This window comes from Nyctibius grandis, chromosome 3 (genome assembly GCF_013368605.1).
Source record: "Nyctibius grandis isolate bNycGra1 chromosome 3, bNycGra1.pri, whole genome shotgun sequence".
Classification (NCBI taxonomy): domain Eukaryota; kingdom Metazoa; phylum Chordata; class Aves; order Nyctibiiformes; family Nyctibiidae; genus Nyctibius; species Nyctibius grandis.
In genome coordinates, this window is record NC_090660.1 from 80215984 (window position 1) to 80347146 (window position 131163).

Sequence of the window (131163 nt, forward strand, 5' to 3'; positions counted from 1 at the left end):
ATAGAGGAGGAATCTGTCTTGGTAGATGAGGGCTGGGTCAGGGACCAATTAAGCAATCTGGACGTCCATAAATCCATGGGCCCTGATGGGATGCACCCGTGGGTGCTGAGGGAGCTGGCAGAAGTCATTGCTAAGCCACTCTCCATCATCTTTGCTAAGTCGTGGGCAACGGGAGAGGTGCCTGAGGACTGGAGGAAAGCAAATGTCACTCCAGTCTTCAAAAAGGGCAAGAAGGAGGACCCGGGTAACTATAGACCGATCAGCCTCACCTCCATCCCTGGAAAGGTGATGGAACAACTTGTCCTTGGTGCTGTCTCTAGCCATATCAAGGATAAAAGGATCATTAGGGGCAGTGAACATGGCTCCACCAAGGGGAAGTCATGCTTAACCAACATGACAGCCTTTTATGAGGTCATAACCCGGTGGACAGATGATGGTAAAGATGTGGATGTGGTCTATCTTGATTTCAGTAAAGCGTTTGACACAGTCTCCCACAGCATCCTCGCAGCTAAACTGAGGAAGTGTGGTCTGGATGATCGGGTAGTGAGGTGGATTGTGAACTGGCTGAAGGAAAGAAGCCAGAGAGTGGTGGTCAATGGGACTGAGTCCAGCTGGAGGCCTGTATATAGTGAGGTCCCTCAAGGGTCGGTGCTGGGACCAGTACTATTGAATATATTCATTAATGACTTGGATGAGGGAATAGAGTGCACTGTCAGCAAGTTCACTGATGACACAAAACTGGGAGGAGTGGCTGATACGCCGGAAGGCTGTGCTGCCATTCAGAGAGACCTAGACAGGCTGGAGAGTTGGGTGAGGAGAAATTTAATGAAATATAACAAGGGCAAGTGTAGAGTCCTGCATCTGGGCAAGAACAACCCCATGTACCAGTACAAGTTGGGGACAGACCTGTTGGAGAGCAGCGTAGGGGAAAGGGACCTGGGGGTCCTAGTGGACAGCAGGATGACCATGAGCCAGCAGTGTGCCCTTGTGGCCAAGAAGGCCAATGCATCCTGGGGTGTATTAGAAGGGGTGTGGTTAGCAGGTCAAGAGAGGTTCTCCTCCCCCTCTACTCTGCCCTGGTGAGGCCGCATCTGGAATATTGTGTCCAGTTCTGGGCCCCTCAGTTCAAGAAGGACAGGGAACTGCTAGAGAGAGTCCAGCGCAGAGCCACGAAGATGATTAAGGGAGTGGAACATCTCCCTTATGAGGAGAGGCTGAGGGAGCTGGGTCTCTTTAGCTTAGAGAAGAGGAGACTGAAAGGAGACCTCATTAATGTTTATAAATATGGAAAGGGCAAGTGTCATGAGGATGGAGCCAGGCTCTTCTCAGTGACATCCCTTGACAGGACAAGGGGCAACGGGTGCAAGCTGGAACACAGGAGGTTCCACTTAAATATGAGGAAAAACTTCTTTACAGTGAGGGTGACTGAACACTGGAACAGGCTGCTCAGAGAGGTTGTGGAGTCTCCTTCTCTGGAGACATTCAAAACCTGCCTGGATGCGTTCCTGTGTGATATGGTCTAGGTAATCCTGCTCCATCAGCGGGATTGGACTAGTTGATCTTTCGAGTTCCCTTCCAATTCCTAACATTCTGTGTGATTCTGTGACACTATAACCAGAAAGGTACCACAGCAATGACAGATCATGGAGAATTCAACTGGAATGATAACATCAGCTGCAGCGTGATTTCATTCTGATATGCTGTCAGAAAGTACGGAGCTTTGTTTGAAGTAGCTATTAATGCTGAACAGCACCTTCAGTAACCTCATTGGGAAACTTAGAAACAGCCCCAGGAAGTAACAAACCCTGGGTAACAGCATTTCTGAAGGAATTGTTCAGGGAGATCTCAGGAGTCTGATGTGAACCACCAGTCTCCAGTCACTTGGAACCTGTACTCATCACCATGACAGATGCTACAAGTTCCTGAACCATAATCTTTCCACTTAGCTCTCTATATATTCTTGATAGGAATGAAAATATATTTTGGTTTGACCTAGATAACTCTATATTACATCCGAACAATGCTAACACACTTGAATAAAGAGTAGTGATTTTTAATGAAGTATATAAATGAAAAGGGATGGCTAAAGTGCTCATACATTATTGTGACAGAGGCCAATATAATATGTTAGACAGACAAAAATATCAAATTTCACATCATCAGATTCATCATATTCATGAATTTGGAATTTGTCTTTTTTAATGCACAAACATCAAAAAGAGTGGAACATATGAAGATCCACAAACGCAATTTATCACACAAACAAACTGCAGTCACACCAGATTGAACAAGGTTAGCCTTAGAAGGAAGAAGAAATGTACGACAGCAGGGGAGGATTCATCTGATCAAATGTAGGCTCCTACAGTGCAAATCTGATCTAGCCAGCTGGACTGCCCTTCTTGCTAGTGGAGAAAAACAAGTACACATAGGGTGTTATTCCTCACATCTTATTTAGGATAGGTCAGATTAATTATGTCCTGCAGTGCCTTCATGTTCCTTTAGACTGTAAATGGAGCTTAGGAAAAGCATTTCAAATGTAGACAGCTAGACTCTAGACTGCAGACTTCTAAAGTAATGTGAGATGAATTCCACTCCTCACAATCCACTAGAAGTTATACAGGAAAAGGGAATAAAAAGAAAAAAATAGTGAAGCAAGAAGTCCATATTTTTTTCTTGTAAAGTTTTCAGAGGAAACATTTGACAAAAACATAAACCTCCGAACAGCAAAATATTTCACATGATGAGATTTTTAAAAATTAACTTTGTAAAAAATATTTCAATTTCTTTTTCATCCCACTTTGGTTTTAACCACTTATTAAGTTGTCTTTTCTCTCTTTCTACAAGTGGCTCTGATGGAGATAAAAAACGAAGATTTGATACTAATGAGAGGCTAAAAGTACAGCCATAGACTGAACTCCATCTTGGTGTGTGTCTTTGTTGACTTCAGTAGAATTCCACAAAATGAATTTGACCTTGGATGTTTTCAATCAGTGTGTTCCAAATGAGAAAAAATTGTTGTTAGTAAAGACCAAAGAGGGAAATAAATCAAAGACACAAAGGGCAGTCAGTCGTCCAGTTCTCTCTGATTCTCAGTTGGGAATTGGGTGCTTAACAGCCCTTAGTATCCTTGAAAATCTCCTCTTAGGATTTGAAAATGAGAAGAGAAATGGGTGAGTTTTTTGCCTTCCAAAAATTGCTCAGTGAGGAGTTCGGCCTTTCTGGTTTTTTCTGGGGAAAGTGAGAGAGAGGGGAAAAGACTGAATAATTTTTGATAAATAACATTTTCTTGTAGTGGATTACACTAGTAAGAAAGTTAGGGGATAATTTTTGATAAATAAAATTTTCCAGTAGTGGATTACACTAGTAAGAAAGGAAATGTCGTTTGTTTCTTTCAGTTTTCAACATGTGTGTTTGAGTCAGTTTGCTTTCCTTTGAGTAAAGCAAGACAATAAAAAAATCCATGTCTAGATCACAATAGTTCTTGTACTGAAAGGAGCATGTAAGGTGTCTGCAGGATTCAGTCACAGCTCTTAAAAAAATACAACTATGGGATGCATACACTTTTGCAGGATTATACAGGTATTAACTCAAAAGGGCAGATCAGTCTAGAGAGTTGTCTCTCTCCCTTCCCATTCATACATTAGCCTCTCTGCCTCCTTTCACCAACCAAATTGAAATTAAAACAACAAATGTATATCATTTCCCTTTGCACATGGTGTGGGAGGTAGGAGAGGAGAATCATTAATATATATGGACAAAAGTTTGAGATTAAAACATGAATCTCATTCCAGTTGTGATGATGAGTCAGGGTTGAAATGAATTCAAGTCTCTGGACCATTTTGCCTTAACCCAATCATCCATACGGCAAATTACCTGGAATGATTAGATTGCAGAATTGTACCCATGGGCCCCTTACCCATTAAGCAGGGGGTGCTAGAAACTCTGCCGCTGCTTTAATAGGAAAGAGGGTAGCTAACATTTTACAGGATGTTTCTGTTCTGCAGCAAGTGCCGGGAAGGCTGCAGCGTCTAATCCCTGCTAGGGAGTTCCCCTGTCCTTCTTCTTTTTAAAATGCATTTGATTGAAAGCTTTTAACTCATTCCTTGCACAAAAAGGAAGGTAAACACAGCTGTAGGATTTTAATGGCCTGAAGATAAGTGCACATATTTTTGTTGTTTTGGAATTGCAGGCTGTTGACTGAATTTCAAAGAAAGCAGTAACAACAGAACAGTGAGGAATTGTACTGACTCAGGAGATGCATTAATATTCAGACCATTCTACCAAATATGCTTGGGAATATTTTCAAGCATAATAAATTCACCACAAGCTCCTGAACTGCTATACATTGCATGCTACTATAGACAGCTGGCAAAATCTAAGGTAGCTGACCAAAAGCATGAATGTACACTTTAAAAATTATTCAGGCCTCAAGCTCCCCTTGACTAAGTGAGAAGATGCAACCAGGTATAAAATGAAGAGAGGGAAATGGGTTTTGTTAAAACAATAGAAATGAAAACAATCATGACATGGTTATAGCACGTGACTCTACTCAGAGCATGCTGTACATATCTGATGTCGTTACTTGTATTAAGTGCATTGTGTGGATTCTGCAAAGAAGAAAAGGAATTATTTAAGCTCTGTGAGTATATCCTGTTTTAAAGATGATTTAGCTCCACACAGTCAGATTACAGCTTGCAGATAGCATTTGTATTTCTGGGTGATAGAAGACTAAACTTCACACCATACAGACATTTGGAGATGCTCTGGGAGTGTGCCTATCTCGAAAAAAAAAAAGCAGAAAAAGAAACAGGCTACTGAAATAGACTGCATAGAATGCTGAAGCGGAACTGAGCCATAATTCGCTATGTGTATGTGCATGTACCTAGCGTACATACTTTGTCTCTCAGTACAAGAACTTGCCATACACCTCTACTCTTCTCTTGTAGATGTGAAACAGAGGTTCTTCACCACAGCCACTGTATATCTAGCATGACTCTAAATTATTACTAATTTATCCGGACTCTTTGCAACTCAGTATTCAAGAAATACCCATTTGCTGAAATTTTCTTCAGATAGATGCGCAAAAATCTCTTTCACATTAGGTTCTCCTGTTCCTATTGGAATTCCATTTCAGAAGAGTTACTTGACTCCCAGAGATAATGGATCCTTAAAGATGCAGGAAAACACTTCCCTTTTCCTGGGAAGCATCCAGGTCTATTAGAGAGGTCCTCCAATTGGAGGAAAATCAGGTGGAAGCCTAATAAATGTTGCATTTATTGCTTAGATCTGATTATGCCATTAATCCTCCAGTTCGAATTCCTAAACAGAATGAGGAACGAAAATATTTTTAAAATACTTTAAAAAAAAGAATAAACATGATATATTGCATGAGAACAAATAATTATAAACTAGATAGGTGACTCTCTCTGGGTTTCAGAGCTCTCCAGTGAATTATGAAGTAGAAAATGTTTATACTTTCTAATGTGAAGGAGAGTGTTCTTTCTGGCCAGTACAAGTCTGTATGTTGTAATGTAAAGGGATCACCTATCCTGAAAAAATTGAACTTATGAAGGTTGCTCACTCAGGGACTACCCACGGTTTCACTGACAACATTACTCACTCATAAACAGCCACTTCCATATCTGGGTCTGGTAAAATAATATACATACCAAGCAGAGCATGGACCAAAGCAATGAATAACTGAGTAAACCTCCATTCAGTTGCAGCCCATCTGTATTATTCATTGTCTGTTATATGCAAAGTATATGTTTAATCTGCACATAGAATTACTGCCAATTTGTAAATAAATGGAGTAACCATTCATACAAATGACTGATCAGACATATTTATGCATATAACGCTTAAATTCAGTGACTGCATTTCTGTTTGCTTGAATCAGATGTCTCTGTGTTCAAGCATTTTGCACATATAATTGCACAATTACAAAAGTATGAAAAAAGCAGGTTTAAAATGCGATGAGACATAAAGTAAAACTGCTTTAAACATACAAACAGCATTTTTCAGGACTGCATCATTCTAGTGTATTTAATTACAGGGAACACTGGAAGCAGTATCTGGTCAGCTGAGTACTTGGGGCCTCAAATTTCTCATGATGTTTTCAGCAAAAGGGTTCACAAATATCTATCATCGCCTGCCTGAGCTGTAAACAGAAGAGAAAAAAAAAGCAAGCACAGAAATACGAGTGCTTTCAAAATAATAATCCTTGTATATAGGGCTTCAATATTCTCAAACAATTTGGAACACAAAAATAATTCCTTACTCTGTGAAACTGAAAATCTTCACAAAAACCTTAGCCGCAGTCTTATGACTACTTCAGCACAGCACAGTCAGTACCCAGAAAAAAACAGATGAACCAGTCCCTGATTCTCAGACTACTTTGGAGCCCTGGCTCAGTTCTCTAGAATGAGGCAGCTGCGTTTACAAGGAATCCTCTCTTTGTCTGGCACACTCTCTTTACAATTGCTTTGAAGCACAAAATCTGTGATCACATTAATTACACAAAATCAATCAGGTACATTTGTTTTCCACTGGTGTCATGGTGACATGATAGCTGGAATTCCCAAATTCCATAGACATGAATAATCCAACAGCCTGTATTCCTAGTGTTATGCTTGGTATGGATTTCACTATTAGACAAATGACTGTAACATAAAGAGGAAAGCCTGACTGAAAACACATCAGGCCCTCGGAGAAAATTTGGATTTTGACCCAGATTTTGTGTCTGGTCCCAATCTATACTGGGTTGAGTCAAATCATGACCCAACATTTGGGAAAATTCCCAGCTGGCTTTTACAGTGACAGTTCTGGCTCACCCCTAATCCATTTTCTAGCTTTGGAGATAGAATATAGGGGTTGAGGGTTCTTGTTTTCAATAATATTCTCTGTTTCAGGACCAGCCAAATAGAACTAAATTTGGTCAGAACTATGCAGAAAAAGTCTTTCTCTTCCAAGTACATTTTAACATAAAGAAGCATTGGAGATAATATCTTACCAAATTGGTATTATTTAATTCAGTTTCCTTATAGCACAGTCTCAAGACATAGCTAGCAGTATTATTTCTCCTAATGAAATGGCTTCCTGAGAGTTTGATATACAAAGGATTAGAAACACCAATTGCATTCATATCAGCGCATGACTGACAAGAAATTACAGTTAAAGAGTCTCTCATAATAACCACGATAGCTTCCTTTGGAAAGCACTCCTATAACTTTAATTGATTTGTAGTAGTTAGTTAAGAGAGATGTAAGTTCTTATGAAAAATGTGAATATGTCTTATTACTCTGAGTTTTAAAAGACCTACAGTTTGCTCTGAAGAGATCTTATGAATCTATGAAAGAGTTTATAAGCAGAATTTTTATTACAGTTTATATATTTGCAAAGATTAAGGTGTACAGTAACTACTTTATTTACCAAGTCTTCTACTAGAGGGGCAAACATAATAATAGCAATTAAAATGGAAAACAGCAGGAACCCTGAGCACAGCAGTCTGGTTACAATGGAATTCCTGCTGGTAGGACAACAGGAACACATCAAACAAGAAGCAGTACTGAAGAGAAAAGAAGCCAGCAAAAATAATGAGCTTTTAAATTACAAACAGAAATGGACAACCTTCTCTTTAAACAATGTAAAAAAGGTGAATATAAAATTCAGTTACATGAAATAGGCAGAAAGCAACTATGAATAGAAACACCTTAGACAAGTTATTATAGAATGAGGGCTGTTTGCTGCATGGTTGTCAGTGAAAATGTATTGCTCTTATATTCCTTTCAAAATTAAAATGCTGCATCTGGGGACAGCTGTTGACTGATAAGGAAGGACTGCCTGGATTTCAGTGACATTATTTCTCTGCAACAGCATGTAGAAATTAATTTAGTTAAAGGGAAGACATGAAAATAAAACTGAAATAGAATGGATTTAAGGATGCTTTTTTTCCGAAAGTCAGAGTTTATTATTATTGTTGTTGTTGTTATTTAATCTTTATTTCCCTTCAGTTTCTGGTGCTGAAATATGTTTCTTTCAGATGATTCCCTCCTGTCTGCAAATCCAAATAACTGAGATGTAATGACAGTTGTGAGCATCAGGAAAAGTATTGTATACATGCTTTGATTGAACATTTTAAATTCCGTATCCTATTTTTAAAGGTTTTATATTAGTTGAGTGAATATCAGCCAATACAAGATTTGTCTGGAAATGGACCAATAGCCACACCTTTGCTGTCATTTGTGCACAATGCCTAGGGATTTAATGGAATAGAATACCGGCCATATATAAAAATACTCATTTTACAACAAAATGAGATCGGGTTTTTTTGCTGCCTAGAATCAGAAAGAACACCATAAACAAACCAATTCCCCATATGCTATATTGGATGATGGTCCTCATACATTCATATTTGGGGGTATTTTTCCTGGAAAAAAAAATTGCTTTTGTGTTTATCCCACTGAAACTCAGTATCTCTTGCTTGAGAACAATCTCATTAAAGATTGCCTAACATTCTGTGGGAATAATGGTTCATTCCCATCATTCCCAGTGAAAATCTTAATTATAGGTTGCCATCAGAAGCTGGGTTATTAAGACACTCATCACTTTGCAGTTCTAAAACTTTCTAATTTTAGTTATACTACAAAAGGTGGTTCTTACAGAGGCAACAAATGCCTGAAAAAACATCCACAGACTAACAATTTACTATTTAACAGAGGAGACAGTACGCTTTTCTCCTGCCCAGGAATGGAGCTCAAAAACATAGCTACTGTGATCCGTAGATGTTCTGATTCTGATGAAGTGTTATTGCTGTGACAGTGCCCTACTCACACACCAATGTCTAGACTCATATGACACAGCATTAATAATTTAGTCTTTTCTTTATAAAGCTTGTCCCCTTTCACGAATCAAGATTCTCTAAGCTAACTACCCAAGATGCTCAGTCTATTTTAAATGAGGTCACAACAGCTTTTGATAACATGACAAAGAAGGCCTTTACAAAGCTTTCAAATGGCAAAGAAATTTAAAAAGCATTAAGTTTGCAAAAAGAAGCACCCACAAGAAATGTACCACATAACCTTAACTCTGCCCTTTCTGTATGTGAGCGTTGTCTTTCCCAGTACATAACTACCTACTGTTCTTATTAAAACAAACACCTCTTGCTTTCTCTCTCGGTGCCCAGGATGTATTGTGCTCAGGGAACACAAGCTGTCTGATACTCCATTTTACCCATAGAGTTTGTTTCCAGCACACTGCCAAAGCCCTTCTCCAGGCACTTTGGCACAATTATGTGCTGTCAGCCTTGTTTGTTATTTAGCAGGTACCAGGACAGGCTGATCATGAGCCTACTGAAGTCAGTGAGGATCTTTCTACAAATTTCAGTACCCTTGAACTTGACCTGAAGGAGGTGGAGGTCCCATGGAGGAGCAGAATGTAGTCCCTTAAGCAGGGGTGGTAGCACGACACATAACAATGGGGCACAGCTGAGCATGGAGTCATTCCTTAGCCAAATTTATTCTTTTACTGTAGATTTCCAGCAGAACATAAAGACTCCTCCCTGCCCAACAGAAAAGGAAAAGAATAAATAAAACACGGTTTAGCAGTCATCTGCTTTGAAAAGAAAAATGTTCTGATCTGAGCAAAATATATCTTTGTGAAATAACTCCAAGTCTATATACACTGTCATGAGTAGCATGTAAAGAAAATACTTTTCCTCAAAACCTTGTATTTTTATGTATCTACCTTCGTATGTACATATGGAGTCAAAGTAGATAATTTGGTTCAGCAAAAAAGCATTTTACACGTGCATCACGATGCAGAAAAATAAAAAATTATTTTCGTGAAACTCTGAAAAACAAATCCCTGATGCAGTCTCAATCCAAATCTCAGCTTTCCCGTCTACCACAAAAACATCAGATTGCTTCCTTCTTTTGAAAATTACCGTCTTTTCAGCAAAAAGTCCTTCCTCCTCTCCCTTTCTACTAACTCTTTCTCTCCTTGGGGATAGAAACATACCAGTTTTTCTTGCTACAGTTTCCAGAATAAAACTGTCTCTCTGGCAGCCTCCAAGCAAAAATCTTTCAAGTAACTCAATCATCAAAAAAGGGGGGAAAAGAAGAGTCTATGAAACTCTGTGAGATCAGTTTACTCTGTTTAAGATAATTCAGAGCTGCCCATCAAAAGGAATAATCCTCGGTTCCTCTCCACAAGCTGTTCGTATTTCTTCCTTTCTGCTGCACTGGAATTTGCATAGATGTGTGATACAAGATCATTAGAAAATTAATCCAGGTGAAAATAAAAAAAAAATATTAAAATCTGTTCTCTTTTCAGGTGAAGGCCTGGTCTGACATAACATTGCTCACTTGCTTATTATTTTTTGTAAACACTAAAATCCTAATCATACAAAAGAATCTTTATTAAAGGATAGTTGCTCCCTCCCAGTGTCAGTGAGGAGTAGCTGACTTTCTTCTCATGATTAGGGCCTCAACATTATTCATCCCAGGAAAACTTCCATCAATATAGCCAGGAATTTACAGGAGCCAGGAATGAAGAAATCTTTAATAACTGTGTCAGCATTTATCTGTGCAAACAGTGAAATTCAGAGTTAAAAAAAAACCAAGGGAAATCTTATTAAAATACATATTAACTGTGTACCTTGAAAAACATTTTCAAACAAGTAGTTTAGATGTTATTTAGTAATTTGAGATAAATGTCCCAAAGAATTGTGTTTCACAACATACAGAAAATAATTTAAGATAGTGTATTAGTCATATAAAATCAGTGAAGATTTTGAGTGTAACAAAACATGGCTTTGACCTGTGTTTTTCCAGGGCAGACTCAAAGTCAAGTTTTTGCCAAAGTCAATCTGTCACGAAACACTAGGCAGTTAACAGAGCATCACAGGTGCTTATTAAATATCTTGCATACCTATTATTTGTGAGATCCTACAAACAACAATAGATCAAAATACAGGTCCATGAACCAGTGCAAATACTAGCTGTCTCTAATTAATGCATTCACTGAGCTGTCTTCAAACAGTGTCCTTGAAGAAAGCTGCAAAACCAGATGGGTTTGCTGTTGCTTTCTTAGGCTGGCATTGCACTTCTTTTTTTTCAAAGCTAACGTTTCACACCTTTCCTATAAACAAAAAAGTGTCCAACTCAGAAAGACTTTCCTCTCTCTGCAGAGGAAGGCGCAGGCAGGATTTTGCTTTCCAGCGTTCGCCTTTGCCTCTCCTGAGACCTCCGGGCAGGACCCGGGACCACCGGACCAGGAGCGATTTCTTAACCGACTGTGCCATCGTGAGGCCAGAGCACACCGATGCACTAAAACACACAAGCATCTTGTCTTTGGTATCAAACGTTTTTAAAATTAAGAGCCTTCACAAGCACAGATCTTACAAATGTTTGGTTTCGAAATTCAGAAATTTCTAAATGTAAGTATTCATAAAGCCAACAGGAGAGAAGCACTATTTTTATTCCAAATTCATTACAAAGGTTTGACAAAGAATAAATTAGAATGAACACCAACTTTGCTTCTCTTTAGTTGCCTTTGTATATTTACCACTATGCATAAGAGTTTAAGAAATTACAAAGTGAGGGATAAGAATAAAGGTATCGAGGATTATATGAATTAAGGATGGCTGCCTTTATGTGAATTTCTTTCCAGTTCTTGCAAATTAAACCTAGGTAGCTTCAGCATCTATTACATGCATCAGTGCCAAGCGAGGCCCAGAAACCACACGTTGCACTATATGAGGATCCTGAAGGACCTAAACAGAAGCTCACAGACAACATTTAATACATAGTGATAGCATTAAGACAAGCACAAAGCACAGCAGCAGCCATGGCTTCTTGGATGAGAGAACAGTAGTGAAGATAGAGCTCTCAACTTCCATATCATAACCGAGCAGGTAAGGTACTCTCCCACAAATAGCAATAAGATTCCTTAGCCCTCTTCATCCATGAAGGGATCCAGATCCATTGCCCAGGAGCACACCTCTCCCACCATGTAGGGGCATGTAGCAAGGCTGGGGTATGGACTGTGCAGGGAGGAATGAGAGGGGAATGGCAGATAGGAAAGAGGGAGAAAGACTGTTTTCATATTATATCTGGGGCCTGTTTAACAAAAAAATGTAGAGAGTGCAGAGCAGAGAGCAGAACTCAGGTCTTCCCCTCCCAGCCAGATGCTCTCATCACCATGTTATGGAGCTGTACTGTTCAAGTTCAACAGGAGAAGAGTGATTCTTTCATCTCCAGCTGAGAGGATTCCCTGGTGTGCAAGGTAACCTGTTGGGGAACATAGATTTGACTCCCTTCAATTAAAAAAAAAAAGACATAAAACTTGACAGTGGAGCCTGCCCCGCTGGGATGAAGGTGAAGATGAGTAGTAGGAAGATGAGGAAGGTAGTACACAGACTCAGGGGCTGGCAGTGTGGCTCGTAGGGTTATTTCCCCCCTGCAGCACTAGGTGCACCAACCTGCCACACCCTTAGAGCTGACCCAGACACTGTGGCTGCTGTTAGACCCATCCCCCTAAGCCTTCAGAGCACCTGCAAGGAGTGAAGTGAGAAGAGAGAGAGCAAGATTTACCTACTCCTATTTCAAATCCCATACCCATTTTTAAAAGCATGAGTAGTAAAAAGACCATATAAGGAATACATTTCAGACAGAATACAAGGACGGACATTCAGTTCAAAACAAAGAAAAGGTCATGCACTGTCATTGTCTATGTGCAAGATAAGTATCTACTTTGGGGACAGTCACTTTCCAGGTTCCATCAACAATATGGACAAAAAGGCTCAATTCAGAGGCCTGAACATAGGTTTGTAGTGACTTTTGAAACACCATAGGATTTCTGAAACACCTTCACAATGCTGGCAAATGTAACAGAAATCTACAGGGAACCTGTAGCTGAATCAAAAGGTCTGCATGGGACTTCTGGTAACACCTACATTTTGGCAACAGAATTGTGCCCTAAATCTCACTTGGCTATTCTGAGAGCTTAGATATTGAGGACCCATGTAGACAACTACCTATAGAAAACTACATTTCAGTCCCTTAGTCCAGAACTAATTTCCATGTTAAAGGTTTGAGCTGAAATATGAGAAGACCTCACAACCCGGCAGATCATCTAGAGAGCCAGTTAGAGGTATTTAGTGCCCTTTGAGATGCCTTCAGATACTTCACCTGGATCTCAGCTGCCTCTCTAGAAGAGCTGGAGCCTCACAGAGATTCTGTGTCATCTCTGACAGTCCATGCAGCTGCCTTGAATACCCCACCGTGCCTAAGAGGGCAATGAATACCTTTGTGTAGGCAACTGAATAAAGATTCTAATAAACTTAATTCATCCCAGTTGAGATTAATGTCTACTTATGGAGGCAGCAGCAGTAAACTTGACAGACCAGAGACTGGACTCAAATGCAGTCTTCACAGAAGATGTAGACATAGCTGAAACATCCCCCTTCCTGAGTAAGGGCAGTGGTTTTCAACCTGGAAGACCTGTGAACACTTCTTAAAGAGTCAAAAAAAACTATAGCTAGGAGTAATAGGATCTTATATAGCAAACTACATAAAAACCTACTTATAAGAGATTTATTTTATGTTGTAGGTCTCGCACCTCTAATGAAAATTATTTAGGTGTCTACAAACCAAAAGAAATTGAAGGCCATTTCCCTGAGCTGTCATAAAGAAAGTGAGAGCTTCAGCTGCTATTCCCTCCTGAATGAGAAAGCTGGAGGAGACTAAGCCAATGTGTGAATCCCAGCCTAACCAATACTCACAGGGAGACACTTGTGCACTGCTTCTCTGCAAAATCCCTACTGACAGGGTTAGCTGACTCTTTGCTCAGGGGCACCAGTTGGTATGAATCCTACCACAGGTGTCTGGTGTTTCCTATGCATTGTACAGGTAACTTTGGTATCTAGGATGGAATGGTAAAAAGTTTGAGTGATGATTCTCAGTAGAAACTTTTTTTTGCCTATTTACATTTCCCAAATTGCCACAAGACTGGCAAATGAAAAAGCTACAAAACTAAATAATTAACTTTTAATTTTCTAAATGTTATGAATATATTCTCTATGACTAGAGGATAAAGAAAATAAAGAAAAGAACCTTAAATTATAACAGGGATGTAATGCATTTAGTAAGTTAAAGTACACATTAATTTAAGGGGTTGTTCTAGGAAACTCAGAAGTTTTTTTTACGGAGAAGGGTAGCATTTTAAATTGTGTTCAAAGAAGTTGCTAATTTTATTCATTATTGGTTTTTGTCATGTATTTTTTGTTACTAATGCACAGCATGCATAGACACATATACACACACACGAGGCCTCTGTTTTAAAACCTTCCAACTTCTTCAAACTTCTCAACTTCTGCTCACAGGTGGGTTCCTGCCTGCCCGTCCTCTGCTGCCTCATGTTTTTGCAGCCCATTTCAGGATCTCTGTTCCTTTGCCAGACTTTAAGGACAGCCTTTTGCATGGAATCTCGAAAGATCAAACCCAAGTGCTGAGGAGGCAGAAGAAGCCAAGAGAGTGGCAGGGGACTACACACCATCCTGGCAGCAACTGTACTGTAGCTGTGGAGCAGTAACGTGGCCCCCTGTGCTGCATGCTGTGATGTGGGGAGGATTGAGATTTTGGTATGTTACTGCTGGAGAATGGACAAGAAACTAAAGTGGCCCCAATTTTTTCTTTTCTAACAAAAAGATCCTTGAGCAAACATCTTCTTCTTTATTAGATAACTAAAGACTAGAGTCAAAAATAGGCTTTTCCTTTTTCAAAAAAAATGGCCCAAAAGATCTAATTTGACATTCGACTTTCAATTCTGAACCCCATGGTTTAACAGGGATAGCAACCGCAGTACAGCACTATGAAAAGCAATAGGTAGGTATTCTAATGGAAGGAAAGTAAAGGTAAATCTTATCCTCAGAACTACAGATAAAATCAAAATGATTTTTTAGAAAAAATAGTTGTAGGGAATTCGTGTGTACCTGTCCATTCCTGTAGAATTCTATCAGAGCTTTTGTTACACAATACATTTTTTTTCCCCAGTTTACTTGAATATTCCTTCAATTCTTTAAACTGCCTCAGAAAAGTAGCATTATTTGAGATTACTCCCTCATTTTAATACATCACATTATCTGCATTACTGAATAATGCACAGGACTTCGTGTGGCCATAGTTTATTTTCCGGTAAGATGTTTTTTATAATATATTGATCTTGACAGCTTTCCTGAGTTTTAGAAAATAAGTTTGTCAGAATTTGGAAAAGACAGATCAGGAAAATCTACCGTGTATGTTACAGCTATGGTCTTTGTTTTTCAGTAAAGGGTACTTTTTCTGATGCAGCAGACAGAAATGGATGCAGCAGGCTGATGCTAGTGTTGTGATGTGTATTGAGGTAATTTCCTGCTCTGGTATGTTAGAAGCTTATTAACATTTTATAGTCTTTGTTTCCAAGGACATGTCATGAAATAGGCTGTAATTAATTCAGCATGAACATTCAGAAATGAAGCTATCCATAGTCAGGAAATGCAAGTAAAAAAAAAGGCTAAAAAGCTTTTTTGTTTTCATTTTGATGCCAGTAGAAAGATATATTAGGCCCCAGATTGTTCAGTTTATTTTTGCACTTAGTTTCATTGAATGTAATTGAAATTCTCACGAGAGAAAGGCAAATGGATTTGGCCCAGTGTGTTTCTGAACAGACTGTTGTGAGAAAATGATACAGACACTTAAATGCATCTCCAACTTCTTCATAAAGGTATTATTTTCCACATATATCAAATTTCACGCATACTGATTGTCTCTAGACAATTTAGAGAAAGCCAGTCAGATTTAGTACACTTTATTTTGACTTTCTGTTCCTTTTTAAGATTTGACTCAATAGAAGAAAGGCGCTTTGGGAACCATTATTTCTGTGGCTAGAGCATCCTAACTTTTACAGCCCATGTGGTCAAGTCTACACAGCCTACACTTTACCATTACAGCATCATATTTTATATAATGATACATGGACAAATGCACACTCAAAAAAATGAAGCAATAATTACCATTAGGAAAAACTGCTTGCATCATTGTGTTGAATTGCCCCAGCAGGAGCATACAAACGAGTACATCTCAGCCAAGGCTACTTCAACCATTGTAAGATTCTGAAGAGTTTCAAAAAATTTTGTTTTTTTCCTTTCAACTCAAAATGGAAGATAAATGTGGTTTTTTCTGTCTCATTCCCACACACGGAGTTTCTGTCCCGAAACTATGCTCTCCATCATCCAGAATGGAGAGCATTTAGCTCTGACTTCACACCAAGTCATAAATCAGATACTTTATGCATTGCAAGGGGTAGAAATGAGAATTACTAGATTTTTTTTTTTGCTTCCAGGGAGAATACAAAAGTTTACAGTCCAAATCAATATACAACAAGTATATTAATTATTCATTAATTATTGATGTAATTAATATTAACATTACTCATTATGAAGGGCTGTTTGAGTAATTTTTAGATGTTTCTAACAATTACGAATGCCACTTTTTGTCCTTCATGCCTATTTATAACTAGACGCTTAGCATACAAGTAGACTTCTCTAAGAGGCAGAAGATACTATCTTCAAAAGTTAAAATTAGCTGTAGATCAATTTGCCTGAACACAACGGTATAAGGTGATCCTAAATCAATTTTCCACCCATTTGGGATGACTGCACTTTGCATTTTCCAGCTCCTGTCTAATTTTACATGAATCTGGCATGGTCTTTCAGGGACTGAAGATCCCAGTACTGCCTTTGATTCACTAACTAGGAAGATACTGGAGGTAACTCACCATATATCAGCTACTTTATGTTCTCTGCCTATGTGCAGTCTCTTCCCTTTATCAGTTTAATTTACTTTGAAGCAGGCTCTTAATCAGTTTGACTGTGGATAGACAGTATGCAGATAAAGCACTGTGCAAGACTTGCTAACTCAGACACGCGTCCAAGATATTACCGGCAAACAGGGTCACCCTTCACCTCCCTGTGGTAAGCGCCCTTCCACCATCTCATGCAAAATAACTTCAGGCAGCTTAGGCCTCTAGAAGTGCTAAGTGCTCTAGACTGAGAAGATGAGGCTGAAGGTCCAGTGGAGAAAATAATTGTTGCAAAAGGAGAAAGAAAAAGGAACTACAATACAAAACCATTTGTGCCCCAAAACCATTTGTGCCCAAGAAAAAATAAGACGGTGATAGCAATTTCTGTAACTGAACAGTATTTTCTTGCTTGGGTTATAGAGTTATAGAGTTGTAAGGGAAAACCACAGTTACTAGAAAATATTATTTGCACTTGTAGCTTGACATTTGAATAGGTGGAAAAGAAAAACGTATCTATTTCATGCATTATATATCTGGCCAAAATACTGCTCAGATGTTCTCATTAGAGAAAATTCTCAAATGGTATGGTTAAAGCAGAACTCACTTTCCCTACAGATTCCTAATATTACCTCAGACACATGATTTCTTTAAATAAGGAATATTTACTCACATACAGTCCTCATCCTAAACATGTACTGACAACAAGAAACTTGCGACTTGCCTCACTCCCACACACATATAGACAAAACACCTTATTCCAAATGACAAGAAGAAAGGCAATTAAAAGTTAAGTTGCCCATCAGTATGCATTATTTATATCTCGCCTCACGAGGACACACTGTGTCATTACCGTAACTGCTGTACTCCCCAGACTACTCAGCACCAGTCTAAATCCCAGCCTCTCAACGTGCCCTGCCTGAATTTTCTGTTCTCTTTGCTATTAACTGTGGATCATAGCTTAACAGCGGATCACAGCAGCTCTGAAATGAGGGGATGAAGAAGCCATAGAGGGATACATTTAATAAGTTTCTCATTGGGTTTTTGTTTGCTTGCTTTTCAATGTTTCAAATCTGCCTGGATGAAGTACTCCGGCTCTGAGAATAGGGCTGAAGTGCAGCTACAGTTGGAAAATTATTTTTCTTCAACAGCATAAAACATTTGCTATTGTAGAAGAAAATCTGATTGAAAAGGAAAAAGATTTTAAAGTTGGCCCATTGCTCTGAATTTCCAGTGATAACAAACAGTAAGTAGGAGAACGCGAAGTCACACATTTACATTTTTAAAAGACCTGTTTCATAGTGGTACTCATTTCTTAATCAATCTTAGAGGGTTTTTTACAGTTCTTAATCAATTCGTTCATCAGCAATTTTAAAACACCTCAATAAACTGTATAAAAGGAAACAAAATAGCACAGAAAAGCTGTAAAAAACCCTGCTTGAATGAGAAAGAGCAGCTTTTACAGAGAACTCGCCCATTCAGAAATGCATGCCCGTTCAGCTCTCTTCAAAAGGGAAGCTTAGCTGTCAGTCCCTGACTAATGCTGTAATTGAAATCCTCAGATCTTTGCTGCTAATAAAAATTTGTTTGGAGCAGATGAATGTATAAATAGCACAACTGGTATTACTCTCATTTTGCCACTTGAGGGCAGTCATTTCGTGTCCTCAAATAAAATACTAATACTAGCAATTTCTCATGTTTGTAGTTAGGCTGTTCTGAGCCAAACTGTGTTATTGGTATATAGAAACAGAAAACAAACACAAGCTGTCTCTTCTGAATAGCCAATCTGATCTGAAATTCGTCTCGCTAGCCTTTGGGAGAGAAAGTTAATGAGCTATGACAAAATCAGCGATCAAGGGACAGGTGCTCAAATGAGTACCCAAAAAGAACAGCTTAAAGGATACTGAGAAAAATTAGATGTTTTCAATCAGCTAGGCCTGAAGGACTGGAAACAGTCCAGCGGAGGGCTACAAAGATGATCAAAGGATTGGAGCATCTCCCTTACGAGGAGAGGCTGATGGAGCTGGGTCTGTTTAGCCTGGAGAAGAGAAGACTGAGAGGGGATCTCATCAAGACTTACAAATACATTAGAGGCGGGTGTCAAGAGGATGGGGCCAGACTCTTCTCAGTGGCATCCATTGACAGGATGAGGGACAATGGGCACAAACCGAAACATGGGAATTTCCATCTGAATATGAGGAGGAACTTCTTTACTTTGAGGGTAATAGAGCCCTGGAACAGGCTGCCCAGGGAGGTTGTGGAGTCTCCTTCTCTGGAGATATTCACAACTCACCTGGACATGACCCTGTGCAACATGCTCTAGGGGAACTTGCTTTGTCAGGAGGTTGGACTAGATGATCTCCAGAGGTCCCTTCCAACCCCAACCATTCTGTGATTCTGTGATTCTGTGATTCTGTGACTTGCCCTGAAGTATGTAAGGCACTTGCTGAAGCAACCTCAGCATTGTTAGTAGTTGTAGTTGAACAAAATGAATAGAGGATGGGTGATGTTCCTAAAAAACAGGAGAAAAGTGAAAAACGTGTGTGAGATCTTGAAAGCAGAGCAGAATTAGGAGAAGCCGAAACATTATGTGTTAGCCAACTCACTTCAGAACTGTAAAATATTGAAATAATAAAGAAATTATTATTACCTCTTGAAAGGTAGAAAGGAAATGTGCAAATGTCAGCCTGAGCTGCCAAGGTAAAAAACTCATCACACCATCTTAATTGTCATCTATGATAGAATACAGGGTCTTGTGCAAAATGAAGGAGAAGTGGATGTCATATATCTTGGCTTTTGTCACATCTCAACAATAGCTCAGATATAGCTTTAGTGAAAGAATGTTAGGAAATCATGGTTTACTTAAAGCCATAGTCTAGACAAAATATGCTTGAAAATGTGTTCATAAAGAATAGTTATAAAAGAATTTATAATTTGAACAGTAGGACAGAGGGAGGTCTTATTAAATCTGCAGAGGATTCGAGGCTTAAGGTGAGGTGAAGCGTTTGTATATCACAGTCAGAAGTTCATTCAAAACACATTATAGATCTTTTCTTTCTTAATAAACTTCGTATTTTGGATTTCCCATTGATTCTGCCACTTCATTCAACCAACACTCCTACTCTGCTCTCATTCAAAAGTCCCCTCCAGCCATTGCCTCACGGGTATCCCTTGAATATCTTGATGGTGAGTTCACGCCATGGTGGTTCTTCACGCCATGAGTGGGAAACACTTGTATGTGCTCCGTGATAAATGTAACCTATGCATATACAATGACGACAGTACTTGGATTTAATCAGTTATTTTCTGTATATAGAAGCTACTCTAAAGGCCCTATTGATACTAGGCAAGAAGGCAGCAATAGGAGGTGAATGGACGATAGATACCCCTTCATTTCAGTGACAATAACTGCCGTGAACTTTGATCCTATACTGTAGCTTATAAAGTGTGAATTCAGTTCCACTAATGGAAATAACCTTGGGAAGATTATTATTTTGAATGAAAAATTGTCATAAATTTTACTAAAATACTGATATTGTATTGAAAAGAGAAGAATCTTCTTCTTCCTTCAGAGATACCAGATTCTCCAACATGAAGCATCAGAGGATAGAGAAGATGTTCAGGTTTTTTACTTTTATTGTTCCTTAAATGACCTTCAGACAATCTATCTAAGAGATCTCCTTTCTCTTTAAAGGACAAAGGAAAGCTTGTGACAGTGTGAGCACTGTAAGTCTCTGGAAGCCTGGGCAGCTCTTGATTGAAGGCAGCATCACATTTATTTACACTGCAGATACCTACTGTTCAAAAGGATTCAGGGATCTGAAGTGCTAGTCAGATTGATAAGTTTTTATATTGCATTTAGAGCTGCTACTGTAAATCTGTATTGTATTTGCAATGGTAGAGTATCAAGGTTACCCAGAACATTGGGAAGGAGAGGGGAGACAGGAACTGTTTGCTTTTCATGTTGTTATCCCACACCAAAATGAACTGCAAAATAATTTCAGGTAATCTAGACACCAGGCTGAGGGCTACATAGTTTTAAGAGGACACCAGACAGGTCAACCAACCCAGCAAAGACTGGACATTATTGCCTTACCCAGGAAAGAATTTAGCACTGTGATTTTAAAGAATTATACTTTCTGTGCTGACCCAGTTGCACTGATTCATTGCTAAAAGAAGAGCTCAGTGGCTCAAAGTTTTTAAATATAGTTTGCAATCTTCCTTGAGATGAAGGAGAGTGACTGCTAAACTTAGGAACAGGCCTTCTGAAAGCCCTGAAAAGAGGTGGAAAACTTTTTGAACAGAAATAATCTGGTCATAGTGTAGTCTATCCCCTTTAGATCCTCTGGAGTTCATCCACAGCAATGGTGCAGCTAAATACTGTTGCAAGAAAAGTGTCTTTAAAGGTGTTTATATAGTACTGAGAATAATATAGTCTATATTGCATTATAAATAAGTACTCACTAACAGATAATTATTCTTAAAGTCTCTAAATTACAAAAACATGTCACCCCAAAATACATTTTCCCTTATAACTTATGAATCCGATTCTCCAACACTTGCTCAAATAAATCTGTTAGTGAAAACTTTCCTGTGCGTTCTGATCCTGCATGATCCTTTGTAACATGCTGAAACATGTTTCAGGATTGGTTTCATCTATTGAGTGACATTTAGTTTGTGAAATATTAAACGATATGACTTTAATATATATCTCGTTATTGTTATATCTCGTCAGTGTTAAACTTGAAAAAAAATTCAAAGGAATAGTTGGAATACATGTTCAAAATTTTGGAGCTAATACTGTTTCCACAGTATTGATAAAGGGCTATTTTATCACCTTTATAATTTTTGTTATGATTTAATTTGCAGTTACTTTTGATGCAAATTATGCTTTTTGACAACTTAAAGGAATGACATCAAATACTTAATCACAAGTTCTTACTGTATTTTGAGTTATTGGCAGCATGTATATTCTTGTGTATCTCTTTAGGAGAAACAGAGATAGCTGTATGTTGTGTGATAGAAATGTATCACTGGTTTTAGCAAAATGGATATATAAGCATTAATAATTTGAAAGCATTCTTCCCTCTCTGGAATATTTCAAGAAATATTGTATGACTGGTTTAAGTCGTTTGCTAATGTAAGCCTATACTATCTTAGGATGGGATTCAATAATTCTGAAGTGGAGGCACACATGATCTAATATCAAGAAACGTGGGCAAATTATACACTGCTCAAAGAACAGTGTAGTTTATGCTATCTGAATAACACCACAAGCTTTTTATAGAAAGTTAATCAAAACACAGATTTCAGAAAGAAAAAAATATTTGCATTACTAATAAGTCTAATAATTCAATAATTAAGAACTTCATACAAAATAATGAACAAAAGAAGAAATAAATTATTACGTTCATTATGCTGAAGTGGGAGGAAAATTATAGGTCATTATATACTGCAAGAGACATCAATTCTTAGGGTTAAAATGTGCTTTACTGAAGAACTAGTGGATTTTGGATAAAAGCAGAACTCAATGAAAGAATGCAAAAACCCATTAGCCTCAAATTTGTAAATCATCCTCTTTTACCTTTGAATACACCAACACTGATCATATTTAAAAGTGCATTTGCCCTTCACAGTGGAATTCATGCTGTTTGGAACACATCTTGCTGGAACATCTGTTGTCCCTTTACTGCAGATTAAGGGAGGTGGCGAAGGAGGTGGTCAGAGGTAACCATTGTGCTGTGGCAAGTGTTATCAGCAGTGGTAGAAAACAGTTTGGAAAGAGTAATCAGCAGTTGGATTTTCCATACCTGAAAATTAAACTCCTGTCAAGACTACCAGTATCTCGGGCTTTATAATACTTATTTTTATCTTCACCTTAACTAACATAAAATATTGAACAAAATGTGTGTGACTTTTGACCTTGTGAAGAATGAGACTGGATACAGACAGATATTATAGTCTTAATTTTTGCCACCAAAGGATAGTTTTTGCAGACTTGACCCAACTCTAAATAGGAAAGGATGGTCTTAGTGAAAACAACCTCATTCTCCCTGTCCATCCCAAGACCTTCACTGGTGCTAAATCAAACCACATATTGCTACACAATGCCCAGTGCAACACCTTTGAGCTCAGAGTGCTGCTGCCAACTGTTCACGAGACAAGTGTCACTGTCTTTGATGCTTCAGATGAACAGCTGTACAATGGGCTCCACACCATTTTCTTTAGTCAGTCTTTCTCTGTCTTGATTATTCAGATTGGTAAACTCTTTGGGCAAGAGAGTAGCCCATTTAAGGTCAAGCTGGCTATTGAAAACTGAGCATCACCAAGGCACAGCTTCGATGCTCTTCTGCCACAGCCCACAGTGCCTGGCTGCTAGTGTGCTCCCTGGCACGAATTTGGCTGGAACCAAGTAGCTTTTTCTCAGACAGTGCCTGCACTTAGTTTAGGGGACAGTACGAGCCAAGCTGGCAGAGTGGATGACACTCCTTTCAGCCAATACAAACCAACTAATTCGAGTCCAGTTTTTCCCAAGGCACCATCAGTATCACCTCCTGACTTTGCCTCAGTTTTTGGCATATGCACAGGCCTTTAACAGCTGCTTTAGTACCTGTGTTCATTTGATGTCACAACAGAAATACTATGAATATTATACTTTTCAGTCATCAAGAAAATTACAAGAATATAGTCTCAAATACTCTCCTATAATAGTGTAGGGATCTCCAGGTTTGCACTTTTCAACAAAGTTGCTGAATAATAAAGAGCTTAAAATGTCAATATGGGCCAAGACCATGCTGAGTGCTTTTGGGTTTATACCTAAATAGACAGCTTTGTCTTGTTTCTGACATTACCTAGGGAGTGTACTAATTCTTCCACTTTTTTACGCTTCCTTCTAATACCAAAGGCAGCAGCGTATCACATCTATCCATTAGTTTCTGCATTACAACAATGGAAACCCTCCGAGAGCATGAACTGGGGAATGGGTGGATTCCATCAGCTACGCTCTGTACAAACAACATTTTCACAGTGAGCCAACTACACTGCTCTTGCTAAGTCTTTTTGCAAAAATTATAATCAAATAGTAACTAAAGTTTTGAGAGTGCAGCTAAATGTTTGTTACTTCCTGTTACAGACATCAAGCATATGGACTATGAACATAATAGTAAAGTTACTATATGAGGATATAATTCTGTGGAAGACCCTCAGCCTGCAAAGAGCTGTGCTTTACTTGGGGAGCATAAGATTTGCTTGGGAACACTGCACTGAGAATAGTTTTTGCTTGCTTCTGAGATAAAGGAGCCAAGACCAGTTCACAGGGCTCTTTGAGGCATGTAACAAGTAAACATGTGTTGAAGGTCAGTTCTGAACACAGAGCTGAAAACAGGAATGATTGTTGATGTTTTGAGCCCAGGACACTGTGGGCTCTTCCCAGGATGGGTGATGAGTGTTTAGCGTGTGAATGTTGATGTTATCTTGAACTGCCTAGTCTGGCTCCTGCATTGTAGCAGTTAAATAGGGTAGTAGCATAACAATAAAAAGCCTTAGGCCTTTCGGCTTCAGGCCCTTGCATCCTCGATCTCAGAGTCTGTGCCTTCCTTGCCGCCCGCCGCATAATTCCATAAAAGAATGAATATTTTTCTTGTTAATGAACAAATAAAAACTATTAATACAATGGTGTATTAGGTTTATAATGGTTATAAATGTTTATTTAACACATTTATAAGCTAAGCACTAAGAATGTTTTCGCATCAGTTTTCATATTAATGAAGTTTGGCTGTATTTTCTGTAATTTTCACAAGGTATATGTTTGAAAATACCACATGCGCATTGACAAGGGAGAGATAAAACTGAAGTTTATCAACAGATTAAGGATTATTAAACATGGTGCAAGACACATAACCAGTGACTTCAGTTTACAAATATATACATCAAGGAATTGCCTGGGAATAAATCAATATTTTAAGGGTTTAGTCAGAGAAGAGGGTGGTTTAAAAAGAGACTTTTCAGAATATGCCTAACCCACCAGAGAGAAATCTTGTAATAGAAGAACTGTTAAGGCTTTTGCTTTGTTAGAAAGTTAATTTTAGTATAAGAGTAAAATATGTAGTATTTTACATCTCTTTGTTTTATTGTGCAAGCAAATATTACTTCCTAGAATAACTTAGCAAATTTTCTAAACTGGCAAATGTTATTAAGCAGCTAGCATGTCTCTATGCTCTCTTTATTTAGCCTTCTAAAGTATGTCATGTTAATGAGACCAAAAAGAGGTTGATATATTTTAATTGTAAAAGTTGGGTTTCTCTACTTCTCACCACCACAGAACGTCATCATTATTTTTTCTTACATTTTGGATATTATATTTATCCATATATTTCATTTAAATGCTCCAATAATAGGTGTAACTCTAACACAATAACAGGCGTAACTTCACCACAGTAAACTAAAATTGTATGTGTTGGCTTTTTTTTTTTTACTGCACACGTTGTATCTTTCTGAGGCAAATAGGATTTTTCTAGCAACATGGGCCTATTAATTAAACATAATTATTTTTAAAGCTAGTTTTCTAATTGTCTTTGTCTGCACTGGTGCTATTCCTCCCAAGGTCTCTTCTGAGCTGGAAGATTCTCTTTTGTCTATGGTACAGAATCACAGAATCACAGAATCAGTCAGGTTGGAAGAGACCTCTGGGATCATTGAGTCCAACCGTTGCCCTGACACCACCATGTCAACTAGACCATGGCACTAAGTGCCTTGTCCAGTCTTTTCTTAAACACATCCAGAAATGGTGACTCCACCACCTCCCTGGGCAGCCCATTCCAATGTCTAATAACCCTTTCTGTAAAGAAATTCTTCCTAACGTCCAACCTGAACCTCCCCTGGCAAAGCTTGAGGCTGTGTCCTCTTGTCCTATTGCTAGTTGCCTGGGAGAAGAGGCCGACTCCCACTCCACTACAACCTCCCTTCAGGTAGTTGTAGACTGCAATAAGGTCACCTCTGAGCCTCCTCTTCTCCAGGCTAAACAACCCCAGCTCCCTCAGCCATTCCTCATAGGTCAGACCCTCCAGACCCTTCACCAGCTTGGTCGCCCTCCTCTGGACTCGCTCCAACACTTCAACATCTTTCTTGAAGTGCAGGGCCCAGAACTGAACACAGTATTCAAGGTGCAGCCTCACCAGTGCCGAGGACAGAGGGACGATCACTTTCCTAGACCAGCTGGCTACACTATTCCTAAGAGAGGCCAGGATGCCATTGGCCTTCTTGGCCACCTGGGCACACTGCTGGCTCATGTTTAGCCGGCTGTCAATCAGCACCCCCAGGTCTCTTTCTGCTGGGCCGCTTTCTAACCACTCTTCCCCCAGCCTGTAGCGCTGCAGGGGATTGTTGTGGCTGAAGTGTAAGACCCGGCACTTGTTCTTGTTCAACCTCATGTCGTTGGTCTTGGCTCATCTATCTAACCTGTCCAGATCCCTCTGTAGGGCCTTCCTACCCTCCAGCAGATCGACACTCCCACCCAGCTTGGTGTCATCTGCAAATTTACTGCGGGTGCACTCAATCCCTACATCTAGATCATCTATAAAGATATTGAACAGCACCGGCCCCAGAACTGAGCCCTGGGGAACACCGCTAGCGACCGGCCGCCAGTTAGACTTTGCCCCATTCACCACCACTCTCTGGGCTCGGCCATCCAGCCAGTTTTTAACCCATTGAAGAGTCCACCCATCCAAGCCCCGGGCAGCCAGTTTGTCTAGGAGGATGCTGTGGGAGACAGTGTCAAATGCCTTACTGAAGTCTAGATAGACTACATCCACAGCCCTGCCCTCATCTACTAAGCGGGTCACTTGGTCATAGAAGGAGACCAGGTTGGTCAAGCAGGACCTGCCTTTCATGAATCCATGTTGGCTGGCCCCCATGCCCCCATTGTCCTGCATGTGCTGTGTAATGGCACTCAGGATGATCTGTTCCATCGCCTTGCCTGGCACCGAGGTCAGGCTGACAGGCCTATAGTTCCCTGGATCATCCTTACGGCCCTTCTTGTAGATGGGCATTACATTTGCTAATTTCCAGTCAGCTGGAACTTCTCCAGTTAACCAGGACTGCCGGTAGATAATCGAGAGTGGTTTGGCAAGTTCATCTGCCAGTTCCTTCATTACTCTGGGGTGAATCCCATCCGGGCCCATAGCCTTGTGGGTGTCCAACGGGCACAGCAGGTCACTAACCGTCTCCTCCTGGATTACGGGGGCTTCACACAGCCCCCCGTCCCTAACTTCAGGCTCTGGGGGCCGAGTCTCCTGAGGACAACCGATCTTAACATTAAAGACTGAGGCAAGGAAGGCATTGAGCACCTCTGCCTTTTCCTCATCTCCTGACACTACATTACCCTCCTCATTCAGCAAGTGGTGGAGGCTCTCCTTGACCCTCCTTTTGCTGTTGATGTATTTGTAAAAGCTTTTTTTGTTGTCTTTGACTGTAGCAGCCAAATCAAGCTCTAATTGAGCTTTGGCCCTTCTAATCTTCTCCCTACACGACCTGGCCACGTCCCTATAGACCTCCCAAGTTACCCGACCCTTCTTCCAGAGCAAGTAGGCTCTCTTTTTTTCCTTAAGTTCTAGCCTAAGTTCCCTGTTTAACCAGGCCAGTCCTTTTCCCCGACGGCTTGTCTTCCTACAGACTGGGACAGCCTGCTCCTGAATATTTAGCAATTCCCTTTTGAAGCATGTTCAGCCTTCCTGGACTCCTTTGCCCTCCAGGACCAACTCCCAAGGCACTCGGTCCACCAACCTCTTAAACAGGCTTAAGTCTGCCCGCTGGAAATCTAAGGCAGAAGTTCTGCTCTTGCCCCTCCTTACTTCCCTCACTATCGAAAACTCTAACATTTCATGGTCACTATTCCCAAGATGGCCACCAACCCTCACATCTCCCACTAGTCCTTCTCTGTTCACAAACAACAGGTCAAGCATGGCCCCTCCTCTAGTGGACTCATTTACCACTTGTATGAGGAAGTTGTCCTCCACACATTCGAGGAACCTCCTAGATTGCTTCCTCTCTGCCATGTTGTATTTCCAGCAGACATCCGTCAAGTTGAAGTCGTCCACGAGTACAAGGGCCGGCGACCGGGCGGCTTCTGACAGCCGCTTGTAAAACACCTCGTCCGCCTGCTCATCCTGGTTGGGTGGTCTATAACAGACTCCCACCGTAATGTCTGCCCTGCCGACCTTTCCCCTGATCTTTACCCATAGACATGGTATATACATTCTGCTGACTCCTGCAGTTTGTGCAATCCTTTGTAGTTATGCTACCATTTTACAGACATCATCATTGGCTGATCTTATGCTAACTGGTGTGATTTTGGCAACACTACTTTCATGGACTCAAAGTTTGAGCTTTGCATCCCCTTTTTGTTTCAGATTCCTTTTTCTGGTTTGGGATTGGTTTCTTTATCTTTTTTGCATTCTCTCATACTCATGCTATCCAAGAACTTAACTTCCTTCAGTAAGTTTTCATGTGGGTTGAGAATTTTCCTTTGCTTGGCAAATTTTAATTACTTGAACAAAAATTAGTTCTTTGTGTTTGAGATCTGGGACAAGTCACAACCTGATCCTTTATAAAACCCCCAGCATTTTTGCATCATTATGTCAGATGTATCCTCTTTTTCTATCTTGCTTTTATACAGACTTTAAAAAGGTTCACTTTTATGTATACCATTCTAGTTTTTCAATTTACTGAAAAAAAAAACCAAAACTGAAGTGAATATAAACTGTTTTGCCATGTTCATATATGGCATTCCTAGAGGAGTCAACAACTCAAAGTATGGCAGCTTTGAAGTAGAAAAATGTCACAAATAACACAGTTATACCTCCCTACTTCTCTTTGCTGCTGTCTGCTCACTGTGCTCTTTGACGCTGTAAGTCGGTGCGTTGGCTGCACCCGCTCTGCGTGAGTGAGTGAGCAGCACGGTGGTCCAGGCGCCACCAACAAGCAAGCCTGACAGAAACCAGCCCTGCTCTGCAAACCATGAGAACTGTGCGGGGCTGCATCTTTTCAGGAACTAAGGGGCCTAGGCCATGTCTTACCACAGAATCACAGAATCAATCAGGTTGGAAGAGACCCCTGGGATCATCAAGTCCAACCATTACCCTGACACCACCATGTCAACTAGACCATGGCACTAAGTGCCTTGTCCAGTCTTTTCTTAAACACATCCAGAAATGGTGACTCCACCACCTCCCTGGGCAGCCCATTCCAATGTCTAATGACCCTTTCTGAGAAGAAATTCTTCCTAATGTCCAACCTGAACCTCCCCTGGCAAAGCTTGAGGCTATGATGTCCTCTTGTCCTATCGCTAGTTGCCTGGGAGAAGAGGCCGACTCCCACTCCACTGCAACCTCCCTTCAGGTAGTTGTAGACTGCAATAAGGTCACCTCTGAGCCTCCTCTTCTCCAGGCTAAACAACCCCAGCTCCCTCAGCCATTCCTCGTAGGTTGTACCCTCCAGACCCTTCACCAGCTTGGTCGCCCTCCTCTGGACTCGCTCCAACACCTCAACATCTTTCTTGAAGTGCAGGGCCCAGAACTGAACACAGTATTCAAGGTGCGGCCTCACCAGTGCCGAGGACAGAGGGACGATCACTTCCCTAGACCAGCTGGCTACACTATTCCTAAGAGAGGCCAGGATGCCATTGGCCTTCTTGGCCACCTGGGCACACTGCTGGCTCATGTTTAGCCGGCTGTCGATCAGCACTCCCAAGTCTCTTTCCGCTGGGCCGCTTTCTAACCACTCTTCCCCCAGCCTGTAGCGCTGCAGGGGATTGTTGTGGCTGAAGTGTAAGACCCGGCACTTGTTCTTGTTCAACCTCATGTCGTTGGTCTCAGCCCATCTAACTAACCTGTCCAGATCCCTCTGTAGGGCCTTCCTACCCTCCAGCAGATCGACACTCCCACCCAGCTTGGTGTCATCTGCAAATTTACTGCGGGTGCACTCAATCCCTACGTCTAGACCATCTATAAAGATATTGAACAGCACCGGCCCCAAAACTGAGCCCTGGGGAACACCGCTAGTGACCAGGAGCTAACAGTGCCAGCCTAAGCTGGGACTAGACAAAACTAAAACTGCTACAGCTGCACTCCTGCACATACACCAAAGGGGGAGGGTTGACCACGAGTCAACCACTTTACGCTATAAAAACCTGTAGCCCCCCGAGCCCATGGAGCTCTCCTGCAGGGCAGCAGGCTGCATGGCGGCAATCTCCTCCTTGAGTGGGACTGCCTCTCAAGGTTACTCCTCGAGGTTGAGAGACCCCTTACCCAGCATCTGATATCTAGAATGAGATAAACGACATTCTACAGTAGGCCTAAAAGTATATTGTATGTTGGTGGCATTTATATATATATAGCTATAGCTTAATTATTAGAAGTGTAGTAAGTAGTAGAGTGTTTGCTGTCTAAATTGTTGTCTAAATCATCATCTAATCAGCATCTAAATTATCATTTAAATCATCATTTAAATCACTGTCAAATCTTTCTCAAATCATTGTTAGATCACTGTTTAATTAACATTCAATTATTGCTTAATCACCATTTGATTACCATTTGATTTTCATTCAATCATCGATTAATTACCATTTGATCATCTTTCTATCATTAATAAAACCCTTTTAGTTAACCCCATAACGACAGCTTCTCTTAATAATTCACCTGTGACAGACATTTTTTTTGAACAGACTGATAATTCAGCTTTTCTTACTTTACTATATGTCCCAGGGGAAAAAAAAATCTTTAGACAAAATATGAATTCATAGTGCTTGTTGCTATCAGATAGCAAGGTCTGGCTTTCATTATTATTTTACTCCTTTTTCTGAGGCTTACACACAAAGGTTAGCAATAAAATGTAGATTCTGATGCAAGTAAAACCTTCAGAATAATGAAGCATTGGATCTACAGAGTTCAAGACAGACAATGCATCCACTGTAAAAATATCCAGGCAAAGTGTTCAGACAATACATATATTGTAAATCAAACAAAGGAGAAAAGAAATAGAGCCGCCCAGTCCATTCTAAGAGAAAAAACATGCTATTTTTTTTCCGTGGCATTGTTAGAGACAAAGAATGCTGAATAAGTTATGAACTTAGCTTTGTGTGATTAAGTGCATCATCTGTATTTCCAAATTTTAACAGCCAGCTGGTTGATTTTCAGTAACCTTTGTAATTAAACATTTGCCTTAATTCTTCCATGTTCTTTCACATAATCACAGAACCATAGAAGCGTCTTGGTTGGAAAGGACCTTTAAGATCATCACAGAATCACAGAATCACAGAATGTTAGGGATTGGAAGGGACCTCGAAAGATCATCTAGTCCAATCCCCCTGCCGGAGCAGGATTGCCTAGACCATATCACACAGGAACTCGTCCAGGCGGGTTTTGAATATCTCCAGAGAAGGAGACTCCACAACCTCTCTGAGCAGCCTGTTCCAGTGTTCAGTCACCCTCACCGTAAAGAAGTTCTTCCTCATATTTATGTGGAACCTCCTGTGTTCCAGCTTGCACCCATTGCCCCTTGTCCTGTCAAGGGATGTCACTGAGAAGAGCCTGGCTCCATCCTCATGACACTTGCCCTTTCCATATTTATAAACATTAATGAGGTCACCCCTCAGTCTCCTCTTCTCTAAGCTAAAGAGACCCAGCTCCCTCAGCCTCTCCTCATAAGGGAGATGTTCCACCCCCTTAATCATCTTCGTGGCTCTGCGCTGGACTCTCTCTAGCAGTTCCCTGTCCTTCTTGAACTGAGGGGCCCAGAACTGGACACAATATTCCAGATGCGGCCTCACCAGGGCAGAGTAGAGGGGGAGGAGAACCTCTCTCGACCTGCTAACCACACCCCTTCTAATACACCCCAGGATGCCATTGGCCTTCTTGGCCACAAGGGCACACTGCTGGCTCATGGTCATCCTGCTGTCCACTAGGACCCCCAGGTCCCTTTCCCCTACGCTGCTCTCCAACAGCTCTGCCCCCAACTTGTACTGGTACATGGGGTTGTTCTTGCCCAGATGCAGGACTCTACACTTGCCCTTGTTATATTTCATTAAATTTCTCCCCGCCCAACTCTCCAGCCTGTCCAGGTCTCTCTGAATGGCTGTGCAGCCTTCCGGTGTGTCAGCCACTCCTCCCAGTTTTGTGTCATCAGCGAACTTGCTGACAGTGCACTCTATTCCCTCATCCAAGTCATTAATGAATATATTGAATAGTACTGGTCCCAGTACCGACCCTTGCAGGACTCCGCTAGACACAGGCCTCCAACTGGACTCAGTCCCACTGACCACCACTCTCTGGCTTCTTTCCTTCAGCCAGTTCACAATCCACCTCACTACCCGATCATCCAGACCACACTTCCTCAGTTTAGCTGCGAGGATGCTGTGGGAGACCGTGTCAAACGCTTTACTGAAATCGAGATAGACCACATCCACAGCTTTACCATCATCTATCCACCGGGTTACGTCCTCATAAAAGGCTATCAAGTTGGTTGAGCATGACTTCCCCTTGGTGAAGCCATGCTGAGTGCCCCTAATGATCCCCCTATCCTTGATGTGCCTAGAGACAGCACCAAGGACAAGTTGTTCCATCACCTTTCCGGGGATGGAGGTGAGGCTGACTGGTCTATAGTTACCCGGGTCCTCCTTCTTGCCCTTTTTGAAGACTGGAGTGACATTCACTTTCCTCCAGTCCTCAGGCACCTCTCCCGTTGCCCACGACTTAGCAAAGATGATGGAGAGTGGCCATCAAGTCCAACTGTTAACCTAACACTAAGCCCACCACTAGACCATGTCCCTAAGCACCACATCTACATGTCTTTTAAATACCTCCAGGGATGGTGACTCCACCACTTCCCTGGGAAGCCTGTTCCAATGTTTGATAATAACCACAAACAGCAGCTACCTGAGAACAACTGAGAGGTTTTTAATACCATGCTGCTTCAAATCAACATCATTTGAGATATCAGGCGTCACTGAAATTATGCTTATGTGATACGACACTGCATAAATTAATGCAAAACAGCCTAAAAAAAACAGTTCTGAGTCTCTTTATTACATATTACTGGCATTATCAAAATAGGCTAGGACTTTCCTGTAAAATCAGGATAAACAGCCCTTCCCAAAAGACTGTTTGAGTACTAAAACAGTAAATAGAGAAATGGAAAAAGATAAACCCAGCTACACAGGAGAAATAACATTGTCAGGGAATGTTCCCTACACAAACAGGGATTACAAAATATTCACATATACATGCATTCAAATATTGCATAATATTAAGTCTATCAAGACTATTTTTTTACTTGCTCAGTTTTAGTTTCCTCAGTTGAAGGTATTCTCTGGCAAAGGAAAGAAAGAAAACCATAAAGCTCCCTGGTAACTTGCAGGGAGAAATATCTTTTCTTCAAGGGGAAGAATGGCTACATTTAATTAACTGAAGACACGCTGGTTCCAAGGCCTGGTTTTCATATGCAGGATTAGTATAGAGATCCTTCCACTGTAACCCACTTATATAAATGTTTCCTTCCCTGAGGCTGTATTCAATTTAGAACTGGAATAATGAAGAGTCAATAGAGGCCTGACAGGAACAGGCATACACAGATAAATTTTTGCCCTGTCATTATTTTATTTTTGGTGAAGCTTTGAGAAAACTTTAGGGAAAGCTTTAAATTCACACCCAGCCATCATATCTACCTAGAACGGCAAGCTGAAGCAGATCTTTTCAGCAGATTCCAAACCTTTAGTGGCTGAACGCCTATCAAAAACACAGAAGCAATGTGAATGCCAGTCACCTTTTACAAAAATAAAGATTGATTCAGGCTTGTCTCTGCTTCCTGGGACAGCCTAAATATCTATGTCAATGCTGAAGTGATGCATTTGTTGAAAAAAATCTCTGAATTGTGGAAGACCAATCATTTGGAGGGGTAAAGTGAGGGCCTTCTTTCTGATTTGCTGTGCCTTGAAATAACACAGTCATATCATGTTTTATCAGAAGTTCATTACTTTGAATAAAATCAGACAACTATCTAATTCTTAAGATTTACTAACTAAAATTATAGAATCATAGAATCATAGAATTGTTTTGGTTGGAAAGGACCTTTAAGATCCTCGAGTCCAACCATTAACCCAGCACTGCCAAGTCCACCACTGCCATGTCCCTAAGCACCACATCTACATGTCTTTTAAATACCTCCAGGGGTGGTTACTCCACCACTCTCCTGGGCAGCCTGTTCCAACGTTTGATAATGCTTTCAGTGAAGAAATTTTTCCTGTTATCCAATATAAACCTCCCCTGGCACAACTTGAGGACATTTCCTCTCGTCCTGTCATTTGTTACTTGGGAGAGGAGACCAACACCTGCCTCGCTACAACTTCCTTTCAGGTAGTTGTAGAGAGCGATGAGGTCTCCCCTGAGCCTCCTTTTCTCCAGGCTAAACAACCCCAGTTCCCTCAGCTGCTCCTCGTAAGACTTGTTCTCCAGACCCTTCACGAGATTCATCGCCCTTCTTTGGACTTGCTCCAGCACCTCTATGTCTTTCTTGTAGTGATGGGCCCAAAACTGAACACAGTATTCGAGTGTGGCCTCACCAGTATTTAATTAATTAATTAAAAATCTTCATACTTAATTGGATGACATATGCTAAGTAAAATGAAAGAACTTGCCACGTATTCAGTTTGGTCGCTTTTTCCTTAAAATAAAGTTGATATAAACATATTCTGCTACTTAATCATATACTACAAGAAGGGATCTTGCTCATAGCAAAAATCTCACCAATAGAAAAATTCTATGTGTGTTGAAAAAAGTGATTACAGGAGCCACAAAATTTAGGTTTTTAGTAGAAGATAATACATTTCATAATTTTTCATAGAAATTTGAGATGAGATTGGTTTAATACATTATAAATTTCCTCTATAAGAACCACCTCCCAAAGCTATCACCTCTCTCTCAGAATGCTGTTTGAACAGCTTTGTATGTCATAAGGAACAAACATTCAACAATCTTTTGATAACTGCTCTCCATCTGGAAATGAAAACCAGCTCCACAATATTGTCTTTCATTGCTGCAAAAATAGCAGCTGTTGAAAAACTAGAATTTAAACAGTAATGCAAATAGAATTTAGGGTAAAGAAAAAAGTCGTTTTCTGATAATCATTGGAGTGGGGAAAACCACCACACACTAGTGGTTAAGGCACTCAAAATTCTTAGTTCAATTTCCAGCTTTGTCGCAGACTTCTTATTTGACCTTGCTCAAATTTCAGTGTGCTCCAGTTCTCCATTTGTAAAGCAGAAATGACAGACTCCTTATTCCTTTCTTCTATCCCTCTGTGCATTAATGATTCAAACTATAAGATATCTACACTGCCTTGGTGAGGCCACATCTGGAGTACTGTGTCCAGTTCTGGGCCCCCCAGTTCAAGAAAGATAAGGAATTACTGGAGAGAGTACAGCAAAGGGCTACAAAGATGATCAAAGGACTGGAGCATCTCTCTTACGAGGAGAGGCTGAGGGAGCTGGGTCTGTTCAGCTTGGAGAAGAGAAGACTGAGGGGGATCTTATCAACACTTACAGATACCTTAGGGGCGGGTGTCAAGAGGAGGGGACCATACTCTTCTCAGTAGTGCCCAGTGACAGGACAAGGGGCAATGGGCACAAGCTGAAACATGGGAAGTTCCATCTGAATATGAGGAGGAACTTCTTTACTTTGAGGGTGACAGAGCACTGGAACAGGCTGCCCAGGGAGGTTGTAGAGTCTCCTTCTCCGGAGATATTCAAAACATGCCTGGATGCAACCCTGTGCAACATGCTCTAGGGGAAACTGCTTTGGCAGGGGGTTGGACTAGCTGATCTCCAGAGGTCCCTTCCAACTCTTAACCATTCTGTGATTCTGTGATTCTGTGATATACATATACACCTATATATACACCATATACACCATATATACACTAATCCCTTTGTATAGCTGCATGAGGTGACTACTATGATACGCTTTTCAGTGACACCAGTGTTGTCAGCACCAGTTAGCTGTTCTCCAGGCTGCAAGACAGAATTACTTTAGGGTTTAAGTAAGCAGATATAAACTCTAGACTGAGTAGGGATTAGGCAAAAGCCAAGGATCTCTATGCTCAGTCAAGGTTTTTCCTGAGTACTCCCAGGCCCTAATCTTAGGTATACAAGGAATTCTAAGGAGTGTCAAGGAGGATAAGTAGTCTCTGGAGAGCCACTCCAGCTCAGACTACAGCCAAATTTAGATGCTGAGTGTCAAGGTAAGGGAGAATCTAGGTGACATGGATCTTGGCTCTATTACTATGTGTATGTACAACATCCAGGACACTGTGGGGTCCAGACTTCTTTTGAGAACTCCTCCCACTGCAAGAAGTTAATAATTCTCACTACCAAAGATTATCAATGTACCTTTACTTTCTGGTGCATATTTTACCTCACATCATGAACACATCGTGGGGTTTTATTGCACACCAGGGAATAAAATTTATAGCTTTGGTTCTATAGATTCAATAGTGACATTGCCTGCTCCGAGTTCTAGACAATATCTCAGTCTGCCCAACAGAGTTCTCTCTCAATGAAGATTGCAGCAACAATGACAAATCTCCTGTTTTTGGAGACAAATCTCCAATTTTGTCTCTTTTAAGATTAAAAGTACAACTAACCAGTCAGCTTAATGAAGATTGTTGTAGCTGCAAAATTAACAAAAGGACATTATCTGTGCAAAACATTCACAGGTAACCAGCATTAAACACTGAAGCTGTAGAAAAGTTGCTGTTGCTGTTTGTAAAAGGATTTTCCTTAATGTCACATTTTCTGATAAATTTTTTGACATTTCGTAATTAAACATCGCAAAGCCCATACCACAAAGATTTGTTCCATTTTGGATGTAGTTTTAATTTAGAATTTTTTTTCTACAATAATTAAATGGAAGATTGCAACCCAAAGTCTCTTAGAGACATTTGAAATAAAATAAGTGTAAAAATTGAGAGTTTATTCTCCATCTAAGGACAACTTTCAGCTGAAAATCCCTGCAATGTAGTGGCAAAATGTCTGCTAATCCTTGAAAACTCAGATTCTAGAGCAAGTTAAAGAATGAATGGTATTATCGATGTATGCATCTTTGGTTAAGAAACCAAAGGAAGGGAATTTTTAGGGAAAAAAAAAAAATAGGAAAGACCAAGCTTCTGCTCTGTCCTCCCACCACTCTACCAAAATCTCAGAACCAGGAGTACTTCCTGCTCCCTGCTGACTTCTAACCTGCTGACTGCGTGATCTTTTCCTTTCTTCATTTTCATGAAGCACTGTTCTTGGTCTTTTCTCACTTCTTTTAGGGCAGCCTTTAAAGTAGCTTTCTGAACTCCTGTCTTTAACTTCCTAGAGTTCTGTCCTTACTCTCCTTCTGTTGTCCTTCCACATCTTATTTCATCCATGGCTTCATGGACTTTCTTCAAAACATTTCTAAAATATGTTTGGTTGGGGTTTTTTTCCTATTTAACCATGCAATCAAAAATCTCATTTAAGTTCTTATGAATTACCACAATGTCCTTTTTTGGCTTTGGCATGTGCCCTGCTTGTACAAAGTCAGAGCATTGTTACAACAATGAAATTTCTATCCCATCACTTTGATTGCAGTATTAATTTCTGTGCATTCCTATAACTCCTTTCTTTACACCAGTCGTCTGCTTTACCCACTTCTAGAATGATCTTCACCAAATATTGTTTCTTAGTCAACATCACGAGGTCCACTCTCACTCCTGCTTGGTCCATGTTGCAGGACACTTGTTATATTTGCAGTACAAGCATATTTGTGGTTTCACGCGCAAAGCTTCTAGACCTGAGATGGGACATCTTCTCAAGACATCTCATTACCATCACTATTCCCTTTCTTCTTAAAATATCTTTAAAAAATGAGTACTTAGGCTGCTCCTGTGTTATGATTCTTGCCTATTGGGGAAGACCAGGACCTACTATCCAGTGTCTTGATCCTTTGAATGTAAGCTACACAGGAAAACATCTTGTTTTGTGGCTGTTTTTATACTATGCCTAGCCTAATCAGATCCTCACCTAGGATCAAAGATTTTTCATGCTATGGTAATTCAAATCATATTTTTTATTGACATTTCTAGTAAAATTCCAATTTCAAAAAGGAGGTAGCTTGGATTATGTGTACTGATTATATTCTGTTCAAAGAATGATGAAAAGTGTAGCTGCTTATAAAACTGAAGTGAATAAAACTGTAACTTTGGGCACCAGCTTCAGAGGTCTGAGGTAGCAAAACTAGAAGTTCAAGATATATTTTTCCTACAAATATGAAGTTATAAACTGTGCTATTCAGCTACTGATCCACTTAATTATTCTTTTATTGCCTTGAGATAGCTAGCATATGCTGTCCAAAGGCTCTTTTGAGATGGAGCACGCTCTGCTGCTCCACTGTCATGTAATTTGCTACTACCTCTGGAGGATACGGCCTGTGTGGATATTCAAGACTCATTTTATATAATTTTATCTGTCTGAGCATTCATATCTCTACAAGTACAATGAAATTCCACACATCATAAAATGTCAATGTTCAACCTATTGTACAATTTTATTCCCCTGTTTATCACAATAATATCTGAGCTCATTCAAATAGCAACTAAATCTTTTACAAGTTCTTCCCTGGTAATCCTTCCTTTTTTTGAGTGGAGAAAAAATGTTTGCAGAAGGATTTTGTGAAAGTTGTACCTTCCATTCAGCTCTTGCTGAAATTCGTACTGTTTTCCAGTCTCCTTTTTCTTCCCATCCTACAAAACAAATATCACATTAACCTATTGTTGAGAAAGTCATCTTCAGAAGATTATTGTTTCTTCTGTTTCATGACTGACACAGTTTGCTCTAGGAACATAAACAGACTCAAAGAAATCCACAGTCACAACAGAAAATTGAGCTGAAAGTGGGATTCCTATGGAGGCACTGAGCTTGTGAGTGGGCAGGCACAAGGAGCAGTTACAGAATTTTCGAATATACACTCAGAAATTAAACAGCAAAATTAAACCAAAAAAATTAAAAGTCAATTTCTTTTTATAAAACTATGTTTGGGAGGAAAAGATTCACTGGCATTGATACAGAATCACTAAAGTACTTGGTTTGGAAAATAATTATTTTTAAGCAGAAAGCCCCAACACGCCAACCGCATTAATCAAAACCACTGACCAGCTTTGGGCACTGCACTTATCGGTAATGAATTTGGTTCTTTTATTCTGTTGTGGGAAAAAAAAAATCATGAAATATGCACACCTGTACAACAATAAAAAGATTTCTCAGGAAACAGGCAAGATGTCTTAACCAATGCAAAAATATTCCTAAGGATAACTATCAACCAACTCAAACACCAAATGTCCAACATTGTCCTGACTGCACTGAAGTCAATAAGAATTATACTTGTACAGGAAAAGGCAGGAGCAGGGACCTAAACCAAAGTTTCAGTAGATGGTACCCAAAGAAACAACTGAGAACTACAAATGCCTTGAAAACCAGAACTGCATATGTTTAACTGCCACCTACTCACCAGTATATAAAAAACTACAAGCAACCCACAAGCTTCTGTTATTTAGAAAACTAAGATTAGCCACCATCCAAAATTGAATTATTTTTTTTAATTCTGAACTGAAAATTTTTGCCCAAGAATACTGAACAGAAAGGGATACAGAAAGGGAAATAGGAAGCAAAGCTAATACACAGAATCAAAACAGGCATTCTTCAGTCTTAGAAATTGCTTTAGACAACGTTTTAGAGATGCTGGCATGTTACTGAGAAATCTGCCTTAAAACCCAACTCATGGGTTGTGCTAGATTTGAGATTAGGAAAAGATGGATTTTCTCTGGTCAGACAGACAAGGTTCTCATGTTTCTTGGCTGTTTTTAACTGTTTTGGCAGTGAATGATAACCTAAAGTATACAGAATCACTGTGGCACATTTTTGCTGTCAAATTCTCTGCATCTGCAAAGGCACCAGATTTAGGCAGCTCTCACGGTCTTTGCTTCTCTCTTCCTTCTTATGCACTGCAACTTTTGGTAGAAATTTTTTTTAATTTTTTTTTAAACTAAAGATCTTATCTGTGTTGCAAGACACTCTCTGCTGCATTGCAAACTGAAGAGTGGAGAGAACAACCTTTTGGACAAATGTCTTTTTAAAGGCTTGTACATAACAACAAGCACCTGGACTCACTGGCTCGTTTTAAATGGGTTCCTCCACTAAAACAAACAGGTATAAGTGAAGAAATCTGAAAGGAAATCAGGATTAAAACTTTACAAAATGTTTAATCTGTAACAATGACAGTCAAAGAAATACAGGCTGTACATTAAATGCTAAATATGACTGCAGGTTCAACTCCTAGGAAGATTAGTAAGACAGAAAGGCATCAAACTAAATATGAATTGTGGACACTGCACACAGATATATACTGAGAACAGCCCATCAGTTCTAGGAGTTACTCACCACTTTGGACTAAGCTCTTTTACTCTTGATTATAACTTTACCATTTTAACCATTTGACCTGTAAATGTCAGAATTGTGCAAGCTTCAAAATGTACTTTAATGTCATAAGAAAATTCTTTTTTCCAAAAATTGCCAGGGTAACTCCAACAAGAATAAATATAAATCTGATGAGCTCTCTTTAGTCCACATACTTTGGATGAGGAACTGAACTGACCACTCAGATTCAAATGTATCCAAATTCTTAAAAATCTGAAAACTATACATGCTCAGAGAGAACTGGGGAGTTTCAGCAACAACCACTTCTAAGATCCCACTCTCGCAAAGTATACTCCAGAGCAGAGTCAGTAGGACTTTTGATTGAGTACTTACCTGGTACCTGCTCTAGAAACCTGAAGTTTTCAACTCTCTTGTTCTCTGACAGCCAACTCTATCTATCTGGCACCAGACTGCATGGAAGAGGAAGATGCAAAGTTCAAATGCAAAAGAGACATAAGCAAGGAAAGGGTTCTGGTAAGAGGAGTACATCAGCTCAGGCTTTTCAGAAAGAGATGAAGGGACATGGTGAGAAGCCAAAATGACACTTGGCAGTTGTGAAGAGATGAAGAGGAAGTGAGACTCAACTACAGAGCCTCTCATCTTTTTGTTCCACCATATATTATTAGGAAGTGGAAAAACACATGATCTGGAGAGGAGCTACATTGAATACTAGCAGAAAGAATGAAAAACAAGTTACATTATGAAAGAGACAAAGGGGAAGGAAGGAAAAATGGAAATCAAGAAAAAAACTGGAAGCACCAACATGTAGAAGAGAAAGAGAATCCAGGACAAAGTAAAACAGGACATGACTTACCAAAAGGGTCTGGCAGTGAGTGGGGGTGTCTGGGAAAAGACACTGTAGAAAAAGCAATGATTACTAGGCTAGCAGATTGAGATGAAGATTCCTAGTGACTAACATCTGTGGGGACTGGTATGAGAAACCTGAAGATGAGAATTAGGTTGAAGATCCAAGAGGATGAAAAGATGGAGTTAGAAGAGGGTATGAACAACATGTGTCAAGATTCTCCCAATTTTTGCTTTTCCACTGTTGACAAATAGTTGTGGAATCCAGAGGTAAAGTACTACATATAGCTTTAATATCACAGAATCATAGAATGGTTTGGGTTGGAGTGGACCTTTAGAGATCATCTAGTCCAACCTCCCTGCCATGGGCAGGGACAAATTTCACTAGATCGCTAGATATCCATTCACATAAGTAAACATACTGAAGAGCTATGTAGGTATCAGAATTGTCACATGACAGTATTTTTTTTTTCTTTAGAAAGAACAGATTCCACATGCTACATCTAAAAATGTGAAAAACCTCAGGCTGACAAGTTAAGCGCTCAGAAAACATTATGGCTAATGCCAGAGTTGAGAATGCTAGCACAATCTTAATTTCTCCTCTCCTCATTATATTATTATAAGCTATTTTTCCCACTTGGAAGGACACTTTATATTACAATGTTAGTAATGTATTTTTAAGCACAGAAAATGCTACTATGGGACTATTATTCTTACAAAGTTTAGAAAATGTATTAGCAATCAATGAAGCTGACAGTGGAAAACGAGAATACCCAAGAAGGTTGCTTTTAAAGTGTTAAGAAAATCAGACTCCTTTGTACTAAGACAATGCTGGAAGCATCAAGGGGGAAAAAAAAGGAGGACACACGTGTTCCTATTGACGTCAGGAGGCTAAGGGCCAGGCTCTCAGGCTCTACCCCTGTACAGGGCCAACTTCCATTACCTTCAGCTGAAACAACTTGCAACTTAGGACACAACTGGGTCTTGTGCATACGAGTCAGGCGATCAAGCCCAGTCAACATGGGTTTATGAAAGGCAGGTCCTGCTTGACTAACCTGATCTCCTTCTATGACAAGATGACCCCCTTACTGGATGAGAGAAAGGCTGTGGATGTTGTGTACCTGGACTTTAGTAAGTCCTTTGACACAGTCTCCCACAGCATTCTCCTGAGAAACTGGCTGCTCATGGCTTGGATGGGTGTACACTTCGGTGGGTAAAAAACTGGCTGGATGGCCAGGCCCAAAGACTTGTGGTGAATGGAGTTAAATCCAGTTGGCAGCCGGTCACAAGTGGTGTTCCCCAGGGCTCAGTATTGGGGCCAGTTCTCTTTAATATCTTTATCAATGATCTGGACAAGGGGATCGAGTGCACCCTGAGTAAGTTCACAGACGACACTAAGTTGGGTGGGAGTGTTGATCTGCTTGAGTGTAGGAAGGCTCTGCAGAGGGATCTAGACAGGTTGGATTGATAGGCCAAGGCCAACTGTATGAGGTTCAACAAGGCCAAGTGTAGGGGTCCTGCACTTGGGGCACAACAACTGCATGCAATGCTACAGGCTTGGGGAACAGTGGCTGGAAAGATGCCTGGTGGAAAAGGATCGGGGGGTGTTGGTCGATGGCCAGCTGAATATCAGCCAGCAGTGTGCCCAGGTGGCCAAGAAGGCCAAGAGCATCCTGGCTTGTATCAGAAATAGTGTGGCCAGCAGGACTAGGGAAGTGATCGTCCCCCTGTACTCAGCACTGGTGAGGCTGCACCTCAAACACTGTGTTCAGTTTTGGGCCCCTTACTACAAGAAAGACATTGAGGTCCTGAAGCAAGTCCAAAGAAGGGCGATGAATCTCGTGAAGGGTCTGGAGAACAAGTCTTATGAGGAGCGGCTGAGGGAACTGGGGTTTTTTAGCCTAGAGAAAAGGAGGCTTAGGGGAGAACTTATTGCTGTCTACAACTACCTGAAAGGATGTTGTAGTGAGGTCAGTGCTAGTCACTCCTCCCAGGTAACAAGTGATAGGACGAGAGAAAACAGCCTCAAGTTGTGCCAGGGGAGGTTTAGATTGGATATCAGGAAAAATTTCTTCACAGAAAGGGTTATCAAGCAGTGGAACAGGCTTCCCAGGGAAGTGGTAGAGTCACCATCCCTGGAAGTATTTAAAAGACGAGTAGATGTGGTGCTTAGAGATATTGTTTAGGGATATTGCTTAGTGGTTGACTTGGTAGCATTAGGTTAATGGTGGGACTCAATGATCTTAAAGGTACTTTCCAACCAAGACAATTCTGTGATTCTGTGTGATTAGAAACTAATGTACTGAATGCAGCATGACTTGTTTGCTTTTAAATTCATATTATTTTGATAGAGTTATCAAGTAATCAGTCAGAATTTACTTAAATAATTATTCCCTCCCAAATGGTTTGGAAATGATTGCAGATATATATCACTACTTTAAATATATTTTCTTCATGATGGTTTTAGTTATAAGAAAGTCTATTTGGATATTATTGACATTGCCGTTCCTCTTCCGATGCTCTTCATCATCATACTACTTTTGGGTCACTATTTCTGCCATACACATTACACCTCATAAATATAACCAATTGAACAAAATGGGTTCATTTACTTAACTTACTTAAAGCCATATCTATGCACAACAAGCTATCATGGCAATTAAAGAATAGAGAAAGAAAGAGTAAGGAATTGAAACAGCGGTCATGGAGAGACAGCTTAGTCTATTTGTTTTTAAAAAAATCTGCTGAAACAATACTTCCAACATCAACATTTTTTAAGTATCATTTCTTCTTAGTAGAAAGTCTCTAGCAAATTTTATTTTGTGCATCATTTTATTTGTGGGACCTGAAATTATTTCATCTAAACAGTGTCAGAGGGATCAGATGGACATTAAGTTATTAAGAGGGGTAACTAAGGGTTCTTATGATGCATTCTTACACTGCATTTCAACATCAGTAAGACTGTTTTGATATGTACTTACTATATTCTCCATGGGAATTGTAAAGTAATGTTCAATATCTTATATTGCACTGGTGGTGACATGTGGCAATTTTTTTTTCTGTCATTTTTTGAACTCTTATATAAAATTTTTGCCCAGATCTGTTACAAAAACTGGTAAAATTTCATAAGAACTGTTTATTCATTGTCTTGCTTTCATTTAAATGCAGTCTGAAGAAATCGAGAAAAACTCTGTTATTAAAGTGTACATTAGTACTTAGTTTACTATTGAAAGGAAAAAAAAGCTTATGGCAAACTATGATAGATAAACTGGTTATAACATAATTATCTGTTGTTCTCTAGGAAATAGCACATTCGCTTGCACTGCAGAGACTCCAAAAGCATTAGAATTTTGGAACACACAAAAAGAAACTAACATAGGTAACTGCCACAAAAACAGGTCCATAGGAGGTAGCCTATTTAGGAAGAAAAAAAGGTATGGGGGATCAGTGTTTATACTCAGTATAACCAATTTTCCTAGTTTCAGGAATACAAACTTTAAAGAAGCTTATATGCAGTGGTCCTCGTTATCTTCTTATGTTCTTGTACTACTTCTGGAGGGAGTAGAGTTAATTTTCCTCATAATAGCTTGTATGGTGCTATGGTTTGGATTTTTGATGAAAAGAGTGTTGATAACACACTGATGTTTTCGTTACTGCTGAGTAGTGCTTACACAGCATGAAGGCGTTTTCTGCTTCTCACACCACCCCACCAGCAAGCAGGCTGGGGGTGCACAAGAAAGTGGGAGGGGACACAGCTGGGACAGCTGACCCCAGCTGACCAAAGACATATTCCATACCATATGACAACATGTTCAGCAATAAAAGCTGGGGAAAGAAGGAGGAAGGGAGGACATTCAGAGTTGTGGCATTTGTCTTCCCAAGGAACTGTTACACGTGACATAGCCCTCCTTTCCTGGAGATGGCTGAACACCTGCCTGCCGATCGGAAGTAGTGAATTAATTCCTTCCTTTTCTTGCCTTGCCTGCGGCTTTTGCTTTACCTATTAAACTGTCTTTATCTCAATCAACAAGTTTTCTCACTTTTACCCTTTCAATTCTCTTCCCCATCTCATTGCAGTGGGTCGTGAGTGAGCAGCTGTGTGGGGCTGAGCTGCCTACCTGGACTAAACCACAACAGTTTTCCACATAATGTATGCCCTCATTAATAAGATGTTTTGTAAGTTAGATCCACTTTTACCAACTCTCGTGGTCTATGCCATTTTTAGCACTGGTTCCAAGCAAAATGGTAAAAAAGCTAAGTCAGCTCCAGGAGACTTCTTTTTATTAGAAAATTCCTGAAGGTCCTAATGCTCATGAAAAGTCTTAGATACTTTCTGCATGAGGATATGCTCACATATGTATATAGGAGCAAGAGGGTGATGGAGTATTTTCTAACAGGAGAACTTCAGAAAGCTCCCACAAGCTATTAAATACTCCTATACAATCTATGGCATAGATTTATAATAACTTTATTGATAATCTGGATGAGGGTATCAAGCGCACCCTCAGTAAAATCACGGACGACACTAAGTTGGGTGGGAGTGTTGATCTGCCTGAGGGTAGGAAGGCTCTGCAGAGGGATCTGGACAGGTTAGATAGATGGGCTGAGACCAATGGCATGAAGTTCAACAAGGCCAAGTGCTGGGTCCGACACTTTGGCCACAACAGCCCCATACAGGGCTACAGCTTTGGGGAAGAGTGGTTAGAAAGCAGCCTGGTGGAAAAGGACTTGGGGGTATTGGTGGACAGCCGGCTGAACATGAGCCAACAGTGTGCCCAGGTGGCCAAGAAGGCCAAGAGCATCCTGGCTTGTATCAGAAATAGTGTGGCCAGCAGGACTAGGGAAGTGATTGTCCCCCTGTACTCGGCACTGGTGAGGCCGCACCTCAAACACTGTGTTCACTTTTGGGCCCCTCACTACAAGAAAGACATTGAGGTGCTGGAGCAAGTCCAAAGAAGGGTAACAAAGCTGGTGAAGGGTCTAGAGGGTATGTCCTATGAGGAGCGGCTGAGGGAACTGGGATTGTTTAGCCTGGAGAAAAGGAGGCTGAGGGGAGACCTTATTGCTCTCTACAACTACCTGAAAGGAGGTTGTAGCAGAATGGGGTTCGGCCTCTTCTACCAGGCAACTAGCATCAGGACTAGAGGACATAGCCTCAAGCTGTGCCAGGGGAGGTTCAGGTTAGACATTAGGAAAGAATTCTTCACAGAAAGGGTTATTAGGCATTGGAATGGGCTACCCAGGGAGGTGGTGGAGTCACCATCCCTGGAGGTCTTTAAGAAAAGACTAGATGTGGCACTTGGTGTCATGGTCTAGTTGACACAGTGGTGTTGGGTCAAAGGTTGGACTCGATGGTCCCAGAGGTCTCTTCCTACCTAGTTGATTCTGCGATTCTGTGATTTTTGATGCATTAAATGCCTAGGTAAAATTGAAATGAAAAGTAGGCCCATGGGAGTTTACCTTACTCGGTCTCTGAACATGGACCAAGAACTCAGGAAACATACACACATTCCCGAAGTTACAGAGATACTGAAGTCAAACCCAGAGGCAATGTACAAAGTGATCTTCTCCATTTCACTGTTAAAATTCACAGCTCATGCATACTTGCATATGCATGCGTACTTGTCCTGTTTACACACTTCCTACAAGTGTGTATTCTGTGGATGGATTTGATTCTTACAATTTGTTCTTCTTTTTCAAATTAGCATGGCTGACCACATACCTACTGTTTGGCCACTTGATCTAAGTGTTTGCAAGTCACTGGTTAATCACAAAGAAGAAAGAGCTCTCTCTAAAGCTATTTGTTAATTGTAACACACTTTCTACTGAGAAGTGTTGCTGCAGCAAACTCAAACAGGTAAGTGGAGATACAGCCAGGTCAACAAAATTCCATATCTATACTAGCCTCAGTTGATATGTGATAAAAATACATTTTCCTTTCTCAAAACTTATGACACCACCAGCTCAGAGTCATCCTATGGCCATCTAATAGTTCTGAATTTTTCTTTCTTTTCCTTCGTGATTTCCAGCTGATGAGCCTTTAGTGTATAGGTAAAATTTTTGACTTTTTTTCCATTAAAACTTGAGCCTAGTTCTGTGATTTTACTCCTCATCTGGTTAGTATGTTACTCCAAACATCCCGTATATTGATGGTGTTTCTTATCCAAACCTAATTCATTTGTACTTACTTGCCAAGACCACTACTGAAAATGCTAAATAAAATCAAATCCAAGATTACTCTTGTTGAAATGCTACCCCTAACTTCTCTTTCTTTTTCCCCTAACAGGACAACTTTTTGCCATCTTCATATTCCTGGTCTCTTACACATGTATTGTATCTACCTTACACCAATCCCTATATTCTGCAGTTTACCAAATGGGTTCCATAGTGAAGGCATCCCTCATTTTCAGTGTTGCATGCTACCATCAGCTTAAATACTGATACTGTCTGACCATCTCCATGAAGAGGGTACCACTTTTGACTTACAAAAATTTATTGAGATTTTATATCATATTTTTCCATTACATTTGGATGAAGATTTACTCCTCTGACTTGAATACACTCTTTTGATTTTAATTTCATTGTGAAAACAGTAACATCCATTTTCTATACATTCATTCATTCCCCTTCATTTTTGTCCTTTGCTTCACCCTTTACTCCAGCCAGCAATTATCAGGAAAGCAAAATACTCAGTTTGAGGGAGTATCTAATTTAATTTGAATGCTGGCAAATCTCACCTCATCCTTGCTATTTCTAACCTCTAAGCCACAACTTTCTCTTGTTGATTGACAGCCTACTTCTAATACCTTGTTTGAAGTCACCCCGTTTGCAGTTAAGTCTGTAGTTCTTCCTTATACATTGTTCTTCTCGCTTATTAAAGAAATTTCCAAGCTTTCCCCATATTCAGCTGTTCAACTGATTTCACTAACTAGTTCCTTCTATTTTTCCCTACAGTGTACCCTTTTAAAGCTGAAATGCCTATATTTTGATCAATTTGTATTTATATTTGCATTTATTTTAAACTGATTGAATCCATGATCACTAAATCAAAGATTATATTCTCTCAGTAGAACAGGCCCTCTGAATGTTGCTAAATGATGCGGACCTATATGTTTTTCTACTAAAATAAAATTCTGTAGTTGTCTCATCCCTGTGTCCTTCCTCTTTCTTCGTAATTATGTGTACTGAATAGTACTAATTAATAGTCTTGGGCCAGGAGCATTTACTCCTCTTGACTCTGGAATTTACTGCTACCAAAGAAATAATAACAATTATACAACAATAATAATAATAGTTCTTACTTTTGCACAGATAAAGGATTTTCTAGTACACTAATCATTTAGTGGATTGTGTTAGGAGTTGGTGAACCATGTAGCCCAACAGAAGAGAGGCTGCCATGGCTCCATTTTCCTAGGTTTAGTCAGTAGCAAGTCTGAGCACATATTTCTAATAGGCACACACACACAACATGTATACACAAATATATATATATATATATATATAAACATGCACATGGCCAACCACACACATCAACATAGACACAAACACTCAAGCAAACACAGACGGCAAGAACAGTGTAATCCTGTCCTCCTCTCTGGCATGGGTCCCTATGACCTGAGGTGTGACGCTTGTTGCTGGCACTTACACCTCTCCCACGCACACACACACAGGACAGGGAGTCCTCTCACCCAGTAAAAGAGTCAGAAATAGTGTTTAGTGAGAAGACAGGAGAGACTGCACTGGTCAGGCACAGGGCGTAGCCAGACAAGCGTACTGACCAGCAGCCTGTTTACACAGGACTAGCCCTGTTTACCTCCTCATCCCGCTACTTTCCCACACTTGCTCATTCCCATACCACCCTGATCCCTTCCTTTACCCGCCTTTGGTTATTGCTCTAAACATCCCATAATAAGCCTTGTACAACCCCAAAATGCTCTTCCTGTTATGCATCCCATAATGTGTCCTGTACCCCTAGGCAGTAAACCCCTCAATCTGCGAGGTGACACATAGAGCTTTTTGGTTGACTGCTGGGTGTCCCCCCCCAGCCCCATGGGGCTGAGGCTCCCCTGGGACAGTCCTGGGAGGGGCTGGGCAGGGGCTCCCTTTCTCTGTGTTGATTATTGGGGGTCCCCCACCTGCCCACGTGCCTCTGGGCTCCTCTGTGTCTGTGGAGATGAGCCTTTAGTCACCTAACCTAACACACTGTAAACAGAGATTAAGTATCAGTGTTGAAATGCTGCCAGTGCTGCACATTCAGGTCTGTAATGCCAATCAACAGAAGAGGTTCAAGGCAGGGAGTAAACAGAAGCAGCCCAGTTAGTGCAACTGTGGGACTGCACAGGCACAGGGAATCAAAGACTCTGTCACAGTTGAAAGCCTTGCCATAACCACTATAAAAATCAACACAATGAATTTCCAAAAGGGAACTCAGGCTCAGAGTTTTTATATTTCATCTGAGAGACAGAGACTATGATCCTTACCTGAGATTCCTCTCCCCTTTTCTGCTTTCTTCTGCCACTACAGACACCCTTCTGTGATAGAAGAGCTATCTCTTCTGTTTCAGACCTCACCACCATGGAAGACATCAACATTTCCAGCTCAGGTTTACTCCAAAACCTTGCTGAGGCATGACTTGGCTACCCGGTCAACAGAGCAGGCACAGTGCCTTGGAAACACCTGTGCTCACAACACTTGTGTTTTCCTGTGAGCTCATCCAGCAGGACTTTTCTTGACCAGACCAACCCTGTCTCACTCATGAGTTACGAAGAGTTCTCAGACTCCCATGATTTGGCGACATGCGTGTCTATCTGAACCGAACCGCCTGGTGTTATTTATGCAGCAACACAGCCGTGTTTGTCCTGCACACGGGATGGGTTCATGGGATTGTAAACTGTGAGAGGAACCCAGCCTTCTTTATGAGACTGTCAGTTACCCGGTACATTCACAGCACTCTGTAAGTAACAAAAATAGGCATGCTGCCTGCTGGTGGATCTTAAAAATATCAGGACGCCCTTGGCAAGCGAGAAGTGTGTCCTGGTAACCTTGAATGCAGTGCTTTTCCTCTGCTCTCCCCTCCCAGGCACAGAGCAAGAGCCACCGGCAAAGAGACTCCCCTCCACCCCAGAAACAGCTGCATTTTTTAGGGGCACAAGCTGCGGAGCGCTTGCGCGCCCTGAGGCCGGGAGTGGGGGGGGGAGAGCTGGGCGCCCACACACAAGCAAGAGGGATTACAGCGGATTTTCCTTCGAAACACACACACAGAGCTCTCCCGGGGGGAGGCTCTCCCTTGGCTCCGGCCTCGCAGCGCTGCGGGAGCCTGCCCTCCCCTGCTTCTCGCCGCTTAGCCCGGTACGACCGGGCTGGGCAGAGCGGCGAGGCCTCGGTGCCGGGCACGGGAGCGGCGGTTACCGCGGGCCGCTGCGGGGACTCCCGAGAGGGGAAGGCTGGCGCGAGGCGGAGCGGCCCATCCCGCCGCTGTGCCGGAGGAGGAACCCCCGACCCGCAGCCGTGCCGCCGGGGAACCGTGCCGACCTTCGCAGCCTCCCAGGCAGCGAGGTGCGTGTAGTAGCGCGGAAGTGCCGGCCCCTCGGGTAGGGGGCGGGGAGCGACGGGGCCCCGCGGGGCTCGGGCGGCCGGGCGGAGGGGCCGTCTCCCCCTTCGTGGCGGGAGCGGAGTGCGGCGGCCCGGGGAGGGGGCGGGGAGGATGACTTCATGCCGCCGGAGCGCCGTGAATTTAGGAGCAGCAACTGCCGCCGGGATGGGGAGGTGAAGTGACAGCGGGAACTGCCGCCGGCCGAGGGAGGGGCAGCGCCGGGCATCCCGCTCCGCCGAGCCCAGGGGCTCTGGGCCGCCACGAGCAGCCGCTGCGGGAGGGAGGGAAGGAGGAAGATGCGCTGAGCCGGTCGCTGGAAAGGTGAGCGGGAGCTACCGGGGCCGTGTGCGGGGGCGGGCGCTGCGGCGCTGCCCGGCTGGGGAGCCGCGACGCTGCCGCTGCGGGCCGCCTGCCTCGGCTCGCGCAGCTGCCGGGGCCGCCGCCTGCCCGCTACGAGCGCGGGGAAGGCCAGGCTGGCGGCCCGGGAGCCGCCGCCGTGCTGCGTGCGCGCGGGCAGGGTCTGGAGCTGCGCTCAGGCGCGTCGCTGCCCGGCTCCTCCTGCTGTTCCCTCCGAGAGCAGAAAGGCTGTCCTCTCGGAGCGCCAGAGTGCTGCGTTTTTATCTCTTATTGCCAGGATGTGCAGTGGCTCCGCGCCAGCTCTCTGCTCAGCAGCCCGGGCTGCTTTCCTTACCCTTGTCAGAAGGGCATCCACCGGCGTGAGGGGGCTTCTTGCCTGTGGCGTAGCGCAGGACGGGCGGGAAAGCGGGGAGGGCTGTGGAGCACTGCGACAGGTGCAGGGCTGCGCTCCGGCGTTCCTCTTGCTCTCCCCGGTCCGATGTGCGTTCCTCAAGTGACGGGGAAGACATCTTAGGGCAGCAGGTTTCAGGGGAGCAGCAGCAGCAAAAAAAAAGGATGTCTTCTCATTTACGTTCCTGGATTTGGAAGTGGCTTCACAGGAAACTAAAGGGAGTGTAGAAGTTGGAGAACCAGCCCTTACACCCAAATGGATTCTGTTGACTTTTTGGGGGACTTCTGTCTATGTTTTTTTCCTTTTTCCATTTTTATCATCTAGCACGAGGTTTGGGACAAACAAAATAGCAGAGAAATTTAAATGCCTTTATGAAACGGAAGAATTAGTGAGTTGCTCTTCCATCATATCACCTGTAGAAGTGGAAAAACGAGTACGTGTAGCATTGTAGCTTGGCCATTGACGTTGCACATTACTTGTGGTACGTACACAGGTCTTAACGTTAGATGCGTGGTCTTTTGGAATTGAGTAGAAGGGAAAAATCCATATGGCCTGTGTCTCTGTCTGATATGTTGGTGATTTTTTTGTTTTGTTTTTTCTTTGTTCTGCTCTAGAAAAGGTTGCTCTAAAGCAGTATGTCAATACAGGAGGCTAGGGTTGACATGCAGAGGCAGATCACTAGAATGAGCTCTATCTGCTTGTGGTAATGGTTAATGGCTCTGTGTGGTTTGGTTTGGAAGCAAAAACAGTGATTGTGCCTCTAGGAAGAAAAGGATGGGGTATTTATTAATCTGTTCTTAATGAAAAAAAAAAGAGGCAGGATATTGGAAGCTGAAGGTTATTTTATTCAATGTTTATTTACTTGTATGTTCATCTTAAAGGATCCTGTTATCCTGTGTGTTCACAGAGCAGCTCACACAGTTGTGTGATCCTCAGTTGTGGTTGAAGCCTCTGGACATGGTGCTAGAGTGACAGAAGTAATACTTAGGGAGGTAACAGGCAGTTGCTTGGTCTGTTATTATTTCTGGGAAGATGTTTAAATACATGTATTTGCCTCAGTACTGTTGCTGGGTACACAGAAGGTGAATGATGGCTACAGAGACAGGAAATGTGTATAAAAGACAATTGAGGCTTCACAAGGCTGAAACAAAGAGTGACTGGTGAATTGCAGCGTCAGAAATCAGTTTAACAGACAAATCTTTGCTCTGAAGAACAGTCATTAACTATGAACCCATATAAGCTTGTTCCTTTTAAGTACTTCATGGCACATCTAATGTATGCATTTCAAGCTAGAAAAAAGTTCTCATTCCATCAAACCTATATCTTTCGTCTACCAAACATTTACTTTGTTCGTGTAAAATGCTTGGGAGTCTGAGTTACGACATCTCCTCTGTTTTTTTCTTTCTAGAAAAGAGCATGGCTGCCTGTCTCTGTGGTTGGAATGCTGTGATTTGCTGATTTCTCCCCTAATTGCCTTCGGCTGAAAAAAGAAACCATGTAGCTGAGTTCAGATAGTTCTCTTACTAGTCCACCCATTCTATACAAAGTCAATTTCTTCACTGAAGAGAGTATCAAGTAGTGGCCTGCCATTCTGTTGTTGCAAATACAGGATAGTAGGAGTTCTCACTAATGTTGACACAACATTAGCACAGTAAATTTAGCCGTTTGTGCTTCCTGGCAAACCTTAATAATGTTTCAAAAGACTGTTAGTTAACTTTTTTTTTTTTTTTAAACAATGTGGTGGCAGGGATAAGGGAAATAGTTGACCAAGAGCCATACGTCATTGTAGATGTGAATGTACATCTGATTGGTTTGACACTGAAAATGTGAATTGCTTTTGTTTTTATCTTATGTGTACTCGAAAGACAGTGTAATCATGTAAAATGCAAGATTGCATGTGCACATGTCCATAGAAAAAAAATGTATATGTAATTATCAGTGTGAATTTAGTTCAATGGTGTAACTGATGTAAATCCACTTCCTACAGACTTCTCTGCTGCAATTCCTCTTCCTCCTTCTGTTACAGTACCTTCCATACCTCTGCCAAGCAAAGAAAAGCATCTTTATTGTGGTTAATCTGGGACAACAGCCCCGTTGACTGGAAGAACAGCCTAGTTGGCCAGCTGGTTGATGCCAGACAGACCGGGTAGCAGCTGAGATTTAGCTGCCTTTTCCTCAGAGGGTCTGCTATTTTGGAACTCATCTGGGTTAGCTCTTCAAATTTGTAAGAGCTTAATTATCTTTGAGATTTCTAGGCTGCAGTCAGCCTTTGAACCAGCAGGTTCATTTGACCAAATTTATGAGTGGGGGCCAGATGGGTATGTTTGCATAAGGCTTGTTTCCTTAGGAGAACAAACTGGAAAACCCAGTAACCTTGAATGCACTTGAAGTTGCAGAGGTTTGATTGCACTTGTGGTCCTTCCCAAGGGCTGAAATAAAACAGTTCAGTTAATATATTTTCTCTTATTACGAGAATGTTTAAAGCTGATGTTTCTAAGTGCTGTTTGAACTAACTGAAATAATCACATTCCAGAGCAAGCACGTAATTTTTCAGTTCAGTTGTTAGTAGCCTTTGAGTTGGATTATTTTTCCCCAAATTAAGAATTTTTCAAAGGAAGGCTTGAGCAGGGTATGAGCGGACAGATATTATGCAGTGAACTTAAGACTATGTACTTTAGCATGTGCAAACAATCAAGAGTATTTTAACAGTAGCGGTACCAAGAACAAACGTATTGACACTTTCCAAATGCATGCCCTTTAAGTGGAGTAGCTAACGTTTCTAGGTGAGAAATTTCCGTCTGAGAAATAAATGCCAGATATAAACTTAAACTTTGTTTACTACTACGAAATGGATTTCATGTTGGACTCTTTAATTAGTGTCAGTAGATCTTTATGTGAGTGGCCAGTCAACTGCAAAGGTAGCAATTGTTAAGGAGAACTAAAGAATTTTATTCATTTATAATACATTAGCAGTGGGAACAAGACAGGCATTAAGTATCTTTTTACCTTGAATTTCACAGAATCACAGAATCACAGAATGTTAGGGATTGGAAGGGACCTCAAAAGATCATCTAGTCCAATCCCTCTGCCGGAGCAGGATTGCCTAGACCATATCACACAGGAACGCATCCAGGCGGGTTTTGAATGTCTCCAGAGAAGGAGACTCCACAACCTCTCTGGGCAGCCTGTTACAGTGTTCAGTCACCCTCACCGTAAAGAAGTTTTTCCTCATATTTAAGTGGAACCTCCTGTGTTCCAGCTTGCACCCATTGCCCCTTGTCCTGTCAAGGGATGTCACTGAGAAGAGCCTGGCTCCATCCTCATGACACTTGCCCTTTCCATATTTATAAACATTAATGAGGTCACCCCTCAGTCTCCTCTTCTCTAAGCTAAAGAGACCCAGCTCCCTCAGCCTCTCCTCATAAGGGAGATGTTCCACCCCCTTAATCATCTTCGTGGCTCTGCGCTGGACTCTCTCTAGCAGTTCCCTGTCCAATCGAGTAAGTCAGCGCTTCACAACCCAGGTAATGAGCCCCTGAGTTTAATATCTGGAATACAGAGATAAAGTGCAGAGTTCATGTATGCTGCTTCTGAAAGCAAGCTGATTTAAGCCTTTCTCTTGAAGACTGCATGTGACAGCAACAGAAGCATGAATCCATTTATATGTATTAGTTTCATGATGCATTGAGAGACTAGTTTTGAGAAAGAGTCATTTTGTAAGAGTATACAATATGAAGGCTATTAAAACATTATAAAAGAAAAGAACTGATTGTATAAGGACTCTGTGCTTCCAGTATATATCCCTGTCTTTAAATATAAATACATGAGAGGAGAAAGTAACACAAAATGGACTCTCTCATAAGAGAGTTGGTGCAAATGTCCCAGCCAAATGCCAGATCAAATAATTTTGTTTTCCTTCCTTTAATTCTTATGGTGAAACGAATATGATAGGACAGTGTTTTTTATCCTCCCTAACATACTGAAGATAAGCTGCATTTCTGAGCTGGTCACGTTTCTGCGGTGGTAAAATGATTCCAGGGTATCTCTGCCCTTCTTGCCTCGGTGAACCAAGTATAAGACATGAACTCTGCAGAAAAGCTGCAGTGGAAGAATTTCCATGTCAGCCAGGGTGTAGTTCTCTCTAGTAGAACTTGGTTTGTTTTCTAACCTTTATTAAAATGAATTTTAAAATTGGCTACATTAGTGTTCTTTGGCTTTACAGGACTCACGGGCAATGTAACCTCCCCTGTGTTCCGAAGTGCTTTAAAGCAACTGTCTGGTCTTTGCAGTTATGCATCCCTTTCTGCACTAATGTCCCAGTGATTCATCAGATGTGATAGGCAAATAGGTCTAACTCCAACATATAATTTTAGTTTCTCTTACTTTGACTGCTTTTTTTGTCACATCTTTGTTCCAGCAACTATTCCAAAAGACCCAAAGGTATATCAAAGTTATCTTGTCAGCTGTTAGCTAGCCTGTAAAATGTACTGCAGCTTTAATGAGATCATATACATCTTAATATATCTATATAATTATATATATTTATTTGCTAACTATTCACTCATTTGCCTTCTACCTCCTACAGAATTTCCACTTACACATATGGTGAGCACATAAGTGTGGTGAAACGATCTCACCACCTGTTGTTTTAAAATAGCACAGATGCTTATTAATGGTCCTTCCATGATACTGTTTATAGTACATGTTAAACCTCACTTAAAATACTGTGGATCATATTGGTAAAGGATATTATTACTTCAGCAGCAGCCTTAAATTGGTTCCTGTTCAGCATCTCAACTTGTTGGTTGTTCGTAGGTAGGAGAGAGGTAAACTTCATAGGAGAGTCAAAGCTGTGATGCTTAATGAGAAAGCTGTCAGTGAATTCTGTACAAGGTGTTCTGTGAAAATGACCACTGCTATTTGGATAGCTGATCAACCCAAAGAACTGCAAAAAGTATGAGTGCACAGATTCTCTACACTCAGAAGTCTTTTCAGCTCAGTTGATGAGCCTTCAGGCCAAGGCTCAAAAGCAGAGTTTTCACACGTAAAAGCAAGGGAAAGTAAATAATAGCAGAACTTGAGCCTTGATCAAGAGTGTCTCCTAATATATGGAAAAGTCAGTTCTAAACTAAATTTAGGTGAACAAATGTTCCATCAATTCCTTGTTTTCTTTGTTCAATCTAATGAGTGACTTGGATTCTCAGCTTTGCTGCCAAAGAATTTCTGGAGTTCTGCCTAATATTTCTGGTCTGTAACTCTCTAGATTAGTCTTTGAATTTTTATTTTTTTTTTTGTCTAACCTGGTCAAAGTAGAAACTAAAAATGTGTTTCTACTATGAAATCATCTATCCACAAGTGGACCAAGAAAAATTCTTGATGTTAAGTGGCAGTTCACTATCATTCTCACTTTACTGAGATGTAAATTTAAAAGGGCAATCAGGATAAACAGGCTGCTACTTTCAAACTTCCAAAGCGCTTGAGGCACAGAAAGTTCTTGATATCTGCATGTTGATAGTGAATTCCAAGAAACCACTATTATACACTGCAAAAAATATATAACAAAAAAGGAATGAAAGATATGTCTCATTTAAGTTTAGCAAAAGCTCTTAGGAACTATTAGGGTGAGTGTCTTTTTTTTTGCAATTTTTTTATTTTCATGACAGATGGCATTGATTGGTTGGCTTTAGTATAGCTGGTAAATTAAAAAATAGTTGTTCACACTAGAATGGTGACTGTCAGATGCCTGTTCAAACTGTATAGGATGGACAAAAACCTCTTCTTATTCAGAAAAGCTGTGTGGCATATCATTATAGACATAGCCTGTAAGAATATAAATCTGCTATTAAAATAGGACCACTGGCAAAATTCCAGTAAAGGATGCTTAGAGAAGTAATGCATAAATTAAATGGAGTAATCATCTTTTGATACAGTCTCCCAGTGTTTGGTGCTCAGCATTGATTACCTGCTGCTGACAGAACTCCTAATGTTTGTGCTATTATGTTTAATCGCAGGGGGCATCGTGTCCTCACTGAATGTGTTTGGTTGATCTGATTTATTTCCTCAGCCTCCACAGTATCCTTTGGCAGTTATATGATTCAGTGCATGTGGAGAGTAAGGAAGTAAGTCTTTTTGTTTTGCCTTAAAAAGTGTTGCCTAATGATTTAATTTGGGGCCCTTTTAATTCTCATGATGTGAGAAATGTTAAACAGCTGTTTCCCTTTCAGTTTCTCATGAGTCACGATTTCACATATCTATCACATTCTCTTTTTCCTCAAGAACAGAGTTGTCTTAGTTTATTTACTCTTTCTGTACATATAGACTCTGTTCCGCATCTGATTCATTCTTTGTCACTTTTTTATATACTTCCTGCAAATTTATTTCTGATGTGCAATGGTCAGAACTTAGGAACTCTGTTTAGTAGCATGATAATTTCTATTTCTGTTCCATTCCTTTCCTAGTATTTTTAGTATGCATATTTTTCCAGTTACTAATTACATTTTTCATTTGGGCTGATCTCCTGTGTCCCTGTTAGGTTCATTTTCATTGTAGGATCCCTACAATAACACGTTTGTATGACTGGAAGGAGCAAGTGCCATTAGCAGGAGACATAACAGCTGATAGCTGGGTATCAAAAATGTGTATTTTAAATGTAAGAAAGAACAACCTGTAGTGTGCAGCCTTATAGAGCAAGAGAGATTCAGTCATAAACCCTTCCTCTGTTTTGTGTTACTCTTGTTTTAAAATAGTGGGATGATGGCAGCTTTACTGATTTGGGCTAATGTTTGAGCTCAGACATGGCAAGCAGAAAGTAAAAGAGAATAGGATTCATTAATGCATATAAGAATTGGAGCATGTGAAAAATTTCAGACTCTGAAAGGCAGGCATAATTTGAAACACTTTAAAAAAAATAAGCTAAAAATAGGCTGCTGCATTTTAAGTAACTGTTATTGGTAAGGTCTCACGGAGTCAAAGTGTGATAAGAGATGTGAATGGAGTATGCATGAATATAGAAGCTGTATGACTTGAGAAAGACATAGCTTATCAAAATTGACTACAGCATGCCTTAAAAGCCTAAGGAAACAACAGCTTTTTGTCAGTGAAGTATGCCCATTTTATCATATTTTTGTTTATATACAGGCTGCTAATGTTTACATTCAGTTCTGGGAAAAACATGGAAACCTTCTCTAAGCAGAATATTTATCCTGGATAGGGAGTCCTCTAAGTTATCCTGAATAGCTAGAGGCCTTGTTGAACACACTTTTAAAAATGTGTTTATTTGTCTGCAGGGAGTTCAGGTGTTGATCTGTTGAATGGCAGCTATAATATTATAAGGTAGTGAAGAATTGTATAATGCCAGCGTCATTCACTCTGAGTGACAATGTGCAAAAATAAAACCCCCACCACTATATGTCCTTTTAGAGTGTAATTTTTGTATCTATACCTAATGTGGTACTACTAGGGCCTGAGTGGGGCAATGGCAGTATTCTTCTGAATTTCACAAAAGGAAAAACACTGATAAATGATGAAAAACAGGTGCAAAGCTTTCACCCATCCCCAACACAGGCACAGGGCATCTCCAGAACAAATAAAGTTTGAATGGGTATTTATAGAAGATGAACATGATAGCCATGCACCCGGGGGAACACAGATACTGTATAAGAAATTTAAACGTAACATTCCTCACTGATACTTTAGTATTTGTTATACGTTCATGTAACAATAGGATTTTAATATATAGAAAGTAATAATGGGGAATGATTTTATTAGCACATAAGGAAGGAATTGCATGAAGATATTTTGCATGGTATTATGCATTAGCTAATTATCACTCTAGAAGAAGATACTTACTCTGCACATTTAAGCAATTGCTGTATAGACCAAAGAGCAAGAAGCAGCATTTGTTATCCTCTTTTTCTCAGATACTGGGGAAATGTATTATTTATGTGGCACCTTTCATCATGGAAGACCTCAAAACACTTTACAGCACTCCCATTTTCATTGACAACATTTGCAAGTAAGGGATGAAAGCTGTTATTTAAACATTGTTTTCCCACAGTTGTATAGCTGATAAGACTGCCAATCAGGGAGTTATTTATGCTAATCTCCAGAAAAAGGTACTGATTTCTGATGACTGCTGCAGCACACTGAACCATGCTATTTCCTTCCAAGCAGAAAATTCTTTCCTATCACTTTTGTGCCTCATAGAAGCAATTTTTGAAGGCCATTCATGCGTTACAGACTGCAGCTCTGCTTCTTAAGCAGTGTTTCTAGCAGGACAACAGCTATGCAAATGTATTTTGTGTAAGTTTACTAGATCCTCCAAGTCCACTCTTTGTTAGCATTTCTGTTCTTCCGTCCTCCTCTAGTCTTCTTGGTCTGGCTAAGCCAGGCACTGGTACTCCTTTTGCAGGTTTTGCAAGCATATTTTTTTTACTGGATTTTGTCAGTAAGTAAAATTTTTGAGCTTATAGTTGGGTCTGTCTTGGTAGCACAGTATTTTACAAATATGTGTTCTTAACTACTCTCTCATACATTTATTTGGAGACTAACAGATTGCATACCTTAAACAAATGCATATGATTGCTTAAGCAAACTACAAGGCCAAATTCTAGAAGAAGAAAATTTTAGCACTGTTCTGGGGTCAGCATCCAAATGACTGCCTGTCTTCCTGTGGTGGTATGTTGCATTAATTTCTGACTGCAAAACATTCCAAGTTTCCCCTGCTTTCCTGGCTGTGTGATCTGAGCCAACTACAAGAACACTGTGTGTTCTTTGAGCCTTAGGCACACCTCAGCACCTCGTTTTGGTGTCCAGGCATGCTTTTGGCAAGTAAGCTCTTCTGTCCAGCTCCTCCTCGGCAGAGCAGTTGCCTGTGTCTCTGTGCTTAGTAGTGATTCACTACACTCTCTCAGGGCTGCTCTTCAGCATCTTCTTTCATAATTCTATTCTTGTATGAATTTTGGTGAAAAGTATGGGGGTTTTGAGGTTTTTTTTTTTTTTTTTTTATGGAAAAGGTATCAGCAGGATCAGAGTTGCATTCTTTGCTTTAAGGTACACAGTGTCTGTGAATACTGCTGACCACTAGAACAGTTTCATATATGACTCTTAAACTGTTGCCAAGGATTTTGGTACATTTTTGGCTTGTGTCAACTTGTTCTTCCAAACAAGTCCAAAACTTGGTCTGGGAATTGGTGTGGGTTAGGTGCCATTTCCCAGCAGGTAATTTGAATGTTGTTTAGAAAATAAGTTCTCCTATTAGAAGCCTTTTAGTTTACCTGACTTTCCTTTGATGTGGTTGCTGTTGAGGCAGGCCAGATTTTCAGCTAATTTGTCTGGCTTTTCTCTGTTCAAACTGATGAAAACAGTGGAAGCTTTCTACTCATCCTGCGAGATCTGTCTTTCCACTGATGTTCCTTCTGTGACACTCTTCTTGAACACTTACTTAATCATATCTGCCGTTGGTTCTGTTGAAGAAATTTCAACTTCCCATCCCCCTTTCTGAAGTATTCCTGCTCTGCTCAGAGAGCAGTAATTCCGGTGAAGTGTTCTAATTTATCTCTATTCTCTAAGCACATTTGAAGGCCTTGTCAAGGAAGGCAGATATACAGAAATAATTTGGAGTATCATGGCTTTCATAGTAACAGTCGCAGAGGCTTTCAATAGTTTTACGCTCTACATGTGTTTATTTTGTGTTGTGTGATGTGAAAAATCCAAGAGAAGTCATAGTTTAGCACCTCAGTTTTATGATTCTCCCTATGTAGTAGTAATTTATAAAAAGTAATTAACATTCTGATAACAGTGGCCAAAGTACTAGGCTTTTGTTTTCACCAAGGGTTGTTGCTCTTAAGAGATTCTTACGTAATTAAGGACATAGATGTGGACATGTTGGAAAGCATAACATAAATAGGAGTTAACTGTCACCAGAAGATCTCATGAGGGTCTTTCTGGATAAGTCAAATATAAGACTTAGAAATTTTTTATTTGTATATGCATACTAATGTTGATATGTCAGTTGTTTGTCCCGTGGGTGAGTTTTTCCCCTTTTTTTCCCCACAAAGTGCCTTCTCTATGGAACTAATGAGTGTGAGACTAATATGAGCAAAGTAGTAGTTCATTTTATAAAGATTAGTAATAGCAAAACTTGAGTAAGCAAAAGTTAAGGTAGCTGTGATCTCTACTCTGGACTTTTCCTCTCCCTTTTCTTTTCTGCACATGTATGTATGGGTGGTAGTCAGGTGCTTCTATCTTATAGTTTGGGCATAAAGACTTCTTACAAACTAAGGAACAAAGGATTCTGTGTTGGGTCTTTTTTTTTTCTTTTAGGTTCCTACTTTTCTCTCCAAGTAGCCAGCTCATTTAAAGCTAAAATCTTACACTTGGCATGGAGGCTGTTTATATTCAACCCAGCTGATGTATCACTACATGAGAAAGTATTCAGGGAAGCCTGAAAAGGTTCTGTAGGATTAAATAGCAAAGCATAAGGGTTTATTCCATGCAGGAGCAGCCTTTGAAAGCTAAAAGCAAGCTAAAGAAAGAGACATTAATTGTGGGTAGTTAACATGTAAAATGAGAATCAGAAGAGAAGATCAAAAGCAACATGGAGTACTGCGTCCAGCTCTGAGGCCCCCAACATAAGAAGGGCATGGAGCTGTTGGAGCGAGCCCAGAGGAGGGCCACGAAGATAATCCAAGGGCTGGAGCACCTCTCCTATGAAGGAAGACAGGCTGAGAGAGTTGGGGCTGTTCAGCCTGGAGAAGAGAAGGCTCCAGGGAGACCTTCTAGCAGCCTTCCAGTACCTGAAGGGGGCCTACAGAAAAGCTGGAGAGGGACTTTTTACAAGGACATGTAGTGATAGGGCAAGGGCTAATCGTTTTAAACTGGAAGATTTAGAGTAGATACTAGGAATAAATTCTTTCCTGTGAGGGTGGTGAGACACTGGAACAGGTTGCCCAGAGAAGTTGTGGCTGCTCCCTCCCTGGCAGTGTTCAAGGCCAGGTTGGATGAGGCTTTGAGCAACCTGGTCTAGTGGAAGGTGTCCCTGCCTGTGGCAGGAGGGTTGGAACTAGATGATCTTTAAGCTCCCTTCCAACCCAAACCATTCTATAATTCAAATCCTTTCAGGTACTGAAAGCATTGAATCAAAGGTCTTCAGTTTACAAGTGATCGAATATAAGAGAGATAGAAAAGCAGCCTATTAAGGATAACGAAAAATTGTTCAAGTGGCTGTTATGTACCTCCCCATAATCAGCTGTCTGTGAAAAAGGTTTCTTCTTTCCTACCGTTGAGTGTGGTTTTAGACATATTTGACCAGAATTTTTGGTCATATAAGGTGGTATCTGAGGGTGAGACATAGATGAAGGCAGTATCTATATGCTTCTATAAATAAAGAAGACTGCATGCAATGCCTTGTTGAATGCGGGCTTGTCTGTCAACTGAAAGGGCTAACTATTAACAAGTTTAATGCAAGTCATCTTCCTTTAAGCACTTCGTTGTTTAAAACCTAACTAAAGCAGAACATAGGTCACTTTCTCTTTGTGTCTCTCCTTGCTCATTTACTGACTGCTTCAGGAGCTTCAGGTAGAACTTAATGAAAACACGTTCTGGCTTTTGTAGTCATTTGCTTGGTTTCACCTGGGAAATCTGCACACAACTATATCTGACAATAACTAGTTACTCCTGAAGGATCATTTGTCATCCTCTGAAAATCCTTTTGTCTCTGAACACAAGAGGAATAAACAAAGACTAGAATAAGCTGTAAAATGCCAAGCTGAGTGCCTCACCACCTGCACTTGGATCATCTGCAGCACACCTACCTGGACTGTGCACAAGTACATGTCCTCTCCATGGAAACCAGAACGGTGATGCAGAGAATGGGAATGCCTAGGGCTCATCCTGACATTTAATGACAAGTCTGCAAAGTACTCATGAAACATGCAACTTTAATGTAACCAGGATCTCTTTTTTTTGGTCTCACTGACTGGCATGTTTTGCTGCTGCTTCTACAGGCAAGATGTTTTTGGAGTTTCTTCTCATCTCGAAATGACAGACCTTACTCTACTACCGCACCGAGCAATCCTCCAGCACTTTTATTTGCTGGAGCAGCTCCAGAAGGTTCTATCAGACAGCATGGCTTAGCCCTAACCTTCTGATGAAAATACCTGTTTGGGCAAGTAATTTCTATTTCCACAATTGCTTGGAAGAGTATGTGCTTGGTGCTTTCTCATCTCTGAAGCAGAAGGAAAAGTACACACTTACACATGTGAGGCTTATCTCAACATGCAAATATTCTGCCAGGTGCTTTGAGGGAGCTAAAATTACTCTTTCTGAAATGGGTTATTTGAAGTAAAAAGTAGTTTACCAACTTGTCATTTATAGTCTTCGCTATTTGAAGTGCCTTTCTGACAAGATACTTCATATAATAACTGAAATAATTTTGACTCCTTCCTCAAGCTTCTTAAGACCTAGGCAAGAAACAATTTTTATCTTCCAGGGAGAATTTTCTACAAGGCTTTGATGAAGTCTGTTTAGTTCTGTGGAACCTCTATGGCAGCCTTCTCATCTTCTAATGACATCTGTGACCAATTTGGTAGTCTGTTTCTGTTACTATACTTACATAAGCTAACAAGAAGAGCGGAATTTTTATCCCACATTGTTGGGTACAACTTGCTCAAAAAAACCCAGTGCCACCCAAATTTAAATTAAGCTGTTCACCATTCCTTCTTCCATGCTCCTGTACTCTTCACTTGAATATTCTGGAATAGCAAGGGAATTACAAGAGTCAAAAGAAAGCTAATATGATGTCTTTTATAAAAAAGGATAAATATAATGACTTAGTTACCAAGGTCTATTGATCTGATATGAATCCCAGGCAAAACAGTAGAAAAAGCGATATACTTTTCACTTATAGCCTTGAAGGACAGGTTTATAATTAATGCAAATCACTTATGGTTAATGAAAAAAGGATCATGTTAAAGAGACCCTGACATGCTGGCTTTATGTATTTTGGAGGCTACAAGTTTGTCTAAAGGAAATAGGCTTAATAGTGTATTTTACTTGGTGAAAGCTGAAGTTAATGCTATTTCATGTCTGCCAACTCAAAACACCTCTTGTATGTTACCTGCCAGGTTTGCTAGTTAGTTCCAGATGCCAGGCAACACGGTGGTAGATAGTTAGAGCAGAACGTATGATGTGTTAAGTTCATACCTATGTCTTACCCAATGGAACTTTTTTGTACCAGTCATATACATGTGATCAATGTCTTCCCAACAAGTTCGTGGTGGTGTTTAGATCAGTACTGGCCTAGACTGTAAGCAGCTGCTTCTGTGTTCACTGTGAAAAGATTTCTTAAAGATGGAGTAGTTACAAGAGTCTTATCTGCTCAGAAAATACCGATAAGTACCTATCTGATGACAAATACTTGGTTTTCCCTTTCTTGAGCAGTCTCTGCAATGGTCTGCAATATTTATGGGTGTTTCTCTCTCCTCCCTGACCTCCCCCCACACCAAGAAAGAAAAACAAGTGGGAAGTTTCTCCTACAGTAGAAACAGAATTCAGAACTGCTCTAAAGAGCTGTGAAAATCTGGAGAGCTACATGATTTTGTAGAGCTTCCATATTTTACCAATGGAAAAATTTGGTTTCCTATTGATAATTTACCTTGACACAGAAACATTCACTCCTTCTCTTAAAATAAAACTTTGAAACCAAAGAAATGCAAATTAAGTTTACTAGATCAAAAGTGTTGGTAGTCAGAATGTTGTTTAGATCTAGCAAATTTGTCAACAGTACCCTAAAATACCTCTTCATAAGACTTGCTAAGCATGTTTGTTAAATGAATTCAAAGACAACACAAAAAGAATTAAGAGTTTTCCCAGGCCATCTTAAAGACCTGTATGACTACTGCTTTTTTGGCTGTTTATATGTAATGCATCTGTCTTCATGTTCATTGCAAATTTATGTATTAAATCCACCAAAATGATCACTTTCTTGCTGGAAAACTGTGAAACTGGAACTGGGCATTTCTTTTTCTTTCCATATGACTCATTACTTTGCCTCATTTAAATGTTTTACACCTCATTAATTCCTTCTGATTACATTGTATGTCTTGGTTCTTTCTACTTTGTACTGGGCAATATGAACTTTGTTTTATTTGTCTTTTTGAACTTTGGTACAGACTGTTCCTTATTGCAGCTCCTTGTTCTATCTACAACAGGGCAAGATTCTTCCAGACATCAGCATGTTGCCGAAATATCGAGAGGGGCTTAATGTCACATTATCTTCCCTACTTCTCTTGTAGTAGATATAATGAAGACTTGACTGCTGTGAAAACAGAGGACTGCCAGCTGTGCCATATGCATGTTACCTAGTAGCACGAAGAGAACCTCCTGTATAAGTTGCTGTCAGAGGATGCTGACTGGGTCTTTCCAATTAATTATTGAAAATGGCATGAGAAACACAAGGTGAAGAAATGTGAGAAAGGTCGCCAATAATAATGAGTGAGATCTTTTGAGGAGTCTCTGAAAAGCAGCTTCTAAAATTAGAAAACAACCACAAAACAACAAAAAAACCCACCCTAATTTATAAACTACTTGTTTTTCAGTGCTGCGGCCAGAACTCCATGTGAGAGTTGCCTTTGTAGAATCCTTTGTCTTCAGTCTCTAGCAGTTCCAGCTTGCTCTGTTCTTGTACCCCTCCCCTTTCTTTTTGTTTTCTCTCAAAGGACAGATATGAAGGTCAGCTCTGTGCTCTGGACCATATGTCTGAGTGATTGCTTCATACGATACATCTTTTACTTTTCTTCCTAGCTTCTTTTACAAATTCAGTTTAAAAACAAACTCACTCAAAGGCCTTAAAAGTTCATCATAATTGCAATATACTAATGAGGAAACCTCACCGCAAAAATGCATTATGATGTTGTTTTTTTCAGATGCTGCTAACGGATGGGATTTCTTACTACTTTTTTGTTTTACTACTTCAAAAATTTATTTTAAAATAAGATCTTACTTCAATGTCTGCTTGCTCTGTGTATTCTTAAGGCTTTATCTTGTGTGCCATCGTTCTACGTCCTGTAGTATGCTGCCCAGCTTGTAGGTAAGATCTACATGTAAGACTTTATTAGATAGAATATGTATATGTATTAATAGCAAAATACATAGCAGTGTTTCTCTTTCAGCTATCATCAAGCTCAAGGCCAAAGAATGTGTGCAAATTTAGGACTTAAATATGCAAATCTTCATCTTCTCTTGAGAAATTACATATTTTTGACTGTATGGCTAGAATCTGATGAGAATTCAACTAGTGAAAATTCTCCTGTAAAGTTAATTAAAGCTGGTATCCTGAGAATGCTTTGCATTAATTTTGTATCAGATTATCGTCTACTTTCTGCAACCTTAATTAATCAAATCTTAATGGTTACTCAATCTGTAGCACTGGTTTGGGCTTAAAAAATACCAAGGGGCATGTTCCTAATTGAATATTGGGATCTGAGGAGGGGAGGAGTAGATATTGGTCCCCTTTTCCAAAGGGGAAATAGACTCTGAAGCCTGAGCAGAGGGAAGAGAAAGAGGTAAAGGGCAGCTTGTCCTTCAGGACAAGAAATGGCAGCAGAAGGCAGACAGCAAAGTAATTAACAGGTCTTTCTCCAGAAGAGAAGGTGGCTTTTACTGTGCCTAATTACACAGACTGTAATTTAAAACACGCTGTCTGATCTCACAGTTGGATCTTTCAGTGCCTGGTTCATGCAGGCTACTTAAGTTTTAGGCCTGTGAGCAGATACCTGGGTAGTCTTTGCCCGAGACTACAAGCTGAGAGGACAGATTGCCTTGTGAAGAGTTAGAACTCTCATCCTTTGTGGATTAGTGTTGTAGATTAATCCTTTGTAGATTAATGGCTTTGGCCTGTAACGTCAACGTTTTGAATTGTACCAGGGTACAAAGAAGTATCAGCTTTAGTCTAAACCTGGGCTTTATGCTCCAGCAAGTAGAGAGCTAAAATCTGATTTTATAAACTCTGTGCAGATGTGTGATTAAAAGGGAAAATATTTAGTTACTTGTATTATATATTAGGAACAAACAAGTCTAGAGTAGGCCAAACTAATGTCAGGGGGTCACCTTGCCAAGACTCAGTTGTATGTGTAAGTTGAGGGCTCTATTTCACCAATGACACCGTGAACAGCGACAACTTTTTAAACTCGCTTATGGATTAAACAATGTTTTTGTCAACCAGTACCCTTTGCTTCTACAGTCCTTTTAATGGGACTGGGCTCTTGAGCCAAGAAAATATCTGGGAACTACCTTTTAGGAGACTGAATTCAAGACAGTAATCTTTCCTATTTTACTTAAAAACTATAAGCATCTAGAACTGCTGGCCAGACTCTTTCTATGTGCATACCATCTGTCTCTCGCCTAAGACTCTTTATGATCTGGTAACGAGGACTCTCTGATCCTAAACTTGCTAAGAATGAGGCAGCAGTGTGCCATTGCAGTCATCCCTGGGTAAAAAAGGGACATTGACATACCAACTCAAGTTTAGTGGAGGCTGCCAAAACCATTATGAGGCTGGAGCACATTATGTATGAGCAGGGGCTGAGGGAACTGGGTTTGTTTGTTCAGTATGGAGAAGACACTACAAGGAGATTTAACTGCACTACCCAAGGAGGGGTTATGGAGATGACGTAGACTTTTCTTGGAGGTGTACAGCAAAAGGGTAGGTGGCAATGGTCACAAGTAGCAATGAGAGAAATTCCAACTACATGAAAGAGAAACCTTTCACTGCAAGAATGTTTTAGCACTGGTACAGGTTGTCCAAAGTGCCTGGGGAATCTCCATCCTTGGAGATACTCAAAATTCATCTGAAGTCCCTGAGCAACCAGACTGAAGTTTGAAGTTAGCCTGGCTTTGAGCAAGCGGTTGTTGGACTTCATGGCCTCCAGATGTCCCTTCCAGCCAAAGTTTTTCTATGATTCAAAGAGATCTGTTTATGTACTAGGTGTGCCTAGGACTGATAAGTCCTGACTCAGTGTCTGAGTTTAACTTAATACCTTCTGTGTAGAGATAGGGAAGAAGAGAATCTCATTGCTCATTGTCCATATAATAGCCTCCTCTCAAGGAAGGAGGAGACCTGAACTCCAGACTGTCCTCAACCTCAAGGAACCTGAACCCATGTCCAAGCAGAGGACAGAACCACCAGTACAAAAGTTATGTTGAAACTGGATTATTATGTACAAGCACAATTGCTTTCCTTCTGGTCCTGTGCATTTTGCAGACAAGAGGATGTGTAACTCTGCAGTCTTATGATTTGTATGCTGAAAACCAGGAAGCCTCCACTTCTGGGTCATGCTCCTTAGATTACTTTTGTTGGTTTTAATTGACTCGAGTAAAATATGAGCGGTCTGGAAGTCCTTCTAGCTCTAGGTGTTATGCACAAGACAAGCTTTTCTGTCACTTAATGCTTATTTCACAGGAATAAGCTGATCTAAGATCAGTCAAGAGACAGAGCTTCAGTTAGACCTGCCCCACAGAAAGTGTCCAAATGCAGCAGAACAATACTCAAGTGCCAAGACGATATGGGTCTCAAACTTCCATGTGAGGAACAGAGCTTTGGCAAGCTGGTATTGTCCTGAACCTGTAAGATGTGACCACAGTGGTTTTTGTTAAGAGATTGCTTCTGTTTTCCTTATGCTGCCACGTGAAGTAAAATTCTCACTAAGTCAATGAGAAGCAAACCAAATAAGCAATTCCATATTTAGGTGTTAATGAGTTTGTCATTGTTTAATGTACCTTAGTCTGCAGAAAAACACAGATATGTGACAACAGGCATTGCAAACTAAACCTACCCTTCTATCAAATCCACCCACATGGAAGATATTCAAGAAAAGCTCCATCACATGTGGAAATCTGTGACATTTAAAGCAACCCTGGGAAGTAAATTAGTATATCATTCAAACGGTACTGATGTGGGACAAGAAACAATAGAAATCAAGCGATGAGTGTAGAAGCTCAGGACTTTGGTTGTTTTTTTTTGTGTTGTGGTTTTTTTGTTGTTGTTGTTGTGAATGTTGACAACACTGTTCTAGGAGACCTTGTAGCTACCGTTACTGAAGTGTATTCACTTTCATCAACTGCCAAAGTCTTGCTGCACAGGCTTGTTAAGGAAAGCTAGTGAAAAATACTTGTTCTGGATAGAGAAAATGCCTTTTTTCTGAGAATCAGAAAAGAAGGTATATTTGTCAGTATTGTTCCTAATGTCATAATATGAAGTAATCACTTCATATAGAGCCCAGGTTTTTTGTCTAATCATCCTGTGCTATTATAGTTTATGCTTTGCTTTTACCTGTTTATAATTCTTGCTTTCTTATAACAAAAGAACAGAGAAGGACTAGTGGGAGATGTGAGGGTCGGTGGCCGTCTTGGGAGTAGCGACCATGAAATGTTAGTTTTCGATAGTGAGGGAAGTAAGGAGGGGCAAGAGTAGAACTTCTGCCTTAGATTTCCGGCGGACTGACTTTAGCCTGTTTAAGAGGCTGGAGGACCGAGTCCCTTGGGAATCGGTCCTGGAGGGCAAAGGAGTCCAGGAAGGCTGAACATGCTTCAAAAGGGAATTGCTAAATATTCAGGAGCAGGCTGTCCCAGTCTGTAGGAAGGCAAGCCGTTGGGGAAAAAGACCGGCCTGGTTAAGCAGGGAACTTAGGCTAGAACTTAAGGAAAAAAAGAGAGCCTACTTGCTCTGGAAGAAGGGTCGGGTAACTTGGGAGGTCTATAGGGACGTGGCCAGGTCGTGTAGGGAGAATATTAGAAGGGCCAAAGCTCAATTAGAGCTCGATTTGGCTGCTACAGTCAAAGACAACAAAAAAAGCTTTTACAAATACATCAACAGCAAAAGGAGGGTCAAGGAGAGCCTCCACCACTTGCTGAATGAGGAGGGGAATGTAGTGTCAGGAGATGAGGAAAAGGCAGAGGTGCTCAATGCCTTCTTTGCCTCGGTCTTTAATGTCAAGACCGGTTGTCCTCAGGAGACTCGGCCCCCAGAGCCTGAAGTTAGGGACGGGGGGCTGTGTGAACCTCCCATGATCCAGGAGGAGACGGTTAGTGACCTGCTGTGCCAGTTGGACACCCACAAGGCTATGGGCCCGGATGGGATTCACCCCAGAGTAATGAAGGAACTGGCAGATGAACTTGCCAAACCACTCTCGATTATCTACCGGCAGTCCTGGTTAACTGGAGAAGTTCCAGCTGACTGGAAATTAGCAAATGTAATGCCCATCTACAAGAAGGGTCGGAAGGATGATCCAGGGAACTATAGGCCTGTCAGCCTGACCTCGGTGCCAGGCAAGGTGATGGAACAGATCACCCTGAGTGCCATTACACGGCACATGCAGGACAATCGGGGCATTGGGGCCAGCCAACATGGATTCATGAAAGGCAGGTCCTGCTTGACCAACCTGGTCTCCTTCTACGACAAAGTGATCCGCTTAGTAGATGAGGGCAGGGCTGTGGATGTAGTCTATGTAGACTTCAGTAAGGCATTCGACACCGTCTCCCACAGCATCCTCCTAGACAAACTGGCTGCCCGGGGCTTGGATGGGTGGACTCTTCAATGGGTTAAAAACTGGCTGGATGGCCAAGCCCAGAGAGTGGTGGTGAATGGGGCAAAGTCCAACTGGCGGCCGGTCACTAGCGGTGTTCCCCAGGGCTCAGTTCTGGGGCTGGTGCTGTTCAATATTTTTATAGATGATCTAGACGTAGGGATTGAGTGCACCCTCAGTAAATTTGCAGATGACACCAAGCTGGGTGGGAGTGTCGATCTGCTGGAGGGTAGGAAGGCCCTACAGAGGGATCTGGACAGGATAGATAGATGGGCCGAGACCAACGGCATGAGGTTCAACAAGAACAAGGAGCATTTGGGAGGCTGAAATGGAGATAGACTGGTGGAGCCAGGCTTTGCCCTCCCTGCAACAAAAATGGGAGCACCTGCCAGAGAGCTCCCAGGATGGAGGGACAACTGTACTCTGCCCCTCTCAGGTGGAAAACAATAACCTAGATGAGAGGAGTGAGTGGAGGCAAGTCTATGGCTGTGGCAAAAGCCGAGTGCCCTCCTTGCCTACTTTGCCTCCACAGCTGCCTCTGAGCAATAGATATGAAGCCCTAGTGGAATACAGCCGGTCCAATGGGGATGTGGTGGAGAGGCAACCTATATCAGAGGTCCCACCACAGTCAGAAAAACCTGACAGGCGTATAGCTACCTCTTCCACAAGGAAGAAGAGAAGAATTTTAGTGGTTGGAGACTCCTTCCTAAAGGGATCTGAGGGCCCAATATGCAGAGCTGACCCCCATCCCAGGGAGGTCTGCAGCCTGCCTGGAGCCCGAATCAGGGATATCACCAGGCAACTCCCCAACCTGGTGAAGGCCACAGACTACTACCCCCTGCTGATCTTCCAGACAGGTGGGGAAGAAGCTGCATCCCGTAGTCTGAGGGGGATGAAGAAAGACTACAAGGTCCTAGGACGGTTGGTGAAAGAGTCTGGGGCACAAGTTGTTTTCTCCTCCCTCCTTCCATTTTCAGGTGATGACGTGGGATGGAATAGTAGGATTCTCTCTATTAACACCTGGCTACGAGACTGGTGCTACAGGCAGGGCTTTGGGTTCTTTGATAATGGCTGGTTTTATAAGACAACAGGCGTGACGGTAATACATGGGAAAGGTTTATGTCGTAGGGGCAAAAGGGTTCTGGGACAGGAATTAGCAGGGCTCATTCGGAGAGCTTTAAACTAGATTCAAAGGGGGATGGGGTAGTAGCTGGGCTTGCACCACTGGGGCAACGCTCTAGTGTTGAGGTAGACCAGGAGGCCCCCCATCCCCCTGGGGTGAAATCGGTGTGCTCAGCTCGCTCCCTGAAATGCCTGTACACCAATGCGCGCAGCATGGGGAATAAACAGGAGGAGTTGGAAATCCATGTTCGGTCGGGGGGCTATGATCTAGTGGCAATTACAGAGACTTGGTGGGACGCCTCACATGACTGGAATGTGGTCATGGATGGCTATGTCCTGTTCAGGAAAGACAGGCCACTAAGGAGAGGTGGTAGAGTTGCTCTTTATGTGAGTGAGCAGCTAGAATGTATTGAGTTCTGTCCAGGGGCAGATCAGGAGCGAGTTGAGAGTTTGTGGGTGCGAATTAAGGGGCAGGCTGGCAGGGGTGATACTGTTGTGGGTGTCTATTACAGGCTACCGGATCAGGATGAGGAGGGTGATGAGGCCTTCTACAGGCAGCTGAGAGCAGTCTCGCAATTACAGGGTCTGGTTGTCGTGGGGTATTTCAACTACCCTGATATTTGCTGGGAGGCCTACTCAGCCAGCCATCCTCAGTCCAGGAGGTTCCTCCAGTGCATTGATGATAACTTTCTGATGCAAATGGTGGATGAGCCAACTAGGAGAGGAGCGCTGCTGGATCTTATCCTCACTAACAAGGAGGGTCTGGTTGAAGCAGTGAAGGTTGAGGGCAACCTTGGTTGTAGCGACCATGAGATGGTAGAGTTCAGGATCTCATGTGGCAGGACCAGAATAGCTAGCAGAATCACAACCCTGGACTTCAGGAGGGCCAACTTTGGCCTTTTCAAGCAATTGCTAGGGGAAATCCCATGGGACAGGGTACTAGAAGGTAAGGGGGCCCAAGATAGTTGGTTAGCATTCAAGGACTGCTTCTTCCGAGCTCAAGATCAGAGCATCCCAACAGGTAGGAAGTCAAGGAAGGGTAGCAGGAGACCTGCATGGTTAAACAGGGAACTGCTGGGCAAACTCAAGTGGAAGAATGTAGTAAGGGGAAAACCGGGGGAGGTGCGCTCGCTGGGGAACGGACCGGAGTAAACTTCGCTATCTCAATGTGAGTATGGAAGCTTCTCGTTTATTAACAAAGAAAGCAGTGGTTATATAGACTGTGCATATGTTAATCACGCTCCCCGATCGCACTTGTGATTGGTCCATAGGTTTACATATTCAGAGCCGTGACCGCCCCCCCCCTCCCGGATGTAGTTTTGCTTCCCGCGAAGCAGACACCACGGGGTTCTTTGTTCTGCACCGTGCAAGGGGAGTCCAAGGTCGCTAGCTCTGGGCTTAACCCTTGCTCAAAGCCTGGGTTGCTCAGACTGCTCAGTGACTGACACAGGATCGTGCCCCTTCTCACTCAACCAAACCTCTACAGAAGAAGAGGGTGTACAGATCATGGAAGGAGGGGCTGGCCACTTGGGAGGAATATAAGTCTGTTGTCAGAGGATGTAGGGAGGCAACTAGGAAAGCTAAGGCCTCCTTGGAATTAAACCTTGCAAGAGAGGTCAAGGACAACAGAAAGGGCTTCTTCAAATACATTGCAGGTAAAGCCAACACTAGAGGCAATGTAGGCCCACTGATGAATGAGGTGGGGGCCCTGGAGACAGAGGATAAAAAGAAGGCGGAGTTACTGAATGCCTTCTTTGCCTCTGTCTATACTGCTGGAGGCTGTCCTGAGGAGCCCCGGACCCCTGCGGCCCCAGAAGAAGTCAGGATAGAGGAGGAATCTGTCTTGGTAGATGAGGGCTGGGTCAGGGACCAATTAAGCAATCTGGACGTCCATAAATCCATGGGCCCTGATGGGATGCACGTGCGGGTGCTGAGGGAGCTGGCAGAAGTCATTGCTAAGCCACTCTCCATCATCTTTACTAAGTCGTGGGCAACGGGAGAGGTGCCTGAGGACTGGAGAAAAGCGAATGTCACTCCAGTCTTCAAAAAGGGCAAGAAGGAGGACCCGGGTAACTATAGACCAGTCAGCCTCACCTCCATCCCCGGAAAGGTGATGGAACAACTTGTCCTTGGTGCTGTCTCTAGGCACATCAAGGATAGGGGGATCATTAGGGGCACTCAGCATGGCTTCACCAAGGGGAAGTCATGCTCAACCAACTTGATAGCCTTTTATGAGGACATAACCCGGTGGATAGATGATGGTAAAGCTGTGGATGTGGTCTATCTCGATTTCAGTAAAGCGTTTGACACGGTCTCCCACAGCATCCTCGCAGCTAAACTGAGGAAGTGTGGTCTGGATGATCGGGTAGTGAGGTGGATTGTGAACTGGCTGAAGGAAAGAAGCCAGAGAGTGGTGGTCAGTGCGACTGAGTCCAGTTGGAGGCCTGTGTCTAGCGGAGTCCTGCAAGGGTCGGTACTGGGACCAGTACTATTCAATATATTCATTAATGACTTGGATGAGGGAATAGAGTGCACTGTCAGCAAGTTCGCTGATGACACAAAACTGGGAGGAGTGGCTGACACACCGGAAGGCTGCACAGCCATTCAGAGAGACCTGGACAGGCTGGTGAGTTGGGCGGGGAGTAATTTAATGAAATATAACAAGGGCAAGTGTAGAGTCCTGCATCTGGGCAAGAACAACCCCATGTACCAGTACAAGTTGGGGGCAGAGCTGTTGGAGAGCAGCGTAGGGGAAAGGGACCTGGGGGTCCTAGTGGACAACAGGATGACCATGAGCCAGCAGTGTGCCCTTGTGGCCAAGAAGGCCAATGGCATCCTGGGGTGTATTAGAAGGGGTGTGGTTAGCAGGTCAAGAGAGGTTCTCCTCCCCCTCTACTCTGCCCTGGTGAGGCCGCATCTGGAATATTGTGTCCAGTTCTGGGCCCCTTAGTTCAAGAAGGACAGGGAACTGCTAGAGAGAGTCCAGCGCAGAGCCACGAAGATGATTAAGGGGGTGGAACATCTCCCTTATGAGGAGAGGCTGAGGGAGCTGGGTCTCTTTAGCTTGGAGAAGAGGAGACTGAGGGGTGACCTCATTAATGTTTATAAATATGGAAAGGGCAAGTGTCATGAGGATGGAGCCAGGCTCTTCTCAGTGACATCCCTTGACAGGACAAGGGGCAATGGGTGCAAGCTGGAACACAGGAGGTTCCACTTAAATATGAGGAAAAACTTCTTTACGGTGAGGGTGACTGAACACTGGAACAGGCTGCCCAGAGAGGTTGTGGAGTCTCCTTCTCTGGAGATATTCAAAACCCGCCTGGACGAGTTCCTGTGTGATATGGTCTAGGCAATCCTGCTCCGGCAGGGGGATTGGACTAGATGATCTTTCGAGGTCCCTTCCAATCCCTAACATTCTGTGATTCTGTGATTCTGTGAAGAACAAGTGCTGGGTCTTACACTTTGGCCACAACAACCCCATGCAGCGGTACAGGCTGGGGGAAGAGTGGTTAGAAAGCGGCCCAGCGGAGAGAGACCTGGGGGTGCTGATCGACAGCCGGCTAAACATGAGCCAGCAGTGTGCCCAGGTGGCCAAGAAGGCCAATGGCATCCTGGCCTCTCTTAGGAATAGTGTAGCCAGCCGGTCTAGGGATGCGATCGTCCTTCTGTACTCGGCACTGGTGAGGCCGCATCTTGAGTACTGTGTTCAGTTCTGGGCCCCGCACTTCAAGAAAGATGTTGAGGTGTTGGAGCGAGTCCAGAGGAGGGCGACCAAGCTGGTGAAGGGTCTGGAGGGTCTGACCTATGAGGAACGGCTGAGGGAGCTGGGGTTGTTTAGCCTGGAGAAGAGGAGGCTGAGAGGTGACCTTATTGCAGTCTGCAACTACCTGAAGGGAGGCTGTAGTGAAGTGGGAGTTGGCCTCTTCTCCCGGGCAACTAGCGATAGGACAAGAGGACACAGCCTCAAGCTTCGCCAGGGGAGGTTCAGGTTGGACATCAGGAAGAATTTCTTTACAGAAAGGGTCATTAGACATTGGAATGGGCTGCCCAGGGAGGTGGTGGAGTCACCATCTCTGGATGTGTTTAAGAAAAGACTGGACATGGCACTAAGTGCCATGGTCTAGTTGACAGGGCGGTGTAAGGGCAACGGTTGGACTCGATGATCCCTGAGGTCTCTTCCAACCTGATTGATTCTGTGATTCTGTGAAAACTAGCATAGGATTATAGCTACTAAATTCTGTGCTGATCTATTTGGTGTTAACCATTATCAATACAATATTTTTGAGACTTCTTCACAGCAAATAGAAATAGCCTTGCAACACAGCATGTTTTTGTCTCTGTATGTTTTAAGGAAAAAAAGATATTCAGCCTTATAATAGTATACTGAATTTTCTTAATTAAGCACATGAGCTGACTTAAAGCTACTTACTCTTCTAGATGTACCTAATCAGCCCTTTGTTTAGAAGAACCCTCTCTTTATCTAGTATCAGGCATGGCTCTGTCTCTGGAGCTCCTCTGCCCTATTGTTGTTGTTTTAGAGTGTCCAAGATTAATACGAAGAATGCTGAAGAAAGAATCTAATATGAAGCTGAACAGAGCAAAAATTGTCTGAGTCATAAGGTTTAGCTCTGAAATACTTCATTATTGCTGCTGTAGCATCTGAAAGACATAACACTATGCAGCTTCATAAAAACTTTATGTGGTAACATTAGAGCTCACTGGAGTATTTGATTACATGATTAATAATCAGACTAAAACAGTTTGCCTTTGTTGGCAACCTAATCACCATCTGTATTTAATCAAATTAGAGGTGGTGGTTTGTTTTGTTTAGCTTATCTGGGGGGTTTTTGTATGTGGTGGTCCTCTTAGTTTTGTTTCTTTTTTCTTCAGGTTATCATTTAACTGGGAGGTTGACTGAAAATGTTTCAAATAAGCTTCATTGGCTAAGAAGCATTTGTTTGGGGTTATGTGTGGTGAGTGGGAGAGGTGTGGTTGCTTTTCTCCTGGGACTGTGGAGGATTTGTTTGTTTGTTTTTAAAAAAATAAACAAACCCCCTTCTTTCTGATTATATTCCTAAGGTGAATATGGTGACTGCCTTTTTCTGTGCTACTGTTTTTGTCATCAGGATGGCATGGCTCTTCATTTCAATCCTGTCTTCAAATAATATCCTCTTTCAGTTGTCAAACTTTGAGGATACTGTCCTCAAAGTATGGGACATACTCTCTGCAGTCCAGTTGTATGCTTTTTAAGAAGAGAAAAAAAAATCCTTCTGTATTTATTTTTTTTGCAGGGATAATTTGATTAAGTTTGTTTTTACTTTCTGTTGAACCCATTAGCTTTGGTAGTCCCTTAAATGGTATACCAAGGTATGCTAAACAGGAGAATAATTTACTTAAAAATAGCTTTAATGGACCTAAGAATCATCATGTTATGTAATGTGATGTATGTGGAACTTCAGACAAATAGCCAAATTCCCTTTGACTTTACAGATAAGTTTGCCTCGTTTGGCATACAAGTCAAATGGCTAAAAGATTTGTACTGGTTCCCAAAAAACAGCTTGGCATACAGATCACTGCTGTCTGGATACAAATGTGTTATTCCAGTAATGACATAATGCAAAATAGCTCTGTGGAAAGGAGGGGACACATGTCAAGACATGTGGATTCAGCAGTGCTTCACACAGAGGTGAAGTGCTGACAGTGTGTGAGTCTTCTTCCAAAGGTCAGCTCTGGGGAAATAGTTTTCAATTTCAATTAGCCTTCCAGATTCTTGATTTTTTTTTTTTTTTCCCCTTTCAGTGTTTTGCATGTTTAAACTTTAAAAAAAGTTTAAATTTAATAATTTGTAATAGAATTAATTATTTAAAATTTCATTGATCTTAATATTTGAGTATTAATATTTGAATAATCCCTGTAGGGGGTTGAGCAAGAAGAGTGGCAAAATACAAAAGGGGGACAATCGTGCTTGATTCTGAAAGTCACACTTAAAGGTATTCCTGACAAAGGGTTAACAAACACATTGCTTAGGGGGAGGAGGAGCATTTTGGAAACTAAGATTTAAAACCAAAAGACACTGAGGCTGAGCAGGGTATGGTTAAGATCTCTCTCATCTGAATGTTACTTCACTCAGACTGTGCTGAAAAGCTTTTCTGAAATTAAGATACATCTTGTCTTTCCATTTTTAGTTCAGCTCTGATTTCATTGGAGTCTATGATGAAAACAAATGTGGAATACTACCTGTTATGCAAATACCAGTACTATTTGTTTGAAAATACTAGTGCTGTTTCTATTGGATCATGAGGAGGCTGTAGGTATAAGGTATGTAGTAGCAATGGAAAATTTTGTTCAAGGGAAGGGTAGAAAAGATCATTTTTGGTGGTTGGGATGGCAAAGCAAATTTCAAAGACATTGCAGTAAAATTTTAAATTTTCTTACCAAAAAGTTGCCTATGAAGCAAATGTTCAATGAAGCTTTTAATCCAGTGTAAATAGTCATGTGAGAAAATGTGGGCATTAATTGCCTAGTAGTAGAAGGAAAAATGTCTTTGTCTATTCTCCCCTACCCCCTCTTCCCTTAATGTTTTTGACAGTATGGGGGAATTTCTGGCTCAGCTGAAATCAGTGTGTTTTTCATCAACTTCAGGTCTTGAAATTTGCACTATATGTTCAAATTTCATGTGTGGTGTCCTACATTTCAACATTACTTTAAGTCAAATTTTCAGAAGTGACAAGAGGCTTGGGTTTGCTAGTTTATTTCACTACTTATCCCAAGATACTTTTTAAAAAAGTTGGTTCTTACTGATTTCTGAAGCATGATGACCTTTGTAGTATCTCATGTTGGTCACCTGAAACTGAAAATACGAGTCTGTATATACAGTGTTCATTCACCCAAACTTGGCATGCTACTTGCATATGGGCAAGTGTCTTCTTTTTACCTGTTGTTCTTGTGGAGTATTTACTTTTTAAACAATCTAATCAATGCTTAGAGTTAACCCACAAGAAAACATGTCAGGTCTTGCAATGTACTTGCATCCTTGACACTTCTTGCTCTTCTGAGAGGCATTAATTCAACTGAGTAATGTGGTGTGATCTTGAAAAGACTCGTAATTTCGTTTCTATAGTGAATGCTTTCTTGGAAGTAGCTTATAGGCTTGAAAAGCTGGTATATATTCCTCCTCTACTGTTCTTGGTACAGAAACCTAAAAATGTCAAAGCTAATCTTGTGTTTACATTATTTAAAATAAGAGAGAAAAGATTCCTCATCCTCTCTCATGTAAAGCAAGGACTTCAGTCTTGGCAAAAAACATTGCTTCTGGTGTCTACAAAAGTCATGGCTACCAACGATCATGTTCTTTGAGAGCACTGAGATTTTCTTGGTCTGTGATGGCAAAGACTGGCAAGTAGAGAATAGTGCCTTATTATCTATCTCTCATGGTATTAACATACATGCCACATAGCCTTCCCTTGGAAAGAGACTGCCACATATCAGCTCTGAGATATCAGGGACTTGTAATGGATGAGATCATCATGTGCCTGTGATTTCCCAGTCTGAAGTGAAAGAAAGTGACAGAAGGGCAGTCTCAGCAATTAGTGAAGTTTAAGGATGACGCTGGAAAGCATAGTGAGTGCTTCTTGTGGCCATTTATATCCACTTAGTATCTTGTGATGAATATTAATTGTATTGGTGGGTATACTGGGTGTCAGTGCCCAGGTGTTGGCAGTGAGGTGGCTACAGGGGTGACCTCTGTAAGGAGAGGCCAGGGCTGCCCCATGATGGACACCAACGGTTCCAGTTGGCTCCACGGACCCACTGCAGGGCACAGCTGAGCCCAGCAGCCAAGATGGTGGCGCCTCTGGGAAACATATTTAAGAAATGGAAAAAAAAAAAAAAAGCCACACGGGTAGAGGAGGAGGAAACAAAAAGAGTAAGGAACAGCAGAGGGAACAGCAAGGTTGAAGAAGGAGGAGGAAGAGGAGGTGGTGGTGATGCAGGCACCAGAGCAGAGATTCCCCTGCAGCCTGTGGAGGAGACCACAGTGGAGCAGGTATTTGCCTGCTATTATGTGCCACACGAGAGCTGCCTCATGTTTCCTGAAAGAGCTGCAGCCAGGGGAGAGCCCATGCTGGAGCCTGTGGAAAGGACCCATACTGGAGCAGAGGAAAAGTATGAGGAGGAAGAAGCAGCAGAGAGGAACTGTCATGCACTGACCTGACTGCACCCTCCCGTTCCCCATCCCCCTTGGCTCCTGGGTGGTGGGGAGGAGGTAGAGCAGTCAGGAACTGAAGGAGTGAAGCTGAGCCTGGGAAAACTAGGGGGGGTGGAGGGAAGGTGTTATTTTAACTTGTCTTTATTTCTCACTATCCAAACCTAATTTAATTGGCAGTAAATCATTTTTCCCCAAGTCAAGTTTGTTTTGCCAGTTCTGGTAATTGGTAACAGATCTCCCTGTCTTTATCTCAACCCACTGGCTCTTTCATCTTATTTTTTCCCCCTTCCTATTGAGGACAGGGAGTGAGAGAGCAGCTGGGTGGGTAACTGGCAGGCAGCCAAGGTCAACTGACCACAGGTGGTTCTTTAAAGCTAATTATTTTAGGTACCAAAAGATAATTTTTTAAAAATAGACAAATATTTGGAATATGAGGCAGTTCTTGTACCGCTTATAGAAAATCTACTAAGCTCACAGACTTTACTGGTAAGTACATCTAGATACAAGTAGTTATGCAGATGGAGTGAATATTTAATGGTACTCATCTCGGCAGGTATATCTATATATATTTACATGGATAGATGAGGTCATTTGCAAAGTTCCCTGACCCTGAACACTCAAACTGTTGTAGAAACCTTCCTTGTATCTACTAATTCTCTCTGCTGTTATGGTCCTTCCCATGTTCATCTAGGTCCAAAGGCGGACAGTTTTAGTTGGGATGGGGTAGAGGCTTACAGCTAGCTGTCAGCATCCCAAGATCTTTGCCAGGAGTAATAGTGGTTATAAAGGAGATTTCTTTATCTTCTTTTCCAGGGGGCACTTAATTTTGATTGTTTCTTCCTGAGTCGACTTGGGTTTATTTTTATGCACTTTCTTACCACGCTCTGCCTGTATGTCTTTTGTATTCCTTGGTTCTCAATTACTTAATTCTTTTATTCTCTTTATTTCTAAAGTTTAGTTTTTACTTGAACAAAGCACTTCTGTAGTGACTATGAGATGCATATGTGTTTTTCTGTTGCTTTAGATTTGCAGCAACATCTTTTATACAGTTAACTCTTCCTTTTTGAGGTTTTACGTGAAGCTTGCCTTTTATGGGAAAAATGGTATCCAGAAACTCACATCTGTGGGTGATTCTTATTCTTGAGAGTTTTTTTCCCTTTGCCAGGGTTTCAGAATTGGAAGTCTTAGGAAATATTCTGCCTACATATGCATTCTTACTGTAAGCAGACAGCTGGTACTTCCTTTCATTATCCACAGTACACCAGCAGGTAGATATAAGGAGGGATTCTGTGCTTTGCATGGCCTCTGAAGGGTCAAGTGAGATATTCAGGTCAAGTATGGAAGTACTCATGTGGTCTGACAACGCGAATTCCTCTCAGGAACTTTGTAAGGGTTTCTGTAAGTTCTTCTGTTTCTGCTCATACCTGTGTGTTTATACTCATATCCAGAAAACATGGCTTGCACTTTAGTGCATTTTGTTGTTTTTATGCATGTAGGAAGAACTGTATGTTCCGATTCTTCTTAGGCTCTTTTAACATTTCTTAATACTCAGCAACTGCTCTGAAAGGGAGAGTTGCAAGCTAGAATTAAGAGCTTGGGCTCTAGAAAACACGTGTTAGTTTGGTTGGATAACTTTTCTTGGCATAACTATAAAATGTCTGCTGTATGCTTTTTTAATAGGCCATCTCTTAAAGTGATTGAGCAATTTGTTATAGTTGGCTGAAATCAATGAGCTCTGTGAGAGTCAAGGAAATTCTGCTTTGTTTAGATGCTTCCACCACCCACTCTTGTGAGTTGCCCACCCTGTTTTCTTCCTCCATGTGGCCTTTTCTTTTAGATGAAGAATGGGGACATTAGAGGGATAAAAATTAAGTATTTGAGCTTTAGTTTTGCTTGAAATTGAGGACAAAAGGAATATTTGACCGTCAGATTCAAAGCTGTAACTAGTACTGGTTTTAAGTAGCTGTGGTTTGCAGAGCCTGTATCTTCCTCAATTGCTGTTAGTTATCATATTCATCAGGGTACCCGGGTTTGCGTCTAGAAATGCATCTTAAATCTGAGTGTCATGGACAGATCGTGTAATGCAGCACAATTGCTAATTAAATATTAGTATGTGCAAGCCATTTTTTAGTTTCCATCTGGTGCCAGCACATGGAAACTTGTCAGCATTGTTAAGGACAGCTCTCTAAAGTGCAGATTTTTCAATCCCAAGTGTTCAAAATGATCGTGGGTCACAAAGGACTATTCAGGAAGAAGGGTTGTTGTTTGTTTTGCTTTCCTCCTCTGTGCTTAATTAGAGCCTTTTTTATACGTGGAGATAAAAAAGAGGTCGGTAAGGTTCCCGTCTTCAAACTTATCATGGCAGATGTGAGGGCTTTCTTTTTGTCTTTTTATGTTAGAAATTATTTGACCTGTCTTTTAAATGCCCATAAATACTGCAAAGTGTAAAATGCAAAATGAACATACTAAAGGATTTCCCCATTATAAAGGATTTCCCTATTAATGCTTTTCTCTCCTCCAGCTGATCATGCATCATTTTCAGGTTTCAGACTGTTTGCTTACCATAAAGGAGATCCTTCCAAATGTTGCTGCTCTTCAGGTCTTGACCTCTTTGCTTTCAAAACAGTATTGATACCATTTTGAGTCTGAGCTGTACTTCTTATGTGATTTTAAAGAATAGAGACTTGAAATGCATCACTCTGGGGAGTCACACTCGGTAAACTTGCTGAATCATATTCTTGGATAGCCTGGCTACTATGCATGTATGTGGCTACATATGTGGATATGGAGAATTACCACCTTGTGCATTTGTTTTTGAGAAGTTCATTCCTATGCCTACCACAGTTTACTCCTTTGAAGAGAAAGTAGTCTTTAAGACTTAGGATCTTGCAAACAATATGAAATTGCTGCTCTCTTCCCTCTCTTCCTTTAAAAGACTGCAGGTGGACTTGCCTCTGCAAGGGTCTTAATTTAAACCGTATTCCTATTTTATCTGGGTCTGGGAAACATCCTTCCCCTCTCTACCTCGATTCTGGACTGACACACTGCTCTCCATAGAAATAACTGCTGCTGAGCATGCTAAGGTGGACAAGGAAAAGAATATGAGGTAAAATATTTCCTTTCATTAAAATATCTCTGTACTATTAGACCTCTTTCCTTTGATCCCTCAGCCCGGTGCATAGTAAGGCATTTGGCCCTCTAGAGTTGATTAATGCTTTAACAAGAGCCCTGTGTTTATATCGTTCTATGTATTCTTACAGAAATGAATTAACTTAAGATTCCCAAATAAACCAGCAATAAGAAAACAAAACACTTTGGTCCACCCTTGAGCAGCAGCACTAGAAGGCTGTAACAAGAAAAATGCTGTGGGAGGCTGGAAAGATTTGAATGTTTCACAGGACAGTTTCTAAAGGGCTGCTTGAATGTACCTCAACAAGCAAATGCAGCCCCAGTTCATGGCATCTGTAATGGGATTTTAAAAATGTGGAACCTTGTCCTAAAGAGTTCTGAAATCAACTTATTTTATAATGAATTGCAAGATGGAATATATGTGTATATGTTCCTTCTGTTGAGCTGATGAAATTTATAATAGACTTCATATAAAGAGGGTTTCTTTTTTTTTCTGACTGGTGGCTTATTCTACGTTAGAGAACTGTGGTTTTTTCCCCCTTGCATGAAATAGAGTAAGACAAACTAACAACTGGGGTTTCTTTTTTCCTTATAAATATATGGCTCTCATATACTTAGAGAACATCTGGCAAACATATAGCAATATTTGAGAATCTTCCCTGTGTTAGTGCAGGAGGTGTGTCCTGAAGTTTGCAAGCAATAATGTTGGTTTTTGTCATCTTAGGTAGCTACCAAAACTTCTGAGGTGACCACTGTCTAATGTTGTGGTAATAATATCAGTAGTCCATTATAAAGAAACAGTCAAGTATTCCTGCTGGAAATAAGCCTAAAAAAAGCACATTTGAGACGATTATTTCAGGAAGCCCTAAGTAGGCTATGCTGTTGCATAGCAACAGGGCCAGGCAGTCTTTAGACTCTAAAGTAGTCCGTGTACACATGGGAAGAGAATGCAAAAATTATGGAAACCTTGAAAAATGTAAGGTTGAGACTAAGAAGAAACAAAAGTGAAATGACATGCAATATAAAATGTGACTTTATCATGTGAGATATAATAAATTGAACTGCTTTTAAGTTACAAAAACTGAAATGCTGTCAGCCAAATTGTGCTTTTTTTGTAGCTTCTAGATAATTAAAAGAAAGGCAGAATGTCTGGTGGCTGGGAAAACTAATTCAAATGTAAAGTAGATGTTAAATGCCTGCCACAGGAAAAAATTTGCATGGAAAAGTTAACTTATTATTGACGAGCCAAAAAGTTGACCAAATATACAATGAATGAAATACTGATTAATGTATTGTTGCACAAAGAGGTTCAAATACTTATATTACTAAAAAGCTGCTTGTCTCATGTTCATGGGTCTCCAGGCTGGCTCAGTGGTATTTATCTTTGCAAATACTGAGAAGTATGGTGTCATTGGGTGTATTCTTGGCAAACTCTAAGCTTGCATGTGAGATGTGAGATATTAGCAGAAGCAGATTATACTATAGCAGCTTTGTTTTTGCAGGAGGTAATCTGATTTTATTAAAAGCAAACGTAGGAACCACTATTTAATATTTGATAGCATACAGTTGTGGATGATCTTGCTATCAAAAAAAGGTAAATCCTTTCCTTCCAGTACTGTTTTTGCCACTGCCCAAGAAGAAACAGTTATAAGCTCAAGATCTTCTGTTCTGGATGCTGCAACACATACTTTCATGATGAGTCACGACTGCATGATTTTAAAAGGTAGTCACGTGCAGACTAGTTGAGCTATTGCACCAGAACATACTGAAAAGATATATGGTACAACAAATGTTGCATCTGTCTAGTAGCTTACAATGTCTTAAAGATTTGAGGAAAGTGTCTTGGAGGGGGACAGTTGTTTTTTAAATACTAAGGAAGAATTTAAAGATAGGTAAACTGTGGAGCATTTAGATATCTTGAATACTTGATAGCTAGACTACACATTGTACTGAAACATTGAAGAATCCTAGCAAATAGGTCTGGAGAAAATGCTGGTGCATCCTCCTGTCCACACAGCATAGTATATAGCCTAAGTTTTAAATGCTGTCATGATATTCTTACCTAGACATTTGCTTTTTGCTGTTCTAACTGCATGCCTTCCCTTTGAAATGCTTTTGTTACCTACAAACTGCTGTTGTAGATGCTGTAAACACATCAGTCAAATTGTCAAAATGCAGAACATCACAAAATGCAGACTCTAGTTAGCTTGGGAATGGGAGCAATGTAATAGGAAGGATAACTATTAAGCCAAATCTCTTGCAGTGAGATAAGAAGAAAGAAGGTCTTCTAAGACAACCTCATCCATTGCAATTTCAGAGGAAAATGGGTATTGTAATGATATGAGTATTGCCTGGAAACAAAGTATGCACCCTAAATGTGTTAGAACTTGGTCCAGCAGTAAGCAGTGGAAAAAATCTGTGTTCCAAGGATGGAAAACTAAGCTATTTAAGAAGGAATCCTCCAGGAAGAGGAAACTGATATCTGTTTTCCTAGTAAATAGGCTCAACAATGTTAAAAGCAGTCTTTTTGGTGATCAGTAAATACAAGGATGCCATATAAAAAAATCAGTATAAAATATTGTTAGACACCTGACCAGCTTATCTGTCCATTGTAAGATGTCTGAGGCTTTCCCTCACTCCCATAAAATGTCTTTTCAGTGAGCCAAACCTGTCATTCAATGGCCCTGTGTGAAGTCCTTAAGTCAAGTCAGCCTACTGGCTATCTCTTGGTAGAGCAGCTGGAGGGGTCCACCACAGTCGAGGCTATCTTTCTGGTTTTACAGGCTTAACTGGTTTCTCTAACTGAACTCTGAGTTCTCTAAGGCAATTACTGCTTCCTCCCCATCTCCATCTGCTTTTATTCTTTCTGGTCGTATCAACCCAAAGGGTACTCTGTCTGGAGGACATCTCCCCAGCTGAAGTCTGATTCTTCATGCCCATATTGTGGTTTTGTAATTCTGTCATATTCCCCCAACCCAGCACATGCATAGGTAAGTCCTGGCAGTGCTAATACCTTCTTGCTAACCATTACCTTTACTGACATTTTAAAACAATGAAGAGCAAGGCTCACATTACTTCCTACCCTAGCATAACAAAGCTATGTATTTTATCAGATAGGGCATATATTAATATGGAAGAGATGGTCTGTGTTTCTTGGCTTGTAACTAGCTAAAGATTGTGAATCTTCTTGTTTGTTTCATGGTTCACTCTTAGGAATTGCAGCAACTATGATAAGTTACGTAGGGTTGTTTACCCATTCAAATCTATAGTTCAGCTGAGTATTTCAGCCGTTATATATGACTGGAGGTTGCGTTGCACCATGGAGCTATTTGTTAAAAAACACAGCTGGTTCCCATTTAACTGGAAAAGTACACAAGGACGTGCTGCATACTGTCTGTATGCCATTTCTTGCTTGACTTTTTTTTTTTTTTAATGAAAAGGAAGTCTTTTTTTGCTTTGACTTCAAAAGAATTAGTATTAGTGAAGTAATATCTAGCAAGATGTATATCTCCCAGGGGAAAAAAAGATATTGAGGGGGATAGGCCTTATGTGGATAAGCATTTTATATATCCTGAATTTAAAAATTCCATGGACCCAAATCCTTTGTCATCTAGAGTAGGATTAATGTCACCTAACTTAATGCACGTATAATAAAGATCTCTGCTTACCTTCTAGACTTTTTTTTTTTCCTCTTCAGTAGGAAGAGATAAGCACTTTGAATGTGGTAGTTGCATTCATTCTAAAACAAATCTTTAACATGGATCAGATGAATCACCTCATATAGGTGACTACCTACATATAATGCACAGGCATGTAAAATTAGTGCAATGAATCTCATTCTTGGCCCCTTCCATAGCATTAAGCTTCTGCCAGAAATTGGAAATCTGTTTGATAGGAAACCCTCTATCTGATTGTTTAGAAGCCTCATACTGGTCTGCAGGTAATTCACAGAACTATTTTGCTGTCAGACCTTCAGTTAAAAGTTGGCTAAACGTATAAATTTTTTCAGTTGGAAGTTCTCTATAAGGATTACAGTGGCTCACAGCAGTTTGGCCCAAAACAGTTGCAGACTATTGATCATGACTGTTCAATGTTTTGTTCCTTTGGGTTTTTTTTTCCCCAGAAAGCCATATACTTGCTGTTGCATGTAGCAGTAAATAGAGGAGACGTGGCTGTTATAAAAAATAGTCACTGTAGTGCTTATAATAAGGTCTCTAAAGAATAGAAATCAGAGACTCGGCTATGTTTTCTAATGAGCATTGTGTTGATCAATACCTTTAAAGCACTGGCTATGCAGGCTGGCACTTTTTGACAGAAGTGTCTGAGAGAAAGAACTTGCTTATAGCATGAACCCTGAATTAAGGGCAAGGTTAGGAAGACACAAGATGCTTCATGAGCAAAGCCCACACAAGTTCCCCCCTCCCCTCCACTAAGTGTCCTGCTGCTAAGTAGTCATGTACTCTACATTTCTGCAGAACATCTCTTCTTTTTTGTGCAAAGTATTTCCAAGCTGCCAGTCTGTTGCGAATCCTCAATAGACTGGGCTGTTCCAGTAATCCAGCAGTTGAGGAAGAGCTCCTCCTTCTTGTTGAGGGGTGTGTTTTGTGTCTTCATACTCTTCCATGGGCTTGCCTCTTGTGTCATCTCTCTATTCCGAAAGGAGGGCTGCTGGATTGCCATGTAGAGGCCTCAGTGGACAGGCTTTCCCCAAAGGCTGAAACCATTCCTTTTGAACAAAACATTTTGTTTGTTCAGTATTGTGTTACCCTTGCTCCTTGGTTCAGAGCACCACACCATTCTAAAAAATAAACTTCCGTGCTGCATACCTGGCCTCATACTGCCAGAACTCTATAACATCAACCTTCCTACAGCTCAGATGTATGTGGGAATGCTCAGCAGGGTGGCCAGATGTGTGTCACATGAGGAGCTTGACAGCTTTCATTTTGCTTGAGGCCCTTATCCATCTCTATGGTTATGAGGTGCTATAACAATGGATTTAGTTGTTCATAGAGAGTATCAGAGCATCCTGAAAAGTGGTGCTTTATCTCCCTCCTTCCCTTCAGAAACCGAGAGGTCCGTTCACCAACTGCCAAGTAAAAAAGTCACACAGCAATAGATGCCTCTTTTCTCAAACATGTTTTGTTTGCCATTCAGTATTCTCTTTAGGTTGAGCGAGCAGTGGCTAGTGATCATAGATGGTAGCATACCCTCTTCCATTCCCTAACAGAATGTGGATACTTAAATGTTGTGATTTGTTTCCTGCATAGGGTGTTAATTTCAAAATATCAAAACATTTATTGTTTTTTATAATTACTTTGAATAACCTCAACATTACTTCCAATAACCTCAATGTCTGTGGGAGTGACAACTTCTGTAGTGTATCTTTCCAGAGAACCAAGGTGTCTGTAGTATTGCTTGATTGATTATGTTTGCTTATTTTTTATTTGCTGCTGTTATTTCACTGGCCATTTTTATGGAATAGTGGAAGATAAAACTGAATTTGTGAACTGAAGTTGAGTGGTAGATGAGAGACCAAATCCTTATGGTTATGGGCATCATGAAATTTGCCTGAACAAGGACATAGTAAGAATTTAGCTATCTGGCTTTTAGTTTTGTAGATCTCTTTAGGTAAAATATAACTTAGATGACGTAGAAGGAAAACCTATTAACAGTCTTAGTGAATGATCTCTTTGTATAGGTAATGAGCTGAAAGATATCTAACTTCATAGTGCTTTGTTACGCAAATTTAAAACAGCTTCTTAATTTTTTTCTGGTTAAAAAAAAAAAAAACCTCAGGTGGTCATTTTCTTTGTTCTGTTTCATTGTTTAACCAGTTGAATTGCCCACTAATTTCCATTAAGATCTGAGTAGTACTAGCGGTACTACATATACTATTTTCAAACTAAAAGTATATTACCTGTCAAAAAGGTAAGTGACCTGTTATACATTACTATTTTATAGAGGTGATCACTTCAGAAACATCAGACAGACAAAACTACATAAGGGATTTTCAAAGTGCAGATTAAAATACTGTATAGCTTGCTAGGTGGCATGGACATTCATATTTCCTTTAATCTGCTTTCAAGAGTTAATGCTCTATTCTTGCTCATCTGTATCTGTGCAAAAGCGATACTATTGTATAGCACAACAGATACAATTTCTTGTGGAAGAAGTATACTTTTGTTAAATTGTTTCTCTGTTTCTGCTTTCAACATAGCAGACCATGCATGAGTGGGAATCTAGGTACAGGTTGCTGTGGAATAGAGCTATCTCCTCACTGGAAAGAGCCCTGTCTCTAAGCTAAGGCTACATTTGGAACCAAAATTTATTTTAAAAGCATAATTATACACCTTCTCTAAAACAGACATGTTATTAAATGACAAGTTCTCTTTTTTTTTTTTTTTTTTGTTCCCGTATGAAAGCTGAATATAGATAATTATATTTAAATAATGTGCTGATCATGATACAACATTTAGCAGCCAAAGCCTGGGAGAGTTTTATTTGAAAATCTGTTATTCAACGCCATCATTAAGCATATATGGAGAAAGAGGGGGAGTAAATGTTGAAGGATCGTACCTCTTAGTATTACACTGCAGGTTTGCCAAGAAAATGGCAGCTCTCCTGTGCTAGCCAGCAACATATGCCAAATCTCATAGACAAGCCATGTGTCAAGTGCCCATTCTTATTCTGTCCTCCTTTTAAAATAATAATAAATACCAATTAGTAACGGTACTTTAAATGTGTTTGGCCTTCTTTTAGGCAGCTAGTCCCTTAAACAGGCTAAATTCAACCACTCTAGGTACTTCTAGCCCATAAACTGTATAGACACTGATTTTTAATTCATGCTGGTATGCCACATAATTTCTGTACTTTCACTTCCAAACTGTTGAGAACAAAGGCACTGTGTAACACTTGGTTTCACTGAATGATTATGGAATGCAGTCAAACTGGGATTTCATTTGTGAAGCCATCACTAACTTTTTTAGGCTTTTTTAAGAGTTCTTTCAATAAAACCAAACTACATAGAAGAAGGAAAACGGCTGTAGAAATTTGACAGTTACCTTCAGAAACTTGGAGGATAAGATTTGTTCTAGATAGCATGGAAATGGAAAATTTAACACAGAAATTAGATTGTGGAGATCAAGGAGTATTCCAGGAACTTTCTGAAAACACACACACTGATTCTTTCTGTACCTATTAAATTATACTGTTCTTGTCATCCTTCTTTTCTCTTCCTGCATTCTCTGGATACTAACTCTACTGCTTCTAAAATCCAAGATAGCAACTATGTCTATCTACCTTCCTCATCCTCCATAATTCTTTAAGTGCTTTCAACAAATTTTCAGTACAACTTTCTTTGGGAGGGAAAAGAGACAGAAGCCTAAGATACCCACATTTCTAGAAGTTTTATGAAACTAAGAAGCTGAGGAAAGGAAAGATGCCATATGAAAATCCCCAGAGCTGTGTATTGCAAACCCTAACCCATTATAAGGCAAAGTGACTCTACATGGGGTAAAAGACAAAGCACAGCTGGGGGAGACTTCACATGGGATAGTATCTTACCAGTTACCAAGGAATCCAGTCCTGCGACAGCAGGTTTCACTAGTCCTTATGCTCACAGAACTGCTTTCTTTGGTTTGTTGGTTCAGTTGGCAGAAGCAGTGAGGTTTGCAGCTTTCTTGTTTCAGTGCAATACCATGTAGCAGAGTACTGGTTTTGCAACTTAAAAAAAAAAAAAAAAAAAGAAATTACTAGAACTAGTGGGACTGCAACCACAATCTTTAATGTAGGAATATCTGTTAATGCAATTAGTTAGGAAATTCAAATTATGTTTCACAGAATCATTAGCAAATTCCAGTCCTTCCACAGAGAATCAAGGAAAAAAAGGTTTTTTGGAGTGAATGGTAATTCCCTAATGACTGGTTCAGTGAATAATTACAGACTGCTGGGCATTGAGCCGTTCATTGGAAGGGGAGCTCTCGGGTGATGTCAATGGAGTTCCATATTTATGCAGTGATGTCTTAAGATAATGCCAATACAAAACAGAATGGTGTTTGACATTTAGGAGAAGATGCAGACAAGAAAACTTGGAAATGTTAATAAATGTATGTTTGGTAACATTCTTTTTTGTTCAGAATGTTGTTAGTAGTGCCATATTGAACCTATAGAAAATGAACCTTTAAAATAAAGTTCTCCACAAGCACATTTTCCTATGGCTTTATAGCTTGTTTCACAGCTAAAATAAAATAAGCATGAGATTTTCCCCAGTGCTCTCCATGTTTTATGGAATGTTTCAAGAAGAATATAACCTTACAGAAGAATATTCTGTGGAGTGCAGTTTTAACAGTCCAGGGAATTCCTCACGGAGTACAACACTGCTCATTTTGCCAGCCTTACAGCCCTATAGCTTGTTCCACCTTGGTCTTCTCTGCTTATTCTGTTCCTGATGCACTGATACGCAGCTTCCAAAGTAGCAAAAGAGTATTCTACTCTATGGTGTTTTTTCTACACTAAAATGAAATTAGTGTCTTGGCAGGAGTGATAGCTACAATGACTTTGGGCTGGTGCTACACTAATGACAAAATCCAAGCCTGTACATTGATTACTTTCAGGTTTTGCACTTTCTTTTCTACAGGCCAGTTGCAAAAACAGGCATGAACAAATATAACTCGTGTAAGTTTCACTTCAAATCTTTTATCTTCTGATCTTGCTGGATATTATTTAGTGAACAGGTCAGGTAAGTCTGCAGCCTTGTGCTGTTTTCTTACCTTATCACAACTGTCCTCACTGTTTCCCTTCACCTTTGCAAGTTATATGATTCATTATTTCATGGTTGATATATTTGGCACTGAGATGTCTGCACCTCGGGCAAAGAACAAATGGTAGACTTCTCATTTGCTTCAGTATTCTTGCAGTGTTTCAAGAAGAGGGCACTACACAGGAAGAAATGCACATGCTCTCATGCTCATGAAAGCACTTGTTAATTGAGACACGCTACACTATTTTATGTGTTTCAGGCAGTCTTTCAGTTAATGGTGACTTCTTTCCATTCCATAGATGTTCGTTGTTAGGTTTTGTCTGTTGTTTTTGTGTGGAGTTTTTGTTGTTTGTTGTGGGGTTTTGGTGAGGTTGTTTTGTTTGGTTGGTTTTGGGTTTTTTTTGTGTTTTTTGGGGGGGGGGTGTGTGTTTGTTTGTTTGTTTGTTTTTTTAAGCAGTTTCCTATTTCATTAGTGGTTGTTCATACGAGTAAAATTATCCTGTCAGCCATTCAGCATTTGGCACCGGACACCAAAGCTTGATAGCAATGAACTTCTTTTTAAGTCAGTAAGTCTTGCAATGATACTTGATATAGTTATATTTAGACTAAATAAAATATGATGTAGAACCCTTTTCTTGGCTTCTTGGACGCATCATATGTACACCCTCATGCAGCTGACTGAAGTTGGGGAGGTGAGGACTAGAATGAAGATGAAGAATGGACAGGATTTGTGAAGTTATTTCAGAGTTGAGGGTGGAGAAGGGTTAGCTGTTGTCTTTTATGTATCTATTTTTAAAATAAAAAGTATTTATAAAAATGAGGGGTTTTCTTTTTATTTAAAGAGAGAAAGCTGAATCTTTTGCTGATGAAAAAGGGGGTGGTTTTGAAAGCTTTTTTGATTATATTCCCCCCCCCCCCCAAAAAAAAAAGCTTAGATAGAACAAATGGAACTACAGTAAAAGCAGTGTGATCAGCAAGAGAAAGTGCCTTCCCCACCCCCCTCCCTAGGCTCCGGTTACAATTCTATAAATGATGAAAAAGAATAAAAATCTTAACAGGTTAGGCCTATAGCAGATACTGCAGCCGGGATCCAAATATTTCTCTTACTGAGGTTGAAAGAGGAGTTTGCTTTTATCTTTGGCATAACTTACATTAAGTCACATCATCACAGTATTTCATAAGAATGTGAGAAATAATTATTTTCTTTAGAAAATAAGTTCTGAGTTTATATCTAGCCTACAGAGCATAGCTTTCTAAGCTCTGCATTATAGTATAGCTCTTCACTTACTCTGTTAGTATGTCTCCACTCATTTCAGTGACTTAACAGTAATGCATTCTCTTTGGTGCAGCTACCACACCAAAATAAATGAGTTGAGTCTGAAGAGGTCTATATACAATGCCAAAACTAATCATACTAACAGAAAGGAAAATACACAAAACATAGCCGTGCTTGTCTATGAGCACGGTGTTCTGCATGCAAAAGCATTATCGATTTGTACTTTCTTACTCCTTACGCTCTGCCTTTTGTGCAGAAAAGAGCTTTCTTCCACCCCCTACTTACCTCCTACTTCCCAGCTAATATTAAAAGCAGAGACAGCTCTATAAAGAAGTTATGTTGCTGAGGTCATTGCTTTTATAAAGTACTCACTAGCACTTTATGAAGTATGAAAAATGAAGCTGTTTAAAATGCTGTTGAATAGAGATTGCATAAAATCCACACACCTTTTTTGCTTTCTATTCTGTTTCTTCTCTAATTTCTCCAAATTTTGAGATTGAGGCATCTTCTTTTGCTGCTTACTGCATAGCCAATCTACTCCACAATGAGAACCCTCTAGTTCTTCTATTCCCATTCTATAATGTCACCTGTTTTTCTGGTACTCTAAGTGTTGTTCTTTTTTCTCCCATCCAGGTACTGCTATGTGGATATTTGTTAGCAATGACTGATGTGGAATCTACATATGCAGACTTTATTGCTTCAGGAAGAACAGGTAGAAGAAATGCGTTACATGACATACTTGTGTCCTCTCCGGGTGGGAACTCTAGTGAACTAGCCTTAAAGTTATCAGAGCTTGATATAAACAAAGCAGGTGAGTACATTTTGGTCTCTTATTATATTTATTTAAAACTAAAATGAAAATAGTAGTACACAAAACATGGTTTATGTTCACGCATTATTCCCTTGTCCCTCAGCAACAAAAATATTTTTTTTCTGATAATGGGTTGCCTGCAATAAGAAGCCCAGATTTCATAAATGGGAAGGGTGGTTATTTGCAAGTACAACACATTACTGAAAAAAGGCTATTCTGCGGTGAGTGCCTAGTGGCAGGGTCCGTGTCAGGATAAATTTTACAGAAAATCAAGTTATAAGGAAGTCTTTATAAAAACTCAACTCTTCATAATAACCTTTAATGGAATCTTTTTGGTTTGAAGCCTGTAGGAGAAGCATGTGTCTGTTTGAAAGGTTATTGTCGAGACTAATTTTGTTTTCAGCTGCCAGAGGACAGAGCAATAGCAATGTATTGTGGTTTGTTTTACTTGGGTCTTTGTTTCTGCGTAAACTGGCTCTTTCCCCTTTCTGCTGATATTTTGTCCTTCTTTTAAGGTGATTAGCACTAACGGAATCCTAAATCTTACTTCACATCTAACATTACCAAAATTTTTAGCTGGTTGTGCACCTTCAGTTGAGAGGAAGGAGGGACAGTGTATGGTGAAGGGCCTTACGTTAAATAGAAATAGTAATATGGCTGTGTAACTATTTTCATGTTACATGGGTAGGGGTTAATGAATGGATCTTACAGATGCTTGAAAGCCCTTTTCAGATCTTAGGAGAGAGGTCTTATGCTTATTTTAATAACAGCAGAAGAAAACAAATGCAGCAAAGAACAAACTGTTGATAAGCAGCTGCCCTGTTTGTGCATGTATTTTACTCAGAGACAACAGCAAGAGTTCTGAGAGGCAATCTCATCACCGGACAATCAGATGTGGGCAGCATGATGTTTGGGTGGTTGTAGTGCTCTTTGGAGCGGCACATTCTTTTTTTGGCTTTCAGACTAATGTACGTCCTAAGTCACTCCTTCTGCATTTGCCAGTTGGGGGCCTATAGCTTCTAGATGCATGCAATTCTAGCTGGGCAGGGCCTTTGATTTATTTTTCTTTTTCTATTTAAAAAAGAAAAGCTTTATTAGTATGTGTGTAGGAGTGTCTGGTTATTTTAATGTAGGGATACATGTAAAATGTTGGGAAAATATGCATTTTCAAATGCCACCTGCTTTATAATGCCAACCTTCCTTCTTGCTTTAATTTTCTTCAGTCTCAAATTTACACTTCTCAAAATTGTCTTGTCCATTTAGAAGAGATAAACGATTTTTAACTTAAGCTGTTGGAGTGATTGTAAGCCATAACTGTGTTCTTTTGTGAGCTATAAAAAGAATGTGACTTTGTGCCTGTAATATATGTTGGTATACATTTTGTACATGCAGTTAGCTCTGTAGTGATGAGAATGGTTTAAATAATTGTTAGCCTTATTTTTAATACATCATTCACGAGTCTAATTTTTCTTGGAGACTTCTTTTGCAGCTTGGGTAACTTAATCATTGCAGAAAAGTGTACAGAGTTGCTCATAAAACTACTTTAGGTAGTGGATACACAAACATGCCTGCATACTTCTTCAGGAGGTTATGCAGTTTGAATCAGACACAATTAAAATATATTAAATTTTGTATTATTAGTACACATAGGTACCAGATAAAAGCCTCCAAACCACAAATATTGGAAAATGCATTGTATTATCGTTCATATTAATGTATTATCCCATCATATCTTTCCAAACCCAAGAGAGGCTAAAAAACATTTTGCATCCCAAATTCCAGTTCACAATATACTAGTGCTTGCGGGATGCATATATGCATCACATCTGACAGGATTAAGAGGAAAACACATGTTTGTGGTTACATCTTATTTCTTTCAAGGTGCATGTCAAACAATTTATGCTAAGTACTACCTAAGTATACAAATATAGACATCAAGTTTTGATTATTTTTTCTTTTTCTTTTATTCTTATTACAGCTATATGCATTTTCTTGCAAAAAATGCAAGTACATTTTCTTTCAACTGCATGGAGTAATGGCAGAAGTAGGATAATGAAGATGATAAAAAAGGTTATTTTAAAACATATGTAAATTATCTACCCAAGCACATTTGGTACATTCACTTTGAAAAGCCTGCAGATACATTTCCCGTAAAGAACAGGAACAGCTTTGAACAGCACTAGGCAGTGAGGCCTTGTTCAAAGACCACATATTTTCTGTCATGCACTATATGATACCTGAAGTGAGTGCTGGCTAATCCCCTCATTGATAAGCCAATGTCAGATAATCAAGAGTTTAATGCATAATTATATATAATACATATGATTACTGTATAATATCTCCCTTCAAAACAACTGTTCCAGTGTTCTTTGTCCATAATAAGCTAACAGCCTGCTAATATCTATGGAATGGACATATTTACCAAACTTCAAAATACAGGTACCAAGTACTCTGTGGCAACACATTTTATTTAAATTTAGTAAAAGCAATGCTGCATACATCTGATAAGTAGAAAACTGCAACAGAAATCATAAAACAGAAGGCAAAAGAAAGACTTTATCAGGGAAACTAGCAGGTAGCTCACCTGCTCAACTCTCTCTCAAGATAACCAATGCAATTCCAAGAAACTTCAGTTCATCTTACAGATGATCGTAGCTAAATAAAGTAGTAAGGAAAAAGTACAATGAAGAATGAGGATTAGGGACTCGGTAGTGCTAGGTTAATGGTTGGACTTGATGATCTTAAAGGTCTTTGCCAACCAAAACAATTCTATGATTCTAATCTCTAAAACAAACTGCAGATTTTCTAGTTGTCTGCAGATAGGCCACAGAACACAGATTCAGTGGAGAAGTGGAAAGGAGACTTCCTTGAAAAGTCATAACAGTCCAACCATCTGTGTTAAAGTCATACAGAACTGGAATAAAGGATGGATTGTAGAAATTTGTGATTAAAAGTTATTTTAGTTCATGGTAGAAATGTTTTAGGTGTAAGCATTGGGAACACTGATAGACACTGAAGAGTCAGTAATGTTACAGGAAGAAAAATGAGTTAAAAGCTGCACATTTGCAGAACTAGTAACTGTTGCTAGCTTACCAACTCACACAACTGTATTATGGCTTACGGTATCGTATTATTTGGTTTGGGCTTTTTAATACTGCCTGTTGGTTTCAAAATGCTGTGTAAGAATCACAACTATTAAGACTTTCTAGCAATTATGTTTTGAAGGAAGAATAGTTCAAGAGTGTGCTTAGGCAATTTTGGGATTCTCAGAACCTAGAAGCAAAATTATTTCTGTAGAAGTATTTTAAGGCCTTTGGTAGGAGAGCTCTGCCAGCAGAAAGACAAAGTCTGTAGTACCAAGGCAGTGTATTACAGACTAAAGAGATTTAGACTAGTGAGGTTTTTTCATTGAGCTGAGAAAATCTTTTAAGTGGTATATTAGAACCTTAGTGCTCTTTATCTGAATCTTTGTGCACTATGTTTAACATTTAGGTAGTAAAATGTTTGGGCTTCATGTCCAGGATTATTTTTCTTTTGAACACAAATACCTTGCAAGGTTTTTTCTTTCTTCAGTTTTGTTTTTTGGGGGTGTTTCGTTTGGTTTTCTTTTTAAATAAGAATTCTTTCAGGAAAGCTTGACTTGCCCAGATAGTATGAGGGGTATTAAAGACTTCCTAGTAGGCAGAATGAATGGAGTACAGAGCAGGCAAAAAAAAATGAATTAAAAAAATCAGATTCCACTCATCTGGACTTTTGCAGTATCAGAAAAAATGTAGGAGGCTTTGTAGAAAGTGTTTGGACAACTTGGGCAAAAGGGATTTCTGTCCAGTAGGAAATAATTGCATGTAGATCCATCCTGATGGAATCCTTTGTAATGTGGGAGATGAGATAAAACTGGAAAATGAAGTTTTCTGAGAAAGTGCCTTGCAAAACAAGTTTTTCTTTATTATTCAACCCATAACGAACAGAACAAACCTCACTGTTTAATAGGTTAATCAACTTTCCATACAACTTTTCACCAGGTTGAATTTGATAATTACCAATACCCTCTGAGGCATTTTGCTGCCTAAATACTCAGTGCATGCACAAAGTACATCTATGACATCGGAGCTTTTTGCAATGTTCTTTGCAATGCAAAGAACTCTTTTTTTTCTTTTTTTCCCATTAGCAATGTGCCATTACAGAAGGGAGAAGGTGTTTATGGTGCTTATTTGTATAAACAGAAATAAAGCTGCAGATGTACAGTGTGATTTGAAATGGGGAAACAATAAATATCTGTACTGAGAACCCAGCTTTTATTCTAAAGATCTACTACAGATTAAAGTTAAGAGGCACTACTACCTCTACATAGATAGACCTCTTCACAACTTAGTCGATGGAATTTTCTTCTCGTAACTACTGCATCAAGCTAATTCAATACAAATTACTCAGAATCCTTGCAAGATACAAGAGACAACTTATATCTTAACATTATTCCTTACCTAACAGTATTCCATATTATGTACCTATAGCTAATTAGTCCAGTGTTCAGGGACTTCTGTCTTACTTGCACTTAGCTTCCAGCTGTCTGAACCTATTGGGTCTTAGGTGAAATACAGTACTTTGCATATTGGTACTAACAGACCATTGTCAATGCACTACTTAGCCTTCTTAGACAGGCTTTATGAGTTGTCTGCTCACTGTGCCAGTGAAAGATGTTTTCTATTCCTCAGATCATTCTGTGGTTTGCAGTGAGACAGCTGGACTGAACGCCGTGGGGTGTGGTACTGAAAATGGACACACAGAACAAACACAGCTTTAACAAACTATTGCTTTCATTGAAGTGGCATCTCTTTATAGTAAACTCTGTTCAGACTTGCTGTAATTAGGTTTTTTTTATCTTATATTGTCATAGTATCATAGTGAATAAATTGTCAAAAATACCCTACTATTTTTGCTATATTCTTTCATTTCTAGCTACTTTAGGTCTGTACTTAAAATGATAGTGGTGGTTGCAGCTAGGAATTTGTTTTTGAAGGTGTCTCTTGAGATGCAAAGTATGTCTATCTTAGTAGTAAAAAGTTTCATACTTATTGCAAGATTTCAGTTTCAATTTCTTTCTACTTCGTTTTTGAGACTGGTGGATGAACAGTTGGGGTTCAGGGAGCTTGACCTCTTTGTTTTAGGGTGGATCATGCATCCTTTTCTTGTATCTTATAGAAGGAGAAGGAGATGCACAACGAAATCCAAGTGAGCAAAGCGGGGAGGCCCAAGGGGAGGCAGCAAAGCAAGAAAGCTGACATCCGACTTTGACCGACTGGAGCAGCTGCTGGATGTTTTCAGACTACAAGAGCATGCTGGAACAAATTTGTTTCCATGAGCAAGCTAGTGGAAAAGAAAGTGCATGTGTCTTCACTGCTGGAACCCACTCAACACAATGCTAAAAATGGGGGTACAAGCTGTGGCAGAAGACAGAATTTTCTCTACCTCTGTCATTAGCAATGGTTGAACATGTATTGATTTTTTGGGATAGTGTCATCAGATGGATCCCTTCATAATGACTACTTGATGGGAACACTTAGAAAGTAGAACAGGTAAATCTTGTAGCAAATGGCCTTTGAAACGTCAGAGGATCTAATTGTGTATCTTAAGCAAAGGTTTGTGTGATCCTCAGAGTTTAAAATTCTCTGGCCAAAGTGTTCACCCATTAAAAGAACTGTAAAGAAAGCACTGTTTTTAGATCTTTGCATCTGTTTTACAGCTCTGTTATTTACAATGGTTTTTGTATTGTACAACTTAAATGCTCCACACTGCCCCTTCTCAACTGCTTATGAAGAATATTTCTGTTACTGTGAATTTTTCTACCATGCGTTTTGAAAGGGCTGTTTTTTTTGCATAATGTGGTGATGTGCACATGATAGATTTAAAACGTCAACCGCTAAATTGATTATGCCTAAACCTAAATGACTCAGCAACACTCTTAATTTGTTACTAGATGAGCCTTCAAAACAATTTGTTAATGTGAATACTTCAGCGTGTTTTGTGTCCTTGGTACAGTTTTGCCACTTGCCTGTAGTTAGTTGCATATCAGAGACTCAAATTGAACCTTTTACGTTATTATTCCCTATTTTTCTAATTTTACTCCCAGTTTCGTAATCTTTCTCTGAGATATTTTTTTAAAATGTTAGTCCAAGTATTTTACTGTTATGGTAGTTTTAAGAATACATTTATAACCTTATATGAGTTAAAATTCAAACAAATTCTGTGGTGCTAGAGACTTTCCTGGTTCATGTTGTTAAAGATGGGCCTTGTTTACACACGGGAGAACAACTGGCATAGGTTATTGCCAATTACGTGTTCTGGAATGAGGTTTAGATTGCAGGATAGTACAACTAGTGGATCATGGGCTGGATCCGGCCAGGGGGACTATTTTTTCTGTTCCTTGCCTTTGCCTCAGTTGATCAGGCTGTTGTGTTTGCACAGCCAGTAGCCTGTTACTGATGCATCAGGTACAGCCAAGTGCTAGAAGCTGGTACAGCAGCCTTTTGTCTAGGATGTAGAGAGGGGAGTGAGAGACTTGGCATCTAGCACCTAAAAGACTGGATTTTTTCTCCCATTTCATCTATTCCAAAATGACAGCCCAAACCGGACCTTCATTGAAATACCAGGATAGCTTGTCCATCCAGGAGATTACTTAAAATATCTATAAATTAGTAACCTATTCTACAGTAGCTATGCTGATTGATTTCCTTCCCCCGATCCTGCCCCAACAGACAAGGCCTTATATGAGGCTGCAAAATGGGGCAGCCACACCTCTGTGTGACCAAGGTGAGTAAAGAGAGTGACTGACTAGTCAACCATGGCAATCACATAAGCACCAATCACAAAGTCAGGTGATTTGTTTTCTTTTAATAACAGGAGGTGATGTCACTTTATATATAGTATATATATTATATATATTTTTGTGTTGGTGGTGGTTTCAAATGTTATGCACTTTTTAATGTTTGTAAACTTTTACTAATGAATAGTGTGATTGCTTCCTGAATATATTAATCATCAATTAACAAAACATCTTTGTGGCCACAGCTGTTTGTTTCTACCATATGTACCATAGTACTTGTCACCTGAAATTCTTTTGTGAGATGTGTGGAGAAAAAAAAAAAAACCCACTTATGATCAGTATTATGAGCTCATTTATTAGTGTTAATAAAAAACAAGCCAGCAGTATGCTTGTGGCTTATTAGTGTAATATTAATTCTCACCTTTTATTATTTGGAAGCTGGATGCCTCGCTGTCTTATTAGCTGTCAAATGCCCTATCTTCTTAGTAACAGAAGTAGTCCATTTACTTTGAAAATACTATTACCCTTAAACTAATTATTTATTCATTTGTTTCACTTGGTGTTCCTTTCAAAGTTAACACATTATTAGTGATCTCTTTTTAATTATTTTTTCCCCCCTTGCTCTTGCATCAGGTCTTCAAGCTGAACTGGTTTCCCCTTTGTCATGGACTAGTTACTGTCAATCTAGCACAAACACCAGAAGGAAATAAGATTCTAGGGCTTTTTATAGTGCTACGTTATTGATGATTCATGAAACATCATCAATAAAATGTCGTGGAAAAAGGCAAGAGTGTAATAAGTAATTACAGTACATTTAAGTGTTGGGTTTTTGTTGTTTTCCTTCAGTGCTTTTCTTCATTTCAGTACACTTTCCTTCCTCTTAATTCTTCTGTGTTGTGAAATAAAATTCATTTCAGCCTTTAGTCTCTGTTTTGTACCTGTTTCTTCTATTTTGTTTTTAAAACAATTATGGAGGCCTTTGCTGGTTTTTGAAACAACATCTCTTTGTGATGGAAAATAGCACTGTTAATTTTATAGAGTAAAAGGCTGTTTATGTTCCTTATCCCCCCCAAAGTGTAGGAGTGCTTGCTTTATCACTTGAACTCTGCTTGCTCTCTTTATTTGGGGTATTTCTGCAGCATCTATAAGCAGGTCTCACTTTATGTAAATGTGTGGTTAGTCTGTGCCAAATCACAGCACTGTATCTTGAGTACTATTATTACCTAAGCAATTACAAAAGAGCTAGTTCAAGTATAGTCACACCTTTATTTCTGTATAATCACACCTATATAATTGCATCATATAACAGGGACACTGATGGCAGAATCAGACTTTAACTGGGTTATTTTTCCCTTTGCTAGTTATCTTTTTCAGTAAGCCTGCCACTCTGGCATCTGTTCCAGTATCTTCTTTATATTTTATTGTTGTCATGATAGGTAAAATGTTTAAATGTTTGTTTAATCCAGGATCATCTTAGAAAAATCTCTCCAAAAGCTATATAAACTCAACAAAGTTAGGTCTTGACTATCAGCTTAATAGAATACTCCTTAAAGGTTTAGTTTTGATGGCGGTTTTGTGGTGGTGGTGGGTTTTCGTTTGTTATATTGTCTCTCTAGTTGTATGTTTTCAGTGCTTCCTTCACCTTGCCAACCCCATCACTTCAAAAAAAAACAGTCTCTCTACTCATGTTGTTGTTGCCCATAATAGTCTATGATTACATTCGCAAGCATTGCACTTGCAGGGTTTAGATTCTCTATTCACTTGAAACACGAAGAATATAGAACTAGAACTGGACAGAGATACTTGCATTTCTTTCTTGTGTTTATTTCCATTAATGTTGTCAATGTGCTTCAAAAAGCCTTCTATTAAAAGACAGCAGCAAGCACACACATACCATTATTTCATTAAGCTATCATTTTAAGCCAAAAGTTCACCATGATCTTCCATACAACAATTATTAAATAAATATAAAAAAAAAAAAAAGTCAGTATACCTGCTACTCGTCCCTGCTTTTTCCCTTGCCATGTTTTTTGAACAATTTTAAAGGGGGGGAAAAGTGTATCCCAATATGAGTCATAGGTCCTGAGGAGTTAGATTTCATGCAAATGGATAATGAAATTATCTGGTGTCCAGAAGGAGGGAGCAACTACCAAAGTGGTTAAGCTGGAACTTCTACAGTATGAATGCCTTCCTCAGCTAAACAGTGAAGAATTCTAGGTGTGCTTAATGTTTATATTTTCTGTTTCAGAAACATCAATGTATTTTTTACAAAGGAAAGACTGAGAGCTGCTGTTGAAACTGAACACAGTAATGTAACCTCAAATTTTATAAAGTTTGCCTTACCTCAGCAGTATTCCTATGTTAAACTGCTGTATTTTTGCCCTGACTTGTTTCTTTGTTTTCCTCTGCCTCTTTTCCTAGCTGGTTTATTATCTGTCCTGTGCTTCCCTCATGTAAAATAATACCCTAGAAATACATGGATATGGAGTGCTGTATTGTATTTTCTGTATATTTAACTGACTAAAATCTTGTAGTGGAAATATTGTTTCTTTTCATCTTTTTTGATCAATGCACAAAGGGGAATCTGCTTTAAAGTTCTCAGTTCAAGAGAAGAAATAGAGCCAGGAAGGAAGTGTGAGTTCAAGAAGATAGGCCAGCAATAGATGGAGGATATCTTTTTTTCTTAATAGCAAGGCAGGTGGAGCCCAATGCAGAAAATAGCTTCCTCCATCATAGGATGGACAGTCAGGATGTGTTGGTCTTAGCTAAAAAGAAGATAAATTGTTCAACTTCAGTGATGTTTTGACTTCAGAACCAACTTCAGGTTTTCAACAGTGCTATAGAACAGAAGCATGCATGAATCCGTGACCCTTACCCTTGAGACAAGTGAGAATCACCAGCTTCTAATGAAAGAGAATGAGGGATTTCTTAGGTGACTTAGAATACAGGATACTCTCTAAAAAGCAGAAGCTTTTAACAGCTAGGAAAATTATAGAAATCAAGGTAGTGGCAGGAACCTTCTCACTGTTCTCTGCAGGCTCTGAGGCTGAACTCTATTCTTTCCTGCTTTTTTTTGTCGTGATCAAGGATACTATACTGAATGCAAGAGAAAGACAGAGATGGTCAATATGGATGTTTGGTACATTTACACTAATATTTTATTTATGTAACGTACTGCCGATACCTGTCTGAGAGAAAATAATGGTCAAACAATGGTCTGGACAAATACGATAACAGGGTACTGAATCAGTTCCTACTGTATGTGACTAACAAATCTGTGAGTTGACAAAATAGGAACAAATCTGAAAAGGAGAGAGTAAAGCTAAACACCAATATAGTGCACAAGAAGCATCCCCGTCTTCTGAAAGCAGCAGGAGTTCACGCTCTACCCTTTTACATTGATTCTTACATTATGGTGGGGAGCTGCTGATGTTTTAGGGTGGAGGGCAGGACAGGCTTATCAACTCATGACATGCTTGTACAGATGATCTTTTGGTATTTTCAGGTAACACATAATGCTTCAGTACCCTGAAGCATTATAAAAAGACCAATGCTAGTGATGGCTTGCTTATGAGTTCTTAAGTAAGCTTTTAGCAAATTATCCATCAGTACACATTTTCAATCCTATTTGCTATTAAGAAATTCTCTGGTGCTGATCCATGACTGTGGTGTAACAGGTGATTGCCTGATACAGGCTTGACCAAGGCAGATCCTCTTGAGTGCTCCCAAAATGTCTTGAGACAAAAATGTTTGCAAAAAATCCACACTACCTTCTTGCACTAGCAAGGACAGATGATAAGTCCTTTGTATTTGTTAAATAATAAACCTATTATATCAATGGTTAATCAGTTAATGCTTAAATCTACTTCCATGAAAAAAAACCCTTTTGGTCCTGAAAAATTAATCTGTTCTTAACATACAAAAGGATGAGAGCTGAAATTAAAAAAAATAACTCAGCAGTAATTTATAGGAAATAGTGACATATAATCTGAGAGATGGATGGGAGATATTTGTAGGGAGACCAAATCTTGAGCAGCTCTGCAAACCACTGTCAGGGGATTAAAGACACCTGTCATTCAATCAGTACTAGCATTGCCCAAATAATCATGTGTTAGCAGGTGAGTTGATCTGTTCTGCAGTTTTCATAATTTGTTTCATTGTGTTCATCAAACATGGATACTGCAAACAGATACACATAAATAGTGGCTTCCAAGGCAGCAAAGGAGAAAATAGATTTTTTTTTTTTTTTTACCATGTAGCATGCTGACAGATCCATTTCATTACTAGTAGGTTTCCATTTCTATGTCCCTTTTTTCACTGAAAAAAGAACAACGTAGGTGTGATTGTGCAAAGGAATTCAGTATTGCAAAGTGCACATCAGCAAAACCATGCATTTCTCTCAATATATTGGGTTCTGTTATTACTTGGGACCTCAAATGGCAAGCACTAGCCAATGTATTAGCTAGATCTTTGATGTGGGAATGTTTTATCATTCATTTTCAGTGGAGTTTCACTGTGTTTCCTACTACTTCAGTCAACTCACTTGCCTGTAAAATGATTTCTGCTGTCCATGTTCTTTTCAGTTCAGTGAGTTAGCTGCCTATTGATGTAAAAACATGTACTGTACAAGTTAAAAACTCATATACAGTAATATCTATCTTCTGCTTTAATATTTCTCTTTATTAATAGAACAGGACATAGTCTGTCTTTGGGGTCAGGAACTACTCGAAAACATCCTGGGACTGCTGTCGCTGGTGGGAAGGAATACAATAACTACTCTTGGAAGAAGCCATGCTAGTTTTTTTGTGGAATCATGTTATAGTTACAGAGGAATATAAAAGACCAAGACTGTGGGTAAATTGAGGGAGGGAGAGGTTGGAGGGGTGGGGGTTAAGCTTGCAGCTCTACACAGATAGCTAGAAAACCATATCCTCAGTGAAATGTGACTACTACATTAGATTTGGCAAGCTTATAAATCTCTTAACGTTTAAGAAGTTTGGCCATAACCCATACAACACACTATTGTATTTAGAAATCTTTTTCAGTCTAATGACTTCTCCTCAACAAAGAGGGCGTTCATTTTACCAGAACACACGTTGGTTGCAAGATGCAATAGAAAGCAGAAATAGTCGATCTGACTGTACAGCCATGAAAAAAATGTCACTCCTGCACATTGCCCTCCCTCACATACAGCACCTGCAGGTACTGCTTGCGACTGTTGCAACACGCTGAATTTTAATTTGGTTGGAACGGGATTTTCAAAAGACCCTGTGGAATACATCTGAACCATATGTTATATCACCAGGCAAAGCTGATCATATTTTATCAACTAATTATTTCTTCCTATCTGATGTTCAAATGAAATCAGATTTACTATTCACTCTAATATATGCTTCTGAATATCCATGTGGTAATAAATATGGCACTATTTAGGCTGTAGTGTAATAGGATGTCTTGTAGCCATTTGTAATGTCCTATGGATCACTATGGATAAATATATGCCTATATTTACACTGAAAATACACTACATATTTTCCAATTAAATACCACAGACCAAATGGGAATATGCAACATAAAAATACCGTGTGATATTCAGCTTCTTGTGGTATATGTTCATGTCTTTTTACTAATCCTAGAAGTTATATGCAAGGGCAAATAGGACACAACTTAACGTGCTTCAGGGAAAGATCTTAATTTCCACAGCCTCATCTTTGATCCTGCAATGCAGTCAAAATGTAGACTGTGTAACATCTCATTATAGTCATCGTTTCCCTAGCAACAGACTGATATCCTCAATACATTATACAGTATACTTCAGAGAACAGGGCATGCTGTAAGGGAAGAAGATGGATGACTTAACAGGTGTTTTTTATCTGTAATAATTCTCATCCAGGGAAAGAAATAAGAACTCACTCTGGACACAGACACCACATCCTCATTTCTTTGGAAATGCAAACACCGACATTAAATAATAACAATGATCCTATAGAAACTGCTACCGATGTGACCTTACTATGGACCCCTCCCCACCCAAAAAAAAATGCGAGCACCCCAGAAAGTAACTGCTCGATAGCACACGGACACCTCCTGGTGGCACTGGGTAGTATTTAGGATTAGAAATTAAACCGATCTAGAAACAAAGGTCCAAAGAGCCACGGTGGATCTGGGATGATTAAGGTGTTGAGCAAATTCTTTGGAAATCATGAGAGCAAGTAAATGCATCTTTTACACAACTGAATGACAGTCTTGGCTTTTGTCCTTAATCTCTTAAAATGCCTGTTATTTTTCAGAGCTTCCCCAGGATCTGCATCCATACCCCACAAATAAGATCTCCATAACTGCTGGAAATAAAACTGGGGCTTTAAAGTAGGCCTTGCATCTGATTCCGGGAGATGAACTGAAATCAGAAATGCATTATTCTCTTGTCTTCGTACAAACTCTGATTGCTGAGAGGACAGCCCGCAGGATCCCAGCCTGTGTTCACTAGGCTGACAGCACAGTCAAAACAGCATACCTTCCTGGTGACCTTTACTATCAGGAAATTAAAAACCTCAGTATATCAAATAGGTTTTAAATTAAAATGTCATCATAGCAAAACCAAAGAATACTCTTCTCATATTTGCAGGAAGTTTGTGCTTACTGGAATTCCTGAAAAGAAGATCATATTCTGTTACTGCTTTTCTCTTTGTTTCAGTGTTAATCCCACCGCATTTCAAGAAGGTTTGGCAGGTGTTAGAAGCTCTGGAAAAATCCACAGTCTAAAATACTTGACTTTCTAAAGGCAATACTTGCCAAAATAAAGGATTGTCCATTCACCTCGACCACATAATGTTTGCTTATGATAACACGTAATCAATATCGCCACAACTCTGGTGAGTAAACCTAGTTTCTACCTTTCCTGATGTCTGAAAAGTGACCTTGTTCTGCAGTGGGTTCCATTTCATATCAACAAATTTCTCATTACGCTATCTGTAATACGTTCCTTCTTCAAATTCAAGTCTTTAGACCAATCATTTTTAGGACTATGTAACAGTTCAGTATGAGACAAAGCCATACAGAGAAATTACATTCTCTTTAAAGTAGCCTATCTATGCTTTCACAAATTCAGGGTCCACAGAATTTTGTGATGTTATGAATCGTTACAACAATGGTAAGCTCTTGTGCAATGGTACTCTGAAACATAGCAAATATGTTATGTTTGTATCACACAAAACATAAAAATTTCTATTTAACTATTCCAAACACAATTCTGCCACGTGCACAGCTTTCTCTGGTGGAGTTACTGGTATACCTAAATGTATCTAGACACCTGTGAGCCTGTAGATTCTGTTTCTTTTATTTGGGAACACATTCTTCCCTAAAACTTCCTTGGTTTTGAAAGCTGAAAATTATAAATCTCCCTGATAAAAACTACGTACATTCCTGATATAGATATATATATAGATATATATAGATATATATATAGATATATATAAAAAAAAGACTATTCAAGGGCTGGAAAAAATAGGCAGACATTCCTTTCTTTGGTGTGTTTTGTACTAGTTACTGGCCTATGAAAGTCAAAGCAAAACAAGTTCCCATATTTAATATTACAGAAAAATCCACGCCCGTTACTAAATAGCATTCTTCTACCAAATTTTGGCCTATAAAGGTCTGATGTTAGTGTCAGCCTCTTGTATTGTCACTGTATTTCTCTGGAGACACTGTTGTTTCAAAAGACAAAGTACCCTATTTATTCTACTATGGTGGTTTTACCATCAATTATATTGATGCAAAGCTTGTACACAGATGCATCAACATAATATTTTTATCAGCGTTTGGCCTGCAGGAGACCTACTTTCATGTCAGCTACCCACAAGGCCAGTCAACATCTTCCTAAGAGCTCCCAACCTCTTTTTGGTCCCTCCCTGCTGTCTCCCATGAGGCTGTCTCTTCAGGCTCTGTTCTCTGAAGCATTATTCTGTTTCTTTAAAATACTGCAGTGATTGTTTTTCATGTGTTATGAAGTCATGAAAAATATTTAGAACTTACTACTTTTATCTCCCATATTAAAACTGATTGTTATTATTTCTCTACTGTTTTTATTTCTTTAGGGCAAGTGAGACTATTCAGTAGATAGTCCAGATTCCTAAACATTTTCACAGTAATACTGAATGTAAGTGAATGAAAAGAACTGAGCAGTTGATTTCAAACTAGAAAAGAAGCAACTGCTTTGAAGTTTACAACACACTACAAATACACAAATAATAAGTAGACTATGCTTAGTTCATTCAGCGAAAATAACGATTATATACATAACTAATGTAACTATTATATACATGTTATAGAGCAATCTCATAAAAACTCCTTTCACTGAAGAAAATAGACTTGGAACTTCCTTTCACTGAAGAAAACAAAACTCATGTGGAAGAACACTCTGACTACCAGAAGCAGATTCATCTGATACATTTTTGGTGACAGCTTCAATCACAAGGAGAATTAATAGAGTATTTTTTGCCCTGAGGTTTCATTAAATAAATTGCCCCAATTTAAAACCAATTATTCTTATCCCCCATCTAACCAAGCTTACTGGTTTTGGCTGGGATAAAGTCAATTTTCTAGGTGCATAGTCAACAGAGAGAGAAGATTCTCCAGCAGATAATTAAGAAATGCAATCTAGTTTAGGTTCTCTGAGTTGTCCCCTGCAAAAAGCCTACCTGGCTTAGTTACACAGACAATTCCCTTCAGTTTCTAGCATGAATATTTCCTTACACCTATGCACTGGAGAATCAGGACTCACAAGCCTGTCTTTTCATCTTAGTTTTTTATTCATTTTGTCCTCTCTCATGAAATGAGATAGCAAGGGCTCATAACCAAAGTGGATCAGCTATTCCAAAAACATGTTCCAGTTTCACTATGGTCACCTTTATGTTTTAGAAACCACTGAACTTGTAAAATATTTAAAGTGGGGCTACGGTATTTGCTCCCTGGGTGAATGAGGCTTTGCAGATTAAGACACAAGATGATTTACAATGAAGTTGCTGTTGATAAACACTGATACTACTACTCAACATAAAATAATCTACTGAGCTGGAAAAAAAACCCTTGGAAATGATAATCAAAGCAGTGCCCCAAAAGACACTAATTTGACCAGCTGTTCAAGATTCTAAAGAAAGGACGTTAATAACCCTGGTAACAGGCATCGCGAGTTTGTTCACTTTAGCAACCATATTGTATATAAAAGCGTGTGACTGAGCTGACAAGTGCCTTCAGTGGAAACAGACAGCTACAACTCTCCACTTCTAAACCTGCAGTGAAATTTGGTGTGAATTTGAAAACTGTTCTTACACAAAAACTTGAAAGTTGTTTTCATATATGAAAAAGCTGTTTATTGGGTTGTGCCAGTGATTTTATTTTAAAGGGACACGATGAGAATACTGTATTTCATATTAGCATATTTCTCTGCACTTACATGGTAGAAGGAGGAGGGAGATATACATCACCTTGAAACATAGTTCCTTTCCATTTACTACCATGTTCTTTTCTATTTTAAGATTTGAATAGTGCTGCAAAGCGACTATAACATAAGAACTATCATAACAAATTAGACCAGTGGTGATGTCTGGACCTGAACATGGTATTTAGTATGAGGGTTCAATATAATTATGTATAATCTATTGCTTTTTTACCAATACATTTCATACATGTTAGTAAACTGATTTCCTTTTTTACTGGTTATGTCGTATACTGACATCTCTCTCTGTACTTTGTTTTGCCACTTTCTGAAGACTGAATACGTTTCTTGTTTGAGCCTGAGACATCTACTTCTAATACTTTAAAGATTATCCCATTTCAGCCTCTTTGAGTAAAATAAAAAGACTTTTCAAACATTTTTACATCGGAAACATGGAGCTTCAGAGAAGCATTTGCACTCTGTAACTAAGAGGTTTGAGGTGGAAATTCAGGTTTTGTCATTTTGCTGTTTTGTCTACAGCACAGAGAACAATTAGGAAGGGTTTCAGAAAGATCCTGATGAGTTTTTTTCATAATATGGAGGCATACCAACTAAGAAAATCTGTTCCACTATTCAGCCAGGAGTAATAGGTTTTGCCCACTTAAGATCTGAATGAGTTCAGACCAGTGAAAGGCTCCGTTTCTTACTACTTGTTTCTTGAACTGTGCGGTTCATCAATAAAATATCTGTATCTGTACCTATATATCTTTATTTATATCTATATCTTCATCTGTATCTCCATCTAATCATATGGATTAAATATAGCTTTACAGAGATAAACTAACTGCAATTATACAGAGATAATCATATAGATATATAAAGATATTATGGATTACATATCTCTATAATCTGTAATGAGTAGAACAGTACAATTTCCCCAAGCAGAAAAATCGCTTGACTCGCCAACTAAAATCGCATGGCAATTCAGTCATTATTTTTTCAGTTTCAGCAATAGGAAAAGCATTTTTCATGAGCATTATAATACCTAACTAGTCCAGGCAGGCTGAGATTATTTTTGTCTTTGTTCAAATAGATGAACTATTTAATTCAAAGCTGTATGCTTGATCACATGTACATTATGGAGATGTAACAGCACGTTAGCATTTATATTCCAGTAAAGATAGTACACCAAGCCTTTTGCAGATACATTACAGGAAAAGTAAGCAATTTTATCTTAAAAGCTTTCATGCTGTAGTTTGACAGCTTGAGCTTCATTATCTGTGATTTCTATGAACCATTCTGTCAGGCTGCATCACAAGGAAGTGCAAATGCACTGTCCATGAATTGAAGGTGCAGCACGTAACCTTGAAGCTTCACACATGAAAAAGGTTAGCCCTTTCTTTCACTTATAATCTTTTAGCTGTAAACTGATATGCTCACTCATCCTCACCAGAAAGCTGAAATAAATGTCGGAGGGAAGAGTTCTACTGCAGAGATTGTTTTTGACTAATCTCCTTTAGTGGCTCCGAGTGTCACAGCCACTGAGTATGAGACTACCGAGGCCAGAACTGCCTCCTGAAACCTTCATTCTTCCAGAAAGTTGGGCTCCTTCTCTTTTAGACAGCTATGCATCACTTTTGTTCAGCTGATCTTTTAAAGTCAAAACTCAAAACCTTAAATAAGGAACCCAAATATAGCTCAAGATCTAGATGCTGTGTCCCTTTGTTGTTGAAGGTGAGATCTCTTTGCCTTTCCTGTTGAAAGCCACAGAAATTTTGGGGTATTTTATTCTTTAAAGAAAGTACCTCAAGCATACATGAAACAAAACAAGGGTCACATGATCATGACAGTACACTGTGTCTTAGTCTAATATTCAGTCTTCCTAGGACACCACTTTATCAAAGGATGTAGCAACAGTGCGTGTTTTCCCAACAGTTTGAAGATTAAAGCTTTGATCCGTGACATCAAAGGTTCAACATAAATCCTGTCCTTTGTCTGAAGCTTTGAATCTCCACCACTTATCTTCTAGGCAAGAAAGTATTCTGGTGCAGAGACTCGCAAGCCTTCCTTTTAAAGTGTTTCCCCACTGTATAAAAAGAAATTAAAGGCCTTACCTTCTCCCAGGTGAACGCCCTAACCACTAGACTACCTGACAATGGGTCCAAAACTACACTGATTGTTTTCTTTAAGGAAAAAGAGTAGGATTGATAAGCTCATCTTCAAAGGAAACTACTCAAAGGGATTTACATGCTTAATAAGAGCAGTCAAGCCAAAGAAGAGAAAGGCACCCCCAAGCCCATTTACATCCTTAACAAGCAGGTCTTAAACACCACCTTGTGCTATTCTTTACAGGCTTATGTGCAGGCATGTTACTTCTGTAGATCCCATTTAGGTGCCCATAACCCAGAAACAGTATAGGCATTCCCAAAGGACAGAGTTACAATAGTTGCATCCTCCTCCTGAGCACAGTCCAACATTCATTAACTCTCTTCAGCGCTCACAGGAGAGATCACAAACCATGACTGATCTGAAATCTAGATATAACCAACATTTTCCCTCCCAACAAGAATAATAAAACCTCCTTAAACTATAACTACTCAACCAATCAGTGGCATCTAGGAGCAGATTTCATTCTGGTATTAATATTCCAGGTAATTTTGGGAGAGGCTAGTGACAAACAGCTCCTTTTGAAGCTGTCAGTTAACCACTGCTTCCCCATCCTAGGGTCTTTGCCTTTATAACACAACCTGCCGTTTTCATGTGTGATGTTGCTAGTTCATAAAAAATCCCAAAAGATCGTTTATCAAGAGAAACATACAACATACAATTTGGATACAATTTGGGCGTGGAGAAGAAAAAAATCTACAAAACCATTGGATTTAGTCCTTTCCTGACCTGGGGAGTTGCTTTTACAGTATTCTGAAGAAATATCAGAATCCAGCAAAGATATTTCAGAGCTCAGTTCTTTCTTTGAGCATATGAATACAATATTGTTACTGCTTATAGTGTTAGAGCCGTATGGCAGCATCTGAGAATCGCATATTGTTTTGAAAGTTCAGAAAACCAAACAATACATTGGAAACACAAACAAAAAAAAGGCCCTTTAGACAAAACCTTGATTATTTTGATCCCTCTCACACAAGTGAGCTAATCGGTGATGTCAAGATGGGAGGCAGCCTGGGCTGCAGTGATCACGCACTGGTGGAGTTCGCAGTCCTGAGGGATATGGGTCAGGCAAAGAGTAAAGTCAGGACCCTGAATTTCAGGAAAGCAAACTTCCAGCTGTTCAAGGACTTAGTCAGTAGGATCCCCTGGGAAACTGCCCTCAGGGACAAGGGAGCAGAACAGAGCTGACAGATCTTTAAGGATGCTTTCCATAGAGCACAATTGTTCTTGATCCCCAGGTGTAAGAAATCAGTCAGGGAAGGCAAGAGACCAGCATGTCTGAGTCGAGATCTGATAGTCAACCTAAAGGGCAAGAAGGAAATGGACAGTCAGTGGAAGCAGGGATAGATATCCTGGGAAGAGAATAGGGACACTGCCTGGTAGTGTAAGGATGGGTTCAGGAAGGGATGCAAAGAATAATAAGAAGGGTTTCTATGGGTATATCAGCCAGAAAAGGAAGGTCAAAGAAAGCATACCGCCCTGATGAGCAAGACTGGCAAACTGGTAACAACGGATGAGGAGAAGGCTGAGGTACTGAACAACTTTTTTGCCTCAGTCTTCACTGGCAGCCTCTCTTCCCACACCTCTCGAGTGGACAGACTGCAAGACAGGGACTGGGGGAGCAAACTCCCTCCCACTGTAAGAGATCAGGTTTGTGACCACCCGAGGAACCTGAACATACATAAGTCTATGGGATGAGATGCATCCCAGAGTCCTGAGGGAATTGGCTGATGTAGTTGCCAAGCCACTCTCCATGATATTTGAAAAGTCATGGCAGTCAGGTGAAGTCCCTCGTGACTGGAAAAAGGGAAACATTGTACCAGTTTTTAAAATGGGTGGAAAGGAGGACCCTGGGAAGTACTGACCTGTCAGCCTCACCTCTGTGCCTGGGAAGATCATGGAACAGATCCTCCTAGAAGCTATGCTAAAGCACATGTAAGACAGGGAGGTGATTCAAGACAGCCAACATGGCTTCACCAAGGGCAAGTCCTGCCTGGCCAACCTAGTGGCCTTCTATGATGGAGTGAGCACATCACTGGACAAGGGAAGAGCGAGCGGTGTCATCTATCCGGACTTCTGTAAGGCCTTTGACACAGTCGCCCATAACATCCTTCTCTCTAAATTGGGGAGATACGGACCTGATCAGTGGACTGTTTGGTGGATGAGGAATTGGCTGGATGGTCGCATCCAGAGAGTAGTGGTCAACAGCTCAATGTCCAGATGGAGATCAGTGCCAAGTGGTGTCCCTCAGGGGTCCATATTGGGACCAGTACTGTTTAATATCTTCATCAATGACATAGTGGGATCGAGTGCACCCTCAGCAAGTTTGCAGATGACACCAAGCTGACTGGTGTGGGTGACATGCCTGAGGGATGGGTTGCCATCCAGAGGGACCTGGACAAGCTCAAGAAATGGGCCCAGGTAAATCTCATGAGATTCAGTAAGGCCAAGTGCAAAGTCCTGCACCTGGGTTGGGGCAACCCCCAGTATCAATACAGACTGGGGGACGAAGGAATTGAGAGCAGCCCTGAGGAGAAAGACTTGGGGGTACTGGTGGATGAAAAGCTCTACATGAGCCAGCAATGTGCACTGCAGCCCAGAAAGCCAACCATATCCTGGGCTGCATCAAAAGAAGCGTGGCCAGCAGGTCGAAGGAGGTGATTCTGCCCCTCTACTCCGCTTTGGTGAGACCCCACCTGGAGTACTGTGTCCAGCTCTGGAGTCCTCAGCACAGGGAAGTCATGGACCTGTTGAAGCAGGCCCAGAGGAGGGCCACAAAAATTATCAAAGGTATGGAGCACCTCTCCTATGAAGAGAGGCTGAGAGAGTTGGGGTTGTTCAGCCTGGTGAAGAGAAGGCTCCAGAGAGACCTTATTGCGCCTTTCAATACTTAAAGGCGGTTTGTAAGAAAGATGAGGACAAACTTTTTAGTAGGGCCTGTAGCGATAGGACAAGGGGTAATGGTTTCAAACTAAAAGAGGGTAGATTCAGACTAGATATAATGAAGAAATTTTTTATGACAAGGATGGTGAGACACTGGAACAGGTTGCCCAGAGAGGTGGTGTATGACCCATCCCTGGAAACATTCAAGGTCAGGTTGGATGGGGCTCTGAGCAACCTGATCTTGTTGAAGATGTCCCTGCTCATTGCAGGGGAGTTCAACTAGATGACCTTTAAAGGTCCCTTCCAACTCAAACTGTTCTATGATTCTGTGATATTTATTTGCCATTCATCTTTGAGACTTTATTTGAGGACTCATGAGAAGGGAATATTATTATTATTAATAATAATTAATAATAACAATAATATGGAGGTATAAAAATAAAAAACTGAGTTCATTTTTTTCATCATAGCTCGACTTTGCAAGGCTTTCTCACAAAATAGTCACCCAAATAGAAATATGGTGTCATCCATGTAAGAGTATAAAATAAAATCACTGCATGCATATATTTAATACATGGAAAGTAATTTATTTAATCTAATGGTATGTATCAGCAACAGACATCTACATGCCTCCAAGTTTTACTCTTAGGTCATATCCACCTTGGTGACTGACATACCCATGAAGCTGGGTGATGCCACCTCTACTCCACCCTCATTTTGTACTGGGAGGGGAAAAGGGGACGGTCTCATATGCAAAATCCTCTTTACCTGGGACATGGTGCTTTTTGGAACTTATTAACTATATTTGCTGAGTTCAAGTGCTGTCTTCAGTACACCTGACTCCCTCATTGCCCAAAACAGAGCGGTTTTAGGCCAGCAGATGCAATTTCCTTCTAATAGAAACCATTAGAGTGAGTGGGAACAGTGAGCCGATACACACAACTTTTACTTCCCTGTGGGGCTAAGGGGCACAAGGGCACAAGCCTGTGTCCTCCAATTTAGATGTTCAGTGCTGTATTCTAGGAGGGTTTATCCTGTGCTTGCTAGACCCTGCAGGCCAGATCTTTTCTAAGATATGATGCCTGGTACATTGTGGAACATTTTTTTCTTTACTTATGTAAAGAGAAAGGTAACTTTGTCAACACCATGCACTGCCCGATTAAACATAATTATAGTAACCTGTGTGAGATCTCTTGGAGGAATTCTTCATGGTTTGAATGCTTTCAGAAAGATGACAGAGGACGTTTGGAAATTAAAACATTTAGAAGGCTGGAGAACACAGTAGGCAGCCAGACTGTGCACAGAGATTTTGAAAACCTGGTGCACACCACGCTTCTGGTTCAGCTTCTGGTTCAACTTCTGGTTTACGGCAGTATTTTTAAGAGTAGGTAGGACAGTTAGATTTCTTCTGCAAGGACACGTCTTATTCACCAGTTCTGTGAATACCTTTCCTCAGACCTTCCCAGCCTGCTGCTTCTTTTTGAAGTGTGTAATTCAGAACTCCGGTTCTAGAAATGCTGAGCTTTATCTCCAGTCCTGCTGGTCATAGAATGTGTTACCTTTCTGCTCCAGCTGGGACTGGATCTCTCCAACAGCACACAGGCTTTTGGCTTTCTGTTGCAGCCCCTTGGTAGGCACGAAGCAGCCAGAAATCCCAGACTGAAGCATCTTCCAAGAACTGTACAGTCAAGTCGGAATTTTGTTTTTCTATACAATTGTAGATTAATTTTCCCTCTTTTACACTTCATCTTGTCCCCTTTCATGTTTTAAGTCCTGCAAGGCTGAGTTATGGAGTGAGGTATTTTTCTTTAAGAGTTTTAGAAAGCCATTTGTAGTCATCTTTTATGTAGTCACATAGCAGATGGATGCAGCATAGTATAGCAAGCTGCGAAGTCACATAGCAGATAGATGCCTATTAATGCAATCACAGTTTGTGACAGTCTCTTCTTCTTCCTCTTTTTTAAGAAAAACACTTATTTTCAAGGTTTTCAAGCATTTTGCTTGACTGTGTTGCACTAAGTAAAGAACACTTACAAAGCTTCTCCTGTAAGCCAGTGCTCTGTACCCAAAACAACAAAAACTTACACTTCGGGGACCTGAGTAGAAAGAAGAGGTAGCACTGCTGGTCAGGAAGAATGTCCTCTCTGGGCACAGGCTCTCAGACACCAGAGGACTCCACAGTCACTGTGGTGGCACAGGCTTTACTGTTATCACTTTTGTAAAGTCTCATTAGAAAGAGGTTCCCGCAGAGAGAGATCTGTTCTCCTCACATATCCTGACCAAGTCACAGGCTAACTCATTTGGAAGGACTGACTAATGAAACAGCTACAATAAGTTATTACAGTTATGATAATTGTAATTGGGGATACATGCTTTTCATCACCCTTTAGTGAGATTTTGATAGAGAAAGATAAACCTTACTAAGTAATTAAGTAAGTCTTACTGGTTAATTAAAGAATGTAGAAACAGGAGAAGACTATATAGCAATCCCTTCATGACAGAATCACAGGATCACAGAATCACAGAATGTTAGGGATTGGAAGGGACCTCGAAAGATCATCTAGTCCAATCCCCCTGCCGGGGCAGGATTGCCTAGACCATATCACACAGGAACGCGTCCAGGCGGGTTTTGAATGTCTCCAGAGAAGGACACTCCACAACCTCTCTGGGCAGCCTGTTCCAGTGTTCAGTCACCCTCACCGTAAAGAAGTTTTTCCTCAAATTTAAGTGGAACCTCCTGTGTTCCAGCTTGCACCCATTGCCCCTTGTCCTGTCAAGGGATGTCACTGAGAAGAGCCTGGCTCCATCCTCTTGACACTTGCCCTTTCCATATTTATAAACATTAATGAGGTCACCCCTCAGTCTCCTCTTCTCTAAGCTAAAGAGACCCAGCTCCCTCAGCCTCTCCTCATAAGGGAGATGTTCCACTCCCTTAATCATCTTCGTGGCTCTGCGCTGGACTCTCTCTAGCAGTTCCCTGTCCTTCTTGAACTGAGGGGCCCAGAACTGGACACAATACTCCAGATGCGGCCTCACCAGGGCAGAGTAGAGGGGGAGGAGAACCTCTCTCGACCTGCTGACCACACCCCTTCTAATACAGCCCAGGATGCCATTGGCCTTCTTGGCCACAAGGGCATACTGCTGGCTCATGGTCATCCTGTTGTCCACTAGGACCCCCAGGTCCCTTTCCCCTACACTGCTCTCCAACAGGTCTGTCCCCAACTTGTACTGGTACATGGGGTTGTTCTTGCCCAGATGCAGGACTCTACACTTGCCCTTGTTATATTTCATTAAATTTCTCCCCGCCCAACTCTCCAGCCTGTCCAGGTCTCTCTGAATGGCTGCGCAGCCTTCCGGCATCTCATCCACTCCTCCCAGTTTTGTGTCATCAGCGAACTTGCTGACAGCGCACTCTAATCCCTCATCCAAGTCATTAATGAATATATTGAATAGAACTGGTCCCAGAACTGACCCTTGCGGAACTCCGCTAGACACAGACCTCCAACTGGACTCTGTCCCGCTGACCACTGCTCTCTGGCTTCTTTCCTTCAGCCAGTTTACAATCCACCTCACTACCCGATCATCCAGACCACACTTCCCCAGTTTAGCTGCGAGGATGCTGTGGGAGACCGTGTCAAACGCTTTACTGAAATCGAGATAGACCACATCCACAGCTTTACCATCATCTATCCACCGGGTAACATCCTCATAAAAGGCTATCAAGTTGGTTGAGCAAGACTTCCCGTTGGTGAAGCCATGCTGAGTACCCCTAATGATCCCCCTATCCTTGATGTGCCTAGAGACAGCACCAAGAACAAGTTGCTCCATCACCTTTCCAGGGATGGAGGTGAGGCTGACTGGTCTATAGTTACCCGGGTCCTCCTTCCTGCCCTTTTTGAAGACTGGAGTGACATTCGCTTTCCTCCAGTCCTCAGGCACCTCTCCTGTTGCCATGACTTAGCAAAGATGATGGAGAGTGGCCTAGCAATGACTTCCGCCAGCTCCCTCAGCACCCGCGGGTGCATCCCATCAGGGCCCATGGATTTATGGACATCCAGGTTGCTTAATTGGTCCCTGACCCAGCCCTCATCAACCAAGACAGATTCCTCCTCTATCCTGACTTCTTCTGAGGCCGCAGGGGTCCAGGGCTCCTCAGGACAGCCTCCAGCAGTATAGACAGAGGCAAAGAAGGCATTCAGTAACTCCGCCTTCTTTTTATCCTCTGTCTCCAGGACCCCCACCTCATTCATCAGTGGGCCTACATTGCCTCTAGTGTTGGCTTTACCTGCAATGTATTTGAAGAAGCCCTTTCTGTTGTCCTTGACCTCTCTTGCAAGGTTTAATTCCAAGGAGGCCTTAGCTTTCCTAGTTGCCTCCCTACATCCTCTGACAACAGACTTATATTCCTCCCAAGTGGCCAGCCCCTCCTTCCACGATCTGTACACCTTCTTCTTCCACTTGAGTTTGCCCAGCAGTTCCCTGTTCAACCATGCAGGTCTCCTGGTACCCTTCCTTGACTTCCTACCTGTTGGGATGCTCTGATCTTGAGCTCGGAAGAAGCAGTCCTTGAACGCTAACCAACTATCTTGGGCCCCCTTACCTTCTAGTACCCTGTCCCATGGGATTTCCCCTAGCAATTGCTTGAAAAGGCCAAAGTTGGCCCTCCTGAAGTTCAGGGTTGTGATTCTGCTAGCTATTCTGTTCCTGCCACATGAGATCCTGAACTCTACCATCTCATGGTCGCTACAACCAAGGCTGCCCTCGACCTTCACCTCTTCAACCAGACCCTCCTTGTTAGTGAAGATCAGATCCAGCAGCGCTCCTCTCCTAGTTGGCTCATCCACCATTTGCATCAGAAAGTTATCATCAATGCACTGGAGGAACCTCCTGGACTGGGGATGGCTGGCTGAGTAGGCCTCCCAGCAAATATCAGGGTAGTTGAAATCCCCCATGACAACCAGGCCCTGTAATTGCGAGACTGCTCTCAGCTGCCTGTAGAAGGCCTCATCACCCTCCTCATCCTGATCCGGTGGCCTGTAATAGACACCCACAACAGTATCACCCCTGCCAGCCTGCCCCTTAATTCGCACCCACAAACTCTCAACTCGCTCCTGATCTGCCTCTGGACAGAACTCAATACATTCTAGTTGCTCACTCACATAAAGAGCAACTCCACCACCTCTCCTTAGTGGCCTGTCTTTCCTGAACAGGACATAGCCATCCATGACCACATTCCAGTCATGCGAGGCGTCCCACCAAGTCTCTGTAATTGCCACTAGATCATAGCCCCCCGACCGAACACAGATTTCTAACTCCTCCTGCTTATTCCCCATGCTGCGTGCATTGGTGTACAGGCATTTCAGGGAGCGAGCTGGGCACACCGATTTCATCCCAGATTCACCCCCTGATTTCACCCCAGGGGGATGGGGGGCCTCCTGGTCTACCTCAACACTAGAGCATTGCCCCAGTGGTGCAAGCCCAGCTACCACCCCATCCCCCTTCGAATCTAGTTTAAAGCTCTCCGAATGAGCCCTGCTAATTCCTGTCCCAGAACCCTTCTGCCCCTACGACATAAACCTTTCCCATGTATCACTGTCACGCCTGTTGTCTTATAAAACCAGCCATTATCAAAGAACCCAAAGCCCTGCCTGTAGCACCAGTCTCGTAGCCAGGTGTTAATAGAGAGAATCCTACTATTCCATCCCACGTCATCACCTGAAAATGGAAGGAGGGAGGAGAAAACAACTTGTGCCCCAGACTCTTTCACCAACCGTCCTAGGGCCTTGTAGTCTTTCTTCATCCCCCTCAGACTACGGGATGCAGCTTCTTCCCCACCTGTCTGGAAGATCAGCAGGGGGTAGTAGTCTGTGGCCTTCACCAGGTTGGGGAGTTGCCTGGTGATATCCCTGATTCGGGCTCCAGGCAGGCTGCAGACCTCCCTGTGATGGGGGTCAGCTCTGCATATTGGGCCCTCAGATCCCTTTAGAAAGGAGTCTCCAACCACTAAAACTCTTCTCTTCTTCCTTGTGGAGGAGGTAGCTATACGCCCGTCAGGTTTTTCTGACTGTGGTGGGACCTCTGATATAGGTTGCCTCTCCACCACATCCCCATTGGACCGGCTGTATTCCACTAGGGCTTCATATCTATTGCTCAGAGGCACCTGTGGAGGCAAGGTAGGCAAGGAGGGCACTCGCCATGGATTTTAGTTCATGGATTACTAAAAAGCTCTGGGAGTGAATGCCTGTGTTCTTTAATATAATATTATAATAGCTTGCATAAGAAGGAAAAGAAGTACTGTATCAGGGACTGACTAGAATTTTAGGAGGGTTGTTAGGTAAACAGCATTACTATTTTCAAAATGGCATTTGATCACATCACTGTGTTTCACTCTCTACTCCTACTTGTAAGTTTCCTAACTGAGCTGAACCTTCCCAGCTTTAGGAATTCATCTTTGAATAAAGCATAGGGGCATTTTTGCACAACTCCTTCAGGCAAAATCTCTTTGAAATGAAGGAGAGGTTTGCATAGTAACTATAAGAAAGAATAATGTAAGAAACTGTAAGAATATGAGGTCAGATCTCAGGCTGATGGTTTTGGAAGCAGATACTGAACACATGAAAGGGTAAAAGAGAGCTTTAGCATCTACTAGTAACAAAGGGTCACATTTTTTCTACACCAATTATGTGGGTGTAACCTCCTCTAGTCAGAAAGTCAAGCACTGAGGTCACCACCTTTTAAAAACCAATACCACTCCTTCAATTATTATTAAGTAAGGAAAAAAAAATCACTTCACGCAAAATGAAAGGCAGAGCCAAATAATAGATCAATATTCTCATTCACCTCTTTAGAAAGTGAAATTAAAAAAAACCTCCAACATATATTTACCAAGCTCCACAGCATTTCTGTATTAGTCACAATATGTATATAAACATATTTGGTTCTTTTGTACAGAGCTGATGTAATGCCATTAAAAAAAAGAGCTAACTTTATGAAAAAAAAGATTTCTCAGTCTGTTTTTCTGCCCTGTAGCAGATAGATGAACAGCCATAAACAGATTATCAAAACATATAAAACTGTTATTTCTCACCTACTCTCAAGCACGGAGAAAAATCTACACCCTCTTATTATTAATATTCCAGTGCATGCCCATATTGAGTCACCTAGTTTTGCTTCATGGTTGGACAGTACTTTTCAGTCTTTATTATTTCGCATCCAGCTGGACCAGGAAGTTTTTCGTACCTTTAAGGACGTCCTTCCATTCACAAAAAGACTTTCTAGTGGTCATTTAAAAGAACTGTAGCTGAAAATGAGTACTGGAAAAGGAATAATATTTCTTTCTGAAAATTAAGCCAAAATAGTTTCCTTGCCAAGGCATACAATCATCTTGCATGGTTTCCTACACCTGTAGAAAGCTTTGTTTCTGTCAATATCACTCCCCAAAGAATTACTGATAGCAGATAAGGACATCAGTCATTTGTACCGCAGCAGCACACGAATTCAGTCTTTCTGCTGTTTTTATAGTGTTTTAATGATCCATAGGAGTAATGTGGATGTTTCATAACTAAACAATGTTTTTCTGTTTAAAATGGTGTTTCCTCAAACTGGGAACAGCTGGAGTTTTAGAGCTGCAAACACAAACTTTGTGATGGAAGCTGGAAAGAAATATGTTATCTTAAGCAAACAAAAAAAGCGAAGAATTTGCCTTGCAAGGTGTGCATAATGCTATTTAGATAGCAAGTACAGGTGTCTGAATTCACAGTGCAAATAGGAACAATGCAGAGCTCCTGTGAATTACTGTATCAAGTAGAATACTGCATGCTGATCCATATCTCCAGAGATATGAAACAGGGACCTCAGCCCTTCTACTAGAACTGAGAAATCTGTTACATACAAAAATAGCTACACAGTAATTGTATATCATTGGCGAGAAAAACCAATTACCTCAAAGAATGTGAGTGGCAGCATTTGCTTCTAATTTTTGTTTCTGTTTATGGCAAACATAATAATCATTTTGTTAGCAATTACCAGATGTTTATGCATCGAGCATATTAACTGAACTGGCATACACACAACTATAGGGTAAAATACACAAAAGATGACTGATTAAGATAATGGACGATTAAACACATCAGCTGATGGAAATGCCATTTGAGATTTCTGTGGAGGACTTATAGGGAAGCACAGAACTGGAAAGAGCTAAAATGGTTGTTCAAATCCAAGGTGCAAAAAGTTTGGGGTCTGAATGTAGGGAAACTGAATGACCTAAGAGAAATCTACTCATCCATAACACATTGTAGTTCTAACATGGAAATACTAGTGCAAAAGGATGTTCAGACTCTGCCCAAGAACTGTGCTGAACTTGTATGTTTGGAATTAATTACAGAATCACAGAATGGCTGAGGTAGGAAGGGACCTCTGGAGACTGATTTTAAGGTATTCAAAGGATTAACAGAATTAATCTGGTCCAACCCCCTGCTCAAGCAGGGTCACCCAGAGCTGGCTGTCCAGGACCATGTCCAGATGGCTTCTGAATATCTCCGAGGATGGAGACTCCACAACTTCTCTGGACAACCTGTGCCACTGCTCGGTCACCCTCACAGTGAGAAAGTGTTTCCTGATGTTCAGAGGGAACCTTCTGTGTTTCGGTTTGTGCCCATTGCCTCTGGTCCTGTCACTGGGCACCACTGAAAAGAGCCTGGCTCTATCCTCTTTGCACCCTCCCTTCAGGTATTTCTACACATTGATGAGATCTCCCTGACACTCATGCTCTCCAGGCTGAACAGTCCCAGCTCTCTCAGCCTTTCCTCATAGGAGAGGTGCTCCAGTCCCTTCATCATCTTCATAGCCCTTCACTGGAAGGCCAGTATGTCCAGTATGTCCATGTCTGTCTTCTACTGGGGAGTCCAGAACAGGACCCAGCACTCCAGGTATGGCTTCACCAGTGCTGAATAGAGCAGCAGGATCACCTCCCTTGACCTGCTGGCAATGCTTTGTTTAAGGCAGCCCAGGACACTATTCCGCCACCTTTGCCACAAGGGCAAATGCACCAAGCCTTGAGGTAACTTGATGTTGTAGGTCTGGTCAGTAGGGAGGGTATGCCTACATTTAAATATGGGCTAAAGGCTAATTCAGCAGGTACACAGAGTGCTGACTTGTAAGCCACAAATGGGGCTCGCTTTACAGAGACTCAGCCACTATGCCCTAAGCAAAACTCTGCATTTGTCTGCATGTACTGCATGCACTTTAAAGCCCATTTAGTCATATATTTATGTGAAGTGCAAATAGCCCTAGCTCCCAAAGCCTGGCTGAACAGCCTCCATCTATCCCAACTGCATTCGGTGATTTTCTGTCTGACACTGGACAGACTGGAGAACTTGGGGTACTTTGAAGTGCCCAAGAATCTCCTTTTACAAGATCAAATCATATTTGTATGCAGCTTTAGCTTAAGTTAGTTTGCAGGAAAAAGTAGGTACAAGTCAAGTCTGTACTGTATATCCCTTGTACACAAGGGATAATATAGACATAGTCATCCAAGCCAGATCAGAGATGCAAATGGGCAGGCCTCATTTGGTTCTGCTTACAATACAGAAATCAGTGAGGAGAATAATAACCATAGGGAAGCAATAACCAGGAACACAAACTGAGGTGGCAGGAAGAATTATTCTTGTAAGCAAAGCTTTGGAGAGAAAAATTTGAAAATTTGGACAGAGAACACAGGAAACAGCACAATCTGAAAGACCCAGAGAAAGTAAAGCCCAGAAAGAAACACAAGTGACTGTTTTTAAGGTATTCAAAGGATTAACAGAATTAAGTAGTGTTTCTACCTGAATTGCCAGTTGCATTGCTTAGCAATGGCTTTCTGTTCCACTGCTAATGAATTTAGGTCCACAAAAAGCAAGAATTTCATACTGGTGGAAAGTGGATGACGTGATCTCTAGAACCAGAGGGAGGCAGCCAGAGCTGCAGGAAAGAGGATATTGTATTGCCAGTTTTTCAGAAGCTGTAACAATTCAGTATCCCAGAGCTGTAAAAGAGTTGTGCTGGCTTAGTGGCAGTTAGATGTACACAAAAAACATATACAAAAAAATACAAATTTGGGCTTGAAGCTCAGTTTTATTTCCTCGCTTCTCCTTTTCAGTTTTAACAAAACCTGTCAAAGAATCAGTTCTCCAAAAGTATTTAAAGAAAAATCAAAGGAAGGAATCAATAAGGAGGAGAAAACCAGCAGCGCCTGCCACTAAAACACCCATTTTTTTCTCTCATTACTGCCTACCTTGACCTCTGAGTAACTCCTTTGCATTTTAATTGACAGTACTTGGCACCACCTGATACATTTAAGATCTAAATGGCCTTCCCAAATGGACATGAATATCTAAAGCACTTAAATATCTAGAGCACTTAAAACATGTTCATGGGTTAAAGACAAAGAGGCACATTAGAGATGTGGATGTACATACATACAAAATAAAAAATATTTGAGTAATTTTGCCCTGCCCATTTTACCTTAACCTTATTTTACATATTATCTGTTGAGAAAATGAAAATGAATCTCGTTTAAAATCAACAAACTCCTCAAGAATAACATGAAAGCCATGAGCCAGCAGTGTGCCTTTGTGGCCAAGAAGGCCAATGGCATCCTGGGCTGTATTAGAAGGGGTGTGGTCAGCAGGTCAAGAGAGGTTCTCCTCCCCCTCTACTCTGCCCTGGTGAGGCCGCATCTGGAATATTGTGTCCAGTTCTGGGCCCCTCAGTTCAAGAAGGACAGGGAACTGCTAGAGAGAGTCCAGCGCAGAGCCACGAAGATGATTAAGGGGGTGGAACATCTCCCCTTATGAGGAGAGGCTGAGGGAGCTGGGTCTCTTTAGCTTAGAGAAGAGGAGACTGAGGGGTGACCTCATTAATGTTTATAAATATGGAAAGGGCAAGTGTCATGAGGATGGAGCCAGGCTCTTCTCACTGACATCCCTTGACAGGACAAGGGGCAATAGGTGCAAGCTGGAACACAGGAGGTTCCACATAAATATGAGGAATTTACGGTGAGGGTAACCGAACACTGTAACAGGCTGCCCAGAGAGGTTGTGGAGTCTCCTTCTCTGGAGACATTCAAAACCCACCTGGACGCGTTCCTGTGTGATATGATCTAGGTAATCCTGCTCCGGTAGGGGGATTGGACTAGATGATCTTTCAAGGTCCTTTCCAATCCCTAACATTCTGTGATTCTGTGATTCTGTGATTCTGTGATTCTGTGAAGGTGGTATAAGGAAACCAAACAAACACACCCACCATACTGCAATCATAAAGAGTGTTGTAATCAATATGGAATATTGTCTTCTTAAAATCTCCTTTGGCACACAGTATTAAATAAAAGCCAAACTCACGTATTTAATTTTTTATTTTGCAAGTATTTAGCTTTCTTCATGCAAAAGAAAGATGATTGTGAGTAAGAGTCAGGGGACATAATTTCAACTCTTCATTCTGCTTGTGATTTTTTGTGTGATTTCACTTCACATTTCCATGTCTTATACTGCCAGCGTCAGTAACAGTTTGAGATCAAAAGATTTCATTAGTTGCTGGCCGTTATTTTAATAGGTAATAGCTTCTATATCCAAACAGCTTTTTTTTATACTACCTTAGAGCAAAGATCAGCTTAATTCGGGCTCTGAGTTCAAAGTGTGTCTCATAGTATTGGACAAAATTGGAAACCTTCACCCAATTTCAGTTTTGAGACCAATGTGTGCAAGTCTTTTAAATCAATATAAAATTTCACAGTTAACCAAAGAAGAGATGGAAACATTAAGCTATGTCTAATCAAATACTCTCCAGTGAATCAAATAATCAAATATATTTGTACTTCCAAATTCTACAGTTTGATCAAATAACATAAAGTATTTAAGAATATATTGTGAAAATAGTTCTGTGCTAGCACGTGTCCCCTCTATTTCTGATTTCTGTGATTAAAAATGGAAGTATGCCACAGCCCAGTTGTTGAATTAGTTCAGTATGATGCCATCAGTATGATGGGCCCATTGCCCAAAATGAAAGCATTGACTAATATTTGTGTTTCTTCTTGGATCCTGTGTATATTTGGTGACTTTTTATAAAGATGTCGAAAATAAAATTTCATGCGAGATGGTAAATCCACATTAAAGTGGAACATTGCATGAGTTTTTGTATCAGAACTAACAGTAATTAAAGTCACTCATGAGCAAGCTATTCATCATCGTTAATAATGTTTTACAATGTATTCTGTGCCAAATGTGTCAAGACTGCCCAGGCTGCCCAGAGAGGTTGTGGAGTCTCCATCTCTGGAGACATTCAAAACCCGCCTGGACGCGTTCCTGTGTGATATGGTCTAGGCAATCCTGCCCCGGCAGGGGGATTGGACTAGATGATCTTTCGAGGTCCCTTCCAATCCCTAACATTCTGTGATTCTGTGATTCTGTGAAGACTCTTCAGTAAGTATTAACATGAATCTGGAAGTATCAGTGGAGTTGTATTATATGGTGAAATTAATATTTTATCCAAACATCTAACTACATAGCAAAGCCAACTTGTACAAAGAAAGCTGTCTCAGAGTAGCTCTAACTGACAGCCACCACAACCATAATAACTTTCAGTTTGTTGATAACTTTCAGTATATTGATCTATACGTAAAAAGCCACTTCTTGCAGTACTCTGTTGAGTTGGTTGTTAGAGAGGCTGAAGAGACAATTTTCACCCCGCACTGTAAGCAGATGTAATCACTGATATTTCTTAATACTGGAAAACAACATGAGGCATGTGCATATCTGGCATTCAAAAAAAAAAAAGTCACAAATCATTATGAGACAGAGGGAATTCTCACCATGGCCACGTACCAAATGCTATTAGTAAGAGGAGATAAAGGGAGAAAGGGCAAAGACACATATGGGGTAAGGCTGTGGCTTTGGAAAGAAAAATACTATGAGGCAAACACTCAGAGATCAGCTACAACCAGAACAGGCCTGGAGAATTCATTGATCAGGCTCTTTCTGTTTAACTTAAGGAAAGTAGATCCAATTTAATGATATTTGCATTAGATGAAACTAAATGTTCATCTAAAGTAGATGAAACTTTAATGTTTTCCTTCTTTGACACAGTACTATGTAAAAATGCTTTGTTTTAAGAAGGATTTTTACCACCCTATACATGGCTACACATTCCCAAAGAGAAGAACTGCAAATGTGCAAATTTAGTCACATCTCGCAAGGTGATAAGGGATGATATGCACTGCATAATCTGTCTAGGTTTTTGTCTAAGAATAGAAGAATCATGAGATCACATTCTGGGACAGAAAATTGCAAGAAGCTGAGTATTTAAGTGGTAAATAAAAAAGGAAACCAATATATCAAAAATATACCTTGAAACAAAATCTAAGTTCAGTCAATAAATTCTGCTCTCACTATGGTTTAATATGACATTTTCCTCTGACTAGTGAATAAATACACTATAAAATTACAAATTATTATAAATACAGATTAAATTGTAATGCTATTTTAATTTCTCAATTGAAAAAAGATCTCCTAAAAGAGTCAAATTGCCTCATCCCATCCACAGGACCATGGTACACATGTATAATTGTAATATTAATTGCCATACAAGGCATTTGGATAATTCCAGAAGAGTAGAATATTTCACCATCTGTGTGGTCAATTGTTTGTACAAGATATAGATGCAACCAATTTTTACATGCCCACCCAGCAAAGTCCATCTTCTAAGGAAGCACTTAGGGAACAGAAACACATAAAGTGCTTTGTGGAATTCCTTCGTATAAAATGGCTTTGCAAAATCAGCTTTGTAGCATTGCTTTGTTTCTCAGTAATCTCTCGGCTCTGGTTTGTGCCGTGCCTTAGAAAACAAGATCATGTCCTAAACCAACAAGCCAAAGAGTGGAAGTGTGTTGGAAATGAAACACAAACAGTGCAGGGGATTTACTAAAAGTCAATCTGTCTGGCTTACATATTCTGGACTCTGATTTTCCCACTCATTTTTTAAGAACTACCCTGCTAGCAGAACTGTGAAAACTAACACCCAGCATTTGAAGACTGCTAGATATGTTGCAAATGCCAACATATGGAAATAAGAAAACAGCAGAGGTACTACGTGCCGTGAAACTTTAACTATGTCTCTATCAGAACTTGGAAGCAGATTATATAGAAAAACTCTGTATATTGTGTAATTTTCAAGTTCAGCATAAAAATGCAGAGTCACAAAAGAACAGAATTTCATGCTCAATGCATAAGTTTGGAATTACTGAATTGGTCTTGCAAAGTAAATAAAGCTTCTTCACATAGAAAGGTGCAACTGGGGCAGTGAGGGAGTGATACATCAGCAATCCTCTTTTAAAAGAGAAAATGTAAGCAAATACATAAAATGTAAGGACTATGTAAGCAAAGAACTTAATAATCCTCTTGTTTCTTCAATCCCGAAACTTCAGCTTCTCAGTCCCGGCTTTACAGATACCACAAGCATACCTTAGTTTGCAGAAGCAAGCTATTATCCTAACTAGAGGAGACTGACACCATACCCTGAACAAGAAGGATTTGGTCTCGCTCTCTTCTGGAGCTCTGGTTTCTCCCCTCTGCTCTGGGCAGTATGAGGTACGTTGAAGAGCAGAAAAAGGGTGATAGGAGAACATGTCTGGCAGAAGCACAAACAATTTGGGAAACCGACTTTTCCAGAAGTTCCTACTGTTCTAACAGTTCAGCATTTTTCATAGCTGCCATTTTGGTCCAGTCTCTAAATATCCATCTGTCTGGGGGAGCAAAATGTCAGGCTTTCTTGAAGACACAAGGAAGAAGAAAGGGTGACATGCAACAGTTCATATTTCAGCCAGACTGAAAAGCAACAAACAGAAATGTCTGCTTTCCTCATTTTGTCCCTTCTATTTTTCAAATGGCTGCTACAAAAGCATAAAAGGATTTGAGCTCATTTAAATAATAAAAAAATACACTCCTGTGAGACTTGTATAAAGGACCCATTAGGGTTTCACATAGCACCTTAGAGACAGCACAACCCAATCCTGCACACAGGGCTGTATTTTAAGTGCTGAGGTTTTTGTGCTTCTGGATCAGAAAAAGACGAGGCATTTTAATGAGCATGGGATATTTAAAAAAAAAAAAACACAAACCAACCAAAATCGGAGATCAGGAAGAATATTTAACATCAGAAGCTGGAGATTAGAAACTCGCAGTCTTTTTGCAAATCCTCAGGCTTATTTCTGGAGTAAACCCTCCACATTTTGTCATTGTGTCCAACAGGCTGAGCTGAAGTGACTCTCAATTTTATCTGCTCTTTAAACCAACACAATCTACCAATGGAAGTGTCAGTTCTGTCTTGTCCAAAGACTGGCTACCCATTCTGATTTTGATGCCAAAACCCTTCCCTGCCCTGGCCCAGCTGTTCACATAGCCAGCAAGACGCATAGATTGGATACGGGGGGTAT

General features: G+C 40.6%; 1 protein-coding gene across 3 annotated transcripts; it reads left to right on the forward strand.

Moving 5' to 3' along the window:
* The first annotated feature begins 50249 nt into the window (after nucleotides 1–50249).
* PKIA (cAMP-dependent protein kinase inhibitor alpha) lies at nucleotides 50250–102141 on the forward strand. 3 transcript variants are annotated; one of them, XM_068395903.1, is made up of 3 exons: nucleotides 50250–50731; nucleotides 94221–94398; nucleotides 99598–102141. In XM_068395903.1, the coding sequence occupies exons 2-3, from the start codon at nucleotides 94248–94250 to the stop codon at nucleotides 99675–99677; spliced, it is 231 nt and encodes a 76-aa protein (XP_068252004.1). In that variant the 5' UTR covers nucleotides 50250–50731; nucleotides 94221–94247; the 3' UTR covers nucleotides 99678–102141. The 3 variants fall into 3 exon arrangements, with proteins under 3 accessions (XP_068252004.1, XP_068252002.1, XP_068252003.1); XM_068395901.1 differs by lacking the exon at nucleotides 50250–50731 and adding an exon at nucleotides 50814–51089; XM_068395902.1 differs by lacking the exon at nucleotides 50250–50731 and adding an exon at nucleotides 54961–55040.
* The last annotated feature ends 29022 nt before the right edge of the window (nucleotides 102142–131163 follow it).

Coding starts and splice junctions, on each gene's coding strand:
- PKIA (XM_068395903.1), top strand. CDS start 94,248: ATGACTGATGTGGAATCTACATATGCAGACTTTATTGCTTCAGGAAGA. Junction 94,399..99,597: donor GCTTGATATAAACAAAGCAG/GTGAGTACATTT, acceptor TGTATCTTATAG/AAGGAGAAGGAGATGCACAA.